Source organism: Scyliorhinus torazame, chromosome 11 (assembly GCF_047496885.1).
Source record: "Scyliorhinus torazame isolate Kashiwa2021f chromosome 11, sScyTor2.1, whole genome shotgun sequence".
Lineage (NCBI taxonomy): Eukaryota > Metazoa > Chordata > Chondrichthyes > Carcharhiniformes > Scyliorhinidae > Scyliorhinus > Scyliorhinus torazame.
In genome coordinates, this window is record NC_092717.1 from 1,363,691 (window position 1) to 1,507,869 (window position 144,179).

Sequence of the window (144,179 nt, forward strand, 5' to 3'; positions counted from 1 at the left end):
ACTGCCAGAGACCCCACTGCTGGGACTCCCACTGACGGGAACCCCACTGCCAGGAATCTGCCGGGAATCCCACTGCCGGGAATTCCACTGCCGGGAATCTGCCAGGAATCCCACTGCCGGGAATCCCACTGCTGGGAATCTGCTGGGAATCCCACTGCTGTGAATCTGCTGGGAATCCCACTGCCAGGAATCTGCCGGGAATCCCACTGCCGGGCATCCCACTGCCTGGAATCTGGCAGGAATCCCACTGCCGGGAATCCCACTGCCGGGAATCCCACTGCCAGGAATCTGCCGGGAATCCCACTGCCGGGAATTCCACTGCCGGGAATCTGCCAGGAATCCCACTGCCGGGAATCCCACTGCTGGGAATCTGCCAGGAATCCCACTGCCGGGAATCCCACTGCTGGGAATCTGCTGGGAATCCCACTGCTGGGAATCTGCTGGGAATCCCACTGCCAGGAATCTGCCGGGAATTCCACTGCCGGGCATCCCACTGCCTGGAATCTGCCAGGAATCCCACTGCCGGGAATCCCACTGCCGGGAATCCCACTGTCGGGAATCTGCCAGGAATCCCACTGCCGGGAATCCCTCTGCTGGGAATCCCACTGCCAGGAACCCCACTGCCGGAAACCCCACTGCCGGGACTCCCACTGCCGGGAATCCCACTGTCGGGAATCTGCCGGGAATCCCACTGCCGGGAATCTGCTGGGAATCCCACTGCCGGGAATCTGCTGGGATTCCCACTGCCAGGAATCTGCCGGGAATCCCACTGCCAGGAATCCCACTGCCAGGAATCACACAGCCGGGAATCCCACTGTCGGGAATCCCACTGCCGGGAATCCCACTGCCGGGAATCCCACTGCCGGGAATCTGCCGGGAATCCCACTGCCGGGAATCCCACTGCTGGGAATCTGCCAGGAATCCCACTGCCGGGAATCCCACTGCCGGGAATCCCACTGCCAGGAATCTGCCGGGGATCCCACTGCTGGGAATCTGCTGGGAATCCCACTGCCAGGAACCCCACTGCCGGAAACCCCACTGCCGGGACTCCCACTGACGGGAACCCCACTGCCAGGAATCTGCCGGGAATCCCACTGCCGGGAATTCCACTGCTGGGAACCTGCCAGGAATCCCACTGCCGGGAATCCCACTGCTGGGAATCCCACTGCTGGGAATCTGCTGGGAAACCCACTGCCAAGAATCTGCCGGGAATCCCACTGCCGGGCATCCCACTGCCTGGAATCTGCCAGGAATCCCACTGCCGGGAATCCCACTGCCGGGAATCCCACTGCCGGGAATCTGCCTGGAATCCCACTGCCGGGAATCCCTCTGCTGGGAATCCCACTGCCAGGAACCCCACTGCCGGAAACCCCACTGCCGGGACTCCCACTGCTGGGAATCCCACTGTCGGGAATCTGCCGGGAATCCCACTGCCGGGTATCCCACTGCCAGGAATCCCACTGCCGGGAATCTGCCGGGAATCCCACTGCCGGGAATCTGCTGGGAATCCCACTGCCAGGAATCTGCCGGGAATCCCACTGCCAGGAATCCCACTGCCAGGAATCCCACAGCCGGGAATCCCACTGTCGGGAATCCCACTGCCGGGAATCTGCCAGGAATCCCACTGCCGTGAATCCCACTGCTGTGAATCTGCTGGAATCCCACTGCCAGGAACCCCACTGCCGGGAACCCCACTGCCGGAAACCCCACTGCCGGGACTCCCACTGCCGGGAATCCCACTGTCGGGAATCTGCCAGGAATCCCACTGCCGGGAATCCCACTGCCGGGAATCCCACTGCCAGGAATCTGCCGGGAATCCCACTGCCGGGAATTCCATTGCCGGGAATTCCACTGCCGGGAATCTGCCAGGAATCCCACTGCCGGGAATCCCACTGCTGGGAATCTGCCAGGAATCCCACTGCCGGGAATCCCACTGCTGGGAATCTGCTGGGAAACCCACTGCTGGGAATCTGCTGGGAATCCCACTGCCAGGAATCTGCCGGGAATTCCACTGCCGGGCATCCCACTGCCTGGAATCTGCCAGGAATCCCACTGCCGGGAATCCCACTGCCGGGAATCCCACTGTCGGGAATCTGCCAGGAATCCCACTGCCGGGAATCCCTCTGCTGGGAATCCCACTGCCAGGAACCCCACTGCCGGAAACCCCACTGCCGGGACTCCCACTGCCGGGAATCCCACTGTCGGGAATCTGCCGGGAATCCCACTGCCGGGAATCCCACTGCCAGGAATCCCACTGCCGGGAATCTGCCGGGAATCCCACTGCCGGGAATCTGCTGGGAATCCCACTGCCAGGAATCTGCCGGGAATCCCACTGCCAGGAATCCCACTGCCAGGAATCCCACAGCCGGGAATCCCACTGTCGGGAATCCCACTGCCGGGAATCCCACTGTCGGGAATCTGCCAGGAATCCCACTGCCGGTAATCCCTCTGCTGGGAATCCCACTGCCAGGAACCCCACTGCCGGAAACCCCACTACCGGGACTCCCACTGCCGGGAATCCCACTGTCGGGAATCTGCCGGGAATCCCACTGCCGGGAATCCCACTGCCAGGAATCCCACTGCCGGGAATCTGCCGGGAATCCCACTGCCGGGAATCTGCTGGGAATCCCACTGCCGGGAATCTGCTGGGAATCCCACTGCCAGGAATCTGCCGGGAATCCCACTGCCAGGAATCCCACTGCCAGGAATCCCACAGCCGGGAATCCCACTGTCGGGAATCCCACTGCCGGGAATCCCACTGCCGGGAATCCCACTGCCGGGAATCTGCCGGGAATCCCACTGCCGGGAATCCCACTGCTGGGAATCTGCCAGGAATCCCACTGCCGGGAATCCCACTGCTGGGAATCCCACTGCCAGGAATCTGCCGGGGATCCCACTGCTGGGAATCTGCTGGGAATCCCACTGCCAGGAACCCCACTGCCGGAAACCCCACTGCCGGGACTCCCACTGACGGGAACCCCACTGCCAGGAATCTGCCGGGAATCCCACTGCCGGGAATTCCACTGCTGGGAACCTGCCAGGAATCCCACTGCCGGGAATCCCACTGCTGGGAATCTGCTGGGAATCCCACTGCTGGGAATCTGCTGGGAATCCCACTGCCAAGAATCTGCCGGGAATCCCACTGCCGGGCATCCCACTGCCTGGAATCTGCCAGGAATCCCACTACCGGGAATCCCACTGCCGGGAATCCCACTGCCGGGAATCTGCCAGGAATCCCACTGCCGGGAATCCCTCTGCTGGGAATCCCACTGCCAGGAACCCCACTGCCGGAAACCCCACTGCCGGGACTCCCACTGCTGGGAATCCCACTGTCGGGAATCTGCCGGGAATCCCACTGCCGGGTATCCCACTGCCAGGAATCCCACTGCCGGGAATCTGCCGGGAATCCCACTGCCGGGAATCTGCTGGGAATCCCACTGCCAGGAATCTGCCGGGAATCCCACTGCCAGGAATCCCACTGCCAGGAATCCCACAGCCGGGAATCCCACTGTCGGGAATCCCACTGCCGGGAATCTGCCAGGAATCCCACTGCCGTGAATCCCACTGCTGTGAATCTGCTGGAATCCCACTGCCAGGAACCCCACTGCCGGAAACCCCACTGCCGGAAACCCCACTGCCGGGACTCCCACTGCCGGGAATCCCACTGCCAGGAATCCCACTGCCGGGAATCTGCCGGGAATCCCACTGCCGGGAATCTGCCAGGAATCCCACTGCCAGGAATCTGCCGGGAATCCCACTGTCGGGAATCTGCCGGGAATCCCACTGCCGGGAATCCCACTGCCAGGAATCCCACTGCCGGGAATCTGCCGGGAATCCCACTGCCGGGAATCTGCTGGGAATCCCACCGCCGGGAATCTGCTGGGAATCCTACTGCCAGGAATCTGCCGGGAATCCCACTGCCAGGAGTCCCACTGCCAGGAATCCCACAGCCAGGAATCCCACTGTCAGGAATCCCACTGCCGGGAATCCCACTGCCGGGAATCTGCCGGGAATCCCACTGCCGGGAATCCCACTGCTGGGAATCTGCCAGGAATCCCACTGCCGGGAATCCCACTGCCGGGAATCCCACTGCCGGGAATCTGCCGGGGATCCCACTGCTGGGAATCTGCTGGGAATCCCACTGCCAGGAACCCCACTGCCGGAAACCCCACTGCCGGGACTCCCACTGACGGGAACCCCACTGCCAGGAATCTGCCGGGAATCCCACTGCCGGGAATTCCACTGCTGGGAATCTGCCAGGAATCCCACTGCCGGGAATCCCACTGCTGGGAATCTGCTGGGAATCCCACTGCTGGGAATCTGCTGGGAATCCCACTGCCAAGAATCTGCCGGGAATCCCACTGCCGGGCATCCCACTGCCTGGAATCTGCCAGGAATCCCACTGCCGGGAATCCCACTGCCGGGAATCCCACTGCCGGGAATCTGCCAGGAATCCCTCTGCCGGGAATCCCTCTGCTGGGAATCCCACTGCCAGGAACCCCACTGCCGGAAACCCCACTGCCGGGACTCCCACTGCTGGGAATCCCACTGTCGGGAATCTGCCGGGAATCCCACTGCCGGGTATCCCACTGCCAGGAATCCCACTGCCGGGAATCTGCTGGGAATCCCACTGCCAGGAATCTGCCAGGAATCCCACTGCCAGGAATCCCACTGCCAGGAATCCCACAGCCGGGAATCCCACTGTCGGGAATCCCACTGCCGGGAATCTGCCAGGAATCCCACTGCCGTGAATTCCACTGCTGTGAATCTGCTGGAATCCCACTGCCAGGAACCCCACTGCCGGGAACCCCACTGCCGGAAACCCCACTGCCGGGAATCTGCCGGGAATCCCGCTGCCGGGTTCCCCACTGCCGGGAATCTGCCTGGAATTCCACTGCCGGGAATCCCACTTCCGGGAATCCCACTGCCGGGAATCCCACTGCCGGGAACCCCACTGCCGGGAACCCCGCTGCCGGGAATCCCGCTGCCAGGAATCCTGCTGCCGGGAACCCTGCGTGCAGAGTGAACGTCTGGTGTGAATTGTGAATCAGCGAGCGGAGAATCCCGCCCAATATCTCTAAGTGGAGATGCTGACAAAATTAATTTTGAATTATTTTATTAAACTACTTTTTTGTAATTTAAAAAAGAAATCTGCAATGATTATTTGCACACTGTCAAAAACAGTCTGACGGTGTATAGGTTTGTTGGTAGTTTTTGCAGATCCTATAAAGGAAGCAAATGGAAAACAAAGGGTTAAGTCGACAATAAAAGTTTATTTCTGTGTAAAAGGAATGTTGAGTTTTCACAATTTAAAAGTTGAAATCTGGGACAGCAACGGTCTAAAGATCTTTTGGTACAAACTTTTTGTATTTTATGCAAAACTGTTGTTATATGTTATAAATGTTATTCATTGTACCTGCAATCCATCACAAGCAGATATTCTATCTTACTAAAGATCTGTCCAGCAATTCCAGAACATCATTCATCCCAATAAAACCACAATTAAAATGTTATTTATTGGCGATCCCTTCATCTATTTTTGTGTGTGCAGTTTTCACCTCAGACTTGGCAACTTTCACAAAATCCTTTTATTTGTAAAAGTCACAAGCAGTTTTAAAATTATCTGCAAAATAGTTGTATACAACCTCAAGGAAGTAAACACATTTAATAGGTGTTTATGTCTTCCTGGAGCTTTTGTGAATGACATAAACTTTTCAAAACTTTGTAAAGCTATCAATTTTTAAAAACGGAGTCAGAATTCAGTCTGAAAATCTGTAGTTTTATATAGTAAACTGGCCTGTTGGAAGAATAACATTTTAAATAGGTAATGCAAAATGTCACTGCCTCACACTGCCTCCTCATCTGTATGAGAAAACCTAATTCAGATATAGAGAATAGTTTACAGACGGCACTTTGTCAACACACAGTGCAACAAAACATCTCAGGACACAAATGTCCGAATACTTCGAAGCATTAGTTGCACGGGAGAAATTGATGTCACATATATCTTTGCTTTGAAAAATTACAAGCTATAAAGATGAAGGCATACAAAGCTGTCCACCATTTGTAGCACAAGCCAATAAATATTGTAGCAGTGCCTGCATATGGAAATGGAAAGTTTTCGAGCATTAATGATGCTATGCAGTAATATTGAAATGCAGTGCTGCTATAATTACCAGGTAGCATTTGGGTAGAAAGGATCTGCAATTTGTTACCAGGATATGGCTTCCAGAGTATGAAATATTTGTAATTACAGAAACATTCTTAGTTCATGCTTTCTTGGCTCCCTTCTTGCCTTTAGTTTTGTTAATCTTCCTGGGATTGCCAGGAGCTTGATTTGCGTTCTTTGAGTTTGACTTTGGCCCACCACTGCGTTCACTATGTCTTGCATTTTCATTTCTTTCTTGCACAATACGCACCTGCTGTTGCTGGTCCAGTCTTTGTTCCCAACGCTAATGAACACAAAATAACAAGACACCAATGAAAGGAAGCAGTATGGAATAGTCAACTTCAAAGGAGCAATACCCTGCTTATCAAAGCTGGAGAAAGGTTTTTGGTGTGAGTCACTGACCAAAGCACAGGCGGCCGTGCACTTGGGTCCAGCCACCGCATTACACCACAGCTTTATCAGTAATGTGTGACACTACCAAAATGAGAACTACTTTTTCTGCTCTCTCCTAAACAATGAAGTTGTGCTCATTTAAAAACAAAATTTTTCAGAACATTGGTGATCAATCTGTGAGTTATTTTCTCCCCTTCCCTGACTGTTTTGAAGGCTCCTTGACAGCACACTCCTGCAGCTTGCCTGGAGATGCACTATTAATTGATTAGCCCTCACAATGACAGTGAGGGCTAATCAATTAATTTTCCTATCTACAGTGATAGGAAATCACGGCCCGAGAACAGAGAGCTGGCAGGGGATGAAGTGACAGAAAGAGGGAAACAGCAGAAAGAGGTGGAGTGGGGGAAAGGGGCCGGGAGGAGCAATGTGGGGAGCAGAAACCGCTCGAGGGGAGGTAGGGACAGGAGTGACAGGGAGAAGAGGGACGGGGATAGGAGGGATAGGAGGGACAGGGAGAGGAGGGATAGGAGTGACAGGGAGAGGAGGGAGAGGGGTAGGAGAGACAGGGACAGGAGGGATAGGGAGAGGAGGGACAGGGAGAGAAGGGACAGAGAGAGGAGCGACAGGGATAGGAGGGAGAGGGAGAGGAGGGCGAGGGATAGGACGGAGAGGGAGAGGAGGGACAGGGCGAGGGGGGACGAATAGGAAGGCGAGGGATAGGGGGGCAGGGATAAGAGGGATAGGAGGGACAAGGATAGGAGGGAGAGGAGGGATAGGGAGAGGAGGGATAGGGAGAGGAGGGACAGGGAGAGGAGGGGCAAGGAGAGGAGTGACAGGGATAGGAGGGATAGGGAGAAGTGGGACCGGGTTAGGAGGGATAGGGATAGGAGGGACTTGGAGAGGAGGGACCGGCATAGGAGGGACAGAGATAGGAGGGACAGGGATTGGGGGGAGTGGAGGGATAGGGATAGGAGTAACAGGGATAAGAGGGAGAGGAGGGCCAGGGAGAGGAGAGACAGGGAGAGGATGGATAGAGAGAGGGAGAGGAGGGATAGGGAGAGGAGGGAGGGGGGAGGAGTGACGGGATAGGAGGGATAGGGAAAGGAGGGCTAGGGAGAGGACGGAGATGAGGGACAGGGATAGGTGGGACAGGAAGAGGGAGAGGAAGGATAGGGAGAGGAGGGACAGGGATAGGAGGGACAAGGAGAAGAGGGAGAGGAAGAGGAGGGACATGGAGAGGAGGGACAGGGATAGGAGGACAGGGATAGGAGGGAGAGGGAGAGGGAGAGGAGGGACAGGGATAGGAGGGACAGGGAGAGGAGGGACAGGGCTATGAGGAACAGGGCGAGGAGGGACAGAGATAGGAGGACAGGGATAGGAGGGAGAGGGAGAGGGAGAGGAGGGACAGGGATAGGAGGGACAGGGATAGGAGGACAGGGATAGGAGGGAGAGGGAGAGGGAGAGGAGGGACAGGGATAGGAGGGACAGGGAGAGGAGGGACAGGGCTATGAGGAACAGGGCGAGGAGGGACAGAGATAGGAGGGATAGGGAGAGGAGGGACAGGGATAGGAGGGACAGGGAGAGGGGTAGGACGGACAGGGACAGGAGGGATAGGGAGAGGAGGGACAGGGAGAGAAGGGACAGAGAGAGGAGCGACAGGGATAGGAGGGAGAGGGAGAGGAGGGCGAGGGATAGGACGGAGAGGGAGAGGAGGGACAGGGCGAGGGGGGACGAATAGGAAGGCGAGGGATAGGGGGGCAGGGATAAGAGGGATAGGGATAGGAGGGACAAGGATAGGAGGGAGAGGAGGGATAGGGAGAGGAGGGATAGGGAGAGGAGGGACAGGGAGAGGAGGGGCAAGGAGAGGAGTGACAGGGATAGGAGGGATAGGGAGAAGTGGGACCGGGTTAGGAGGGATAGGGATAGGAGGGACTTGGAGAGGAGGGACCGGGATAGGAGGGACAGAGATAGGAGGGACAGGGATAGGGGGGAGTGGAGGGATAGGGATAGGAGTAACAGGGATAAGAGGGAGAGGAGGGCCAGGGAGAGGAGAGACAGGGAGAGGATGGATAGAGAGAGGGAGAGGAGGGATAGGGAGAGGAGGGAGGGGGGAGGAGTGACAGGGATAGGAGGGATAGGGAAAGGAGGGCTAGGGAGAGGACGGAGATGAGGGACAGGGATAGGTGGGACAGGAAGAGAGAGAGGAAGGATAGGGAGAGGAGGGACAGGGATAGGAGGGACAAGGAGAAGAGGGAGAGGAAGAGGAGGGACATGGAGAGGAGGGACAGGGATAGGAGGACAGGGATAGGAGGGAGAGGGAGAGGGAGAGGAGGGACAGGGATAGGAGGGACAGGGAGAGGAGGGACAGGGAGAGGAGGGACAGGGATAGGAGGGACATGGATAGGAGGGAGAGGGATAGGGAGAGGAGGGACAGGGATAGGAGGGACAGGGAGAGGAGGGACAGGGCTATGAGGGACAGGGCGAGGAGGGACAGAGATAGGAGGGATAGGGAGAGGAGGGACAGGGATAGGAGGGACAGGGAGAGGGAGAGGAGGGACAGGGATAGGAGGGACAGGGAGAGGGATAGGAGGGACAGGGATAGGAGGGACAGGGAGAGGAGGGACAGGGAGAGGAGGGATAGGGATAGGAGGGACAGTATAGGAGGGAGAGGGATAGGGAGAGGAGGGACAGGGAGAGGAGGGACAGGGAGAGGGAGAGGAGGGACAGGGATAGGAGGGACAGGGAGAGGGATAGGGAGAGGAGGGACAGGGATAGGAGGGACAGGGAGAGGGATAGGGAGAGGAGGGACAGGGATAGGAAGGACAGGGAGAGGAGGGATAGGGATAGGAGGGACAGGGATAGGAAGGACAGGGAGAGGAGGGATAGGGATAGGAGGGAGAGGGATAAGTCTTACAACACTAGACTTTAACCTGGTGATGTAAGACCCCTTACTGTGCTCACCCCAGTCCAACGCCGGCATCTCCACATCTTAGAAAATATCGACAGGATTAGACAAATTCAACAGCGTGAAAGGGAAATGAGACAAACTGACTTGAGTTTTGTGAGGAACTCGCAGAATAATAATAATAATCTTTATTAGGGTCACAAGTCGGCTTCCATTAACACCGCAATGAGGTTAGGTTAGGGAGAACCAATGGATGTGGTTTATTTGAATTTCCAGAAAGCTTTTGATAAAATGCCACATCAGAGATTAGTGTGCAAAGTTAAAGTGCCTGGGATTGGGGGTCCACAGATTGGCACGGGGGGGGGGGGGGGGGTGTGCCTGGGATTTGGGGTTCACAGATTGGCATGGGGGGGTTGTGCCTGGGATTGGGGGTTCACAGATTGGCATGGAGGGGGGGTTGTGCCTGGGATTGGGGGTTCACAGATTGGCATGGGTAGGGTTTGTGCCTGGGATTGGGGGTTCACAGATTGGCATGGGTAGGGTTTGTGCCTGGGATTGGGGGTTCAGAGACTGGCACAGGGGGGGTTTGTGCCTGGGATTGGGGGTTCACAGATTGGCATGGGGGGGGTTGTGCCTGGGATTGGGGGTTCACAGATTGGCACGGGAGGGTTTGTGCCTGGGATTGGGGGTTCACAGATTGGCATGGGGGGTTTATGCCTGGGATTGGGGGTTCACAGATTGGCACGGGGGGGGGGTTGTGCCTGGGATTGGGGGTTCACAGATTGGCACGGGGGAGGTTTGTGCCTGGGATTGGGCGTTCACAGATTGGCACGGGGGGGGGGGGGTTGTGCCTGGGATTGGGGATTCACAGATTGGCACGGGGGGGGGGTTTGTGCCTGGGATTGGGGGTTCACAGATTGGCACGGGGGGGGGGGTTATGCCTGGGATTGGGGGGTCACAGATTGGCACGGGGGGGGGGGGTTTGTGCCTGGGATTGGGGGTTCACAGATTGGCACGGGGGGGGTTATGCCTGGGATTGAGGGTTCACAGATCAGCACGGGGGGGGGGGGGGGTTTGTGCCTGGGATTGGGGGTTCACAGATCAGCACGGGGGGGGGTTTGTGCCTGGGATTGGGGGTTCACAGATCAGCACGGGGGGGGTTTGTGCCTGGGATTGGGGGTTCACAGATTGGCACGGGGGGGGGTTGTGCCTGGGATTGTGGGTTCACAGATCAGCACGGGGGGGGTTTGTGCCTGGGATTGGGGGTTCACTGATTGGCATGGAGGGGGGAGGGGGGGTTGTAGTGGCGATGTTCTGGGTGGTCAGGCAATACGTGGCTCTCATCAGGGAACTTTGCTTTCGGACTTTCAACCCCACAAAATTGGCACCAAAAGGACAAAAGGTTCCCCAAACTAGCCCTGCAGCCACTGCAGTGCCAGCTAACATGCCAAAAACCAGCAATCCAGCTTTAAAGGCAGTGACAGCCAAGAGAGGGAAACATCAACCTCGGGGCAGGGAGGCCTCGACCTCGGGGCAGGGAGGCCTCGACCTCGGGGCAGGGAGGCCTCGACCTCGGGGCAGGGAAACATCGACCTCGGGGCAGGGAGGCCGTGACCTCGGGGCAGGGAGGCCGTGACCTCGGGACAGGGAGGCCTCGACCTCGGGGCAGGGAAACCTCGACCTCGGGGCAGGGAGGCGTCGACCTCGGGGCAGGGAGGCCTCGACCTCGGGGCAGGGAGGCCTCGACCTCGGGACAGGGAGGCCTCGACCTCGGGGCAGGGAAACCTCGACCTCGGGGCAGAGAAACATCGACCTCGGGGCAGGGAGGCGTCGACCTCGGGGCAGGGAGGCCTCGACCTCGGGGCAGGGAGGCCTCGACCTCGGGACAGGGAGGCCTCGACCTCGGGGCAGGGAAACATCGACCTCGGGGCAGGGAGGCCTCGATCTTGGGGCGGGGAGGCCTCGACCTCGGGGCAGGGAGGCCTCGACCTCGGGGCAGGGAGGCCTCAACCTCGGGGCAGGGAGGCCTCAACCTCGGGGCAGGGAGGCCTCGACCTCGGGACAGGGAGGCCTCGACCTCGGGGCAGGGAAACCTCGACCTCGGGACAGGGAGGCCTCGACCTCGGGGCAGGGAAACCTCGACCTCGGGGCAGGGAGGCCTCGACCTCGGGGCAGGGAGGCCTCGACCTCGGGGCAGGGAGGCCTCGACCTCGGGGCAGGGAAACATCGACCTCGGGGCAGGGAAACATCGACCTCGGGGCAGGGAAACGTCGACCTCGGGGCAGGGAAACGTCGACCTCGGGGCAGGGAAACGTCGACCTCGGGGCAGGGAGGCCTCGACCTCGGGGCAGGGAGGCCTCGACCTCGGGGCAGGGAAACGTCGACCTCGGGGCATGGAGGCCTCGACCTCGGGGCAGGGAGGCCTCGACCTCGGGGCAGGGAGGCCTCGACCTCGGGGCAGGGAAACATTGACCTCGGGGCAGGGAAACATCGACCTCGGGGCAGGGAGGCCTCGACCTCGGGGCAGGGAGGCCTCGACCTCGGGGCAGGGAAACATTGACCTCGGGGCAGGGAGGCCTCGACCTCCGGGCAGGGAAACATCGACCTCGGGGCAGGGAAACGTCGACCTCGGGGCAGGGAGGCCTCGACCTCGGGGCAGGGAGGCCCCGACCTCGGGGCAGGGAAACGTCGACCTCGGGGCAGGGTGGCCCCGACCTCGGGGCAGGGAGGCCTCGACCACGGGGCAGGGAGGCCTCGACCTCGGGGCAGGGAGGCCTCGACCTCGGGGCAGGGAGGCCTCGACCTCGGGGCAGGGAGGCCTCGACCTCGGGGCAGGGAAACATCGACCTCGGGGCAGGGAAACATCGACCTCGGGGCAGGGAGGCCTCGACCTCGGGGCAGGGAGGCCTCGACCTCGGGGCAGGGAAACATTGACCTCGGGGCAGGGAGGCCTCGACCTCCGGGCAGGGAAACATCGACCTCGGGGCAGGGAAACGTCGACCTCGGGGCAGGGAGGCCTCGACCTCGGGGCAGGGAGGCCCCGACCTCGGGGCAGGGAAACGTCGACCTCGGGGCAGGGAGGCCCCGACCTCGGGGCAGGGAGGCCTCGTCCACGGGGCAGGGAGGCCTCGACCTCGGGGCAGGGAGGCCTCGACCTCGGGGCAGGGAGGCCTCGACCTCGGGGCAGGGAGGCCTCGACCTCGGGGCAGGGAGGCCTCGACCTCGGGGCAGGGAGGCCTCGACCTCGGGGCAGGGAGGCCTCGACCTCGGGGCAGGGAAACATCGACCTCGGGGCAGGGAAACGTCGACCTCGGGGCAGGGAAACATCGACCTCGGGGCAGGGAGGCCTCGACCTCGGGGCAGGGAGGCCTCGACCTCGGGGCAGGGAAACATTGACCTCGGGGCAGGGAAACGTCGACCTCGGGGCAGGGAGGCCTCGACCTCGGGGCAGGGAGGCCTCGACCTCGGGGCAGGGAAACATTGACCTCGGGGCAGGGAAACATCGACCTCGGGGCAGGGAGGCCTCGACCTCGGGGCAGGGAGGCCTCGACCTCGGGGCAGGGAAACATTGACCTCGGGGCAGGGAGGCCTCGACCTCCGGGCAGGGAAACATCGACCTCGGGGCAGGGAAACGTCGACCTCGGGGCAGGGAGGCCTCGACCTCGGGGCAGGGAGGCCCCGACCTCGGGGCAGGGAAACGTCGACCTCGGGGCAGGGAGGCCCCGACCTCGGGGCAGGGAAACCTCGACCTCGGGGCAGGGAAACGTCGACCTCGGGGCAGGGAAACATTGACCTCGGGGCAGGGAAACGTCGACCTCGGGGCAGGGAGGCCCCGACCTCGGGGCAGGGAAACGTCGACCTCGGGGCAGGGAGGCCCCGACCTCGGGGCAGGGAGGCCTCGACCTCGGGGCAGGGAGGCCTCGACCTCGGGGCAGGGAAACCTCGACCTCGGGGCAGGGAGGCCTCGACCTCGGGGCAGGGAAACATTGACCTCGGGGCAGGGAGGCCTCGACCTCGGGGCAGGGAGGCCCCGACCTCGGGGAAGGGAGGCCTCTGTGACCAACCCCACGGAATCACCAGCGCAGAACCAGATAATGATGCAACAGATGATGGAGTTTATTACTACTGAGCTCCAGAAGCACAGGGACGCGATGAAGTAGGGCCTGTTGGCGGGAGTGAGGTCAGCAGTAGAGACCGCGATGGCCCCCATAAACGAAGCAATGGGCAGAATGGAGTGAAAGCTGGAGGCCCAAGAAGCAATGATGCGGGACCTAGAAAAAGCCGCTCCGGACCAGGGAGATCGGATCGCTGTGATTGAAGCTGAGGTGATGAGTCTGTAAAGACGCAGGTTTTAAAAGAAAAAGGTTGGCGACCAAGAAAACTGGTGCTGCCGACAGAACCTGCGGATCGTGGGGCTGCTGGAGGGCACAGGAGGAGGAACCCCACAGACTATGTAGCAGCGATGCTCGGAAAGCTGGTCAGGGAGGAAGGCTTCGCAAAGCCCCCAGAGGTGGACCGGACCCACAGGTCTCTCCCACAGCGGCCCAAGGCCGGGGAACCACTGCAAAAAAAGATAGTTGAGGCTTCATAGGTTCCAGGGGAAGGAGCAGATCCTGAGTTGGGCAAAAACCATGAGGACGTGCAAGTGGGAGGGACCCACCATCCATTTGTACCAAGGTATGGGCAGACCTAGCCAAACACCGGGCAGAATGTAATAGTGCCAAAGTGGGGGTGACATTATACAAATATACAGCAGTTGAAGAGTTAATGTTATGTTAAAACTAGCCACTAGAGGGAGCTAAGGGACAGTACTATAAATTGCACTGGCTCAGAGGTTGCTGGGAGACGAGAAAACGACCTGGAGACAGTTCAGGAGAGTGAGCTAAAGAAGTAGAAGATGGTTAGGCATAGGAGACATCAGTTGTGCATTTGTGAGTTCTGTAGTTCGAGGTAGTTTAATATAGTAACCTTATACGTTTGGAATACGTACAAATCTTATTTAGTCATGTTAATAAATTAGATGTGTTTGTTAACAAAGTTTTTTGTTCTTTGTTCAACACTGTGCATCCAGGCCATCCAGCTAAAGCAAAGCAGAGAGCAACGGGGGGGGGAGCAGGTAGAGGGAGGGAAGGGGGGAGGGTATTGAACTTGATGATCAGCCATGATCATAATGAATTGCAGAGCAGGCTCGAAGGGCCGAATGGCCTCCTGCTTCTATTTTCTTTTTTTCTACGTTTCCATGTTACATTTCCGCTAAGGAGTTCAGCTGATTGTTTAAGTTCTCGCTACATCTTTTGAAAAAAATGAAGATGTTTATCCTCGAACTTGCCATACTTAGTCTTCAAATGCCTTTGACATTTTGAGGGTTTTAACTCCCAGAACTTCCATTTTCCAGAACGTCCCTGCACATAACACACATGGGCTTTGCATCCTGATTTGCATTGGCACAATTAACAAATCCTTACTTCAAGAAATTATCTTTATACTGCTTTGTTCACGATTTCAGTTTTTTCGTTGTTTAAAACAATTCATAAGAACATCAAGGGCGAAATTCTCCCCCAACGGCGGGATGCCCGCCGACTGGCGCCAAAGCCGGCGCCAATCAGACGGGCATCGCGCCGACCCAAAGGTGCGGAAGGAATCGCATCTTTGGGGGCCGAGCCCCAACATTGAGGGGCTAGGCCGACGCCGGAGGGATTTCCGCCCCGCCAGCTGGCGGAAATGGCGTTTGTTGCCCCGCCAGCTGGCGCGGAAATGCGGCGCATGCGCGGGAGCGCAGCGGCCGCTGTCAGTTTCCCAGCGCATGCGCGGGAGCGTCAGCGGCCGCTGACAGTTTCCCGCGCATGCGCGGGAGGCGGCTGCTGTCAGTTTCCCGCACATGCGCAGTGGGGAGAGTCTCTTCCGCCTCCGCCATGGTGGAGGCCGTGGCGGAAGCGGAAGGGAAAGAGTGCCCCCACGGCACAGGCCCGCCCGTGGATCGGTGGGCCCCGATCACGGGCCAGGCCACCGTGGGATCACCCCCCGGGGTCAGATCGCCCCACGCCCCCCCCCAGGACCCCGGAGCCCGCCCACGCCGCCTGGTCCCGCCGGTAAATACCAGGCTTGATTTACGTCGGCGGGACAGGCAATTCCTGGGCGGGACTTCAGCGGGGGGTCCCGCCAACCGGCGCGGCCGGATTCCCGCCCCCGCCCAATCTCCGGGAGCGGAGACTTCGGCGGGGGCGGGGGCGGGATTCACGGCGGCCAACGGCCATTCTGCGACCCGGCGGGGGGTCGGAGAATGACGCCCAAGAACTAGAAGCAGGAGTCGGCAATCTGGCCCCTCGAGCCTGCTCCGCCATTCAATGAGATCATGGCTGATCTTTTGTGGACTCAGCTCCACTTTCCGGTCCGATCACCATAACCCTTAATCCCTTTATTCTTCAAAAAACTATCTATCTTTATCTTAAAAACATTTAATGAAGGAGCCTCTACTGGGCAAGAAATTCCATAGATTCACAACCCTTTGGGTGAAGAAGTTCCTCCTGAACTCAGTCCTAAATCTACATCCCCTTATTTTGAGGCTATGCCCCCTACTTCTGCTTTCACCCGCCAGTGGAAACAACCTGCCTGCATCTATCCTATCTATTCCCTTCATAATTTTATATGTTTCTATTAGATCCCCCCCTCAACCTTCTAAATTCCAACGAGTACAGTCCCAGTCTACTCAACCTCTCCTCGTAATCCAACCCCTTCAGCTCTGGGATTAACCTAGTGAATCTCCTCTGCACATCCTCCAGTGCCAGTACGTCCTTTCTCAAGTAAGGAGACCAAAACTGAACACAATACTCCAGGTGTGGCCTCATTAACACCTTATACAATTGCAGCATAACCTCCCTAGTCTTAAACTCCATCCCTCTAGCAATGAAGGACAAAATTCCATTTGCATTCTTAATCACCTGTTGCACCTGTAAACCAATTTTTTGTGACTCATGCACTAGCACACCCAGGTCTCTCTGCACAGCAGCATGTTTTAATATTTTATCATTTAAATAATAATCCCGTTTGCTGTTATTCCTACCAAAATGGATAACCTCACATTTGTCAACATTGTATTCCATCTGCCAGACCCTAGCCCATTCACTTAGCCTATCCAAATCCCTCTGCAGACTTCCAGTATCATCTGCACTTTTTGCTTTACCACTCATCTTAGTGTCGTCTGCAAACTTGGACACATTGCCCTTGGTCCCCAACTCCAAATCATCTATGTAAATTGTGAACAATTGTGGGCCCAACACTGATCCCTGAGGGACACCACTAGCTACTGATTGCCAACCAGAGAAACACCCATTAATCCCCACTCTTTGCTTTCTATTAATTAACCAATCCTCTATCCATGCTACTACTTTCCCCTTAATGCCATGCATCTTTATCTTATGCAACAACCTTTTGTGTGGCACCTTGTCAAAGGCTTTCTGGAAATCCAGATATACCACATCCATTGGCTCCCCGTTATCTACCGCACTGTTAATGTCCTCAAAAAATTCCACTAAATTAGTTAGGCACGACCTGCCCTTTATGAACCCATGCTGCATCTGCCCAATGGGACAATTTCCATCCAGATGCCTCGCTATTTCTTCCTTGATGATAGATTCCAGCATCTTCCCTATTACCGAAGTTAAGCTCACTGGCCTATAATTACCCGCTTTCTGCCTACCTCCTTTTTTAAACAGTGGTGTCACGTTAGCTAATTTCCAATCCGCCGGGACCACCCCAGTGTCTAGTGAATTTTGGTAAATTACCACTAGTGCATTTGCAATTTCCCTAGCCATCTCTTTTAGCACTCTGGGATGCATTTCATCAGATCCAAGAGACTTGTCTACCTTTAGCCCCATTAGCTTGCCCATCACTACCTCCTTGGTGATAACAATCCTCTCAAGGTCCTCACCTGTCATAGCCTCATTTCTATCAGTCAACTCATCTTGAGTTCTTCACAATCCTGTTGCTTTGCTTTCTCACAGCTACAAAATGGAGGAATCTCTCGTCTGTAATTGCATCAAAAGCACGGAGGTGCAGGGCGCGTGACCTGCATCGTTCCATTTAAAAGCCAGTCACGGCCATTGGGCTCTCCTCCCACAATTGGGAACGCCGGGGCCAAACTCTCCATGACCCTCTCGACATGCGCCCGGACCAACCCACGGGTCGCAACCCACAGTTTGAAAAACTCTGCAATAGTAAACTAGTTTCCGTTTTTCTAATCGTTGGCTTGATTCCATGTGCGATTGAATATAAGTTCAAAAAACAAAATACATGGATAAATTAAATTGAGAACTTCTCGAACACTACAAATTTCTTTGGGTGCAATTTTCGCAAAATTGCTCAGCGTATTGGACCAGTCAGGAAAACCTATGAGAAACTCGCCCGTTTCACAGGAGCCTTTTCTCGCCTGATTGAGCGGCACTCTGTGGACGGTCAAAGTGCTGGCAAGGCTCACACAACCTGCTGAGTGGCCGGGCCGAAACACATCGGCAATGCCAGACTTCTGGGATGAGGGAGCCCTTGGCAAAGGACGCCCTGATCTCAAAGTTAAATTAAAGGCATCGAGCCACCCCCCATAGACATCGGGACCCCCCCCCATAGACATCAGGATTCCCCCCCACAGACATCGGGAACCCCCCCATAGACATCAGGATTCCCCCCCATAGACATCGGGATTCCCCCCCATAGACATCGGGATTCCCCCCCACAGGCATCGGGACCCCCCCCCCATAGACATCGGGACCCCCCCCCCCATAGACATCGGGATTCCCCCCACAGACATCGGGAACCCCCCCATAGACATCGGGACCCCTCTCCATAGACATCGGGATTCCCCCCCCATAGACATCGGGATTCCCCCCCACAGACATCGGGATTCCCCCCCACAGACATCGGGACACCCCCCCATAGACATTGGGACCCCCATCCACAGACATCGGGACCCCTCCCACAGACATCAGGCTCCCCCCATAGACATCGGGACCCTCCCCCACAGACATTGGGACTCCTCCACAGACATCGCCCCCCCCCCCCCCACAGACATCGGGACCCCCCCCCCAAGACATCGGGACCCTCCCATCGCCAAGGGGAACAGCCCCTAGCACAGAAGGGCTCCGCCCGCCCCCATCAAGCAAACAGTGGGGCATTCCCCCCCCCTCCCCCTCCCCACCACCATGCAAGCATTTGGGCGATCAGAACACGCACCCTCCCCCAGAGCATTGGACCACTCCACCCCCTCATTGGCACCACTCCCCCTGCCCCGGCACTGGCACCACATCCTCCTCATCACAAACACCGTGCACACACCCCCTTCACAGATCTCGTCGGTGCAAATCCCGTTTTTGGCCGCTCGCGAGATTTAGTGGCCATTTGAGGATTTGCACCCACGGCTAACAGGGCAACTCAATCGCGGCCTTTGCGTGGAATTCTCCGATTTTGAGACTAGGGGCGGGATTCTCCGATCCCCCGCCGGGTGGGAGAATCGCCGGAGGTCGGCGTGAATCCTGGGCGTCATTCTCCGACCCCCCAGAAGGTCGGAGGATGGCCGTTGGCCGCCGTGAATCCCGCCCCCGCCGGTTGCCGAAGTCTCCGAAGGGAGAAAAGTCGGCGGGGCGTTAATGGCGCCGCTGCCGTCGGAGAATGGCACGGATCTGCGCAAGGCAGCCGATTTTCGGCCTGCCGATATTCTCCCTTCCGGATGGGCCGAAGTCCCGTCGACGTGATGACCGTTCACGTCGACGTAAATTAAACATCCTTTTCATCGGCGTGACCCGGTGCTCCAGGCTCACGCCGACCAGCGTGGAGGTGAGTGACGGCCTGGGGGGTTGGCTCTGGGCAGGCGATGGCGTGGCCGCAGTCTGAATGTGTGAGGAGAGGTGTGTCTCGGGTTGTGTGTGTGTGTGCGGCGGGGGGGGGGGGGGTGGTTAGAGTGGGCTGGGCTCCGGGGGAGTGCCGGGAGGGGGGTCCGTGCCGGGGAGGGGGATGGGGGGTCCGTGCCGGGGAGGAGGTTGGGGTCCGTGCCGGGGAGGAGGTTGGGGGGTCCGTGCCGGGAAGGAAGTTGGGGCCCGTGCCGGGGAGGAGGTTGGGGGGGTCCGTGCCGGGGAGGGGGATGGGGGGTCCGTGCCGGGGAGGAGTTTGGGGTCCGTGCCGGGGAGGAGGTTGGGGGGGTCCGTGCCGGGGAGGAGGTTGGGGGGGGGTCCGTGCCGGGGAGGAGGTTGGGGTCCGTGCCGGGGAGGAGGTTGGGGGGGTCCGTGCCGGGGAGGAGGTTGGGGTCCGTGCCGGGGAGGAGGTTGGGGGGGTCCGTGCCGGGGAGGGGGATGGGGGGTCCGTGCCGGGGAGGAGGTTGGGGTCCGTGCCGGGGAGGGGGATGGGGGGTCCGTGCCGGGGAGGAGGTTGGGGTCCGTGCCGGGGTGGAGGTTGGGGGGGTCCGTGCCGGGGAGGGGGATGGGGGGTCCGTGCCGGGGAGGAGGTTGGGGTCCGTGCCGGGGAGGGGGATGGGGGGTCCGTGCCGGGGAGGAGGTTGGGGTCCGTGCCGGGGAGGGGGATGGGGGCTCCGTGCCGGGGAGTAGGTGGGGGGGGGGGTCCGTGCCGGGGAGGGGGATGGGGGGTCCGTGCCGGGGAGGGGGATGCGAGGGCAAGTGAGTTGGTCCACCTGGCCAGGTGCCAGCCTCCAACAGTTGGACCCATGCGGTCCATGCCACCTGGCTGGGGGGAGGAGGAGATATGGGCAATGATGACATGTCGTCGTTCCCATCCCCCCCACCAGGCCGTCATGTTTTCCGATCATCCAGCGATGTTGGCCGCCGTGGCGGCAGCCGCTAATGTCTATGTTGCCCTGGAGGAGGAGGAGGAGCGTGCCAGAGAGGCGGCGCAGGCTGCCGCAGAGGGACAGGCGGCAGCCGCCCAGGCTGGAGGGACACCTGACCGACAGGATGAGGAGGGGGAGGAGGACGTCGCGGCCCCACGGCAACGGAGGCACCCGAGGGCGCCCCGTGTGTACCGGCTCCGACAGTCATACCAGGACCTTACGGACCGGGAATGCAGGAGGAGACTCCGGATGAGGCGGGAAACCGTGGCACACATCTGCCACCTGCTGGCACACCTGTCACCGCGTGGCACTGGCGGGGGACACCCTCTCCCCGTGTCCGTCAAGGTTACGGTGGCCCTGAACTTTTATGCAACGGGGTCATTCCAGGCACCGAGTGGGGACCTGTCCGGCATATCGCAGACATCGGTGCATCGGTGCATCCGGGCAGTGACAGATGCCCTTTATGCCATGGCGCACCGCTACATCCGCTTCCCTGTGGACCAGGCCAGCCAAGATGCCCGGGCCGTGGGCTTCTCTGCCGTGGCCGGGTTCCCCATGGTCCAGGGCGCGATTGATGGGATGCACGTCGCCGTGCGGCCACCTGCAGATAACAGGGCCGTGTTCACCAATAGGAAGGGGACCTATTCGACGAACATACAGGTGGTCTGCGACCACCGCATGATGATCCTGCACGTCTGCGCCCGTTACCCAGGCAGTGTACACGACTCATACGTGTTGTCGCAGTCATCCATCCCCGGCATGTACGAGGGACGCCATCCCCGGCTGAGGGGCTGGTTGCTGGGCGACAGGGGCTACCCATTGCGATCGTGGCTGATGACGCCTATACGGAGGCCACGCAATGAGGCGGAGAACCGCTACAATGATGCCCATGGAGTGATAGAGAGGTGCTTTGGCGTGCTGAAGATGCGTTTCAGGTGCCTGGACCTCTCTGGGGGCACCCTCCAGTATCGGTCAGATAGGGTCGGCCGCATCATTGTGGTGTGCTGCGTCCTGCACAACATAGCCCAGCAGAGGGGCGATGTGCCGCAGGCAGAGGAGGGCGGAGTGGAGGAGCAGCAGGAAGAGGCGCAGTCCTCCCCAGATGAGGGGGATGGGGGTAATGGTCAGGGCAGACGGGGTAGACACAGGCGGGTGGCTGTCCACCGTTACCGGCTGGCCCAGCGGGCACGGGACAGACTGATAGCCGCCCGCTTCACTGACTAGATGGGCGTGGGAATCGGGTAGTATGGCCACAGACCGCACACCATGGCAACAGCCGACCACCCACACCCCCCACCCATCCACCCACCCAGCACCCTCACCCACCTCCCCAACCCTACCCACCCCACCCGCATGCACACCACCCCCCCCCCCATTGCCGATCCACCTGCGGCACAACGGGCTGGGCTCACACAGCTGCGGGTGGACGCGTGTCTATTGCAGGCCATGGAGGATGATGACAACCCGCCCTGCGGTGAGCTCCTGGCTCCACATCGTTGGACTATGTCTGACCCATGGCCACAGTACCACCATCCACCTGGACCATCCCTGCATGCGGCTGTGACACTGCAGCGCACGGTCCCGTCCTCTGCCCGGGGGGATGTTGATGGTGGCCCAGGGGGAACGGGGCAGACTCACCTGGGGCTGAGGTAACACCACCCCTCACACACACACTTGCGCTCAACGTACATGACACCCCCGCACGCTTTGGACAGAGCACAAAGGCAGCTTCTGTAGGTGTAACATTGACTTTAATAACCAAACGAGTTCATGCACGTGCCCTAGCCCCTAAAACTCATCTGTGCCCTGCACCCGTGCCAACTTACTCAGTGTCTAATTGTTTGGCCTTACGGGCCCTTTGACTACGTCTATGTGGTTCCCCAGACGGTACAGCAGAACTGGAGGTGGACTCCTGTGATTCCTGCCCTCTGACACTGGATCCCTTTGGCGTCCCTTTCCTGGGGCGTCCTGGCCTAGATGGGCCAGGCTGCGGCCCAGGCGGCTGAGATGGCGAGCTGCCAGCCTGTCCTGCCCGTTGCCCACCCGATGCACCTGGGACGGAATGGGGGGAGTCCGAGGTGTCGCAGTGTTCCGGGACCTCCCCTACAGGGGGAGCCGGGACGGACCACACCACCTCCTCCTCCCTCGGGGTGCCCGATGGCCCCCAGGCCTCTACATGGGTGGGGGATGCGAACGGACTGGCCATCCGACGCCCCCCCGACATCTGGCGCTGCCAGTCCTGGAGGCCCGTGCTGGTATCGACAGGGGTCTGTAGGTTTGCAGCCATGGAGCCCAGGGGGTTTGCAAACCCTGTGTGTGACAGTGCGACGCCGGCTCGCACATGGCCACTGGCGCCGATGCCCTCAGTGATGGCCTGCAGAGACTGGGCCATGGCCTGCTGAGACTGGGCCATGGCCTGCAGAGACTGGGCTATGGCGTTGAGCGCCTCTGCCATATGGCGCTGGCACTGGCTCATGGCCTCCTGTGAGAGGGCAGCCATGTCCTGGGCCACAGACGCCACCTGCACGGAAAGCCCCAGGCCTCGCAAACCGTTCCCCATGTCTGACACCGTCGCACCCATTGCCTCCACCGCGGACGCCACCCGTGCGGTGTCGGTGGAGGGTGTTGGTGACAGCAGTGGCGTTGTGTCGTGCTCTTCGTCCCACTCTGAGTCCATGGCACTTTGGGGTGGGGGTTCGTCTCCACCCATCCACTCTGAGTCACTGTCCGGTATTTCGTCTTCCTGGGTAGTGCTGTCCCGGGTAGGGGTGTCCTGGGTAGTGGTGTCCTGGGTAGTGGTGTCCTGGGTAGTGGTGTCCTGGGTAGTGGTGTCCCGGGTAGTGGTGTCCCGGGTAGTGGTGTCCTGGCTCGGATGTGACGGGGGCCTGTGGCTGCCCCCCTCGTCGCTGGGTGGTCGCTCCCGCACGTGACGGGGGTGTCGTCTCCCTGTTGCTCCAGGTCTCTCCGTCTCCCGTGGTGTGCGAGGGTCATCCTGCGGGCGTCGCATGCTGGAGGGTCCGGGTCTCTCCGTCTCCCGTGGTGTGCGAGGGGCATCCTGCGGGCGGTCTGCATCTGCGGGGATGGGTGCCTGGACGTTTGGTCCTGCGATACACAATGAAGCATGCATGGTTAGACATCAGGCAGTGATCAGGTGATATGGGGGAGAGGGATATAGGGGAGGGGGGATATGGGGACGGGCTGTCGGTGGCTCACTTGCTCGTACGCCCCCGACCTCTGCATCAGCAACCTCCCGGTCGTCAGGTCCGCCAGCCAGTTCCAGGGCCCTTTCCTCGTGTTCGGTCAGTGGCCTCTCATCAGCGGGGCCTCCTCCAGTCCTCACATGCTCCCTATTGTTGTTGCGCGCTTCTCCTGTGGGGGGGGGGGGGGGGGGCGGCGGTGGCAGGGATAAAAGGCAACACTGTTAGGCAGGTATACGAATGCACGCCATCGGTTGCGCGTGCATTGCAGAGGTTAAGGTTAGGGCTGGATTCACTTGGAGATATGGGGGAGGGGGGATATGGGGGAGGGGGGATATGGGGGAGGGGGGATATGGGGGAGGGGGGGTATGGGGGAGGGGGGATATGGGGGAGGGCGGATATGGGGGATATGGGGAGGGGGGATATTGGGGAGGGGGGATATGGGGGAGGGGGATATGGGGGAGGGGGGATATGGGGGAGGGGGGATATGGGGGAGGGGGGATATGGGGAGGTGTGATGTGGGGGATTTGGGGGAGGGGGGGATATGGGGGAGGGGGGATATGGGGGATATGGGGGAGGGGGGATATGGGGGAGGGGGGATATGGGGAGGGGGGATATGGGGGAGGGGGGATATGGGGGAGGGGGGATATGGGGGGAGGGGGGATGGGGGGATATGGGGGAGGGGGGATATGGGGGAGGGGGATATGGGGGAGGGGGGATATGGGGAGGGGGGGGATATGGGGGAGGCTCACCCTGCCTGCTCTGACGAGGTCGTTCACCTTCTTGTGGCACTGGGTGCCTGTCCGTGGTGTTAGGGCCGCAGCGGTGACGGCCTCTGCCACTTCCCTCCACAGACGCCGGCTGTGGCGTGGGGCAACTCTGCGGCCGTGCCCGGGATACAGGGCGTCTCTCCTCTGCTCCACCGCGTCCAGGAGCGCCTCCACATCGCGTGACTCGAACCTCGGGGCTGAGTGGCGGCCAGCCATCCAGTCGGGTGTTCCGGTCGGGAGTTCCGGTCGGGTGGGGGGGAGCAGCGCGGCCTTATGAGCCGTCACGCCGTGCGGCGCGTATGACGCTGCACGGCATGAACCACTGCGCAAGCGCGGATCCCGTTACGTCGCTGCTAGCCCATTTCGGGCCGGAGACTTTCGACCCATTTTTCCGACGTGACACAAGTCGGATTTGCGCCGTTTTTTGCGCCGATCGGCGGACTTTGCGCCGATAACGGAGAATTTCGCCCCCTGTCCCCGCCGTCCTCCCAATTCTCCTGCCCCCCATAAACCGGCCCGGCGTGAGTCATATGCCACCCGCCTCGGAGAATGGCGGGGTCCGGCGCGACTCAATGGGCGCCGGGGCCGCTCGAATTCTCTAGCCCGAGATGGGCCGAAGTCCCGCCCGTCTGTAGCCGGTCCCGCCGGCGTAACTTAGAGAAGGTCCCTTACTGGCGGGACCTGGCGGGGCGGGCGGGCTCCGGGGTTCCTGGGGGGTCGTGGGGGGTATGTGGCCCCGGGAGGTGCCCCCACGGTGGCCTGGCCCGCGATCAGGGCCCACCGATCCGCCTGTGCCGTGGGGGCACTCTATTGCTGTGCATCGCCGCTGTGGTCCTCCACGATGGCCGATGCGGAGACGAACCCTCCCGTGCATGCGCGGGGATGACGCCAGCACACGCTGGTGCTCCCGCGCATGCGCCGACTCGTGCCGGCCAGCGGAGGCCCTTCGGCGCCGATTGGCGTGGCGCCAAGTCCCTATCCCGCCGGGCCGGCAGGACACCAACCACGTCCCGGGGCGGGGGCGCGGAGGATTCCGCACCTTTGGGGCAGCCCGACGCCGGAGTGGTGCCCGCCACTTCCCATCCCGCCGGGACTCCTCGCCTCCCGCCCTAGGTGTGGTGGTGGGCAGCTCCTGCAGACCCTCTCCTAGTGGGCCACAATGCTGTTTCCCATTCTAAATTCTGCACTTAGAACCTCATTAATTATACACAACTGCCTTTCCTTCTGAGTCAACTGGCAGGGCCGGCAGCTGACTTGTCCACCCTCGTATCAGCTGGTGGGTTTGAAGGTTCCGGCGCTATATTTAAATACCAGTCCTGTACACTCGCATCTCTCTCCAGCTCACCTGTCTTCGCCAGACCCAGCAGGTGTCAGCAACCCAGAGAGAAAAGGCTTGCAACCTCAAGAACAAAGAAAATCACAGGACAGGAACAGGCCCTTCGGCCCCTCCATGCCTGTGCCGATCATGATGCCATAACTTAAAAAAAACCTTCTGCCCTTACTCGGTCTGTATCCCTCTATTTCCTCCCTGTTCATGTACCCATCTAGATGTCTCTTAAATGTTGCCAATATCCCCTGGCAGCACGTTCCAGGCACCCACCACTCTGCGTGAAAAACGTACCCCACATATCTCCCTTAAACTTTCCCCCTCTCACCTTGAACCTGTGCCCCCTGTATAATTGGCACTTCCACCCTTGGAAAAAGCCTCTGACTATCCACCCTGTCTATGCCTCTCATAATTTTGGAAACCTCTATCAAGTCTCCCCTCAGCCTCCGTCTTTCCAGTGAAAACAATCCTTGTTTATTCAACCTCTCCTCATAGCCGACACCCCTCGAGACCAGGCAACATCCTGGTGAACCTTCTTTGCACTCTCTCTAAAGCTTCCACGTCCTTCTGATAATGTGGTCACCAGAACTACATGCAATACTCCAAATGCAGCCTAACCAAGTTTTTATACAGCTGCCCCAAAAGAAACCCCCCCCCCCTCCCCCCCCGCCCCTGGGCTGCTGCTGCTGACCTCCTCCTAATGCTCCGCGAGATAGTCTAGGAACGGTTGCCATCGCCTGAGGAACCTTTGCACAGACCCCCGCAGGGCAAACTTTATCCTCTCCAGCTTGATGAACCCAGCCATGTCATTGATCCAAGCTTCCACACTTGGGGGCTTCGCATCTTTCCATAATAGCAGTGTGTCCAGGAAGCTTTTCTAACGCAGTATGTAGATTGTCCGACCAGAGGAGGGGCAAAATTGGATTTAGTACTGGGTAATGAGCCAGGGCAAGTGATAGATTTGTTAGTGGGGGAGCATTTTGGAGATAGTGACCACAATTCTGTGACTTTCACTTTAGTAATGGAGAGGGATAGGTACGTGCAACAGGGCAAGGTTTACAATTGGGGGAAGGGTAAATACGATGTTGTCAGACAAGAATTGAAGTGCATAAGTTGGGAACATAGGCTGGCAGGGAAGGACACAAGTGAAATGTGGAACTTGTTCAAGGAACAGGTGCTACGTGTCCTTGATATGTATGTCCCTGTCAGGCAGGGAAGAGATGGTCGAGTGAGGGAACCATGGTTGACAAGAGAGGTTGAATGTCTTGTTAAGAGGAAAAAGGTGACTTATGTAAGGCTGAGGAAACAAGGTTCAGACAGGGCATTGGAGGGATACAAGATAGCCAGGAGGGAACTGAAGAAAGGGATTAGGAGAGCTAAGAGAGATTAATTAGAGATAGTATAACAGCTGCAGAAAGGCAGTTCGAGGAGTATCACCCTAATAAGGTAGTATGGGTTGAAGTCAGAAATAGGAAAGGAGCAGTCACCTTGTTAGGAGTTTTCTATAGGCCCCCCAATAGTAGCAGAGATGTGGAGGAACAGATTGGGATAGTGGGAAATTTGGCCAGTTGGATAACGAACTGGTTAACCGATAGAAGTCAGAGAGTGGTGGTGGATGGCAAATATTCAGCCTGGATCCCAGTTACCAGTGGCGTACCGCAGGGATCAGTTCTGGGTCCTCTGCTGTTTGTGATTTTCATTAATGACTTGGATGAGGGAGTTGAAGGGTGGGTCAGTAAATTTGCAGACGATACGAAGATTGGTGGAGTTGTGGATAGTAAGGAGGGCTGTTGTCGGCTGCAAAGAGACATAGATAGGATGCTGAGCTGGGCTGAGAAGTGGCAGATGGAGTTTAACCCTGAAAAGTGTGAGGTTGTCCATTTTGGAAGGACAAATATGAATGCGGAATACAGGGTTAACGGTAGAGTTCTTGGCAATGTGGAGGAGCAGAGAGATCTTGGGGTCTATGTTCATACATCTTTGAAAGTTGCCACTCAAGTGGATAGAGCTGTGAAGAAGGCCTATGGTGTGCTAGCGTTCATTAACAGAGGGATTGAATTTAAGAGCCGTGAGGTGATGAGGCAGCTGTATAAAACTTTGGTAAGGCCACATTTGGAGTACTGTGTACAGTTCTGGTCGCCTCATTTTAGGAAGGATGTGGAAGCTCTGGAAAAGGTGCAAAGAAGATTTACCAGGATGTTGCCTGGAATGGAGAGTAGGTCTTACGAGGAAAGGTTGAGGGTGCTAGGCCTTTTCTCATTAGAACGGAGAAGGAGGAGGGGCGACTTGATAGAGGTTTATAAGATGATCAGGGGAATAGATAGAGTAGACAGTCAGAGACTTTTTCCCCGGGTGGAACAAACCATTACAAGGGGACATAAATTTAAGGTGAAAGGTGGAATATATAGGAGGGATATCAGAGGTAGGTTCTTTACCCAGAGAGTAGTGGGGGCATGGAATGCACTGCCTGTGGAAGTAGTTGAGTCGGAAACATTAGGGACCTTCAAGCAGCTATTGCATAGGCACATGGATTACGGTTAAATGATATAGTGTAGATTTATTTGTTCTCAAGGGTAGCACGGTAGCATTGTGGATAGCACAATTGCTTCACAGCTCCAGGGTCCCAGGTTCGATTCCGGCTTGGGTCACTGACTGTGCGGAGTCTGCACGTCCTCCCCGTGTCTGCGTGGGTTTCCTCCGGGTGCTCCGGTTTCCTCCCACAATCCAAAGATGTGCGGGTTAGGTGAATTGGCCAATGATAAATTGCCCTTAATGTCCAAATTGCCCTTGGGGTTGGGTGAAGGTGTTGAGTTTGGGTAGGGTGCTCTTTCCAAGAGCCGGTGCAGACTCAAAGGGCCGAATGGCCTCCTTCTGCACTGTAAATTCAATGATAATCTATGATTAATCTAGGACAAAGGTTTGGCACAACATCGTGGGCCGAAGGGCCTGTTCTGTGCTGTATTTTTTATGTTCTATGTTCTAATACCAATGCAAAGTACTCATTAAGAATTTCACCCACTTCCTGTGGTTCCACGCATAACTTACCTTCATTGTCCTTAAGTGAGCCTAGTCTTTCTCTTGCTACCCTAACATATGCATAAAAAGCCTTGGGATTCTCCTTGACCATGTTTGTTAAAGACATTTCAAGACCCCTTACAGCCCTCCTAATTCCACATTTAAGTTCCTTCCTACTTTCACTGTACTCCTCAAGGGCCTCATCAGTTTTTAGATGCCAAGACCTATCGTTTATTCCTTGTTTCAACCACCCCTCCAGGACCTTCACCTGCAGGCACCATGCCCCATTTGGACCTCTATCCACCACATTTGGTGTCTTCCTGCATCCATTTCCAGTAAACAGTGTGCCAGCTTTTCATGCAGGCTTATTGTGTTCCAGCTTATCTCCCCTTGGCCTTCCCTCTGCCTTCCATTGTTCGTCTTCCTCATCCACCATCTTTCCCCTCTGCTTGCCACCGTGAGCACCCCCCCCCCCACCACACACACTCTTTGCACAGCCCTCCTTCCACATTGCTCCCCTTCTCCTCCTCAGGCCAGCCTTCTCCCTTCCCACCCAGTCCTCATCTTGCATTCTATTCCCAGATGTATTTTGGATCCTTGCCCCAGTTGCTGCATGAGTCCTGCAGAATATTCAGATCCAAATAAACGCTGATGTGCGGCATCAGAGTCAAGAAGGCCCCTGTCCTCCCCCACCTCAGGTGCAGGACTGATCTGAGATGGCGACAGTAAGTGCTGTCCATGAAGACCAACTCAACGTGGAGATGGAGGCAGGAAACAGTGTGCCCACAGACTGATGAACAGCACATCAGGAGCAGCACAGTGACAGTGGGACATACATCCCAAAGTCTCTTGCGAACTCAGCACCATCTTGCTCATTAGCAATGGGGTTTTAGACCAACCTATTTTCATGCTGGCATGACGCAAGACTGAAAGGCCTGACGCGATGCCGGCAGGCAGCTGTTTTAATGACGACTTACCAGATGCAAATGAATGCAAACAGCAGCCAGAGGGAGGTCCACCTGCCTTTAACCTGCCATTGGAAGGATTGTTACGTGATTTTACACTGCCGAGTTTATGACTTCTTGCTGCCTGCTTGATTCTCTGCCGCAGAGGCAAAGGAGAGTTCTGCCCGACATGTTCTGCATTTGTCCAATATTATTTGTCATGTTTGTCACCATAATAAGCACAGTGCTGGGAATAAGCAATACATTAAACTTGTTCTCTTGCATTTTCACTTTAGGTGAAGTAAGTTGGTATTAGATTTCCATTTAGCATTTTTATATTGAACATTCAAACTGTTTTTCTACATACGTCTTACCTTGAACCGTTTAACCCAATGATCTCTCCATTTTTCAGCTAAACATCCATTAAAAAGCATCAATCTGTGAAGAATCAGAAAGGATGGCATCAGACTGAACTTTACAAAATATGTGGTCAAAATACATAGGGCGGGGTCTTCCGTTCTGGCAGCCGACCAATGGGGTTTCCCGTTGTGGCCCCCCACACAGTCGGGAAATCCGCGGGCGTAAGTGCGCTACCGGCAAAGCGGAGGATCCCGCTGACGGAGAATCCCACTGACGGAGAATCCCACTGACAGAGAATCCCGCTGACAGAGAATCCCACTGACAGAGAATCCCGCTGATGGAGAATCCCGCTCACGGAGAATCCCGCTGACGGAGAATCCCGCTGATGGAGAATCCCGCTGACGGAGAATCCCGCTGAGAGAGAATCCTGCTGACGGAGAATCCCACTGACATAGAATCCGGCTGAGGGAGAATCCCGCTCACGGAGAATCCCGCTGACGGAGAATCCCGCTGATGGAGAATCCCGCTGACAGAGAATTCCGCTGACAGAGAATCCCGCTGACAGAGAATTCCGCTGACAGAGAATCCCGCTGACAGAGAATTCCGCTGACGGAGAATCCCACTCACAGAGAATCCCACTGACAGAGAATCCCACTCACAGAGAATTCCGCTGACAGAGAATCCCGCTGACAGAGAATCCCGCTGACGGAGAATCCCGCTGACGGAGAATCCCGCTGACGGAGAATCCCACTGACGGAGAATCCTGCTGACGGAGAATCCCGCTGACGGAGAATCCCACTGACGGAGAATCCTGCTGACGGAGAATCCCGCTGACGGAGAATCCCGCTGACGGAGAATCCCACTGACGGAGAATCCCGCTGACCGAGAATCCCGCTGACAGAGAATCCCACTGACAGAGAATCCCACTCACAGAGAATCCCACTGATGGAGAATCCCACTGACGGAGAATCCCACTCACGGAGAATCCTGCTGACCGAGAATCCCGCTGACAGAGAATCCCGCAGACGGAGAATCCCGCTGACCGAGCATCCCGCTCACGGAGAATCCTGCTGACATAGAATCCGGCTGAGGGAGAATCCCGCTGACGGAGAATCCCGCTGACAGAGAATCCCGCTGATGGAGAATCCCGCCGACGGAGAATCCCGCGGGGGGGAGAATCCCGCTGACAGAAAATCCCGCTGACAGAGAATCCCACTGACGGAGATTCCCACTGACAGAGAATCCCGCTGACGGAGAATCCCGCTGACGGAGAATCCCGCTGACGGAGAATCCCGCGGGGGGAGAATCCCGCTGACAGAGAATCCCACTGACGGAGATTCCCACTGACAGAGAATCCCGCTGACGGAGAATCCCGCTGACAGAGAATCCCGCTGATGGAGAATCCCACTGACGGAGAATCCCGCTGATGGAGAATCCCACTGACGGAGAATCCCGCTGATGGAGAATCCCACTGACGGAGAATCCTGCTGATGGAGAATCCCGCTGACAGAGAATCCCGCTGATGGAGAATCCCACTGACGGAGAATCCTGCTGATGGAGAATCCCGCTGACAGAGAATCCCGCTGACAGAGAATCCCGCTGATGGAGAATCCCACTGACGGAGAATCCCGCTGATGGAGAATCCCACTGACGGAGAATCCCACTCACAGAGAATCCCGCTGACGGAGAATCCCGCTGACGGAGAATCCCGCTGACAGAGAATCCCGCGGGGGGGAGAATCCCGCTGACGGAGAATCCCGCTGACGGAGAATCCCGCTGACAGAGTATCCCACTGACATAGAATCCCGCTGACGGAGAATCCCGCGGGGGGGAGAATCCCGCTGACATAGAATCCCGCTGACGGAGAATCCCGCTGACGGAGAATCCCGCTGACGGAGAATCCCGCTGACGGAGAATCCCGCTGACGGAGAATCCCGCTGACGGAGAATCCCGCCGACGGAGAATCCCGCTGACGGAGAATCCCGCTGACAGAGAATCCCGCTGACGGAGAATCCCGCGGGGGGGAGAATCCCGCTGACATAGAATCCCGCTGACGGAGATTCCCGCTGACGGAGAATCTCGCTGACGGAGAATCCCGCTGACAGAGAATCCCACTAACAGAGAATCTCACTGACGGAGAATCTCACTGACGGAGAATCCCACTGACGGGGAATCCCGCTGACGGAGAATCCCGCTGACGGAGAATCCCGCTGACGGAGAATCCCGCTGACAGAGAATCACACTGACGGAGAATCCCGCTGACAGAGAATCCCGCTGACGGAGAATCCCGCTGACGGAGAATCCCGCGGGGTGAGAATCCCGCTGACAGAGAATCCCGCTGATGGAGAATCCCGCTGGGGGAGAATCCCGCTGACAGAGAATCCTGCCAGCAGGTTTCGGGGCAGTGCCACCCCTGCCAGCAGGTTTCGGGGCAGAGTGGGGTGGTTTCAATGAGAAATCCCATTGACAAGTGGGGGGCGGAGAGAATCCCGTCTCCAGCGAACAACGTGCGACCGAGAAACGCGTCTGGGGGACAGGAGAATTTTCTCAGCCTTCAGAAATTTTTATTATGATTTCTATTTTGGTTTCAGCTACAATTTTTTTTGCCCCTCCAACTGGCCCCACATTAAAAGTTATTCAGACTGAACAGAACCCCGCAGAATACTATTACCCAGAATACTATTCCACTCACACTAAGAAATTGTCCTTAACCCCTACTCTCTGCTAACCAATTTTATCATTTCCAGCCACCTTCAGTCAGAAGTGCCAAATACAAGATCCATCCCAGCTTCCTCCAGAGGTCCCCAGCTTCACCGATGTCAGTCTTCACTCTACCAAGAAACAGCTGAAGGCACTGAATACTGCAAAGGCTGTGGGGCCCTGACAATATTCCAGCAATCAGACTGAAGACTTGTGCTCCAGAACTAGCTGCGCTCTTAGCCAAGATGTTCAAGTGTTACTGCAACATTGGCAATGTGGAAATTTCTCCAGCTTTTGGTCTGTCCTCAAAAAGCCGGGCAAATCCGACCCAGCTAATTGCCACCCGATCAGTCTCCTCTGATCAAAGTGATGGAAGGTTTCATTGACAGAACTATCAAGTGGCACTTACTCAGTAATAGCCATCTCACAGGTACTCAGCTTGGGTTCTGCCAGGTCCACCCATCTCCTAACCTCATTACAATTTTGGTCAAAAGATGCTCAAAAGCACTGAACTGCAGAAATGCGATGAGAGCGACCTGTCCTGACATCGTCACAGCATCATGAGAAGTGGCGTCAAAGAACCCAAACAAAATGGAAGTTAATGGGAATCAGTAGGAAATCTCTCCACTGCTGGAGTCATACCAAGAACAAAGAAGATGTTTGTGGTTATTGGGCGGCAATCATCTATGTTCCAGACATCACTGCAGGAGTTCTTCAGGGTCTTGTCCCAGGTACAACCATCCACAACTCCGCAGTACTGCAACTGTACAGACAGCAAGACCTGGAAATTCAGTCTTGGACTATTAGGTGATAAGTAACACTCATACCACAGAAGTGCGAAGCAATGTCTAGGTCTAACAAGAGAGATCTAACCAGCTCCATGTGTCATTCAAAAGCATTACCATCACAAAACCCACCAGCTCCAACATCCTGGGGTACCACCGACCAGAAACTGACCAGAAACTGACCTTGACGAGCCATATAAATACAGTAACTTTAAGAACAGGTCAAAGGCTGAGAATTTTGTAGCACATAATTGACCTCTTCCTGTCTCCCGAAAGTCTGTTCACCTTCCACAAGGCCCATATCAGGAATATTCTCCATCACGTGGACCTTACAAAAAGCTCGGCATAATCCAGGACAAAGTCACCCACTTGACCAGTACTGTCATATCCTGGGCCCGACTGAAGCCTCTGGAGTCAGGGATCTGGATTTCCCAGAAGGACTCGGAGAATATGCACTCCCCCGCTGAGCAGAGCGGAGCTTCCGAGGGCTCCTGGTATAAGGCCGGCCGGCCGGCCCATAACCTGCTGCCACTCACTCGGAAGATTATCTTTGACTAAAGTCTCTGTAAGAAATCTTCAATAAACCTTTGGGCAGCATGGTCGGCACAGGCTTGGAGGGCCGAAGGGCCTGTTCCTGTGCTGTACTTTTCTTTGTTCTTTGTTCTTCTGTTTATCCTGCAACCCGATGTGGACTCCTTCCTTAGGGGGTGGTTACAATAAGCACCCCATTCATTACCTTAAACATTCATTCCTTCCACCACAATGCACAGTGGCAGCATTGTGTATCATCTAGAAGTACCAGTGCAATAACTCACCAACCCACTCCTTCGAAAACATCTCCTAAACCTGTGACCTCTACCACCTAGAAGGACAGGAGCAACAGATGCATGGAAACTGCACCACTTGCAAATTCCCCTCCAAACCACACCATCCTTCAATGTTGCTGGGTCAAAATCCCAGAATTCCCAAACAGCACTTTGGGTGTGCGGCAGAGGGACTGCAGCAGTTCAAGGTGGCCGTTCACCAGAACTCTTTCAAGGCATAGCCTCAAAATAAGGGGAAGTAGATTTAGGACTGAGTTTAGGAGGAACTTCTTCACCCAAAGGGTTGTGAATCTATGGAATTCCTTGCCCAGTGAAGCAGTAGAGGCTCCTTCATTAAATGTTTTTAAGATAAAGATAGATAGTTTTTTGAAGAATAAAGGGATTAAGGGTTATGGTGTTCGGGCCGGAGAGTGGAGCTGAGTCCACAAAAGATCAGCCATGATCTCATTGAATGGCGGAGCAGGCTCGAGGGACCAGATGGCCTACTCCTGCTCCTAGTTCTTATGTTCTTATGTTAATAGGGATGAGTAAGGAATGCGAGCCTTGCCAGTAGTGCCACAGAAGAATAACAAATGTTTAATCCAATCCACCACACTTCCCCAATTCCTCATCCTTATTCTTCTCCAATAGTCTCTCCTACCTTTTGAAAAGTTGTAGGAAGGTTTCTGGACACTAGATCCTGTGCCCACATTCCCTCCCACCAACCCATATGTTTCCTCTTCAAAAACCTTGATCACATTTCTGAAGCAAAATCTTTCTTTCTGAAGTAAATGCTATTTGCTTCTATTTCCTTTTTATCGAGGTATTTATAATTCCATTTCGTAACACCTTTTCCCTTGTGAAAATCTGAACCTACTGTTTGGAAAGCAGTTTTGCACAAATTATAGTAATTCTATTCCTGCTCTCCTTTTACTGCCTCCTGTTCAAATCAATGAATGAGTAATTAAGATTTCCAACAACAAAGATTTTGCCATTTCCACTCATGTATCTGATTTGTATATAATAATCTTTATTATTGTCACAAGTAGGCTTACATTAACACTGCAATGAAGTTACTGTGAAAATCCCTTAGTCGCCACATTCCGGCGCCTGTTAAGAGTTAATAATGGAAACTCACAGATCTGCCTCTGCTGAGTAAATATTGTAATCAGCTACATTAGAAAATCTGAAAGATATTATTAAGAATGTCCTATTCAGATCCATTAAGACTCCACTTGTACTACAGATACAGACCCATGCACCTTGTGCAGAAGGTCTCCTTATTCTTGCATGCCCTCAGAGTGCTGTGACATTGCCTCTTCATGAAATTGGCCCCTTCCCGTGGTTGGAGCTGATGCAGTCAAAACTCCAAGACTGGTCAAGCTCACCACCATGAGCTCTCAATTGGTCACGGTGCTCTGCCAGATTGATATACATCTGCTGCTGTAGGTCCAAATGCTGAGCCCCAAACTGAGACACTCTCTCACTGCCCCTTAGAACATCACTGCAATTGTTGTCCCCCTCCCCACCTCACCTCCCAGTCCTGGCCACCTACCCCAAGGAGGGATGTCCACAGATGTTTCTGCCACCACCTCCTGCACATCAGTAAGAATAAACAACAAGACCTCCTCCACAATAGTCCTCAAAAGCGGGGCCCAGCAAGGCTGTGTACTTAACCCCCTACTATACTCCCTATACACACACGACTGCGTGGCAAATTTGGTTCCAATTCCATTTACAAGTTTGCTGATGACACGATCATAGTGGGTCGGATCTCAAACAATGACGAGTCAGAATACAGGAGGGAGATAGAGAACCTAGTGGAGTAGTGTAATGACAAAAATCTATCCCTCCATGTCAGCAAAACTAAAGAGCTGGTCATTGGCTTCAGGAAGCAAAGTACTGTACACACCCCTGTCAGCATCAACAGAGTTGAGGTGGAGAGGTTGACAGCTTCAAATTCCTAGCTGTGCACATCACCTCATGACCAACCTCTCGGAGCACTTCATTACGATCGATGTCAAGGCCACCGGACGGTAGTCATTGAGGCACGTTGCCTGGTTATTCTTTGGCACCGGTATGATGGTGGTCTTCTTGAGGGCAGCATGGTGGCGCAGTGGGTTAGCCCTGCTGTCTCACAGTGCCGAGGTCCCAGGTTCGATCCCGGCTCTGGGTCACTGTCCATGTGAAGTTTGCACATTCTCCCCGTGTTTGCGTGGGTTTTGTCCCCACAACCCAAAAGGTGTGCAGGCTAAGTGGATTGGTCATGCTAAATTGCCCCTTAATTGGAAAAAATGAATTGGGTACTCGAAATTTATTTTTAAAAAAGAAAAAGGAAAAATAAATGATGGTGGTCTTCTTGAAGCAAGTGGGGCTCTCGGAACGGAGTAGGGAGTGGTTGAAGATGTCCGCAAACACATCTGTCAGCTGGCCTGTGCAGTATCTGAGTGCACAACCAGGGACCCTGTCCCGACCCATCACCTTCCGAGGGTTCACTTTCAGGAAGGCTGATCTGACTTCGGAAGCTGTGACGATGGGTATGGTGTGTCCGGGTCTGCTGGGGCAGTCGACAGCAGTTTGATGGTTTCCTGCTCAAACTGAGCATAGAATGCATTGAGTTCATTGGGAAGGGTGCGCTGCTGTCGGAGATACTGCTTGGTTTGACTTTGTAGCCCGTTACGTTGTTTAGGCCTTGCCACAACCGCCAAGAGTCTGTAACGCTAGTCTGTGACTGTAGCTTGGTCTGATATACTCTCTTGGCATCCCTGATGACTTTGCGGAGGTTGCACCTGGATTTCCTGTATAGGTCAGGGTCGCCTGACTTGAACACCTCAGACCTGTCCTTCAGTAGGGTGTCAATCTCCCGATTAAGCCATGACTTCCGGTTGGGGAATGTACGTACTACTTTCTTTGGCACGCAGTCGTCTACACATTTGCTGACAAAGTCTGTGACGGAGGTGACATACTCATTTAGGCAAGTCGCTGAGTTCTTAAATATGGACCAGTCCACTGTCTCTAAGCAGTCATGTAGGAGCTCTCCTGTTTCCTCGGACCAGCACTTCACGACCTTCTTAACCAGATTCTCCTGCTGAAGTTTCTGTTTGTATACCGGGAGAAGGAGCACCGTCTTATGGTCTGATTTTCCAAAGTGTGGTTGAGGGATGAAATGGTAGGTGCCCTTGATGTTTGTGTAGCAGTGGTCAAGAGTGTTATCGCCCATGGTGGGACAGGAGATGTGTTGGTGGAATTTTGGCAGTACACTCTTGAGGTTGGCCTTGTTGAAGGAAATTGTTTCAAATGGGCTCGGTGTTGGGACCCTTACTTTTGTGTTATATATTAATGTTTTGGACGTGAACCTGGAAAGCATGATTGGGAAATTTGCAGATGACACAAAGATTGGCCGAGTGGTGGACAGTGTAGAGGAAGCTACAATCTCCAGAATGATATCGATGGGTTGGTGGAGTGAGCGATAAAGTGGCAGATGGACTTTAACACAAAGAAGTGTGAGGTCATGCATTTAGGGAGGTCAAAGGGTTATAGGGAGCACACAATAAACTAAGAGGGGTAATGAAGTGAGAGATCTCGGCGTACAGGTACACAGGTCCCTAAATGCAGCAGTTCAAGTAGACAAGGTTGTTAAGAAAGCAAATGGAATGCTCTCCATCATTGGCAGAGGTATAGAATATAAAAGTAAGGATATAATGTTGGAATTGTATAAAACACTGGTGAAGCCACAACTGGAATATTGTGTGCAGTTCTGGTCACCACATTATAGGAAGGAGGTTATTGCTCTGGAGCGGGTGCAGAGGAGGTTTACAAGCATAGTGGCACAGTGGTTAGCACTGTTGCTTCCCAGCACCTGGGACCCAGGTTTGATTCCCACTTGGGTCACTGTCTGCAGAGTCTGCACGTTCTCCCCGTGCTTGCGTGGGTTTCCTCCCACAAGTCCCGAAAGACGTGCTGTTGGGTGAATTGGACATTCTGAATTCTCCCTCTGTGTACCCGAACAGGCGCCGGAATGTGGCGACGAGGGGATTTTCACAGTAACTTCATTGTAGTGTTAATGTAAGCCTACTTGTCACACTAACAAAGATTATTATTAAAGAATGTTGCCAGGTCTAGAAAAGTATGGCTAGGAGGAGAGGTCGGATAGGTTGGGATTAGTTTCCTTGGAGCAAAGAAGGCTGAGGGGTGACTTAATTGAGGTGTACAAAATTATGAGGGAAAGAGATAGTGATCAGGATAAAATTGTTTCCCTTGGTGGAGAATTCCAGAACCAGGGGACAGAGATTCAAGAAGGCGTAGAGGGGACATGAGGAAGAACTTGTTTATGCAGAGGGTAGTGGGTGTCTGGAATTCGCTGCCCGAGATGGTGATGGAGGAGGAGACCCTAAACTCTTTTTAAAAGGTACCTGGATCTGCACCTTAAGCACTCTAAGCTACAGGGCTATGGACCGGGTGCAGGAAGGCGGGATTAGAAAGGGCACCTGGGTGTCCTCGGGCTGGCACGGACAAGATGGGCTGAACGGCCTCCTTATGTGCTGTAACTCTTCTATGATTCTAAATGTGCACAGGGTCGACTCCTGGTCGAAACAAGACAAAACCACTGACTGCAGGACCGTTCCCCAGCCTGAAGAACGGAGAAACACTAACCAAAAAGAAAGTGCTGGAAAATCTCAGCGAGTCTGGCAGCATCTGTAGGGAGAGAAAAGAGCGAACGTTTCGACTCCAGATGACCCGTTGTCAAAGCTAAAGACAGAGAAAGTGGGAAATATTTATAATGTGGAGTGAGAATGAAAGATGAGTCATAGCCACAGAAACCCAGGGAAACTGGGTGCTAATAGTCACAGAAAGCAAAGGGAAAGAGTGCGATTGGCAGTCCCCAGAGAGAACGAAAGATGTGAAAGGCCAAACTGCAGACAAACCAACATCAGAGGGTAAACTGTAGATGTGTGTGGGGGGGGGGGGGGGGGGGGAAGCAAAGGGGAGAAAGGGGAAGGAAAGCTGGATAAGGTGGGGAGGGGGGATATATATAAAGAAAGACAAAAGAGAAAGAAATGGTAAAAAAAACAGTTAAATGAAATGGGATTTAAAAACAAAGGGGTCGGGGTGGGGTAGAGCTAATTATCTGAAGTTGTTGAATTCGATGTTGAGACCGGAAGGCTGTAGCGTGCCTAACCGGAAGATGAGATGTTGTTCCTCCAGTTTGCGTTGTGCTTCACTGGAACATTGCAGCAGGCCAAGGACAGACATGTGTTAAGTAATGGGTTAAGAGACATTGCAATTAGTTGTCTCATTTATGTTAAGTATCCATTAATTGACACTGATATATAAAGGGGCTTCAGGTGGCCTCAGTCAGGTGGTGTGTTAAGAGTTTTGTGCAGAGGCTGTGGAAGTGAAATAAGTGGTGTTTGGTGAAAAGGAACAAGGACTTTAGACTCTTCATTTCACAGCAACTAAAACATCTAACAACATGTGGCCATGGGAGCAGGGTCTTGTGTTAAAATGGCAAGCAACAGGAAGGTCAGGGTCCTGAATGCGCATAGACCGAAGATGCTCAGCAAAGCGTTCTAGATATAGAGGAGACCAAATTGGGAGCAGCGAATGCAATAGACCAAATTGAAAGAGGTGCAAGTGAAACGCTGCTTAACCTGGAACGAGAGTTTTGGACATGGGATGTTAAGCATGGAAGAGGCAAAGGGGCAGCTGTTACACCTTCTGCGATTGCATGGGAAAGTGCCATGGGTGATAGGAGAGGTATTGGGTATTGTGGAGGAGTGGACTAGATTATCCCGGAGGGAACGGTCTCTGCGGAATGCTGACAGAGGGAGTGAAGGGAAGATGTATTTGGTGGTGACATCACGCTGGAGTTGGAGAAAATGGCGGAGGATTATGCTTTGCATACAGAGGCTGGTGGGATGAAATGTGAGAATGAGGGGGACTCTGTCCTTGTTCTGGGAGGTAGGGGAGGGGGTAAGGGTAGTGGTGCGGGAGATGGACAGCACACTGTTGAGGGCCCTGTCCACAACTGTAGGTGGGAAGTCACGGTTGAGGAAGAAGGAACACATTTTCGAAGCACCACTTTGGAACGTGGCATCATCGGAACAATTGCGACGGAGGCGAAGGAGCTGAGAGAAAGGGATGGAGTCCTAACTGTGCATGAGCGGCCTTTTTCTGGCTGCTGCACTTCACAGAAGGTCGAAAGTCGTAAAAAAACATGAACTTCACATAAGCAACCATTTACCAGTTGGGGCCTGGAGTCCGCTGGGACTTGTACTTCCTGACCTCTGAACCCCCAATGTCCAACTGCTGATTAAGGTAGGCACTTGGAGCTCGTAGCAGAAGGGTGTGATAAATGTTGTCCATAGTTTGGATTCCTCACCCAAATGACATTGTCAGAAACTACTGTTTGCATCCAACTTTGTAAAAACTGTACTTACTGCCAGCTGTGCCAGACTCGATGGACCGAATGGCCTACTTCTGCTCCGACGTCTTATGGCGTATTCCATCTCCGTCCCGTAGTGGGGAGCGTGTATTCCATCTCCGTCCAGTAGTGGGGAGCGTGTATTCCATCTCCGTCCGGTAGTGGGGAAGTGCGTATTCCATCTCCGTCCAGTAGTGGGGAGCGTGTATTCCATCTCCGTCCGGTAGTGGGGAAGTGCGTATTCCATCTCCGTCCAGTAGTGGGGGAGCGCATATTCCATCTTCGCCCAGTAGTGGGGAGCGCGTATTCCATCTCCGCCCAGTAGTGGGGAGCGCGTATTCCATCTCCGCCCAGTAGTGGGGGAGCGCATATTCCATCTCCGTCCAGTAGTGGAGGAGCGCGTATTCCATCTCCGTCCGGTAGTGGGGAGCGTGTATTCCATCTCCGTCCAGTAGTGGAGGAGCGCATATTCCATCTCCGTCCAGTAGTGGGGGAGCGCGTATTCCATCTCCGCCAGTAGTGGAGGAGCACGTATTCCATCTCCGTCCAGTAGTGGGGAGCGTGTATTCCATCTCCGTCCGGTAGTGGGGAAGTGGGTATTCCATTTCCGCCCTGTAGTGGGGGAGCGCATATTCCATCTTCGTCCAGTAGTGGGGAGCGCGTATTCCATCTCCGTCCGGTAGTGGGGAGCGTGTATTCCATCTCCGTCCAGTAGTGGGGGAGCGCGTATTCCATCTCCGTCCAGTAGTGGGGAGCACGTAGTCCATCTCCGCCCTGTAGTGGGGGAGCGCGTATTCCATCACCGTCCAGTAGTGGGGGAACACGTATTCCATCTCCGTCCAGTAGTAGGGGAGCGCATATTCCACCTTCGTCCAGTAGTGGGGGAGCACGTAGTCCATCTCCGCCCTGTAGTGGGGGAGCGTGTATTCCATCTTCGCCCAGTAGTGGGGAGCACGTATTCCATCTCCGCCCAGTAGTGGAGGAGCGCGTATTCCATCTCCGTCCGGTAGTGGGGAGCGCGTATTCCATCTCCGTCCAGTAGTGGGGGAGCGCGTATTCCATCTCCGCCAGTAGTGGAGGAGCGCATATTCCATCTCCGTCCAGTAGTGGGGAGCGCGTATTCCATCTCCGTCCGGTAGTGGGGAACGTGTATTCCATCTCCGTCCAGTAGTGGGGGAGAGCATATTCCATCTCCGCCCAGTAGTGGGGAGCGCGTATTCCATCTCCGTCCGGTAGTGGGGAGCGTGTATTCCATCTCCGTCCAGTAGTGGGGAGCACGTATTCCATCTCCGCCCAGTAGTGGAGGAGCGCGTATTCCATCTCCGTCCGGTAGTGGGGAGCGCGTATTCCATCTCCGTCCAGTAGTGGGGGAGCGCGTATTCCATCTCCGCCAGTAGTGGAGGAGCACATATTCCATCTCCGTCCAGTAGTGGGGAGCGCGTATTCCATCTCCGTCCGGTAGTGGGGAGCGTGTATTCCATCTCCGTCCAGTAGTGGGGGAGAGCATATTCCATCTCCGCCCAGTAGTGGGGAGCGCGTATTCCATCTCCGTCCGGTAGTGGGGAGCGTGTATTCCATCTCCGTCCAGTAGTGGGGGAGCGCGTATTCCATCTCCGCCAGTAGTGGAGGAGCGCATATTCCATCTCCGTCCAGTAGTGGGGAGCGCGTAGTCCATCTCCGCCCTGTAGTGGGGGAGCGCGTATTCCATCTCCGTCCAGTAGTGGGGGAACATGTATTCCATCTCCGTCCAGTAGTGGGGGACCGCATATTCCACCTTCATCCAGTAGTGGGGGAGCGTGTATTCCATCTCCGTCCGGTAGTGGGGAAGTGGGTATTCCATTTCCGCCCTGTAGTGGGGGAGCGCATATTCCATCTTCGTCCAGTAGTGGGGAGCGCGTATTCCATCTCCGTCCGGTAGTGGGGAGCGTGTATTCCATCTCCGTCCGGTAGTGGGGGAGCGCGTATTCCATCTCCGTCCAGTAGTGGGGAGCGCGTAGTCCATCTCCGCCCGGTAGTGGGGGAGCGCGTATTCCATCTCCGTCCAGTAGTGGGGGAACACGTATTCCATCTCCGTCCAGTAGTGGGGGAGCGCATATTCCACCTTCGTCCAGTAGTGGGGGAGCACGTAGTCCATCTCCGCCCTGTAGTGGGGGAGCGTGTATTCCATCTCCGCCCAGTAGTGGGGAGCACGTATTCCATCTCCGCCCAGTAGTGGAGGAGCGCGTATTCCATCTCCGTCCGGTAGTGGGGAGCGCGTATTCCATCTCCGTCCAGTAGTGGGGGAGCGTGTATTCCATCTCCGCCCAGTAGTGGGGAGCACGTATTCCATCTCCGCCCAGTAGTGGAGGAGCGCGTATTCCATCTCCGTCCGGTAGTGGGGAGCGCGTATTCCATCTCCGTCCAGTAGTGGGGGAGCGCGTATTCCATCACCGTCCAGTAGTGGGGGAACACGTATTCCATCTCCGTCCAGTAGTGGGGGAGCGCATATTCCACCTTCGTCCAGTAGTGGGGGAGCACGTAGTCCATCTCCGCCCTGTAGTGGGGGAGCGTGTATTCCATCTTCGCCCAGTAGTGGGGAGCACGTATTCCATCTCTGCCCAGTAGTGGAGGAGCGCGTATTCCATCTCCGTCCGGTAGTGGGGAGCGCGTATTCCATCTCCGTCCAGTAGTGGGGGAGCGCGTATTCCATCTCCGCCAGTAGTGGAGGAGCGCATATTCCATCTCCGTCCAGTAGTGGGGAGCGCGTATTCCATCTCCGTCCGGTAGTGGGGAGCGTGTATTCCATCTCCGTCCAGTAGTGGGGGAGAGCATATTCCATCTCCGCCCAGTAGTGGGGAGCGCGTATTCCATCTCCGTCCGGTAGTGGGGAGCGTGTATTCCATCTCCGTCCAGTGGTGGGGAGCACGTATTCCATCTCCGCCCAGTAGTGGAGGAGCGCGTATTCCATCTCCGTCCGGTAGTGGGGAGCGCGTATTCCATCTCCGTCCAGTAGTGGGGGAGCGCGTATTCCATCTCCGCCAGTAGTGGAGGAGCGCATATTCCATCTCCGTCCAGTAGTGGGGAGCGCGTATTCCATCTCCGTCCGGTAGTGGGGAGCGTGTATTCCATCTCCGTCCAGTAGTGGGGGAGAGCATATTCCATCTCCGCCCAGTAGTGGGGAGCGCGTATTCCATCTCCGTCCGGTAGTGGGGAGCGTGTATTCCATCTCCGTCCAGTAGTGGGGGAGCGCGTATTCCATCTCCGCCAGTAGTGGAGGAGCGCATATTCCATCTCCGTCCAGTAGTGGGGAGCGCGTAGTCCATCTCCGCCCTGTAGTGGGGGAGCGCGTATTCCATCTCCGTCCAGTAGTGGGGGAACACGTATTCCATCTCCGTCCAGTAGTGGGGGACCGCATATTCCACCTTCATCCAGTAGTGGGGGAGCGTGTATTCCATCTCCGTCCGGTAGTGGGGAAGTGGGTATTCCATTTCCGCCCTGTAGTGGGGGAGCGCATATTCCATCTTCGTCCAGTAGTGGGGAGCGCGTATTCCATCTCCGTCCGGTAGTGGGGAGCGTGTATTCCATCTCCGTCCAGTAGTGGGGGAGCGCGTATTCCATCTCCGTCCAGTAGTGGGGAGCGCGTAGTCCATCTCCGCCCTGTAGTGGGGGAGCGCGTATTCCATCTCCGTCCAGTAGTGGGGGAACACGTATTCCATCTCCGTCCAGTAGTGGGGGAGCGCATATTCCACCTTCGTCCAGTAGTGGGGGAGCACGTAGTCCATCTCCGCCCTGTAGTGGGGGAGCGTGTATTCCATCTCCGCCCAGTAGTGGGGAGCACGTATTCCATCTCCGCCCAGTAGTGGAGGAGCGCGTATTCCATCTCCGTCCGGTAGTGGGGAGCGCGTATTCCATCTCCGTCCAGTAGTGGGGGAGCGCGTATTCCATCTCCGCCAGTAGTGGAGGAGCGCATATTCCATCTCCGTCCAGTAGTGGGGAGCGCGTATTCCATCTCCGTCCGGTAGTGGGGAGCGTGTATTCCATCTCCGTCCAGTAGTGGGGGAGAGCATATTCCATCTCCGCCCAGTAGTGGGGAGCGCGTATTCCATCTCCGTCCGGTAGTGGGGAGCGTGTATTCCATCTCCGTCCAGTAGTGGGGGAGCGCGTATTCCATCTCCGCCAGTAGTGGAGGAGCGCATATTCCATCTCCGTCCAGTAGTGGGGAGCGCGTAGTCCATCTCTGCCCTGTAGTGGGGGAGCGCGTATTCCATCTCCGTCCAGTAGTGGGGGAACACGTATTCCATCTCCGTCCAGTAGTGGGGGACCGCATATTCCACCTTCATCCAGTAGTGGGGGAGCACGTAGTCCATCTCCGCCCTGTAGTGGGGGAGCGCGTATTCCATCTCCGTCCAGTAGTGGGGGAGCGTGTATTCCATCTCCGCCCAGTAGTGGGGAGCACGTATTCCATCTCCGCCCAGTAGTGGAGGAGCGCGTATTCCATCTCCGTCCAGTAGTGGGGGAGCGCGTATTCCATCTCAACCCTGTAGTGGGGGAGCGCATATTCCATCTCCGTCCAGTAGTGGGGGAGCACGTATTCCATCTCCGCCCTGTAGTGAGGGAGTGGGTATTCCATCTCCGCCCAGTAGTGGGGAAGTGCGTATTCCATCTCCGTCCAGTAGTGGGGAGCGCATTTTCCATCTCCACCCAGTAGTGGGGAGTGCATATTCCATCTCCGTCCAGTAGTGGGGAGCGCGTATTCCATCTCCGCCCTGTAGTGGGGGAGCGTGTATTCCATCTCCGCCCAGTAGTGGGGAGCACGTATTCCATCTCCGCCCAGTAGTGGAGGAGCGCGTATTCCATCTCCGTCCGGTAGTGGGGAGCGCGTATTCCATCTCCGTCCAGTAGTGGGGGAGCGCGTATTCCATCTCCGCCAGTAGTGGAGGAGCGCATATTCCATCTCCGTCCAGTAGTGGGGAGCGCGTATTCCATCTCCGTCCGGTAGTGGGGAGCGTGTATTCCATCTCCGTCCAGTAGTGGGGGAGAGCATATTCCATCTCCGCCCAGTAGTGGGGAGTGCGTATTCCATCTCCGTCCGGTAGTGGGGAGCGTGTATTCCATCTCCGTCCAGTAGTGGGGGAGCGCGTATTCCATCTCCGCCAGTAGTGGAGGAGCGCATATTCCATCTCCGTCCAGTAGTGGGGAGCGCGTAGTCCATCTCCGCCCTGTAGTGGGGGAGCGCGTATTCCATCTCCGTCCAGTAGTGGGGGAACACGTATTCCATCTCCGTCCAGTAGTGGGGGACCGCATATTCCACCTTCATCCAGTAGTGGGGGAGCACGTAGTCCATCTCCGCCCTGTAGTGGGGGAGCGCGTATTCCATCTCCGTCCAGTAGTGGGGGAGCGCGTATTCCATCTCCGCCAGTAGTGGAGGAGCGCATATTCCATCTCCGTCCAGTAGTGGGGAGTGCGTATTCCATCTCCGTCCGGTAGTGGGGAGCGTGTATTCCATCTCCGTCCAGTAGTGGGGGAGAGCATATTCCATCTCCGCCCAGTAGTGGGGAGCGCGTATTCCATCTCCGTCCGGTAGTGGGGAGCGTGTATTCCATCTCCGTCCAGTAGTGGGGGAGCGCGTATTCCATCTCCGCCAGTAGTGGAGGAGCGCATATTCCATCTCCGTCCAGTAGTGGGGAGCGCGTAGTCCATCTCCGCCCTGTAGTGGGGGAGCGCGTATTCCATCTCCGTCCAGTAGTGGGGGAACACGTATTCCATCTCCGTCCAGTAGTGGGGGACCGCATATTCTACCTTCATCCAGTAGTGGGGGAGCACGTAGTCCATCTCCGCCCTGTAGTGGGGGAGCGCGTATTCCATCTCCGTCCAGTAGTGGGGGAGCGTGTATTCCATCTCCGCCCAGTAGTGGGGAGCACGTATTCCATCTCCGCCCAGTAGTGGAGGAGCGCGTATTCCATCTCCGTCCAGTAGTGGGGGAGCGCGTATTCCATCTCAACCCTGTAGTGGGGGAGCGCATATTCCATCTCCGTCCAGTAGTGGGGGAGCACGTATTCCATCTCCACCCTGTAGTGAGGTAGTGGATATTCCATCTCTGCCTAGTGGTGGGGAGCGCGTATTCCATCTCCGCCCAGTAGTGGGAAACGCGCATTCCATCTCCGCCAGTAGCGGGGGAGCGCCTATTCCATCTCCGCCCTGTAGTGAGGGAGTGGATATTCCATCTCCGTCCAGTAGTGGGGAGCACGTATTCCATCTCCGCCCTGTAGTGAGGGAGTGGATATTCCATCTCCGCCCAGTAGTGGGGGAGCGTGTATTCCACCTCCGCCCAGTAGTGGGGGAGAGCATATTCCATCTCCGCCCAGTAGTGGGGAGCGCGTATTCCATCTCCGTCCGGTAGTGGGGAGCGTGTATTCCATCTCCGTCCAGTAGTGGGGGAGCGCGTATTCCATCTCCGCCAGTAGTGGAGGAGCGCATATTCCATCTCCGTCCAGTAGTGGGGAGCGCGTAGTCCATCTCCGCCCTGTAGTGGGGGAGCGCGTATTCCATCTCCGTCCAGTAGTGGGGGAACACGTATTCCATCTCCGTCCAGTAGTGGGGGACCGCATATTCCACCTTCATCCAGTAGTGGGGGAGCACGTAGTCCATCTCCGCCCTGTAGTGGGGGAGCGCGTATTCCATCTCCGTCCAGTAGTGGGGGAGCGTGTATTCCATCTCCGCCCAGTAGTGGGGAGCACGTATTCCATCTCCGCCCAGTAGTGGAGGAGCGCGTATTCCCTCTCCGTCCAGTAGTGGGGGAGCGCGTATTCCATCTCAACCCTGTAGTGGGGGAGCGCATATTCCATCTCCGTCCAGTAGTGGGGGAGCACGTATTCCATCTCCACCCTGTAGTGAGGTAGTGGATATTCCATCTCTGCCTAGTGGTGGGGAGCGCGTATTCCATCTCCGCCCAGTAGTGGGAAACGCGCATTCCATCTCCGCCAGTAGCGGGGGAGCGCCTATTCCATCTCCGCCCTGTAGTGAGGGAGTGGATATTCCATCTCCGTCCAGTAGTGGGGAGCACGTATTCCATCTCCGCCCTGTAGTGAGGGAGTGGATATTCCATCTCCGCCCAGTAGTGGGGGAGCGTGTATTCCACCTCCGCCCAGTAGTGGGGGAGCGCGTATTCCGCCTCCGCCCAGTAGTGGGGGAGTGGATATTTCATCTCCGCCCTGTAGTGGGGGAGTGGCTATTCCATCAGTCTGCAGGAGAGATTGATTGGGGTGTCCCGTGGGTCTCTTGAGGGTTATTGCAAAATGCTAGTATTTATCAGTATGTTTGATTCCATATATATCACATAGCTGAACTCAATTTAATTTATAAAATACAATTTTAGCCCAATTTTTCATTTCTTTAATGGTTATTAGGAATGAATAGGATTTAGATTATTCCTAATCACAGCCATAGTTTATTAATGTTCATGTATTTCTGTTATTCTTCTATTTACTCCTTTTATTTGTCTGATTAAGTTCTTTCAACTCTGTCAAAAAGCAAATTATATGAAACTTAAAATATGAAATATTGGGGATAAATCTTACAGATTATTAAAAACATTTAATCCATTCTAAAAATGAAGAATCGTCAGACTACATTGCCTGAATGGATGAGTCATTTAAAAGTGCTGCCCACATAGTATGAAAGACGATTCTTGGTGTCTCTGAAACTTGATGACATTGATGTCTTGTGCTGCCCAAGTTTGAAAGATTCGGGAATGATTAAATCCATGAGAAGCATAAACAACCCAAAACCTGCTTTCATATTTCATTAGAGATATAATGTACACCTATGGAGTTTGTCATCTAACATATCAGACAGATTGTTGAACATTGGGTGAACGCCTCCACCTCGTGCACGAGGTTGGGGCTGATCCAGCTGAAGGACGTATATAGAGCACACCTTACAAGGGCGAGGATGAGCCGGCTCTTTGAGGGGGTAGAAGATGTGTGTGAATGATGCAAACCATGTTCATATGTTTTGATCCTGTCCAAAGCTGGAAGATTACTGGAAGGAGGTTTTTAAGGTAGTCTCTAAAGTGGTGCACGTGAAACTGGACCCGGGCCCTCGGGAGGCCATATTCAGGGTGTTGGACTAGCCGGGGTTGGAAACGGGTGCGGAGGCAGATGTTGTAGCCTTCGCCTCGTTGATCGCCCGAAGGAGGATCCTGTTGGGATGGGGAGCAACCTCTCCACTCTGTGCCCTGGTGTGGCGGGGGGACCTGCTGGAACTCTTAATGCTTGAAAAGGTCAAATTTGAACCGAGGGGAAGGATGGAGGGGTTCTACAATTCCTGGCCGTTATTCATTATGCACTTTCGAGAATTGGATCACATCGAACATTAGGGTGGTTGGGGGCTGGGAGGGTTGGGGGGGGGACTGTATGTATTAATGGTGACTATGGGTTATTCCTGATTCCTTTATGTCATTTGTTTATGTTAACATGTGGGCCAATGTCTGGGGTTTGGTGGGAGGATGGGATGTGCGGATGGGATTGTTGTTATTGGTATGGGGATTGACATTACATTCGTTACTGATTGTTGTTTATCGTTGGGTGTAAATTTGGGAGAAAATGTGAAAAAGGAGAATAAAAAATATTTTTTAAAAGAAGATTGTTGAACATTACAGATACATAATGAACAAATCCTAGTCCTGGGAGCTCATTCTGGCTAGTGATTGAAGCATGAAATCACCTGTCGATAGGTGATGTGCCGCCCATGGTATCAAAGGCACTTGTTAGTCTGAGCTGGAATATCAAACCCTCTGTTGATGGGTCTGGAGTTTGATCAAAGAATAATGACACTTACCTTGAGCGTAACACATAGCACATGATGAGCAAGTCCTGGTTAAGTGGCAGTTGAGGACATGAACAGGAAGAGTTGGTAAGGAGGGTTATTTGAGCCTGCAGGATAGGTGCCAGTGTCTTGAGAATCTCTGTAACTTCCACCACTGTGATGATTTCATTGCAGCCTCCTCTGCTCACAGCTTTTACTTTGGCTCGGATAACTGTAGCAAAAATAAAGAGGCAAAAATAAACTGAAAACACAAAGCTGATTCTCAAATTCAAATAAGAGTTCATGTTAATGAGCTACTTAATCTCCTGTTCAGGGAATTTGACTCAATGCTTGAAAATTAATAATTAAACAAGTATTTTACCCAACCTTAACTATTGCTGATATCAGTAAATATTAGTTAAAATCTTATACTAAACTTATCAGTCACCTTTTATATTCATTTAATCTGCCAACGCCTTCAATGTGGGGAATTTATCCCAATGGATTTTGATAATTTTCATATTAATGAACAGCAAATTAGATTTAATTGTGATGTGACAACATTCTACACATCACTGTTATATTCTGATTTCATCATCAGCTATTTATCTGTTTGGGCTGCATGCAGAACAATACTTTTCACTGTACTTCGGTACACATGACAATGCCTTCAAATCCTTCCTCAAGAATGGTGCTCAAAACTGGATGCTAGCTAGTGCCTTAGACAAGTTCAACGTGACCTCCTTACTCTTGTACTCAATGCCCCCATTAATAAAACGTGTACGCTATTAAGTTTTCTTTCAACATGGCCTTCATCTTCAATGACTTAATGTTTCTTTTCAAGATGGATTAAGCATGGGGCAGCATGGTGGCTCAGTGGGTTAGCACTGCTGCTTCACGGCGCCGAGGTCCCAGGTTCGATCCCGGCTCTGGGTCACTGTCCGTGTGGAGTTTGCACATTCTCCCCATGCTTGCGTGGGTTTCGCCCCCACAGCCCAAAACGATGTGCAGGATAGGTGGATTGGCTACGCTAAATTGCCCCTTAATTGGAAAAAATTAATTGGGTACACTAAATTTATAAAAAATAAAATTAAAAATTAAAAAATGGATTAAGCACTTTAATCAAATGTTGTTTTATACGTTTGTTGGAATGTAAATGTAGTGAACCTTTTAATGAGAGTTAAATAAAAACAAAGACTGCAATAGACACTCACAACTTTATCTTATTTAATCTCAGCATGGGTCCTGAGGTCTACAATGGTGGATACTGGGTGAATTAGCATGGTAGGTGTAATGGAAAAGGATGGGGACATAGGTTGGCATGTGTTGGTACTAATTTGACATAGGGGCTATAAAGGGAAATGGGGGTGGGTAGGTGCATGAAATGCCTATTGATTTTGTTCCTAACTAAAGTTTCCAGAAGCTTTACTCCCACTGAAGTGAAACTGACAGGTCTGTAGTTGCCAGTTATCCTTGTAGCCCTTTTTGAACAAGGGTATGACAGTCACAGTCTGCAGTCCGCTGTCTGGAACCATCCCAGTGTCTAAGGAAGACTAGAGGACATTAGTCCCAGTCCTGTTAAGGTGTAAACCATTCTTCTAGTACAGGTCCCACCTTCACCAGAACTGGTCCTAATGCCTCAGAAATCCAAAACCTTCCTTCCTACCCCAATTCTCCAGCCACATGTTGAACTGCTCAATCTTCTTTTTTTTTTAGGTTCACCAGCACATGGCACTGGGAGTAATCCTGAGATTACTGCTCTTGAGTTTCTGCCTTTTAATTTCGTTCCCAACTCTCTAAAATCAGCTTTCAGGAACTCACCCCTTTTCCTGACTATGTCATTAATCCCAGTGTGAAACATAACCTCCAGCTGTTCACCCGTCCCGAAAGAATATCATGCCGCTGTTCTGTAACATCCTGGACCCTGGTACCAGGGAGGCAACGTACCATCCTGAAATCATGTCTGCGACTACAAAAAAGCCTGTCTGCTCCCCTAACTATGGAATCCTGTACCACAATAGACTTCCACTCTTCTTCATCCCCTGTGCAGCTGAACCATCCGTGATGCCACAAACATGGGGCGTCATTCTCCGACCCCCGCCGGGTCGGAGAATGGCCGTTGGCCGCCGTGAATCCCGCCCCCGCCGAAGTCTCCGGTACCGGAGATTGGGCGGGGGCGGGAATCGGGCCGCGCCGGTTGGCGGGACCCCCCGCTGGATTCTCCGGCCCGGATGGGCCGAAGTCCTGCCCAGAAATTGCCTGTCCCGCCGGCGTAAATCAAACCTGGTATTTACCGGCGGGACCAGGCGGCGCCGGCGGGCTCCGGGGTCCTGGAGGGGGCGCGGGGCGATCTGGCCCCGGGGGGTGCCCCCACGGCGGCCTGGCCCGCGATCGGGGCCCACCGATCCGCGGGCGGGCCTGTGCCGTGGGGGCACTCTTTCCCTTCCGCCTCCGCCACGGCCTCCACCATGGCGGAGGCGGAAGAGACTCTCCCCACTGCGCATGCGCGGGAAACTGACAGCGGTCGCTGACGCTCCCGTGCATGCGCCGCATTTCCGCGCCAGCTGGCGGGGCAACAAACACCATTTCCGCCAGCTGGCGGGGCGGAAATCCCTCCGGCGTCGGCCTAGCCCCTCAATGTTGGGGCACCTTTGGGCCGGCGCGATGCCCGTCTGATTGGCGCCGTCTTTGGCGCCAGTCGGCGGACATCCCGCCGTTGGGGGAGAATTTCGCCCATGATTCTTGCTACAATCCTCGGAGGAACCATCTAGCTCACAAGTGTCCAAAATTGAAAACAGTTAGGCAGCGTGATACCCTAAGTGGATTCCTGCCTGGCTCTCTTAGAGATGTCGGCAGTCACAGCTTCCCTTTCTGTCTGTGTACTTCTTAACTGTGTTGTGACCACCGCTCTAAAGGTGCTACCCAGGTGATCCTCAGCTTTGTGGATGCGCCAAAGTGACTCTAGCTGCTAGTCAAGTTCACAGACTGGGGGATGCAGTGGTGTAGTGCTGTTGTCAATAACTCAGAGATCTAGTGTAATGCTCAGGGACCCGGCTTTGAATCCCACCATGGCTGTTGAGGGAGTTTGAATTTAATTTTAAAAGTCTAATGATGAAGCTGTTGCTATTTTTTGTAAAAGCCCATCTGATTCACTAATGAATTGTAGCGAAGGAAATCTGGTGTCCTTACCTGGAATAGTTGTGACTCCAGACTATTGCAATGTGTATTGACTCTTAAATGCCCTCTGAAATGTATCATGCCACTAGAAAGTCAAAAAGTAAGGAATCCAGGCCGATCATCCAGCATCGACCTAGGCACCGGAAACAACGATGGCATACCCAGCCCTGCCGACTCTGCAAAGTCCTTACTGATATCTGTGGGCTTGTGTCAAAGTTGGGAGAGCTGTCTCACAGACTAGTAAAGCAACAGCCTGACATAGTCATACTCACAGAATCATACCTTACGGACAATGTCCCAGACACCACTATCACCATTCCTGCGTACGTCCTGTCTCACCGGCAGGACAGACCCAGCAGAGGTGGCAGCACAGTGGGATACAAATGGGAGTCCTCAACGTTGACTCCATGCAGTCTCATGGCATCAGGTCAAATATGGGCAAGGAAACATCCTGTTGATTATTGACATACTGCCACCACCACCACTAAGCCCCCCCCCCACCCCATAACCCGCCAATCTCAGCTGATGAATCAGTGCTCCTCCATGTTGAAATCCACTTAAAGGAAGCACTGAGGGTGTCCAGGGCACAGGATGTAGTTTGGGTGTTGGACTCTAATATCCATCACTGAGTGGTTTGGTAACATCACTATAGACCAAGCTGGCCAGGTCCTGAAGGACATCGCTGCTAGCCTGGTTCTGAGGGAGGTGGTGAGGGAACCAACAAGAAGGAAAAACATATTTCACCTCATCCTCACCAATCTGCCTGCTGCAGGTGTATCTGTCCCTGACAGTATCGGTCGGAGTGACCACCGCACAGTCCTTGTGGAGGCAAAGACCCATCTTCACATTGAGGATACCCTCCATCGTGTTGCGTGGCACCGTGCTAAATGAGATAGACATCAAACAGATCTAGCTGCTCAAGACAGAGCATCCATGAGGCACATGGGCCATCAGCAGCAGCAGAACTTTACCACAATCTGTAACCTCCTGGCCCGGCATATCCCCCACTCGATCATTACCACCAAGCCAGGGGATCGACCCTGGTTCAATGAAGCGTGCAGGAGAGGATGTCAGGAGCAACATCAGGCATCCCGAGAAATGAGTGTTAACCTGGTGAAGCTACAACACAGGACCGCTTGTGTGTCAAACAGCATAAGCAGCAAGTAATAGACAGAGCTCAGTGATTTCACAACCAACGGATCAGATCTGAGCTCTGCAGTCCTGCTACATCCAGCCGTGAATGGTGGTGGACAATTAAACAACTCACTGGAGGAGGAGGCTCCACAAATATCCCCATCCTCAATGATGGAGGAGCCCAGCACATCTGTGCAACAGACTGCTGTGGCATTTGTCACAATATTCAGCCAGATGATCCATCTCGGTCTCCTCCGGAGGTCCCCAGCATCACAGATGTCAGTCTTCAGCCAATTCAATTCACTTCACGTGATATCAAGAAATGGTTAAAAACACTGGATGTTGCACAGGTGATAGGCCCTGACAATATTGTGCTCCAGAACTTTCTGTGCTTCTAGCCAACACTGGCATCTATCCGGAAATGTGGAAAATTGTCCAGGTATGTCATGTACACAAGAAGCAGGACAAATCCAATTATTGCCACATCACTCTACTCTCGATCATCAGTAAAGTGATGAAAGGGGTCACCTGTAGTGCTATCAGGCAGCAGTTGCTCGCGGTTACTCAGTCTGCGTTCCAACAAGGCCATCCAGCTCCTGACTTTATTACTGCCTTGGTTCAAACATGGACAAAGGAACGGAAAGGAGCAGAAATCCAAGGATGAAATGAGAATTTCTTCCATTGATCTGTTTTCCTCTCAACATTGTCTCCCCTCCCCCCACCCCACTAAGACTATCTGTTCCCTGTTCCAAATTGTCCTTTGACACACTGCTTACCTTGGTTTTGCCATTAACACATTCTGATCCCTGAATGTGCCACTATCAGCACCCTTCTTAGTCAATATCTGCCATCATTTATATCCCCTTGCTCTTTTTGTCCAGCACATTTTTTTAGAATTCATAGAATTTACAGTGCAGAAGGAGGCCATTCGGCCCATCGAGTCTGCACCGGCTCTTGGAAAGAGCACCCTACCCAAGGTCAACACCTCCACACTATCCCCATAACCCAGCAACCCCACCCAACACTAAGGGCAATTTTGAACACTAAGGGCAATTTATCACGGCCAATCCACCTATCCTGCACATCTTTGGACTGTGGGAGGAAACCGGAGCACCCGGAGGAAACCCACGCACACACGGGGAGGATGTGCAGACTCCGCACAGACAGTGACCCAAGCCGGAATCGAACCTGGGACCCTGGAACTGTGAAGCAATTGTGCTATCCACAATGCTACCGTGCTGCCACATCTTTGTCAATCTCCTCCTATCACTGGCCCTCTATCCCACCCCACTGTTCCATGTGCTCCCCATCCACTCCCCCAACAACAGTATAAACATCATCCTATTTCCAGCTCTCTCCAGCTTTGACAAAGAGTCGCCCAGACTCGAAATGTCAGCTCCCTTCTCTCTCCACAGATGCTGTCAGACCTGCTGAGATTGTCCAGAAATTTCTGTTTATGTTTCAGATTCCAGCATCTGCAGTAATTTGCTTTGATGAGAGTGACTGCCCTTGACATCAAGGTAACATCTGTCCGAGTGTGGCATCAAGGAGCCCTAATAAAAGTGGAATAAGAATCAGAGGGAAACCTCGCCACTGGTAGGAGTCGATACCAGTACAAGCGAAGATGTTTGTTGTTGGATTTCAGTTCCAGATGTCACGATAGGCATTCCTCAGGATAGTGTCCTCGGCCCAATCATCTTCAACTGCTGCTTCAATGTCCTTCCTTCCATAATAAGGTCAAAAGTGCGGATGTTCACTGAAGATTGTGCAATGTTCAGCAACACCCGTGAGTCCTCAGATAATGAAGCAGTCCATGTCCAAATGCAGTAAGACCTGGACAATATCCAGGCTTGGGCTGACAGGTGGCAAGTAACATTTGCATCACAGAAGTGCCAGGCAATTACTATCTCCAACAAGAGGGAATCTACCCATCGCCTCTTGAAATCCAATGGGCAGCACGGTAGCATTGTGGATAGCACAATTGCTTCACAGCTCCAGGGTCCCAGGTTCGATTCCGGCTTGGGTCACTGTCTGTGCGGAGTCTGCACGTCCTCCCTGTGTCTGCGTGGGTTTCCTCCGGGTGCTCCGGTTTCCTCCCACAGTCCAAAAATGTGCAGGTTAGGTGGATTGGCCATGATAAATTGTCCTTAGTGTCCAAAATTGCCCTTAGTGTTGGGTGGGGTTACTGGGTTATGGGGATAGGATGGAGGTGTTGACCTTGGGTAGGGTGCTCTCTCCAAGAGCCGGTGCAGACTCGATGGGCCGAATGGCCTCCTTCACTGTAAATTCTATGATTACCATCGCTGAATGCCCTACTATCTGATTACCATTGACCAGAAATTAAACTGGACCCAGCCATATCTATACTGTGACCACAAGAGCAGGTCAGAGGCTGGGAATGCTACGGCGAGTAACTCACCTCCGGACTCTGCCTGGATGAATGCAGCTCCAACAACACTGGAGAAGCTTGACACCACCCAGGACAATGCAGTTTGATTGGCACCCTATTCACAAAACATTCACTCTCTCCATCATCGACACACTGTGGCAGCCGTGTGTACCATTGACAAGATGCACTGTGGGAACTCACCAAAGCTCCTTAGGCAGCACCTTCCAAGCCTGTGACTGACTGCTACCATCTAGAAGGACAAGAGCAGCAGATCCCTGGGAACCCCATCACCTGGATGTTCCCCTCCAAGTCACTCACCACCCTGACTGGGAAATATATCACCGTCCCTTCACTGTCGCTGGGGCAACATCCTGAAACTCGCTCTCTAAAGCGCTGTAGGTGACCTACACCACATGGTCTGCAGTAGTCAGAGAAGGCAACTCACCACCACCATTCTTTCGAGGACAATTAGGAATGGACAGTAATGTTGACTAAGCCACACCCACATCCCATGAATGAATAAAAAAAACATGAGCTCAGGTTTCCGCCACTGGTTCGGCAACTTCACTGGTTAAAGTCATCAGCATAAATTTGGCTTTAATTGAAATCTCACTTTGATAAAACATACAGAAAAATTGAGGTGTTATAATGGTGATTCAGGCACAGCACTGGGAACAGTAAATGGAGCTGTGATTTACACTTACCCTTGTTGCTAACTTTGGTTGGCTCTTAATTCGTTGCCCGTTGGGTCTTTACTGAATTTGCTCTGTTTCTATAACCTTTGCTCTAGAGTCGCCAGGTATCTTTATGATACCGCCACGAGGTTCAAGTTCAAGTACTGATCAATAACTCAACACACCAATTAGTATGATTCATAGGAACATAAGAACATAAGAAGTAGGAGCAGGAGTCGGCCATCTGGCCCCTCGAGCCTGCTCCACCATTCAATGAGATCATGGCTGATCTTTTGTGGACTCAGCTCCACTTTCCGGCCCAAACACCATAACCCTTAATCCCTTTATTCTTCAAAAAACTATCTTTATCTTAAAAACATTTAATGAAGGAGCCTCTACTGCTTCACTGGGCAAGGAATTCCATAGATTCACAACCCTTTGGGTGAAGAAGTTCCTCCTAAACTCAGTCCTAAATCTACTTCCCCTTATTTTGAGGCTATGCCCCCTAGTTCTGCTTTCACCCGCCAGTGGAAACAACCTGCCTGCATCTATCCTATCTATTCCCTTCATAATCTTATATGTTTCTATAAGATCCCCCCTCATCCTTCTAAATTCCAACGAGTACAGTCCCAGTCTACTCAACCTCTCCTCGTAATCCAACCCCTTCAGCTCTGGGATTAGCCTAGTGAATCTCCTCTGCACACCCTCCAGTGCCAGTACATCCTTTCTCAAGTAAGGAGACCAAAACTGAACACAATACTCCAGGTGTGGCCTCACTAACACCTTATACAATTGCAGCAGAACCTCCCTAGTCTTAAACTCCATCCCTTTAGCAATGAAGGACAAAATTCCATTTTGCCTTCTTAATCACCTGTTGCACCTGAAAACCAACTTTTTGCGACTCATGCACTAGCACACCCAGGTCTCTCTGCACAGCAGCATGTTTTAATATTTTATCATTTAAATAATAATCCCTTTTGCTGTTATTCCTACCAAAATGGATAACCTCACATTTGTCAACATTGTATTCCATCTGCCAGACCCTAGCCCATTCACTTAGCCTATCCAAATCTCTCTGCAGACTTCCAGTATCCTCTGCACTTTTTGCTTTACCACTTATCTTAGTGTCGTCTGCAAACGTGGACACACTGCCCTTGGTCCCCAATTCCAAATCATCTATGTAAATTGTGAACAGTTGTGGGCCCAACACTGATCCCTGAGGGACACCACTAGCTACTGATTGCCAACCAGAGAAACACCCATTAATCCCCACTCTTTGCTTTCTATTAATTAACCAATCCTCTATCCATGCTACTACTTTCCCCTTAATGCCATGCATCTTTATCTTATGCAACAACCTTTTGTGTGGCACCTTGTCAAAGGCTTTCTGGAAATCCAGATATACCACATCCATTGGCTCCCCGTTATCTACCGCACTGTTTATGTCCTCAAGAAATTCCACTAAATTAGTTAGGCACGACCTGCCCTTTATGAAACCATGCTGCATCTGTCCAATGGGACAATTTCCATCCAGATGCCTCGCTATTTCTTCCTTGATGATAGATTCCAGCATCTTCCCTACTACCGAAGTTAAGCTCACTGGCCTATAATTACCCTCTTTCTGCCTACCTCCTTTTTTAAACAGTGGTGTCACGTTTGCTCATTTCCAATCCGCCGGGACCACCCCAGAGTCTAGTGAATTTTGGTAAATTATCACTAGTGCATTTGCAATTTCCCTCGCCATCTCTTTTAGCACTCTGGGATGCATTCCATCAGGTCCAGGAGACTTGTCTACCTTTAGCCCCATTAGCTTGCCCATCACTACTTCCTTGGTGATAACAATCCTCTCAAGGTCCTCACCTGTCATAGCTTCATTTCCATCAGTCACTGGCATGTTATTTGTGTCTTCCACTGTGAAGACCGACCCAAAAAACCTGTTCAGTTCCTCAGCCATTTCCTCATCTCCCATTACTAAATCTCCCTTCTCATCCTCTAAAGGACCAATATTTACCTTAGCCACTCTTTTTTATTTTATGTATTTGTAGAAACTTTTACTATCTGTTTTTATATTCTGAGCAAGTTTACTCTCATAATCTATCTTACTCTTCTTTATAGCTTTTTTAGTAGCTTTCTGTTGCCCCCTAAAGATTTCTCAGTCCTCTAGTCTCCCACTGATCTTTGCTACTTTGTATGTTTTTTCCTTCAATTTGATACTCTCCCTTATTTCCTTAGATATCCACGGTCGATTTTCCCTCTTTTTACCGCCCTTCCTTTTTGTTGGTATAAACCTTTGCTGAGCACTGTGAAAAATCACTTGGAAGGTTCTCCACTGTTTCTCAACTGTTTTACTATAAAGTCTTTGCTCCCAGTCTACCTTAGCTAGTTCTTCGCTCATCCCATTGTAATCTCCTTTGTTTAAGCACAAAACACTAGTGCTTGATTTTACCTTCTCACCCTCCATCTGTATTTTAAATTCCACCATATTGTGATCGCTCCTTCCGAGAGGATCCCTAACTATGAGATCCCGAATCAATCCTGTCTCATTACACAGGACCAGATCTAGGACCACTTGTTCCCTCGTAGGTTCCATTACATACTGTTCTAGGAAACTATCGCAGATACATTCTATAAACTCCTCCTCAAGGCTGCCTTGACCGACCTGGTTAAAACAATCAACATGTAGATTAAAATCCCCCATGATAACTGCTGTACCATTCTGTTATTTCTTTGTTTATTGCCTGCCCCACCATAATGTTACTATTTGGTGGCCTATAGATTACTCCTATCAGTGACTTTTTCGCCTTACTATTCCTGATTTCCACCCAAATGGATTCAACCTTATCCTCCATAGCACCGATGTTATCCCTTACTGTTGCCCGGATGTCATCCTTAAATAACAGAGCTACACCACCTCCCTTACCATCCACTCTGTCCTTCCGAAAAGTTTGATACCCTCGGATATTTAACTCCCAGTCGTGACCATCCTTTAACCATGTTTCAGTAATGGCCACTAAATCATAGTCATTCACGATGACTTGCGCCATCAACTCATTTACCTTATTCCTAATACTACGAGCATTCAGGTAAAGTACACTTATGTTGGCTTTTTTACCTCTGTTCTGAATCTTAACACCTCGATCAGTAACCTCTCCTAAGTTATATTTCCTCTTAACCTTTCTCCTAATTTTCCTTGTCGTTGAACCCATATCTTCATGTAACAACCTGCTGCGTCGCTTACCATTAATGTTTTCACTTCCCGTTTTATTTCTTTTAGTATTCCTGGTCCTATTCACTGAGCTCCCCTCAGTCACTGTACCTTGTACTGTCGCCCTTTTTGATTTTTGACTATGGCTTCTCTGCCTTACACTTTCCCCTTACTGCCTTTTATTACTGTCCCTGTTTTACTACCTTCCAACTTCCTGCATCGGTTCCCATCCCCCTGCCACATTAGTTTAAACTCTCCCCAACAGCTCTAGCAAACATACCCCCAGGACATCAGTTCCAGTCCTGCCCAGGTGCAGACCGTCCGGTTTGTACTGGTCCCACCTCCCCCAGAACCGGTTCCAATGTCCCAGGAATTTGAATCCCTCCCTCTTGCACCATCTCTCGAGCCATGTATTCATCCTCTCTATCCTGCCATTCCTACTCTGACTAGCTCGTGGCACTGGTAGCAATCCTGAGATTACTACCTTTGAGGTCCTACTTTTTAGTTTAACTCCTAGCTCCCTAAATTCATCTTGTAGGACCTCGTCCCGTTTTTTACCTATATTGTTGGTGCCTATGTGCACCACGACAGCTGGCTGTTCGCCCTCCCCCCCCCCCCCCCCCCAGAATGTCCTGCAGCCACTCCGAGACATCCTTGACCCTTGCACCAGGGAGGCAACATACCATCCTGGAGTCTCGATTGCGTCCGCAGAACCGCCTGTCTATTCCCCTTACAATTGAGTCCCCTATCACTATAGCCCTGCCATTCTTCTTCCTGCCCAGCTGCGCAGCAGAGCCAGCCACGGTGCCATGAACCTGGCTGCTGCTGCCTTCCCCTGGTGAGCCATCTCCCTCAACAGTATCCAAAGCGGTATACCTGTTTTGCAAGTAGATGACCGCAGAGGACACCTGCACTGCCTGCCTACTCTTGCTCTGTCTTTTGGTCACCCATTTACTATCTCCCTCAAATCAAAACACATTTATTATACACAGTCAATCACTACTCATGCATAAACTCTACTTTCTAGACTATTCTCTATCACTAAAAGGCCTATACTTAGCTTCGGAATTGGCCCACCAGGTCAGGGGAACAAATGGCCTTTCGTTCGATCTGAGTCTGCTGGATTCAAAAGCTGGTATGGACTGGTAGCTAGCAGGGCCTATCCCGTAGCGAGCGTTGACTGAAGACTTACTTGGTTGATGCGGCAGCTTAGACAGTTCACGCTCAAGGGTTGATTCGAGTTGCTGAGTGACCCTGCCAAGAAGAACGATTTGAACTTGGGGACTCTACTTTATAGTCCCCAGGGGCTTCACACTCCTTTGGGGTGGACCCCGTATCTGGTTCCAAGTAATTGGACTACGTTCTGATCATTTGGATCGATTTCTCCAATACTGGAGTTGTTCCCTGATCGCTGGGCGGTCCCTAAGTGTCCGTTGGCCTTCCTTTGTCTTGGCTCCTGCTGGCGCTGAGGAGTCTGGCTTGGCCTTATTCACCTTACATGTTTCAATTGTACCTGAGGATCGCTCATTACTATGCAGATGGCTGGGAGTTTCAGTGCTGTCTGGGTTTCTGCAAGTTCTAATACACAGGAGACTTTGCACGTGCCAATTTTTCCTGGCTTGGCTGAATTCCCCTGCAGTCTTTGCGGATCTCCATTTTAAGTCGGGAAGTGGCCAACCCAGGTGGCTACATTCCCTGTGTTATAACCGGAAACATAATGCTGACACTTGAGTAACAAATGTGGAAAATGTTGATATTTACACACAGCTAAATAATCCCTTCCACCTTCCCATTGAACGGCTCAATCCAGATTATTATTACAAAGCAAATTGCAGGTGCATTTTTCAATTGATCATATTAACCCTCACCCTGACTACTTCCGGTTCAATATTGCAATTTTAGCTTGCTTTTCACTGTCATTGAGGGAAAGCATTTAATAAAATGGCCTTCTTCCTTCTGATATAAATATGTTACATCCATGGAGAGAAGTCAAATGTGCTTGAGAGGCATCCAGTTAGACAGCTACATGTTTAAACATGTCTAACTAAATCCTCCAGAAAATAACATCAGCATTCGGGTAAAGACTGCACAAGGAAATCGAAATAATATTGCCTGTTGAGGTTACAATACTCAACTGTACAATGCAAATTAATTTACACATGATGTGAACATATAGCAAAAAGGCTGGATGCTCTGTTAGATGAGAATAGAGCTTAAAGGTTTGTGAATATGCTCTCAATTTATGGAATTATAAAATGGTGTGGAATCGCAATCAATCAGATTGCCTCAACCCCAATTCATAGAAGATCATAGAATTTACAGTGCAGAAGGAGGCTATTCGGCCCATCGAGTCTGCACCGGCTCTTGGAAAGAGCACCCTACCCAAGGCCAACACCGCCACCCTATCCCCATAACCCAGTAACCCCAACCAACACTAAGGGCAATTTTGGACACTAAGGGCAATTTATCAGGGCCAATCCACCTAACCTGCACATCTTTGGACTGTGGGAGGAAACCGGAGCACCCGGAGGAAACCCACGCACACACGGGGAGGATGTGCAGACTCCGCACAGACAGTGACCCAAGCTGGAATCGAACCTGGGACCCTGGAGCTGTGAAGCAATTGTGCTATCCACAAGGCTACTGTGCTGCTAATATTTGCAAATGAGCTCTATTCTCATCTGGGGCTGGTTTAGCACAGGGCTAAATCGCTGGCTTTGTAAAGCAGACCAAGGCAGGCCAGCAGCACGGTTCAATTCCTGTACCAGCCTCCCCGAACAGGCGTCGGAATGTGGCGACTTGGGGCTTTTCACAGTAACTTCATTTGAAGTCTACTTGTGACAATAAGCCATTTTAATTTCAAATGATGTGGTGATGCTGGCGGTGGACTGGGGTGAGCACAGTAAGAAGTCTTACAACACCAGGTTAAAGTCCAACAGGTTTGTTTGAATCACTGGTTTTCGGAGCACTGCTCCTTCCTCAGATGAATATTTGCACAGTCTGCAGTTTGATTAAAAGCTCGGAGCTGTCTTAAAATAAACTATCAATGCAGATGCTGTCATCGTTGTTTTTTTTAAATGCCACCTGACAATAAGTAGCTACCACTTACCATAGTTATAATTCTTTTCCAAGTATGTTTTTAGCGTTGGTTTAATTTTTCTGCATTTACAGCGATCTGCCGAAAAATAATAAAATGCAAATAATTTTAATTAAACTGGAACTAATACCTGAGATTTAAAAGTTCTGTCAAAAGTGTTAGTCTGTCAAACTTAAAAAGCCAGAGAGAAAATGGTTCCCAGCAGCGATGCGGCAGTTTGCTTTGGGGCGATGATATTTGTCCCAGTATATTTCACAGTGAGAGAGAAATGCTAATCAATAACAAACTACAGACTGGTAATCAATCTGCAGCTTTTCCAAATCCCATTCATTTTCATGTTACAGCATAAATGATGGTTAACGACACAGAAGTGTTCAGGTGAGATGTAAAAGTGAGGGAGCGGGTGGACTCTCTGAGGAACAGCATCTTGTGTGGCTCACGTTGAGAGTTCCTTGTGTGCCGAGTGGCCAGAGTACTGAGCACTTTCTGATGTTTGACAAGGTTCACATCTTCGCTGCATTCATGGCTCTTCCTGACTTTGCTATAACTCATGCCCCAGTTTTATTCCAAATACAAAAGCAAATTCAGTGGATGGTGGAAACCAGTCACTGACCTGCTGTCTTTTCCCAACACTTTGTTTTTATTTCACATCCGCAGCATTTTGCTTTAATTTGAGTGTTTTCTGTTGTGATGTCAGTTTTGTCCCCTTCCATGTCATGGACAATAATTTCCGTGTTTCTTTATAATAAAACATCGTTAGATGTAAAGTTTAGTGTTTTTCACTGACCCGCGCACTGATGTATTTCATTCTGCTAGAGTAAGCAGTGTGATTTCGAGGGTCTGATAGAGACCAGGGGGGATATCGCCGCTCGCTAACCTGTCTTCCAACTCCCGCAGGCAGGTTCCGGCACTGTCACATCTCCAGTGAAGTCTATCCACTCGGCATCTGGGAGTTTCAAACAAAAAGATTAGGTCAGTTCTGGCTGAATTAATTTCGCCGCCTGCCTTCTCTATATATGAGTAAGTGGATATTAACTTGGCCATGCTGGTGGTTTCTGTCTATATCAGTGTTACTGATTCCATATGACTGAAACGGAAAACTTTCTTTATCTTTTGAATTGAACTTCATTTGAGAGAAAATCCCCTGTACGAAAAAGGGAAAACCACAAATATTATTCTGCTTGAGATTGGTTATTGCTGTTCTGTCACAAGCCTTTACAAAGCTTTCCCCTGCTTTGCACCTCACCTGCAGGGACATCAGTGACAATTGCCTCCGGAGCGATGCAGACTCCCCGGTCGTACACAGGTAAATCTGTACACGCCAGGCCCTCCGGCCAACTGTGGTTGTATCTCCTCAGGATGGGCTCACAGCCGTCCCGAGCCTTCTGACAAACGGACTTACAGGGTCTGATCGGGTCATGGAGGAACTCGAGGGTACAGATGGGGGCAAACATGGCACAGAGAAAGAATCGCAACAGGGGGCTGCAGTCGGTGTCCACCAGCTGCTGGTACTGCTCGATGGCCAGAACGGCGTTCTCCTGGGTGCTGTGATGGAGATGGTTGGGCATCCGGGTGATATTCCAGGGCATGGAGTGGCACATGGGGATCCTGACCCGTTCACAGGGCGCTCCCTGCAGCCACCCAGCCGGAGAGAGCCCCAGGCAGAGGAACAGCAGCAACATCCTGCGCAGCAATTCTCCAAATCCACCCAAACCCTTCAGTAAAAACTCAAAGCACCAACTCAGGTGGAAGGGACGTGAAATCCGCTCCTTGCATTTAAATGGGGTGTCCAATGAGGAGCTTGATAACAGGGACGCAGGGAGTGAAGCAGCTCCTGGCACCTGCAGATTATGGGATGGCAGCGATACAGAAATGACGTGACCCTTGCCACTGATGCCTGACTGATATCTTTCACCTTTTTCCACTTACACTGACATCATCTGGTTCTGTTCCCTGTGCGTCATCAAACTCTTCAAATCCAAGATTTGAAACTCTGTGTTTAATCCGGGCAGATTGATCGCTGCTGATTACATTCGACCCGAAATGTGCATCTTACAAAGCAGAACAATTTAACGTGAAATGGAATCTTGTGGCTGCCTTGATTTAGCAGCAGCGGAAGACTGACAACGTGTTCGCAGTAATTGTTAATCCATGGGGAACACTGGAGAACGTTGGATGGGACGTGGGGGCTGGGGGAGGGGGGGGGGGTTACGGGGGGAGGACAAGTTATTCAGGCAGAGGCTTCACTGATGATCAAACTGAGAGAGTAACACTGGACAAGGAATATTCAAACACTAAGGGAGTGAAGGAATCAGGAATCGGTGTGAGAGGCGGGAAGACAATAGGCAGGTAGGAAGTGAGCGGCACTGCTCAATCCTGCATCAAGGAGCAAAGCGGGAGACGATGGGGGGGAGATGGGGGTTATCCTCCACTAATAATAATTGTTATTGTCACAAGTAGGCTTACAGTAACACTGCCATGAAGTTACTGTGAAAAGCCCCTAGTCGCCACATTCCCGAAGCACATGAAGATGTGGTTATTGGAGGTCAGTCATCTCCGTTTCACAGCATCACTGCAGGAGAGCCCCAGGATCTGCCCAAGGCCCAGCCATCTTCAGCTGCTTCATCTGTGATCTTCCCTCCACCATTCGGTCAGAATATGCAGCAGTCCATGTCCAAATGCAGAAGACCTGGACAATATCCAGGTTTGAGCTGACAAGTGGCAAGTTACATTCACGCCACACAAGTGCCAGGCACTGACCATCTCCAACAAGAGAGGATCTACTCATCACCTTTTGACATCCAATAGCATTACCATCGCTGAATCCCCAGATTACCATTGGCCAGAGTAGCCATATCGAGACTGTAGTTAAAGGCAGGTCAGAGGTTAGGACTCCTACAGTGAGTAACTCACCTCCTGCTCCGATTTTAGATGTTTCTAATTTTCTTGCAACATACAAAACAGCCACTCTCCTCTTAAAAATGTGCATAATGGTACATTCCAGTCCTTGAGCTCTCACTGAATGAAAATAATGCTTATCATTAGTTTGGTAAATTTTTGAAAAATGCATTTCATAGCTTGAACTAAATGTTCAAATTTCATTTGTCGAAACAGAAACTAGGATTCTCAATTCCAAAACAACCCAATTGTTATCAGTAACCCACCTTCACACACAAAGGTTATTTCAGTACAAATATCTCTTTATTTATTTCTCAAGAGCAATTAGGGATGGGCAATAAAACCCGGCCTTGCCAGCAACACCTTAATGAAGAATTAAAAAAGGGAACATTTGTACTGAAATGGAGTTTCTGCGTAAAAGTGGGACATTAATGATAATTGGATTATTTTTCAGTTTAAGGAATGTTGTATCTCAGTCTGATAATGTAACATATTGAAGAAACATTAAACCTAACATTCTAGAAATAGCTGCAAATGTATGGATACCTGACGGATAACCTGGTAATAATAATAATTTTTATTAGTGCCACAAGTAGGCTTACTTTAACACTGCAATGAAGTTACTGTGAAAATCCGCTTGTCACCACATTCAGGTGCCTGTTCGGTACACAGAGGGAGAATTCAGAATGTCCAATCCACCTAACAAGCACATTGTTCGGGGAAGCCCATGCAGACACGGGGAGTCACAGCGTCAGGGACCCATGTTCGATTCCTGGCTTGGGTCACTGTCTCTGTGGAGTCTGCACGTTCTCCCTGTATCTGTGTGGGTTTCCTCCGGGTGCTCTGGTTTCCTCCCACAAGTCCCGAAAGATGTGCTTGTTAGGCAAATTGGACATTCTGAATTCTCCCTCAGTGTACCCGAACAGGGGCGAAATTCTCCGACCCCCTGCCGGGTCGGAGAATCGCCGGGGGCTGGCGTGAATCCCGCCCCCGCCCGTTGCCGAAGTCTCCGGCACCGGATATTCGGTGGGGGCGGGTATCGCGCCGGTTGGCGGGCCCCCCCCCCCCCCCCCCCCCGCTCGATTCACCAGCCCGGATGGGCCGAAGTCCCGCCGCTAAAATGCCTGTCCTGCCAGCGTAAATTAAACTGCCTACCATACCGGCGGGACAAGGCGGCGCGGGCGGGCTCCGGGGTCCTGGGGGGGGCGGGGGCGATCTGGCCCCGGGGGGTGTCCCCACGGTGGCCTGGCCCGCGGTCGGGGCCCACCGATCCGCGGGCGAGCCTGTGCCGTGGGGGCACTCTTTCCCTTCCGCCTCCGCCACGGTCTCCACCATGGTGGAGGCAGAAGAGACTCCCTCCACTGCGCATGCGCGGGAAGCTGTCAGCGGCCGCTAACGCTCCCGCGCATGCGCTGCCCGGAGATGTCATTTCCGCGCCAGCTGACGGGGCACCAAAGGCCTTTTCCGCCAGCTGGCGGGGCGGAAATCCGTCCGCCGCCGACCTAGCCCCTCAATGTTGGGGCTCGGCCCCCAAAGATGCGGAGCATTCCGTGCCTTTGGGGCGGCACGATGCCCATCTGATTTGCGCCGTTTTGGGCGCCAGTCAGCGGACATCGCGCCGTTTCCGGAGAATTTCGCCCCAGATGCCGGAGTGTGGCAACTAGGGGATTTTCACAGTAACTTCATTGCAGTGTTAATGTAAGCCTACTTGTGACATTAATAAAGATTTTTTTTTTAAATCAAGCAAAATGTTTCATCCTGAATAGTGTTGAGATTATGGAGTTTTGTTAGAGCTGCACTCATCCAGTGGAGAGTATTCCATCACATTCCTGACTTGTGCCTTGCAGATGGTGGACAGGCTTTTGGGAGTCAGGAGGTGAGATACTCGCTGGAGGAATCCCAGCCTCTGACCTGCTCTTGTAGCCACAGGATTTATATGTCTGGTCCAGTTCAGCTTCTGATCAATAGTAACCACCAGGATGTTAATAGTGAGGAACTCAATGATGGTAATTCCATTGAATGTCAAGGATCCTCTCTTGTTGAAAATGGTCATCGCCTGGTATTGTGTGGTGTGAATGTTCCTTGCCACTTGTCAGCCCAAGCCTGGATATTGTCCAGGTCTTGTGTTATGGGCCAGGGTTTAGAGAACCCCAAAGTATATCATGGAGTTCACCTGACCCACAACTTTTAAGAGATTGTGGTATGGGGAGCACACGGCCCACTCTACAGGTGTGGTACAGCAGAAATGGAACAGTATTTTTTTAAAGCAAAACAATGTTTATTCTATGAACTCAAGTTAACCTTTTTAAAACATACAGGCAACATCTTAGCAACTATCAATTCAAATATAACCCCCAAAGAATACAACACTAAGTAATCCTTAAGCTGTCCTTTTAACATCCATAAGACTTTTGAAAAAACCTTCAAAATGAAGCACATCAGGTTAAAGTCACTACTGAGAGCAGTTATTCGTTTTAAATCACCAAAGGATCGATTTACAGTCTTTAGATTACAGAGAGTGAGACCCATAAACCTTCTGGCTATGGCTGCAGTTATCCAGCTCTGAAAACGGAACTAAAACACACCCTGCAGCAAACAGCCTAAAAATGAATGTAAAAAGCTGACAGACAGCCCAGCTCCACCCACTCTCTGACATCACTGCAGTAATAGACTCAAAAACAGTTTCTTCCCCGCTGTAACCAGACTCCTAAATGACACTCTTATGGACTGACCTCATTAACACGACACCCTGTATGCTTCATCCGATGCCGGTGCTTATGTAGTCACGTTGTATACCTTGCGTTGCCCTATTATGTATTTTCTTTTATTCCCTTTTCTTCCCATGTACTTAATGATCTGTTGAGCTGCTCGCAGAAAAATACTTTTCACTGTACCTCGGTACACGTGACAATAAACAAATCCAATCCAATCCAATCCAATAAATACCCATTTCTTAAAGGTACTCTCACTACAGATATTTATATACACACCCATTTATAAACACCCATTTCTTAAAGGTACTCTCACATTACACCTCCCCCCAAGAAAAAAAAACCATCAACGTCAAGATGGTTTCCTTCTCCACCTTTTCATTCTCCTTTAAGAAATGCACACAGTAAATATTCTTTTTGTTTCAAAAAACAACACACGCAAACAGGAACAAAGAACAAAGAAAAGTACAGCACAGGAACAGGCCCTTTGGCCCTCCAAGCCCGTGCCGACCAAGCTGCCCGTCTAAACTAAAATCTTCTACACTTCCTGGGTCCATACCCTGCTATTCCCATCCTATTCATGTATTTGTCAAGATGCCCCTTAAATGTCACTATTGTCCCTGCTTCCACCACCTCCTCCGGCAGCGAGTTCCAGGCACCCACTACCCTCTGTGTAAAATACTTGCCTCGTACATCTCCTCTAAACCTTGCCCCTCGCACCTTAAATCTATGCCCACTAGCAATTGACCCCTCTACCCTGGGGAAAAGCCTCTGACTATCCACCCTGTCTATGAAACGATTTATTTCATCTCTTATGGATCATCTAGGTCTGGAAATCAGACCACACATTCTTCTGAACTTAATTTCGTCTATGTCTTATTTACTTTCAACACTTCCTCAACGGTAACATATTTCAGCCTAGTGCTCAATTCTTTCCTTTTTTTCTTTTTTTTTTAATTTAGAGTACCCAATTCATATTTTTTCCAATTAATGGGCAATTTAGCGTGGCCATCCACCTAACTTGCGCATCTTTTTTTTTGGGTTGTGGGGGCGAAACCCACGCAAACACGGGGAGAATGTGCAAACTCCACACGGATGGTGACCCAGAGCCGGGATCGAACTTGGGACCTCGGCGCTGTGAGGCAGCAGCACTAATCACTGTGCCACCGTGCTAGATAATATATATAGTCCATTTCTTTTTTTTGTTCTTCTTCCTCCAACTGGAATCCTTCTCGATTGACATCTCTTTGAACAAGGTCTCTGCAAGATCCATCCATTTCTCTACGCCTCGGCATTTCTCTTTAAAGTCAGATACTTTAGTTCAATCTGATCACAGAGTCCCTTGTAATTCTCCAACACAGGAGCATTGGTTATCACAGCTTTCAGGCAGTCAAATGCTTGTTGAAACTCCGCTGTCCACTGAAATATTTTACGCTCTGTAGCCACCTGGGTTGGCCAAGTCCCGATTTAAAATGGAGAACAGCAAAGGCTGAAGGGAAATTCAGCCAACAGAGGCAGAAACCAGCAGGTGCAAGTTACTGTGTATTATATTCTGCAAAACCAGACAGCATCGATACGAGCAGCCATCTGCATAATAATGTAGCAGCCACCTACATACTAATAAGCGATCCCCGGGAACAATCGTAACATTTGGGACAAACAAAGCTAAGCCAGACTCCCCGGCGCCAGCAGGAGCCAACACAAAAGAGGTTAACGGACACCTCAAGACCACCCATCGATCAGGGAACCGCTCCAGTATTGGAGAAATCGAACCAAGCGATTGGAATGAAGTCCAATCACCTGGAACCAGGTACAGGGTCCGCCCCGAAAGGCGGGAAGCCCCTGGGGACTATAAAGTTAAGCCCCAAGTTCAAATTGTTCTTCTTGACAGGGTCACTCATAGAATCATAGAAGTTTACAGCATGGAAACAGGCCCTTCGGCCCAACCAGTCCATGCCGCCCAGTTTTTACCATTAAGCTAGTCCCAGTTGCCTGCACTTGGCCCTTAACCCTCTATACCCATCTTACCCATGTAACTATCTAAATGCTTTTTGAAAGACACAATTGTACCCGCCTCGACTACTACCTCTGGCAGCCCATTCCAGACACTCACTACCCTCTGAGTGAAGAAATTGCCCCTCTGGGCCCTTCTGAATCTCTCCCCTCTCACCTTAAACCTATGCCCTCTAGTTTTAGACTCCCCTACCTTTGGGAAAAGATGTTGACTATCTACCTTATCTATGCCCCTCATTATTTTATAGACCTCTATAAGATCACCCCTAAGCCTCCTACGCTGCAGGGGAAAAAGTCCCAGTCTATCCAGCCTCTCCTTATAACTCGAACCATCAAGTCCCGGTAACATCCTAGTAAATCTTTTCTGCACTCTTTCTAGTTTAATAATATCCTTTCTATAATAGGGTGACCAGAACTGCACACAGTATTCCAAGTGTGGCCGTACCAATGTCTTGTACAACTTCAACAAGACGTCCCAACTCCTGTATTCAATGTTCTGACCAATGAAACCAAGCATGCCAAATGCTGCCTTCACCACCCTGTCCACCTGCGACTCCACCTTCAAGGAGCTATGAACCTGTACTCCTAGATCTCTTTGTTCTATAACTCTCCCCAACGCCATACCATTAACTGAGTAGGTCCTGGCCTGATTCGATCTGCCAAAATGCATCACCTCACATTTATCTAAATTAAACTCCATCTGCCATTCGTCGGCCCACTGGCCTAATTGATCAAGATCCCATTGCAATCCTAGATAACCTTCTTCACTATCCACTGTGCCACCAATCTTGGTGTCATCTGCAAACTTACTAACCATGCCTCCTAAATTCTCATCCAAATCATTAATATAAATCACAAATAACAGTGGACCCAGCACCGATCCCTGAGGCATATCACTGGTCACAGGCCTCCAGTTTGAAAAACAACCCTCTACAACCACCCTCTGTCTTCTGTCGTCCAGCCAATTTTGAATCCAATTGGCAACCTCACCCTGGATCCCGTGAGCTTTAACCTTCTGCAACAACCTACCATGCGGTACCTTGTCAAAGGCTTTGCTAAAGTCCATGTAGACAATGTCTACTGCACTGCCCTCACGACCTTCTTGGTCACCCCCTCAAAAAACTCAATCAAATTTGTGAGACATGATTTTCCACGTACAAAGCCATGCTGACTGCCCCGAATCAGTCCTTGCCTCTCTAAATTCTTGTAGATCCTGTCTCTCAGAATACCTTCTAGCAACTTACCTACTACAGACGTTAGGCTCACCGGTCTGTAGTTCCCAGGCTTTTCCCTGCTGCCCTTCTTAAACAAGGGCACAACATTCGCCACTCTCCAATCTTCAGGCACCTCACCTGTGGCTGCCGATGATTCAAATATCTCTGTTAGGAGACCCACAATTTCCTCCCTAGCCTCCCACAACATCCTGGGATACATTTCATCAGGTCCCGGGGATTTATCTACTTTGATGCGCTTTAAGACTTCCAGCACCTCCTCCTCTGTAATATGCACACTTCTCAAGACATCACTATTTATTTCCCTTAGTTTCCTAACATCCATGCCTTTCTCCACCGTGAATACCGATGAGAAATATTCATTCAGGATCTCACCCAACTCTTGTGGCTCTGCACATAGATGTCCTTGTTGATCCTTAAGAGGCCCTACTCTGTCCCTAGTTACTCTTTTTCCCTTTATGTATCTGTAGAAGCTCTTTGGATTCTCCTTTGCATTATTTGCCAAAGCAATTTCATGTCCCCTTTTTGCCCTCCTGATTTCCCTCTTAACTCTATTTCGACAATCTCTATACTCTTCAAGGGATCCACTTGATCCCAGTTGTTTATTTACTTCATATGCCTCCTTCTTCTTTTTGACCAGAGTCTCAATATCTCGAGTCATCCAGGGTTCCCTACTTCTACCAGCCTTGCCCTTCACTCTAAAGGGAATGTGCTTACCCTGAACCCTGGTTAACACATTTTTAAAAGCCTCCCATTTACCAGCCGTCCCTTTGCCTGCCAACAGTCTCCCCCAATCTACCTCTGAAAGTTCCTGTCTGATACCATCAAAATTGGCTTTGCCCCAATTAAGAATTTTAGCTCTTGGGCCAGACCTATCATTCTCCATAGCTATCTTAAAACTAATGGAGTTATGGTCACTTGTCCCAAAGTGATCCCTCACTAACACTTCTGTCACTTGCCCTTCCTTATTTCCCAAGACGAGGTCAAGTTTTGCCCCCTCTCTAGTCGGTCCATCCACATACCGAATGAGAAATTCCTCCTCAATACACTCAACAAATTTCCCTCCATCCAAGCCCCTAATGCTATGGCTGTCCCAGTCAATGTTGGGAAAGTTAAAGTCCCCTACTATTACCACCCTATTTTTCTTGCAGCTATCTGTAATCTCCTTACATATTTGCTCCTCAATTTCCCGCTGACTATTTGGGGGCCTGTAGTACAGTCCTATCAAGGTGATCTCTCCCTTCTTATTTTTCAGTTCCACCCATATAGACTCAGCGGGCGAACCCTCGGATATATCCCCTCTAAGTACTGCCGTGATGTTCTCCCTAATCAAAAACGCCACTCCCCCTCCTCTCTTACCTCCTGTTCTATCCTTTCTATAGCATCTGCATCCCGGAACATTGAGCTGCCAGTCCTGCCCCTCCCTTAGCCATGTTTCAGTCATAGCTATAATATCCCAGTCCCATGTGCCCATCCATGCCCTGAGTTCATCCGCTTTGCCCGTCAGGCCCCTTGCATTGAAATAAATGCAGTTTAATGTAGACTTTCTTGCTCTCTGCCCTGCTTTCTCTGGTCATGCTTTACACACTCTCCCTTCCTGCCTTTTGTTTCCGTCCTCACTGACTTCCTACATCGGTTCCCATCCCCCTGCCACATTAGTTTAAACCCTCCCCAACTGCACTAGCAAACACACCCCCGAGAACATTGGTTCTGGTCCCACCCAGATGCAGGCCGTCCGATTTGTACAGGTCCCACCTCCCCCAGAACCGATCCCAATGTCCCAGGAATTTGAAACCCTCCCTCTTGCACCATCTCTCAAGCCACGTATTCATCCTAGCTATCCTGTCATTCCTACTCTGACTATCACGTGGCACTGGTAGCAATCCTGAGATTACTACCTTTGAGGTCCTACTTTTTAGTTTAACTCCTAACTCCCTAAATTCAGCTTGTAGGACCTCATCCCGTTTTTTACCTATATCGTTGGTGCCTATATGCACCACGACAGCTGGCTGTTTGCCCTCCCCCTCCAGAATGCCCTGCAGCCGCTCCGAGACATCCTTGACCCTTGCACCAGGGAGGCAACATACCAACCTGGATTCTCGTTTGCGTCCACAGAAACGCCTGTCTATTCCCCTTACAATTGAATCCCCTATCACTATAGCTCTGCCACTCTTTTTCCCGCCCTTCTGTGCAGCAGAGCCAGCCACGGTGCCATGAACCTGGCTGCTGCCACCTTCCCCTCCCCCAACAGTTTGCAAAACGGTAAATCTGTTTTGGAGGGAGATGACCGCAGGGGATCCCTGCACTGCCTTCCTACTCTTCCTCTGTCTGTTGGTCACCCATTCCCTATCTGCCTCAGTAATTTTAATCTGCGGTGTGACCAACTCACTGAATGTGCTATCCACAACTTCCTCAGCATCGCGGATGCTCCAAAGTGAATCCATCCGCAGCTCCAGAGCCGTCAAGCGGTCTAACAGGAGCTGCAGTTGGACACACTTCTTGCAGATGAAGGAGTCAGGGACACCAGAAGGGTCCCTGACTTGCCACATCTCACAAGAGGAGCATGACACGGGTCTGAGCTCTCCTGCCATGACTTAAACCTGAAGTTAAATTTGAACTACACTACACAGCTAAGAGAAAGTCAAAGAGAGAAAAATCACTTACCAGTCACAAGCCAATCACTTACCTGCTGGCTGTGATGTCATTGCTCCCGAGACTCCCTCACAGGTCTGCTTCTCTGCACCTCCTTAAGATGAGCACCAAATTCCCTTAACTAGTTAATTAATTTACTTAATTAATTGGATTATTTTTTTTGGAAACTCAACCCCAAACACCAAACTTCAAAAAACACAGCCCTCACTCACCTCTTACCCGAACTCAGCCTTACCCAAACTCAAATACACTCTGTTTGCTTCCAGCACTCTGTTTCTAAAGGCACTTCAGCCACACCTTTTGTATCCTTCCTGATTTACAGTCAGCCAATAGGCCTGCTCCCGAAACTGATCTCCCGAAACTAACAGCTGACCTGCAAGGTAAGGAAGTTTTTAAACAGTACTTACCTCACCCAGGCCGCGAACTTTTAAACTCTCCGCTCTGACTCGCAGCTCCCGCGCTTTTTAAATCTCCCGCGCTGTTTTCAATGTCCCGGCTCTCTCTCTCTCCCGCTCCCAGCTGACCTGCAAGGTAAGGAGGTTGTTAAACAGTCAGCAACGCGAACCAACCCTTGACCGTGACCGGTGCAGCTGCCGCCGATATCCAGTAAGTCTTAAGTCAACGCTCGCTACGAGATAGGTGCTCCTAGCTACCAATCCGTACCAACTTTGAATCCCGCAGACTCAGGACCCGAACGAAAGGCCATTTGTTCCCCTGACCTGGTGGGCCACTCCGAAGCTAAATATAGGCCTGTTAGTTGTAGAAGTAGCTTAGAAGTAGAATTTGTGCATGAGTAGTGATTACTGTGTATAATAAATGTGCTTTGATTTGAATCTTACTAATCGGTGTATTGAGTTATTGATCATTACTTGAACTTGAACCTCGTGGCAGTATCATAAAGATACCTGGCGACTCAAGAGCAAAGGTTATAAAACAGAGCCAATTGAACCAACCAAAAGTTAGCAACAGCTCCTTCAGCAAGTCTTATCAGTGGAGCAATCACGCTACAAAAATTTATCACAAATGTTCGATCAAATCCACTCGTGCCAAGAAATCGCATTATTTCCCTTCATCTTGAGGGTATCGGAAACTTCTCAATAACTGTTGGTTTCACATCCCGTGGGACCATTCCACCCTGTCCGATTATATGGCCAAGGAAAGTGACTTGGGCTTTTCCAAATTCACTTTTGGCTGGGTTTATCACCAAACCCACCTCTTGAATTTGACCGAATAACTCCCTCAGATGTTTTAAATGTTCTTTCCATGTCTGGCTGAAAATTACCAGATCGGCGATGTATACCACACAATTGGGTAATCCTGAAACAACTTTGTTAGTTAACTGTTGAAATGTGACTGGGGCGTTTTTCATGCCAAATGGCAAAACTTTGAATTGGTATATACCACCTGGAGTCACAAAAGCTGAAATTTCCTTCGCCCTTTCGGATAAAGGTACCTGCCAGTAACCTTTAAGTAAATCCAGTTTGGAAATAAAAGCTGATTGTCCCACTTTCTCAATGTAATCCTCCAAACGTGGGATAGGATAAGAGTCCGTTCTTGTAACTGCATTAGCCTTTCTATAGTCCACACACAACCGTTGGGTACCATCTGGTTTAGGTACCATCACTATGGGTGAGCTCCATTGGCTGCAGCCCACTTCAATTATGTCATTTTTAAGCATACTCTCAATTTCTTTGTTAACCTGTGCCAATTTTAAAGGTTAGGTCTGTATGGATGTTGTTTGATAGGAACAGCATTTCCCACATCTACATCATGTATAGCCATTTTAGTACTTCCCAATTTGTCTCCACAAACTTGCCCATGTGATATCAATAACTCTTTCAGGTCAGTTCGTTTTTCCTCTGGAAGGTAATTCAACAATTTATCCCAATTTTTAAGAACACCCTCGTTTTCCAATTTAATTTGAGGTACATCAAATTCACAGTCATCTGGATTTGGTTCGTCACTTTGAGTTAGAATCATTAAAACCTCCTCCTTTTTCTCTCCTTCCCTTTCAAAGTACCTTTTAAGCATATTCGCATGACACACTCGGTGAGTCTTCCTTCTATCTGGTGTTTTTACCACATAATTCACCTCACTTAATTTTCTTTCAATCTGATAAGGTCAACAAAACACAGCTTTTAAAGGCTCACCTACCACTGGTAACAATACAAAAACTTTATCTCCACTGGCAAAACTACGAACTTTGTATTTCTTGTCCGTGACCCATTTCATCACATTTTGTGCAACTTTCAAATGTTGTCTAGCCAATTCACCTGGCTCTATTTAAACATTCCCTAAAATTTGACAAATAATGTCAGTTCTGATTTCTCACTCACCAATTTTTCATTAATCAATTTAAGTGGTCCTTTTACCTCATCACCAAAAATTAATTCAAAAGGACTGAATTTGATTGCCTCATTAGGTCCCTAATTGCAAACAGTACGAATGGAATTCCTTTATCGCGATCCTCTGGATAATCGTGACAATAAGCCCTCAACATTGTCTTTCATGTCTGATGCCGCTTTTCTAATGCTCCCTGCAATTCTGGATGGTTCGCAGTTGATTTAAATTGTTTTATTCCTAAGCTATCCATAACTTCTTTGAATAACCTTGAGGTAAAATTTGATCCTTGATCCGATTGTATTTCTGTGGGTAGTCCATATCTAGTAAAGAATTTAAGTAATTCCTCCACAATCCTTTTAGCTGTAATATTACGTACTGGAATGGCCTCTGGAAACCTAGGGGACACATCCATTATAGTCAAAGATATTGCTTCCTACCTTTTGTTTTAGGAAGCGGTCCAACGCAATTAATTAGGACCCTTGTAAAAGGATCCTCAAATGCTGGAATGGGTATTAAGGGCGCTGGTTTTATCACTGCTTGAGGTTTCCCTATCACTTGACATGTGTGACATGATTGACAAAATGTAACTACATCTTTATGTAGTCCAGGCCAATAAAAATGTTTCTGGATTTTAGCTTGAGTTTTCCTTATTCCCAAATGACCTCCCACTGGTACCTCATGTGCAACTCGCAACACCTCCTTTCTATACCCTACCGGCAATACAACTTGATGAACTTCTGCCCACTTTTCATCTGCCTGCATTTGTAAAGGTCTCCATTTTCTCATCAAGACATTACTTTTACGGTAATAACACTCTGGTATACACTCAGATTCCTCTTCCGTGTATGCTTTCTGATACATCCGTTTTATTTCTACATCTTTCTGTTGTAAATCCGCCAATTTTCCTGAACTAAAAATATCCGCCTCATCCTCCACCTGTTCTTTTTCAACCACCTGATCAAAAATCATTTCTGATAATTGCACTTCAACTTCATCTTCACTCTTTGATTTCTCCTCTTGTCTTAACCTGTGATTTTGCGACCTTGTTACTATACAATCCGGAAAAATCCCAGGATATTCGTCCTTCAACCCTTCAGTTGTCTAATTTTCCACTGGCTTATCAACCAGAGTAAGCATCACTCCCACCTGCAATCCAGCTACATCATTACCCAAGATAAACTGTATTCCTGGACAAGATAGTTTCTCTATTACTCCTACTACCACTTCACCACTCTTCACTGGACTTTCCAACCTTACCTTATATAATGGAACACTACTCCTCTCACTCTGAATTCCACACTGGCAACATTCTACCCAAACTACATAACTCCTCATCTCTTACCATTAAACATTGACTAGCTCCCGTATCTCTTAAAATTGTGACTTCTTTACCTTATGGAAGAAAATGCAGAACTTTGGACAGATGGAGACTCCATACTTTCCGACACCGGAAGGCTTCACCTTCATCCAACAGGTTCCATTAGTGGAGCGTGTACGAGGGCCAAAGGGACCCAAAACCATTTCCTCCATTTTTATCAGCAGCAAACAAGGTAGGAGAAAATGGTGGGTCGCTCAGGTCGGCCGGCGTGGGTCGCTCAGGTCGGCCGGTGTGGGTCGCGAAGGTTGGCCGGTTGGTAAAAATGGGTCCCCAGAAAAAAAGTTTGAAGAACACTGATCTAAGGAATCACAAATGGTGCTAAACATTGTGCAGTCAGCTGCGAACATCCCCACTTCTGACCTTATGATGGAAGAAGGGTCATCGATGAAGCAGCTGGAGATGGTTGGGCCGAGGACACTACCCTGAGGAACTTCTGCAGTGATGTCCTGGAGCTGAGATGACTGACCTCCGACCATCACAACTGTCTTCCTTTGTGCCAGGTCAGACTCCAACCAGTGGAGAGTTTCCCCCTGATTCCCATTGACTGCAATTTTGCTCAGATGCCTTGATGCCACACTCGGTCAAATGCTGCCTTGATGTGAAGGGCAGTCATTCTCACCTCTAGATTTCAGCTCCTTTGTCTATGTTTGAACCAGGGTTGTAAATGAGCAGGTTATCGCTAAGCTATTGCTAAGACAGTGCTGCTTGCCAGCACTGTAATTGACTCCTTCCATCACTTTACTGATGATTAAGAGTAGACTGATAGGGCGGTAATTGGCCAGGTTGGTTTTCTCCTGTTTCTTGTGTAAAAGACATACATGGGCAATTTTCCATATTGCCAGGTAGATGCCAGTATTGTAGCTGCACTAGAATAGCTTGACGAAGGGCACAAATCTTTGGCACTATTGCCAGAATATTGTCAGGACCCATAGCCTTTGCAGTATCCAGTGCCTTCTGCTGTTTCTTGATATCATGTGGAGTGAACAGTAGTTAACAGTAACTTTTTTTAAAAAACTTTTAAACTTAATTTACTAATTAATTGATGCAATGTCAGTTAGAGGGGTGCAGTGCTCTGACTGTGAGATGTGGCAGGTCCGGGAGGCTTCCAGCGTCCCGGATGGCTTCATCTGCAGAAAGTGCACCCAACTGGAGCTCCTCACAGACCGCATGGTTCGGTTGGAGCAGCAATTGGATGCACTTGGGAGCATGCAGGTGGCGGAAAGCATCATAGATAGCAGCGATATAAATGTGGTCACACCCAAGGTGCAGGCAGAGAAATGGGTGACCACCAGAAAGGGCAGGCAGTCTGTGCAGGAATCCCCTGTAGTTGTCCCCCTCTCGAACAGGTATACCCCTTTGGACACTGTCGGGGGGATAGCCTATCAGGGGAAAACAGCAGCAGCCAGAGCAGTGACACCAAGGCTGGCTCTGATGTTCAGAAGGGAGGGTCAAAGCGCAGAAGAGCAATAGTCATAGAGGACTCTATAGTCAGGGGCACAGATAGGCGCTTCTGTGGACATGAAAGAGACTCCAGGATTGTATGTTGCCTCCCTGGTGCCAGGGTCCAGGATGTCTCCGAACGGGTAGAGGGCATCCTGAATAGGGAGGACAAACCGGCAGAGGTCATTGTACATATTGGTACTAACGACATAGGCAGGAAGGGGCATGAGGTCCTGCAGCAGGAGTTCAGGGAGCTAGGCAGAAAGTTAAAAGACAGGACTTCTAGGGTTGTAATCTCGGGATTACTCCCTGTGCCACGTGCCAGTGAGGCTAGAAATAGGAAGATAGAGCAGCTATACACGTGGCTAAACAGCTGGTGTAGGAGGGAGGGTTTCCATTATCTGGACCACTGGGAGCTCTTCCGGGGCAGGTGTGACCTATATAAGGGCGGTTGCATCTAAACTGGAGAGGCATAAATATCCTGGCCGCGAGGTTTGCTAGTGTCACACGGGAGGGTTTAAACTAGTATGGCAGGGGGGTGGGCACGGTATCAATAGGTCATAAGGTGAGAGCATTGAGGGAGAACTAGGGAATAGGGACAGTGGGGCTCTGAGGCAGAGCAGACAGGGAGAAGTTGCTGAACACAGCGGGTCTGGTGGCCTGAAGTGCATATGTTTTAATGCAAGAAGTATTACGGGTAAGGCAGATGAACTTAGAGCTTGGATTAGTACTTGGACTATGATGTTGTTGCCATTACAGAGACCTGGTTGAGGGAAGGGCAGGATTGGCAGCTAAACGTTCCAGGATTTAGATGTTTCAGGTGGGATAGAGGAGGATGTAAAAGGGGTGGCGGAGTTGCACTACTGGTTAGGGAGAATGTCACAGCTGTACTACGGGAGGACACCTCAGAGGGCAGTGAGGCTATATGGGTAGAGATCAGGAATAAGAAGGGTGCAGTCACAATGTTGGGGGTTTACTAGAGGCCTCCGAACAGCCAGCGGGAGATAGAGGAGCAGATAGGTAGACAGATTTTGGAAAGGAGTAAAAACAACAGGGTTGTTGTGATGGGAGCCTTCAACTTCCCCAGTATTGACTGGGACTCACTTAGTGCCAGGGGCTTAGATGGGGCAGAGTTTGTAAGGAGCATCCAGGAGGGCTTCTTAAAACAATATGTAGACAGTCCAACTAGGGAAGGGGCTGTACTGGACCTGGTATTGGGGAATGAGCCCGGCCAGGTGGTAGAAGTTTCAGTAAGGGAGCATTTCGGGAACAGTGACCACAATTCAGTAAGTTTTAAAGTGCTGGTGGACAAGGATAAGAGTGGTCCTAGGGTGAATGTGCTAAATTGGGGGAAGGCTAATTATAATAATATTAGGCGTGAATTGAAGAACCTAGATTGGGGGTGGATGTTTGAGGGTAAATCAACATCTGACATGTGGGAGGCTTTCAAGTGTCAGTTGAAAGGAATTCAGGACCGGCATGTTCCTGTGAGGAAGAAGAATAAATACGGCAATTTTCGGGAACCTTGGATAACGAGAGATATTGTAGGCCTCGTCAAAAAGAAAAAGGAGGCATTTGTCAGGGCTAAAGGGCTGAGAACAGACGAAGCCTGTGTGGAATATAAGGAAAGTAGGAAGGAACTTAAGCAAGGAGTCAGGAGGGCTAGAAGGGGTCACGAAATGTCATTGGCAAATAGGGTTAAGGAAAATCCCAAGGCTTTTTACACGTACATAAAAAGCAAGAGGGTAGCCAGGGAAAGGGTTGGCCCACTGAAGGGTAGGCAAGGGAATCTATGCGTGGAGCCAGAAGAAATGGGCGAGGTACTAAATGAATACTTTGCATCAGTATTCACCAAAGAGAAGGAATTAGTGGATGTTGAGTCTGGAGAAGGGTCACATTGAGATCCAAAAAGACGAGGTGTTGGGCGTCTTGAAAAATATTAAGGTAGATAAGTCCCCAGGGCCTGATGGGATCTACCCCAGAATACTGAAGGAGACTAGAGAGGAAATTGCTGAGGCCTTGACAGAAATCTTTGGATTCTCACTGTCTTCAGGTGATGTCCCGGAGGACTGGAGAATAGCCAATGTTGTTCCTGTGTTTAAGAAGGGTAGCAAGGATAATCCAGGGAACTACAGGTCGGTGAGCCTTACGTTAGTGGGAGGGAAATTACTGGAGAGAATTCTTCGAGACAGGATCTACTCCCATTTGGAAGCAAATGGACGCATTAGTGAGAGGCAGCATGGTTTTGTGAAGGGAAGGTCGTGTCTCACTAACTTGATAGAGTTTTTCAAAGAGGCCACAAAGATGATTGATGCAGGTAGGGCAGTGGATGTTGTCCAAATGGACTTCAGTAAGGCCTTTGACAAGGTCCCTCATGGTAGACTAGTACAAAAGGTGAAGTCACACGGGATCAGGGGTGAGCTGGCAAGGTGGATACAGAACTGGCTAGGTCATAGAAGGCAGAGAGTAGCAATGGAAGGATGCTTTTCTAATTGGAGGGCTGTGACTAGTGGTGTTCCGCAGGGATCAGTGCTGGGACCTTTGCTGTTTGTAGTATATATAAATAATTTGGAGGAAAATGTAACTGGTCTGATTAGTAAGTTTGCAGACGACACAAAGGTTGGTGGAATTGCAGATAGCGATGAGGACTGTCTAGAGGATACAGCAGGATTTAGATTGTTTGGAGACTTGGGCGGAGAGATAGCAGATGGGGTTTAATCCGGACAAATGTGAGGTAATGCATTTTGGAAGGTCTAATGCAGGTAGGAAATATACATTTGATGGTAGAACCCTCAAGAGTATTGAAAGTCAGAGAGATCTAGGAGTACAGGTCCACAGGTCACTGAAAGGGGCAACACAGGTGGAGAAGGTAGTCAAGAAGGCATACGGCATGCTTGCCTCCATTGGCCGGGGCATTGAGTATAAGAATTGGCAAGTCATGTTGCAGCTGTATAGAACGTTAGGCCACACTTGGAGTGTAGTGTTCAATTCTGGTCGCCACACTACCAGAAGGATGTGGAGGCTTTAGAGAGGGTGCAGAAGAGATTTACCAGAATGTTGCCTGGTATGGAGGGCATTAGCTATGAGGAGCGGTTGTTCTCAGTGGAACAACGGAGTTTGAGGGGCGACCAGATAGAGGTCTACAAAATTATGAGGGGCATAGACAGAGTGGATAGTCAGAGGCTTTTCCCCGGGGTAGAGGGGTCAATTACTATGGGGCATAGGTTTAAGGTGCGAGGGGCAAGGTTTAGAGTAGATGTACGAGGCAAGCTTTTTACACAGAGGGTAGTGGGCGCCTGGAACTCGCTACCGGAGGAGGTGGTGGAAGCAGGGACGATAGTGACATTTAAGGGGCACCTTGACAAATACATGAATAGGATGGGAATAGAGGGATACGGACCCAGGAAGTGTAGAAGATTGTAGTTTAGCCAGGCAGCATGGTTGGCACGGTCTTGGAGGGCTGAAGGGCCTGTTCCTGTGCTGTACTTTTCTTTGTTCTTTGTTCTTTGAATCGTATTGGCTGAAGACTGACATCTGTGATGCTGGGGACCTCCGGAGGAGACCGAGGCGGATCATCCACTCGGCACTTCTGGCTGAAGACTGTTGCGAATGACTCAGCCTTGTCTTGTGCACAGATGTACTGGGCTCCTCCATCATTGAGGATAAGGATATTTGTGGAGCCTCCTCCAGTGAGGTGTTTAATTGTCCACCACCATTCACAGCTGGATGTGGCAGGACTACAGAGCTTAGATCTGATCCGTTAGTAATGGAATTGTTTAGCTCTGTCTCTTACTTGCTGTTTGTGCCAGCTCGGTCTCTGATTGTACCACCACCGAGCCATTCATGGTGATGGACATTGAAGTCCCCAGCAGAGTACATTCTGTGCCCTTGCCATCCTCAGTGTTTTCTCTAGATGGTGTTTGATGTGGGGGAGTACTGAATGATATAAATGATGTACTCATGCTTTTAAACCTCCCAGAATTGTTAACGATATATGGAAAGTTAGAGTGGAAAATCAAACTGAACATTTGATGCAGGATTGATTTCTCTCGAGTTAGCGGGACAGATGCATGGGCAACTCATTGCTGCGGGACAAGTGGGTGCAATGCCACAGGCTATCTCAAGGACTCCTAAAGCTGGCAGTGTCTCCTGTGGCCCCTCGGTACCTGCCCATATACTTCACATTAATAATTCCTCTCTCTGATTATTGCATCTCCAAAGGGGAACCATGTCTGGGCACATGTCTGAGTGATGTAATGTACCTTGCAACAAGAACAGGAAAACTAATACATTTAAAGTAATTTAATTATGTTTCAAAACAGCACAAGTACTAAATTTGATACTGTCCCGTGCCAAATGCAAAGTAATGTCGGGCTTTCCTGCGGTCTCAAATCTCTCTTTTCTAGAATCAAATGAGAAGCAGATTCATGAGGAAAAGTACAAGTCAAGCAGAAACCTAACATTGTTGTATCTCACATCATTCCTACATTATAACACTAACTACACTTCAAAAGTACTTGTATAATTATATCATGGTAAGAAGTCTTATAACACCAGGTTAAAGTCCAACAGGTTTGTCTCCACATCAATTATATCATGGTTACAGCACAGAAGATGGCTTTTCAGCCTGTGTCTATATTGCTCTCTGAAGGAGCAATTCATTTCCTGACCTCCGCTCTGTCGCCCTGCACATTCTTCCTTTTCAGATAATAATCCAATTAAATGCCCCAAGTGCTGCCTCCACCACACTCTCAGGCAGTGCTTTCCAGGTCCTAATTACTCGCTGCGTGAAAAATATTTCCTCATGACACCACTGCTTCTTTTGTCAATTACCTTAAATATCTGCCCTCTCGCCCGATCCTTCCATCAATGGCAACAGTGTCTCCCTATCTACTCTGTCCTGGCCCCTCTATCAACTCTCCCTTTAATCGTCTCCAAGGAAAATAGTACCAACTTCTCCAATCTATGATTGGTAACTTTCTCATCCTTGGGACCAATCTGGTGACTTGTTCCTGCACTCTCTCTCTAATGCCTTCACATCCTTCTTAATCGGCAGGCGGCCCGTACCGGCGCCAAGCGCGGGGAGAACCACTCCGCCATCGGGCCGCCCAAAGGTTGCGGAATCCTCCGCACGTCCGGGGGCTAGGCCGGCAATGGAGGGGTTGGCGCCGAAGGGCCTCCGCCGGCCGGCGCATGCGCAGGACCGCCGGGGGGTTTCCTGTGCACGCGCGGGGGGTTTCTTCTCCGCGCCGGCCATGGCGGAGCCTTACAGAGGCCGGCGCGGAGGAATAGAGTGCCCCCACGGCACAGGCCCGCCCGCAGATCGGTGGGCCCCGATCGCAGGCCAGGCCACCGTGGGGGCCCCCCCAAGGCTGGATCCCCCCCGCGCCCCGCCGAGGACCCCGCTAACCGCCCTCCAAGCCAGGTCCCACCGGGGTGGACCATGTCTAATCCACGCCGGCAGGACTGGCCGAAAACGGGCGGACCCTCGGCCCATCGGGACCCGGAGAATTGCCGGGGAGGGTGCTGCCAACGGCCCCCGGCTGGCGTGGCATGATCCCCGCCTGAAAACCAGCGCCAGAGATTTCGGCAGCCGCTATCGGAGCGATGGGGCGGGATTCTCGCCGCCCCCCGGCGATTCTCCAACCCAGCGGGGGGGGGGGGGTCGGAGAATCCCACCCGTGGTGTCCAGGACTGGACACAATTCTCCAAAACGTTATATAAGTTCAACAAAACATCTTTGCTTTTGTACTGTATGGGGCAGAATGTGGGAGGGTAGACTGACACTGATCAAAGGGTCGCCACCTGTGGCCATCTCCACAGGAGGTAGTTTAGCCCTGGTGAAACTGCCATAATGGACCTGAGTGTTGGTAGCTTGGAAATTCTCCGAAAACTGGGGCAGTGCGATTTGATGATCCCTTCACATTCTGACTCGGCAAAACAGGGAGACATGAACCCACTGGAAGCTGGGAGTGACTGTGCGCAGTTTCCTATAAAGATTATAATGCTGTGGAGAGAATGCTGTAATGTATATATATATATGCAGCATGGGATTATCGGTCATGTTAAAGCATGAATAAAGGTTATCTTCTCTGTAGTACTGAGTGTCAGTTGCCGACTATGTAATGTTTGGTCGGTGGGCCCATAATTTCCACCTAGCGGTGGAAAGCCACGGGCCGCGGGAAATAAAAATCCATTTCATACCTACCTCCGTTGAAAATCCCGATAGATCTCCCAATAGGAGCAGCAGCCTTTGGGCTGTGGTGGGGCAGTCTCCGCAGTCCCCAGCGTGGCGCAGGAGTGCAGCCATGTCCCCATGACAGGGCCAGATTGGGAACATCCATTGAGGACATGCTGTGAAAGAGCAGTTTTGTAGTGAAGACAGAGAGAACCAAAGGATTTCCTGCTCTTATTAAGGTATGTTGAAGCTCGGGGTGACACGGTGGCATGGTGGGTAGCACTGCTCCACTGTTCAGGCAATCCGACAGAGTTTGGCTTCAGATCTTCCTTCAACATTTCACAAAGGCGTCCCATTGCTCCCTCGCTGAAGCACAGTCTCCTGGCTCACATCTCCTCTGACAACATTTCATAAGATGCCCTTTGTCTGTACACTCTCAGTGGTTGGTCGTTGATCTGCTTTCTCACCAGGTGAGCACGTAGCCTGACTCTTCGCTCATGATCATGATTTGGGCAGCACGGTAGCACACGTGGCTTCACAGCACCAGGGTCCCACGTTCGATTCCCCGCTGGGTCACTGTCTGTGCGGAGTCTGCACGTTCTCCTCGTGTCTGCGTGGGTTTCCTCCGGGTGCTCCGGTTTCCTCCCACAGTCCAAAGATGTGCAGGTTAGGTGGATTGGCCATGCTAAATAGTGTCCAAAAAGGTTAGGAGGGGTTATTGGGTTACGGGGATAGGGTGGAAGTGAGGGCTTAAGTGGGTCGGTGCAGACTCGATGGGCCGAATGGCCTCCTTCTACACTGTATGTTCCATGTATGTATCCCTGTGCCAACGTTGAAGCCTTCAACAACTTCAGTGATTTTAAGAAGCCAGGTTTAAAGTGTGATGGACCAGCAGTGGTGGAACATAACTGCAGGGCTGGACTATCTGTTCTGGGGACTAAATGCTGCTGCCTCAGTATAATCGCGATAACTGCTCCTTGAATTGAAGTATAAACAGTTTAACCCCATCATTTTCACTTGCTGGACACTTTTTAAACTTTGCTTTTCCTGGAATTCCAAGTTTGTCACTACATCACTCGCTAATGTTCTACCTTCATTTCCTGATCTGATTTTAACCTATCTGATCCTACTCCTGGGATCCCACTCCCCTGCCACACTAGTTTAAATATATCCCAACAGAACTAGCGAAAGTCCTCGCAAGGGCATTGATCCCAGCTCTCCCTGGGTGCAACCCGTCCGGTTTGGACAGGTCCCACCTTCCCCAGAACCGGTCCCAGTGCCTCAAAAATTTGAATCCCTCCCGGCTACACCATCTCTCCAGACACACATTCATCTGGTCTATCCTCTTATTCCTGTTTTCTCCAGCATGTGGAACTGGGAGTAATTAGCTTTCCTAATTACTTGCTGTACCTGCATACTAAACTTTTGTAATTTATGAACTAGGACACCCAGATCCCTCTGAATCTCAGAGCTCTGCAATCTCCCACATTCTTTTATATTCTTCCTGCCAAAATGGTCATTTTCATATTTGCCCACATTATATTTGATTTTCTGGATCCTTGCCCACACACATGACCTCTCGCTGTCCCTTTATAGCCTCCTCATGTCCTTTTCACAGCTTACAATAGTGTGGGGAAAAGGCACTGAAGTGGATGATCAGGCATGGTAGGGAGGGATGGTTTAGCTCAGTGGGCTAGACATATGGGGCGTCATTCTCCGCCGGCGGGAGTCTCCGTTTTGCCGGCACCGGGGGGTTTCCCGACGGCGTGGGGCTGCCCCACAATGGGAAGCCCCATTGACCGGCCGGTGTTACGGAGACTCCCGCCGGCCGGTCGACGCAGAAATGTGGCGGGGCGGGTAGGAGAATTTCGCCCATGGTCTGTGATGCAGAACAAGGCCAGCAGCGCAGGTTCAATTCCCGTACCAGCTGAGATTTCTGAATTCTCCCTCTGTGTACCCGAACAGGCGCCTGAATGTGGCGTCTAGGGGATTTTCACAGTAACTTCATTGCAGTGTTAAGCCTACTTGTGACAATAAAGATTATTTATTTATTATTGGATGGCGGAGCAGGCTCAATGGCTCCTGCTCCTATGTCCCTATGTTCTAGGGATCACAAATAACACTTGGATATAAACAGACATCACACTGGGGACAGAATTCTGGGGTTCCTTACCTGTCACCATTGTGAGAGAACATCAGAATGACCACCAAAGCTCAAGGGGAAGGTGAACTGCCAATTTATCAAGATGACTATGGGTGGGCAACAAATGATTGAGGAATTGCCATCACTGCCTACATCCTGTGAACAAGGAAACAAATTCACTGCTTGACGTAGAGCATCAGGACTTCTCTCTGGGGTCTGGCTAAAATGTATCCCTAAACAACACAATGAAAAACAAATAAACTACTAATTATGAGAAGTGACATCAAAATTCACGTCATAATTAATTAATGGACTCGAGTGCTTTGAGACATCCTCAGAACATGAGAACTGTTACATAAATGCAAGTTCTATGTTATTTATAGTTTAATAGCAAATGCTATGGCAATCTGAAGAATAGAATTGTTGCAGCAGATGTATTTCTCTGAAAATTGAGGAAGTGGGAAGTTCCATTACCAGCAGGAGAATGTAAATAGCAAGTAACAAACTTACATTGATGCTTGTTTTTTAAATGTGATTACATAGATTATATATTACTCAAATAAGTTATTCCGTGCAATATGTCTGTGCTTGTGTTTATACTCCACATTAGACCTCCCAATTCAACCTGCCTAATTTCAGCCTTTGCGCATTTCATGCCTTTAGTCTCATACTCATCCAGTTGAAAGCATCTAAACTATTTGCCTCAATCACTTATTGTGGTAGCATGTTCCACGTCCAATAATTATTTTAGTAAAGGTATTTCTCCTTATTTTCCTATTGGATTTATTAAAAACTATCTTGTATTTATAGCCTCTGGTTTTTGAAAATCCCTGTCTAATCTATTCATAATTTGAAATACCCCTAACTGCATCACTTTCTCCAGTGCTTCTGTCCATTTTACAATACGGAGACAGAACAGTGAACAGTATTTTGACAGCAACCTGACCTGGGGCCTACACAAGTTTAACATGATTTCATACATTTGAATTCCCTAGCACTAAAAATAAATCCCAATGTACATTATTAAACATTTTCAATTGTTTTGATGATCTGTGATGCTGCTTTAATAATTGTTCACCTGCATTGCTGGATCCCTTTTCTTGCTATCCATTCAGTTGCTCTTTTTCCACAGCAGAGGTGATTTTTTTTTCTTATCAAAGTGCATCCATTCATTTCAATATCTATGATATAGTGGGACTATGAATCTGGTATGCTGCCAAATTTGTAATAGGTTCCCAGCAAGGATAACTCCACATCAGGAGCACTAAAGACAATAATTTGTTTCTTGGTTAATCCCTAAAAGAACAATGAGCTCAGAAATTTGGGAGGCCAGCTCTGCAGAGGTGCCATGGAAGATATCTCCCAGCTGTGAATGCAAGATAGCCCAAATTGTGCAAGTACTTTCCTAATCGTACATAGAGCAGTCAGTCAGCACCTGCAAGGGAGCATCAACATTTGCCCCTGGTCTTTGCACATGAAATGTCTGGACAGGTAGGAAGAACTTTTACCAATGCTGGAAGGACGGTTTTAAGGTGAATGGCAAAGGAGACAAAGGGCAAAGCTTTTTACATGGCATGTGGTTATGATCTGGAATGCATTGCCCAAGAGTACGGTGAAGGCAGATTCAATTGAAGCTTTCAAAAAATTACCTGATGAGAAAAAGATTGGGCCAAAGGGAAAGGATGGGGGAGTGGAACTTGTTGAGTTGCTCTTGCAGAGCTGGCATGGTTACGGCTGGCTAACTGGCTTCTTCCTGTATGATAATCATTCTATGTTATATTTATGCATGTTAAAGTTATTTTCCCACAAGTTTATGAAGTAATTGCATGCATATGATTCTTACTCTACCAGTAGTCCTACTTTTATACCTGCACTGACATTTTAGTTTAGTTTTAATCTCTGTGCTTATCCATAAAACTTTATTCATTTATGTTTATTAATATCACTATTAATATCATGCCCAGAGCACTGGCTGAGTGACTGTTTAAGTATTATGCCCAAAACTGTACATGACATTATCAAAAAAAAAGGAACCTGGAACTTAGGGACAGGAGTAGGCGATTTAGACCTTCAAGCCTGCTCCACCATTCACAGAGTCATGTCTCATCTGGCTGTGTCACAATTTTTAAAAAGTTAAACATAAATGATGCATCGGGGAAATGAGTGCAGCTGAGGAAACGGAGTTTGGTGAGTGGGGGAGTTTGGTGAAGGGGGACAGGAGCTATTTGCTTCCTTTTGCTTTTTATGCCTTTCTTATACTGTAGGTATTGGTTCTTACTCTACTACAGATAAAGTAGTTAGCTGTTTGGTGAATATCTGGTTTGTCCAATCCAGTGGCGATCTCGTTATCCTGACCTGCAGGAACTGCAATGTTCAGACTGCCATCTCCCATCAATCAATCAGCAGCTTTGTTACAGGTTGGAATGCCTGGCTCCCAGCTTCGCTGTTTCTACTGGAAACTGAACATCTGTAACATTGTCTACGAGACTAATTTGTGGAAGTCATCGCTACTGGAAAAGTGGCCTATCCGGTACCATTCTCAGCCTGCTGACCTCTGAAGGAATACACCATTCGACCCCTGATTCTGGATTTTGGGTTCAGGTGGAACAATCTTTTTTTTCTCTGTGGTCTTTGCCCTGTGCCTCCTTCTTTTCTTTCTCCTGCAGTTAATGAATTAATGAAAAGGAAGCCAAGTTACTATCTTCGTCCTCTCGTGTTTGACTGCATCCAAATAAACCAACCCTCGGATTTTACCCAATCTCGAGTTATTAATAGAGAATTGGATCACACTACAACGAGTGTGGGAAAAGTTAGCCACCACTTATAGAAGGGGAAATCAAAATAAAAACACCTTTCTTTTTATGGGGTGGGGGTAAGAGGAGAAATCAGGGTGGTTTAAATGAAAGCCCTCTTGTTTATAACAATATGCATTGCATTTTTGGTGACAATTAAACCATTGTAATGATTTTCGACGAGCCATTCCGATTCATTCTCCTGAAGATTAGGCCAATGGCTGGTCCCTGTTCACTTGGTGGATTTGGTCTTTGATCTTCTCCAGGGCAGGTTCCATTTTCTTTCATTTTCACACCAGCTTTTCACTCTCACGAGTTTTCTCGCTGCAGCACAATTATTTCACAAGTTACCAAATGTTACTTTTAGCTTGAAACCAGCTTCATATTTCATTAATTTTGTTGGAAAACTCATTTCTCTTTGCTATTGACCACATGGGGTTATTCTGTGTGGGTGTGTCTTAAACTCTCACGCATCTTCGCAACACCTGTCTTATCTCTTGTGCCCAGTTACAAAGTAAGTAAAACATGCATTTGTGGAGTGAAAAATTGAAACTAAGCATTGTGTGAGTATTCCATGTTCTCGCTGCCACGTTAAATATGTGCAAGAACATGACTTAGGAGTCAGATAAATGCCTTATACACCAGGTTAACTGAGATGCCATAATCTATGGTAAATACTGTGGCTAGTAGATAGGGTCAGAGGCTGGATATTCTATTAATTGTAACTCATTTCTTGACTTCCCAAAGCCTCTCCAACAAGACTACAAAACATGTAAGGAGTGTGATGGAATACGGTCCTCAATCAAGTTAATGAGGCACGACCTCCCCTTCAGAAAGCCATGCTGTCTATCGCAAATGAGTCCATTTGTTTCCAAATGGATATAAATCCTGGATCTGAGAATTCACTCCAATAATTTACCTACTATCGACGTGAGGTTCACCAGCCTATAGTTTCCAGGATTATTCCTGCTACCTTTATAAACAGCGATACCACATTAGCTATTCTCCAGTCCTCTGGGATCTCACCTGTTGGCAATGAGGATACAAAGATGTCAGTCAAGGCCCGAACAATTTCCTCCCTTGCTTCCCTCAATATTTTGGTGTAAATCCCATCTGGCCCAGGAGACCTATCTACCTTAATGTCTTTTAAAACACCCAATATCTCCTCCTGTTCGATGTCAACATGACCCAGACTGTCCACACACCCGACTCAAGAATCATCTTCCACAAAGTCCTTTTCTTTGGTGAACACTGATGCGAAGTACTCATTTGGTACCTCGCCCATTTCCTCTGGCTCAACATATAGATTCTCCTCACTGTCCTTAAGTGGTCCAATCCTTTTCCTGGTCACCCTCTTGCTTTTTACATACGAATAAAAAGCTTTGGGATTCATCTTAATCCTACTTGCCAAGGACATTTCATGATCCTGCTTATTTGCCGCTTAAGTACCTTCCTCCTTTCTTTGTGCTCCTTAAGCTATTCAACTGCCCCACCCTTCTAGATCATATAAAAGCCTCTTTTTGCTTTTTGACGAGGTTCACAGTGTCCCATGTTATCCAAGGCTCCATAAACTTCCAATACTTATGCTTTGTTCTCTCAGGAACGTGACTTCCCTGAATCCTAATCAACTGTCGCTTGATTGTTCTGAAGGCCGCCTTGGAGAACGCTTATGGCCTTCAGGATGCGCGACAACGCAGAATCGCAAGCAGAAACTGATAGCCAAGTTCCGCACGCATGAGTACGGCCTCAACTGGGACCTTGAATTCATGTCTCATTACATTCACCCCCCTCCCCCACCATCTGGCCTGAGCTGCAAAATCCTACCAACTGTCCTGATTTGAGACAATTCACACCTCTTTAACCTGGGATTATCCCTCTCTCCACTCTCACCGCCTGGACCTGTAAAGACTTCATTACCTGCAAATACTTACATTCAAAGTATCATCTTGCATCATTGACTTTGTCTATATATGTGTTTGTGGAACCCACCTCTTCACTTACCTGATGATGGGGCTGTGCTCCAAAAGCTAGTGATTCGAAACAAACCTGTTGGACTTTACTTGGTGTTAGAACATAGAACATAGAACGATACAGCGCAGTACAGGCCCTTCGGCCCACGATGTTGCACCGAAACAAAAGCCATCTAACCTACACTATGCCATTATCATCCATATGTGTTGTAAGACTTTTTATTGGGCCCACCCCAGTCCAACGCCGGCATCCCAACTTCATTGGATGGGGTATCGAGTATACAAATTGGCAAGTCATGCTACAGTTCTATAGAACCTTGGTAAGGCCGCACTTGGAATATTGTGCACAATTCTGGTCGCCACACACCAGAGGATGTGGAGGCTTTGGAGAGGGTGCAGAAGAGGCTTACCAGGATGTTGCCTGGTCTGGAGGGTGTTAGCTATGTGGAGAGGCTGAATAGACTCGGACTGTTTTCATTAGAAAGACGGAGGTTGAGGGGCGACCGGATAGAGATCTACAAGATTATGAGGGGCATGAATAGAGTGGATGGGCAGGCACTCTTTCCCAGGATGGAGGGGTCAGTCACTAGGGGGCAGAGGTTTAAGATCCGTGGGGCAAAGTCTAGAGGAGATGTGCGAGGCAGGTTTTTTTACACAGAGGGTGGTGAGTGCCTGGAACGCGTTGCCAGGGGAGGTTGTGGAAGCAGATACATTAACGCCATTCAAAAGGCATCTCGACAAACACATGGATAGGACGGGTATAGAGGGAACCGGCATGAGCAAGTGCTGAGGGCCAAAGGTGGTATTAGGACCGGGACAGGCTTGGAGGCCGAAGGGCCTGTTCCTGTGATGTATTGTACTTTGTTCTTTGATTTTGATGCTGTTTCTGCAGATTGTTAACCTGATTTTGATGCTGTTCCTGCAAATTGCTAATCTGATTTTAATGCTGTTCCTGCAGATGTTAGACTGATTTTAATTGCAGTTTCTGCAGATTGTTAGACTGATTTTGATGCTGTTCCTGCAGATTGTTAACCTGATTTTGATGCTGTTTCTCCAAATTGTTAACCTGATTTTGATGCTGTTCCTGCAGATTGTTAGACTGATTTTGATGCTGTTCCTGCAGATTGCTAATCTGATTTTAATGCTGTTCCTGCAGATTGTTAGACTGATTTTGATGCTGTTCCTGCAGATTGTTAGACTGATTTTAATGCTGTTTCTGCAAATTGTTAACCTGATTTTGATGCTGTTTCTCCAAATTGTTAACCTGATTTTGATGCTGTTCCTGCAGATTGCTAATCTGATTTTAATGCTGTTCCTGCAGATTGTTAGACTGATTTTGATGCTGTTCCTGCAGATTGTTAGACTGATTTTAATGCTGTTTCTGCAGATTGTTAACCTGATTTTGATGCTGTTTCTCCAAATTGTTAACCTGATTTTGATGCTGTTCCTGCAGATTGCTAATCTGATTTTAATGCTGTTCCTGCAGATTGTTAGACTGATTTTGATGCTGTTCCTGCAGATTGTTAGACTGATTTTGATGCTGTGCCTGCAGATTGTTAGACTGATTTTGATGCTGTTCCTGCAAATTGTTAACCTGATTTTAATGCTGTTCCTGCAGATTGCTAACCTGATTTTGATGCTGTTCCTGCAGATTGTTAACCTGATTTTAATGCTGTTCCTGCAGATTGTTAGACTGATTTTGATGCTGTGCCTGCAGATTGTTAGACTGATTTTGATGCTGTGCCTGCAGATTGTTAGACTGATTTTGATGCTGTTCCTGCAGATTGCTAACCTGATTTTAATGCTGTTCCTGCAGATTGTTAGGCTGATTTTGATGCTGTTTCTGCAGATTGTTAGACTGATTTTGATGCTGTTCCTGCAAATTGTTAACCTGATTTTAGTGCTGTTCCTGCAGATTGCTAACCTGATTTTGATGCTGTTCCTGCAGATTGTTAGACTGATTTTGATGCTGTGCCTGCAGATTGCTAACCTGATTTTAATGCTGTTTCTGCAGATTGCTAACCTGATTTTGATGCTGTTCCTGCAGATTGCTAACCTGATTTTGAACCTGATAATGACAGGTTGAAGACGGGATCGCAGCCCTGAGGGTTAATAAATAAAAGTAAATGTTGTTGGTGACCCGCAGTCAATGAGAATAAACCAAAATTAACTTTCCATCAAGTTGTTATGGGAATGTGGTGTTATGTTCTAGTGCGTTGCAATGATTGAGTCAGTGCACCAGAGAACGTGTAGTTTGTGACTAGTTAAAATATTTTTTAATTACAATAACGTGGGAAGGAAAACAATACTAATACTACTAAACTACGAACTGTTAATAAGTAGAATATGAGAGCTAACACTAAACACGACTATCCGTGGCCACTCCTCACCCCAGACTCCTCGGGGCTGCAGTATCACATGGTACACCTCCACTGCCACCTGCTGGTTGGAGGTCTGACATGTTAACATATAGAATTACTTATGCATATCATTACATCCCCTTTCTTTTAGAGTTTAACAACATTAACATACATCATTTAAATTAATTATCATACAGCATAACCACTTCCTTACCTTGCAGGTCAGCTGTTCGGGAGAGAGAGGGAGCCAGGACCTTGGAAACAGCGCGGGAGTTTCAAAAAGCGCGGGAGCTGCGAGGCAGAGGGGACAGTTTAAAAGGGCGCGCTGTGGGTGAGGTAAGTACTGCATAACCACTTCCTTACCTTGCAGGTCAGCTGTTCGGGAGAGAGAGGGAGCCAGGACCTTGGAAACAGCGCGGGAGTTTCAAAAAGCGCGGGAGCTGCGAGGCAGAGGGGACAGTTTAAAAGGGCGCGCTGTGGGTGAGGTAAGTACTGCATAACCACTTACTTACCTTGCAGGTCAGCTGTTCGGGAGAGAGATCAGTTTTGGGAGCAGGCCTATTGGCTGACTGTAAATCAGGAAGGATACAAAGGGTGTGTCTGAAGTGCCTATAGAAACAGAGTGCTGAAGGCAAACAGAGTGTATCTGAGTTTGGGTAAGGCTGAGTTAGGGTAAGAGGGGAGTGACAAAAAAAAAAAAAAAAAAAAAAAATCAAGTTAATTAAGTAAAGTAATTAACTAGTTAAGGGAATTTGGTGCTCACCTGAAGGAGGTGCAGAGAAGCAGACCTGTGAGGGAGTCTCTGGAGCAACTACATCACAGCCAGCAGGTAAGTGTTTGGCTTGTAACTGGCAAGTGATTTCTCTCTCTTTGACTTTCTCCTAGCTGTGTAGTGTAGTTCAAATTTAACTTCAGGTTTAAGTCATGGCAGGAGAGCTCAGACCCGTGTCATGCTCCTCTTGTGAGATGTGGCAAGTCAGGGACCCTTCTGGTGTCCCTGACTCCTTCATCTGCAAGAAGTGTGTCCAACTGCAGCTCCTGTTAGACCGCTTGACGGCTCTGGAGCTGCGGATGGACTCACTTTGGAGCATCCGCGATGCTGAGGAAGTTGTGGAAAGCACATTCAGTGAGTTGGTCACACCGCAGATTAAAATTACTGAGGCAGATAGGGAAAGGGTGACCAACAGACAGAGGAAGAGTAGGAAGGCAGTGCAGGGATCCCCTGCGGTCATCTCCCTCCAAAACAGATTTACCGTTTTGGAAACTGTTGGGGGAGATGGCTCACCAGGGGAAGGTGGCAGCAGCCAGGTTCATGGCACCGTGGCTGGCTCTGCTGCACAGAAGGGCGGGAAAAAGAGTGGCAGAGCTATAGTGATAGGGGACTCAATCGTAAGGGGAATAGACAGGCGTTTCTGCGGACGCAAACGAGAATCCAGGTTGGTATGTTGCCTCCCTGGTGCAAGGGTCAAGGATGTCTCGGAGCGGCTGCAGGGCATTCTGGAGGGGGAGGGTGAACAGCCAGCTGTCGTGGTGCATATAGGCACCAACGATATAGGTAAAAAACGGGATGAGGTCCTACAAGCTGAATTTAGGGAGTTAGGAGTTAAACTAAAAAGTAGGACCTCAAAGGTAGTAATCTCAGGATTGCTACCAGTGCCACGTGATAGTCAGAGTAGGAATGACAGGATAGCTAGGATGAATACGTGGCTTGAGAGATGGTGCAAGAGGGAGGGTTTCAAATTCCTGGGACATTGGGACCGATTCTGGGGGAGGTGGGACCTGTACAAATCGGACGGTCTGCATCTGGGTGGGACCGGAACCAATGTTCTCGGGGGGGTGTTTGCTAGTGCAGTTGGGGAGGGTTTAAACTAATGTGCCAGGGGGATGGGAACCGATGTAGGAAGTCAGTGGGGACAGAAACAAAAGGCAGGAAGGGAGAGTGTGTAAAGCATGACCAGAGAAAGCAGGGCAGAGAGCAAGGAAGGTCTACATTAAACTGCATTTATTTCAATGCAAGGGGCCTGACGGGCAAAGCGGATGAACTCAGGGCATGGACGGGCACATGGGACTGGGATATTATAGCTATGACTGAAACATGGCTAAGGGAGGGGCAGGACTGGCAGCTCAATGTTCCGGGCTACAGATGCTATAGAAAGGATAGAACAGGAGGTAAGAGAGGAGGGGGAGTGGCGTTTTTGATTAGGGAGAACATCACGGCAGTACTTAGAGGGGATATATCCGAGGGTTCGCCCACTGAGTCTATATGGGTGGAACTGAAAAATAAGAAGGGAGAGATCACCTTGGTAGGACTGTACTACAGGCCCCCAAATAGTCAGCGGGAAATTGAGGAGCAAATATGTAAGGAGATTACAGATAGCTGCAAGAATAATAGGGTGGTAGTAGTAGGGGACTTTAACTTTCCCAACATTGACTGGGACAGTCATAGCATTAGGGGCTTGGATGGAGGGAAATTTGTTGAGTGTATTCAGGAGGAATTTCTCATTCAGTATGTGGATGGACCGACTAGAGAGGGGGCAAAACTTGACCTCGTCTTGGGAAATAAGGAAGGGCAAGTGATAGAAGTGCTAGTGAGGGATCACTTTGGGACAAGTGACCATAATTCCATTAGTTTTAAGATAGCTATGGAGAATGATAGGTCTGGCCCAAGAGTTAAAATTCTTAATTGGGGCAAGGCCAATTTTGATGGTATCAGACAGGAACTTGCAGAGGTAGATTGGGGGAGACTATTGGCAGACAAAGGGACGGCTGGTAAATGGGAGGCTTTTAAAAATGTGTTAACCAGGGTGCAGGGTAAGCACATTCCCTTTAGAGTGAAGGGCAAGGCTGGTAGAAGTAGGGAACCCTGGATGACTCGAGATATTGAGACTCTGGTCAAAAAGAAGAAGGAGGCATATGACATACATAAGCAACTGGGATCAAGTAGATCCCTTGAAGAGTATAGAGATTGTCGAAATAGAGTTAAGAGGGAAATCAGGAGGGCAAAAAGGGGACGTGAAATTGCTTTGGCAAATAATGCAAGGGAGAATCCAAAGAGATTCTACAGATACATAAAGGGGAAAAGAGTAACTAGGGACAGAGTAGGGCCTCTTAAGGATCAACAAGGGCATTTATGTGCAGAGCCACAAGAGTTGGGTGAGATCCTGAATGAATATTTCTCATCGGTATTCACGGTGGAGAAAGGCATGGATGTTAGGAAACTAAGGGAAATAAATAGTGATGTCTTGAGAAGTGTGCATATTACAGAGGAGGAGGTGCTGGAAGTCTTAAAGCGCATCAAGGTAGATAAATCCCCGGGACCTGATGAAATGTATCCCAGGATGTTGTGGGAGGCTAGGGAGGAAATTGCGGGTCCCCTAACCGAGATATTTGAATCATCGGCAGCCACAGGTGAGGTGCCTGAAGATTGGAGAGTGGCGAATGTTGTGCCCTTGTTTAAGAAGGGCAGCAGGGAAAAGCCTGGGAACTACAGACCGGTGAGCCTAACGTCTGTAGTAGGTAAGTTGCTAGAAGGTATTCTGAGAGACAGGATCTACAAGCATTTAGAGAGGCAAGGACTGATTCGGGGCAGTCAGCATGGCTTTGTGCGTGGAAAATCATGTCTCACAAATTTGATTGAGTTTTTTGAGGGAGTGACCAAGAAGGTAGATGAGGGTAGTGCAGTAGACGTTGTCTACATGGACTTTAGCAAAGCCTTTGACAAGGTACCGCATGGTAGGTTGTTGCAGAAGGTTAAAGCTCACGGGATCCAGGGTGAGGTTGCCAATTGGATTCAAAATTGGCTGGACGACAGAAAGCAGAGGGTGGTTGTAGAGGGTTGTTTTTCAAACTGGAGGCCTGTGACCAGTGGTGTGCCTCAGGGATCGGTGCTGGGTCCACTGTTATTTGTGATTTATATTAATGATTTGGATGAGAATTTAGGAGGCATGGTTAGTAAGTTTGCAGATGACACCAAGATTGGTGGCATAGTGGATAGTGAAGAAGGTTATCTAGGATTGCAACGGGATCTTGATCAATTAGGCCAGTGGGCCGACGAATGGCAGATGGAGTTTAATTTAGATAAATGTGAGGTGATGCATTTTGGCAGATCGAATCAGGCCAGGACCTACTCAGTTAATGGTATGGCGTTGGGGAGAGTTATAGAACAAAGAGATCTAGGAGTACAGGTTCATAGCTCCTTGAAGGTGGAGTCGCAGGTGGACAGGGTGGTGAAGAAGGCATTCGGCATGCTTGGTTTCATTGGTCAGAACATTGAATATAGGAGTTGGGACGTCTTGTTGAAGTTGTACAGGACATTGGTACGGCCACACTTGGAATACTGTGTGCAGTTCTGGTCACCCTATTATAGAAAGGATATTATTAAACTAGAAAGAGTGCAGAAAAGATTTACTAGGATGTTGCCGGGACTTGATGGTTTGAGTTATAAGGAGAGGCTGGATAGACTGGGACTTTTTTCCCTGGAGCGTAGGAGGCTTAGGGGTGATCTTATAGAGGTCTATAAAATAATGAGGGGCATAGATAAGGTAGATAGTCAACATCTTTTCCCAAAGGTAGGGGAGTCTAAAACTAGAGGGCATAGGTTTAAGGTGAGAGGGGAGAGATTCAGAAGGGCCCAGAGGGGCAATTTCTTCACTCAGAGGGTAGTGAGTGTCTGGAATGGGCTGCCAGAGGTAGTAGTAGAAGCGGGTACAATTGTGTCTTTCAAAAAGCATTTAGATGGTTACATGGGTAAGATGGGTATAGAGGGTTATGGGCCAAGTGCGGGCAACTGGGACTAGCTTAATGGTAAAAAACTGGGCGGCATGGACTGGTTGGGCCGAAGGGCCTGTTTCCATGCTGTAAACTTCTATGATTCTATGATTCTATGATGATATGCTTAACATAACAATTCCAATAATTTACACTTTCCGTGTCCATTACAGATTCAGTCTGTCTGGCTTCTTTCGTTGTCTGGTGGACCTTCTAAGCTGTTGTTGATTCGCTGTATCTGGTGGGCATTCGAGTGGTACTGATGCTGTTTCTGGTGGAATTACCTTACTGTGTCCATCTTCAAATTGTTCACTTTCTTCTTGTTCAGGTTGTGTTGGTTTGGTTAGACAGAAACATCCATCATCTGCTGACAGTGAATAACAGGTTGTTGAATCTCTAACAAAACTCTCCTGCTCCTCCCGAGTACTTGTCCTTGTTCTGTGATGACTGTATATGACTTTGGACCTCTCTTTTGCAAGACTTTCGCACATTTCGCCAGCCATCAGCCTCTTCCACCCTGACTGTGTCATTTCGTTCTGAAGGTTGTAGATACCTGGTTGACCTGTCAGAGTATCTCCTCTGCTTCTTGTTCTGAGACTTCAGTTGATTTGTTATTTTACGACTGGTTGGCTGATTCGAAAGATATGGCAACGTTGTTCTTATCATCAATAACTGAGACGGTGATAAACCATTGCTCAACGGTGATGCTGGATAGCTGAGTAATGCCAGATAAGGATCATCCTGGCTGTCCATCGATTGTTTTAGTAACTGATTCACAATTCGTACACCTTTCTCTGCCTTTCCAGTTGACTGTGGATATAAAGGACTGGATGTGATATCTTTGAAATCGTACTTTTTGCACTCAATTTTCTTGCAAGAAACACTGCTTAGCAAAGTGGTTTTTGCCTTTGCATTTTGCACAAATTTTCCCAAAGGCGGGACATTGCCTCTGCAAGTGCCTATTTCCACACCGCTTACACAAAATGGTGGCATCTGGCAATCACTTAAAATGGCTGCCACTGTTGAGACATTTTCCTTTAGGGTGCATCACAACATCTATGGTGTCGGGTTTATTACAAAGAACAATGAACAAAGAAATGTACAGCACAGGAACAGGCCCTTCGGCCCTCCAAGCCCGTGCCGACCATGCTGCCCGACTAAACTACAATCTTCTACACTTCCTGGGTCCGTATCCTTCTATTCCCATCCTATTCATATATTTGTCAAGATGCCCCTTAAATGTCACTATCGTCCCTGCTTCCACCACCTCCTCCAGTAGCGAGTTCCAGGCACCCACTACCCTCTGCGTAAAAAACCTGCCTCGTACATCTACTCTAAACCTTGCCCCTCTCACCTTAAACCTATGCCCCCTAGTAATTGACCCCTCTACCCTGGGGAAAAGCCTCTGACTATCCACTCTGTCTATGCCCCTCATAATTTTGTATACCTCTATCAGGTCTCCCCTCAACCTCCTTCGTTCCAGTGAGAACAAACCGAGTTTATTCAACCGCTCCTCATAGCTAATGCCCTCCATACCAGGCAACATTCTGGTAAATCTCTTCTGCACCCTCTCTAAAGCCTCCACATCCTTCTGATAGTGTGGCGACCAGAATTGAACACTATACTCCAAGTGTGGCCTAACTAAGGATCTATACAGCTGCAACATGACTTGCCAATTCTTATACTTAATGCCCAGGCCAATGAAGGCAAGCATGCCGTATGCCTTCTTGACTACCTTCTCCACCTGTGTTGCCCCTTTCAATGACCTGTGTACCTGTACTCCTAGATCTCTTTGACTTTCAATACTCTTGAGGGTTCTACCATTCGCTGTATATTCCCTGCCTGCATTAGACCTTCCAAAATGCATTACCTCACATTTGTCCGGATTAAACTCCATCTGCCATCTCTCTGCCCAAGTCTCCAAACAATCTAAATCCTGCTGTATCCTCCGACAGTCCTCATCGCTATCCGCAATTCCACCAACCTTTGTGTCGTCTGCAAACTTACTAATCAGACCAGTTACATTTTCCTCCAAATCATTTATATAAACTACAAAGAGCAAAGGTCCCAGCACTGATCCCTGTGGAACACCACTGGTCACAGCCCTCCAATGAGAAAAGCATCCTTCCATTGCTACTCTCTGCCTTCTATGGCCTAGCCAGTTCTGTATCCACCTTGCCAGCTCACCCCTGATCCCGTGTGACTTCACCTTTTGTACTAGTCTACCATGAGGGACCTTGTCAAAGGCCTTACTGAAGTCCATTTGGACAACATCCACTGCCCTACCTGCATCAATCATCTTAGTGACCTCCACGAAAAACTCTATCAAGTTAGTGAGACACGACCTCCCCTTCACAAAACCGTGCTGCCTCTCACTAATACGTCCATTTGCTTCCAAATGGGAGTAGATCCTGTCTCGAAGAATTCTCTCCAGTAGTTTCCCTACCACTGAAGTAAGGCTCACCGGCCTGTAGTTCCCAGGATTATCCTTGCTACCCTTCTTAAACAGAGGAACAACATTGGCTATTCTCCAGTCCTCCGGGACATCCCCTGAAGACAGCGAGGATCCAAAGATTTCTGTCAAGGCCTCAGCAATTTCCTCTCCAGCCACCTTCAGTATTCTGGGGTAGATTCCATCAGGCCCTGGGGACTTATCTACCTTAATATTTTTTAAGACACCCAACACCTCGTCTTTTTGGATCTCAATGTGACCCAGGCTATCTACACACCCTTCTCCAGACTCAACATCTACCAATTTCTTCTCTTTGGTGAATACAGATGCAAAGTATTCATTTAGTACCTCGCCCATTTCCTCTGGCTCCACACATAGATTCCCTTGCCTATCCTTCAGTGGGCCAACCCTTTCCCTGGCTACCCTCTTGCTTTTTATGTACGTGTAAAAAGCCTTGGGATTTTCCTTAACCCTATTTGCCAATGACATTTCGTGACCCCTTTGAGCCCTCTTGACTCCTTGCTTAAGTTCCTTCCTACTTTCCTTATATTCCACGCAGGCTTCGTCTGTTCCCAGCCTTTTAGCCCTCACAAATGCCTCCTTTTTCTTTTTGACTAGGCCTACAATATCTCTAGTCATCCATGGTTCCCGAAAATTGCCGTATTTATCCTTCTTCCTCACAGGAACATGCCGGTCCTGAATTCCTTTCAACTGCCACTTGAAAGCCTCCCACATGTCAGATGTTGATTTGCCCTCAAACATCCGCCCCCAATCTATGTTCTTCAGTTCCCGCCTAATATTGTTATAATTAGCCTTCCCCCAATTTAGCACATTCATCCTAGGACCACTCTTATCCTTGTCCACCAGTACTTTAAAACATACTGAATTGTGGTCACTGTTACCGAAATGCTCCCCTACTGAAACATCTACCACCTGGCCGGGCTCATTCCCCAATACCAGGTCCAGTACCGCCCCTTCCCTAGTTGGACTGTCTACATATTGTTTTAAGAAGCCCTCCTGGATGCTCCTTACAAACTCCGCCCCGTCTAAGCCCCTGGCACTAAGTGAGTCCCAGTCAATACTGGGGAAGTTGAAGTCTCCCATCACCACAACCCTGTTGTTTTTACTCTTTTCCAAAATCTGTCTACCTATCTGCTCCTCTATCTCCCGCTGGCTGTTGGGAGGCCTGTAGTAAACCCCCAACATTGTGACTGCACCCTTCTTATTCCTGATCTCTACCCATATAGCCTCACTGCCCTCTGAGGTGTCCTCTCGCAGTACAGCTGTGATGTTCTCCCGAACCAGTAGCGCAACTCCGCCTCCCCTTTTACATCCCCCTCTATCCCGCCTGAAACATCTAAATCCTGGAACGTTTAGCTGCCAATCCTGCCCTTCCCTCAACCAGGTCTCTGTAATGGCAACAGCATCATAGTTCCAAGTACTAATCCAAGCTCTAAGTTCATCTGCCTTACCCGTAATACTTCTTGCATTAAAACATATGCACCTCAGGCCACCAGACCCGCTGTGTTCAGCAACTTCTCCCTGTCTGCTCTGCCTCAGAGCCACACTGTCCCTATTCCCTAGTTCTCCCTCAATGCTCTCACCTTCTGACCTATTGCTCCCGTGCCCACCCCTCTGCCATACTAGTTTAAACCCTCCCGTGTGACACTAGCAAACCTCGCGGCCAGGATATTTATGCCTCTCCGGTTTAGATGCAACCTGTCCTTCTTATACAGGTCACACCTGCCCCGGAAGAGCTCCCAGTGGTCCAGATAATGGAAACCCTCCCTCCTACACCAGCTGTTTAGCCACGTGTTTAGCTGCTCTATCTTCCTATTTCTAGTCTCACTGGCACGTGGCACAGGGAGTAATCCCGAGATTACAACCTTTGAGGTCCTGTCTTTTAACTTTCTGCCTCGCTCCCTGAACTCCTGCTGCAGGACCTCATGCCCCTTCCTGCCTATGTCGTTAGTACCAATATGTACAACGACCTCTGCCTGTTTGCCCTCCCCCTTCAGGATGCCCTCTACCCGTTCAGAGACATCCTGGACCCTGGCACCAGGGAGGCAACATACCATCCTGGAGTCTCTTTCACGTCCACAGAAGCGCCTATCTGTGCCCCTGACTATAGAGTCCCCTATTACTATTACTCTTCTGCACTTTGACCCTCCCTTCTGAACATCAGAGCCAGCCGTGGTGCCACTGCTCTGGCTGCTGCTGTTTTCCCCTGATAGTCTATCCCCCCCGACAGTATCCAAAGGGGTACATCTGTTCGAGAGGGGGGCAACCACAGGGGATTCCTGCACTGACTGCCTGCCCTTTCTGGTGGTCACCCATTTCTCTGCCTGCACCTTGGGTGTGACCACATTTACATAACTGCGATCTATGACGCTTTCCGCCACCTGCATGCTCCTAAGTGCATCCAATTGCTGCTCCAACCGAACCATGCGGTCTGTGAGGAGCTCCAGTTGGGTGCACTTTCTGCAGATGAAGCCATCCGGGACGCTGGAAGCCTCCCAGATCTGCCACATCTCACAGTCAGAGCACAGCACCCCTCTAACTGACATTGCGTCAATTAATTAAAATTAAAATTAAAATTTACATTTTTTTTTATTTTTTTATTTTTTAATTTCAAAGTTACTGTTAACTATCTGTTTCCTAGCACTAGATTTCTAATAGAAATGCGAAAGCTAAATATAGTACTCTCCGATCTCTGGCTTAGATGTCCCTCTAAATTATAATTAAGTAATTATGTTTAATTAGTTACCAATGCTCAATTTCTTTTAATTTAGTGTAGAATCCCAACCAGCCACTCAGGCCACAGCTTTTCTGTGATGTCACTTCAGTTTCCCCCTGACACACACACAATTTGAAAAAGGTACAAAAGTAAAAATGAGTAAAAATCACTTACTTACCTTCTTAGTGTTAATAATAAAATATGGTACTTACCTCACACCAATGGGTTTTATTATTAGGTTAGAGGAGGAGGGCGGGTGGGAGACACTACACGTGTAGTGTCTCGGGTTTCCTCTCCACCAGAATTTATTGGTGAGGGTCTTCCAAGATGTCCGCGGGTCGAACTTCCTGTTCCCGCCTTAAATACTAAAATATTTAAAAAAACAGAAAAGAGGGACCGAAAACGGGACCAGGTAAGTGTTTTTAAAGGACAGACTTACCTCCCAGCAATCACTTCCGCACTGCCCCCGCTGAAATTGAATCACCAGCTGTTCTCCCGCCGAAATCGACTGGCCTGCCCCTGCAAAGACAAGTGTTTTTAAAGGGCAAACTTACCTCCCAGCAATCACTTCCGCACTGCCCCCGCTGCAATTGAATCACCAGCTGTTCTCCCGCCGAAATCGACTGGCCTGCCCCTGCAAAGACAAGTGTTTTTAAAGGACAGACTTACCTCCCAGCAATCACTTCCGCACTGCCCCCGCTGAAATTGAATCACCAGCTGTTCTCCCGCCGAAATCGACTGGCCTGCCCCTGCAAAGACAAGTGTTTTTAAAGGACAGACTTACCTCCCAGCAATCACTTCCGCACTGCCCCCGCTGAAATTGAATCACCAGCTGTTCTCCCACCGAAATCGACTGGCCTGCCCCTGCAAAGACAAGTGTTTTTAAAGGACAGACTTACCTCCCAGCAATCACTTCCGCACTGCCCCCGCTGAAATTGAATCACCAGCTGTTCTCCCGCCGAAATCGACTGGCCTGCCCCTGCAAAGACAAGTGTTTTTAAAGGACAGACTTACCTCCCAGCAATCACTTCCGCACTGCCCCCGCTGAAATTGAATCACCAGCTGTTCTCCCGCCAAAATCAACTGGCCTGCCCCTGCAAAGACAAGTGTTTTTAAAGGACAGACTTACCTCCCAGCAATCACTTCCGCACTGCCCCCGCTGAAATTGAATCACCAGCTGTTCTCCCGCCGAAATCTCGATATACGCGCCTAAACTTCTCATGTTTAACGTTTTGATTTGCTGCACAGCTAACTCGCTGGCATGGTAAATTTTTATTGCCTCATCGGGCTGGAGCTCGTTCTCCTTCAAAAGACATTCACACACTTTATCGATTTTTTTATGCCAAATACAATTTGATCCTTGATCATTGATGACTGTGATGTGGCAAAAGTTTACAAGTCTGAGCCTTTAATTTTAAATCTGTGATAAAACTGTTGAACGACTCACCTGCCTGCAGCAGCCCGTTCTGAAAATGTAGTTTTCAAAGGTTTTGTCCTTCTTCGGGGTACAATGTTCATCGAACATTTTAATGACGGCATCAGAATTGTCTCTATCTGCCTATCTTTCAAATACAAATGTATTAAAGATTTTGATCACCTGTGGAGCTGCTAAAGTGAGCAGCAACGCTACTTTTTGCTCATCAGGCTGTGCCTGTAAACCTAGAGTCGCTACATATAAGGTAAACTGCTGCTTAAAAACACACCAATTTACATCAATGTTACCAGTGACACAAATAATTTGTGGTGTTTTCAAACTATCCATCTTTTGATTTAGTGACCAGCTGAGCATTGAGATGTGTTCTTTTGATGCTCTTGGTTTGTTAGTAGATTTTCTTGTAGTACTTTTGCCTAGTTCTTCACTTTAGATCTTCAATATGTAGATCACCACACCTGGTACCATGTTACGTTTTAATGTGCTGCAATGATTGAGTCAGTGCACCAGAGAATGTCTCGTTTGTGACTAGTTAAAAGATTTTTAAAATTACAATAACGTGGGAAGAAAAACAATACTAATACTAAACTGTAAAGTTTTGATATATGAGAGCCAACAGTAAACACGACTATCCACGATAGTGCTGAGTGCTGAGGCTGCAGTGTGACCTGGTACATGTGTACTGCCACCTACTGCTCAGAGGTCTGACCTGTTAACATACAGAATTACTCAGAGTTACTGAAAATTACTGAGAGTTACTCAGAATTACTCAGTTACTCAGAATTACTGAGAATTACTCAGTTACTGAGAATTACTGAGAGTTACTCAGAATTACTGAGTTACTGAGAAATACTCAGAATTACTGAGAATTGCTGAGAATTACTCAGAGTTACTGAGAATTACCGACAGTTATTGAGAGTTGCTGAGAGTTACTCAGAGTTACTAAGAATTACTGAGTTACTCAGAGTTACTGAGAGTTACTGACAATTGCTCAGAGTTACTGAGAATTAGTCAGAGTTACTGGGAATTACTGAGAGTTACTGGGAATTACTGAGAGTTACTGGGAATACTGGGAATTACTCAGAGTTACTGGGAATTAGTCAGAGTTAATGGGAATTACTGAGAGTTACTGGGAATACTGGGAATTACTCAGAGTTACTGGGAATTAGTCAGAGTTACTGGGAATTACTGAGAGTTACTGGGAATACTGGGAATTACTCAGAGTTACTGGGAATTACTGAGAGTTACTGAGAATCAAAGTAATTGGGAATTACTCAGAGTTACTGGGAATACTGGGAATTACTCAGAGTTACTGAGAATTACTGAGAGTTACTGGGAATACTGGGAATTACTCAGAGTTACTGGGAATTACTCAGAGTTACTGGGAATACTGGGAATTACTCAGAGTTACTGGGAATTACTCAGAGTTACTGGGAATACTGGGAATTACTGAGAGTTACTGGGAATACTGGGAATTACTCAGAGTTACTGGGAATTACTCAGTTACTGGGAATACTGGGAATTACTCAGAGTTACTGGGAATTACTCAGAGTTACTGGGAATACTGGGAATTACTGAGAGTTACTGGGAATACTGGGAATTACTGAGAGTTACTGGGAACTGGGAATTACTCAGAGTTACTGGGAATACTGGGAATTACTGAGAGTTACTGGGAATACTGGGAATTACTCAGAGTTACTGGGAATTACTGAGAGTTACTGGGAATACTGGGAATTACTCAGAGTTACTGGGAATTACTGAGAGTTACTGGGAATACTGGGAATTACTGAGAGTTACTGGGAATTACTGAGAGTTACTGGGAATACTGGGAATTACTGAGAGTTACTCAGAATTACTGGGAATTACTCAGAGTTACTGGGAATTACTCAGAGTTACTGGGAACTGGGAATTACTCAGAGTTACTGGGAATTACTGAGAGTTACTGAGAATCAAAGTAATTGGGAATTACTAAGAGTTACTGGGAATACTGGGAATTACTCAGAGTTACTGGGAATACTGGGAATTACTGAGAGTTACTGAGAATTACTCGGAGTTACTGGGAATTACTGAGAGTTACTGGGAATTACTGAGAGTTACTGGGAATACTGGGAATTACTCAGAGTTACTGGGAATTAGTCAGAGTTACTGGGAATTACTGAGAGTTACTGGGAATACTGGGAATTACTCAGAGTTACTGGGAATTACTCAGAGTTACTGGGAATACTGGGAATTACTCAGAGTTACTGGGAATTACTGAGAGTTACTGAGAATCAAAGTAATTGGGAATTACTCAGAGTTACTGGGAATACTGGGAATTACTCAGAGTTACTGGGAATTACTCAGAGTTACTGGGAATACTGGGAATTACTCAGAGTTACTGGGAATTACTCAGAGTTACTGGGAATACTGGGAATTACTCAGAGTTACTGGGAATTACTCAGAGTTACTGGGAATACTGGGAATTACTGAGAGTTACTGGGAATACTGGGAATTACTCAGAGTTACTGGGAATTACTCAGAGTTACTGGGAATACTGGGAATTACTCAGAGTTACTGGGAATTACTCAGAGTTACTGGGAATACTGGGAATTACTGAGAGTTACTGAGAGTTACTCAGAATTACTGGGAATTACTGAGAGTTACTGGGAATACTGGGAATTACTCAGAGTTACTGGGAATACTGGGAATTACTCAGAATTACTGGGAATTACTGAGAGTTACTGGGAATACTGGGAATTACTCAGAGTTACTGGGAATACTGGGAATTACTCACACACCTCACAGGGGAACAGGTTCAATGTTGTTGTGAATTCTGAGGGAATCGAGACGCCGCAGAACCGGGGCGGCGCGCAGGGGCGCGGGCACGAGCGCGGTGTCGGTGACGCGGACACGGGCGCGCGCGGGGGCGGGGCTGCTGTCGGTGACGCGGACCCGGGCACGCGCTGGGTCAGTCAGACCGCCGCGGGCGCTCTCGCTGTCGAGTCTCTGAGCCGCTGATGGCGGCGGCCTGGACCTCGGCTTTGCTGCTGGCTGTGCTGGGTTTGGGCCTGGGCCCGGCTGCCTGCCGCCCCCCCGGGCTGTCCCCGCGGCCGTGCCGGGCCCCCCAGCAGTGGGAGGGCCGCGTTGTGATGTTCCAGCTCCGCACGGGCCGCAACCGCCGGGCGCGGCTCTCGTATGACGGCGGCGGGAGGAGGCTGCGGCTCCTGGAGGAGAGGAAGGGGCACGTCCCGTGCAAGAGGTGGGTCCCCCCCCAATAAAACCGTCCCCCCGAACCCCCCCCCAATAAAACCGTCCCCCCGAACCCCCAACCTCCCCTCCCCAAATAAAACCGTCCCCCCGAACCCCCCCCCAATAAAACCGTCCCCCCGAACCCCCAACCTCCCCTCCCCCAATAAAACCGTCCCCCCGAACCCCCCCCCAATAAAACCGTCCCCCCGAACCCCCAACCTCCCCTCCCCAAATAAAACCGTCCCCCCGAACCCCCCCCCCAATAAAACCGTCCCCCCGAACCCCCAACCTCCCCCCCCCCCCCCGAACCCCCAACCTCCCCCCCCCCCGAACCCCCAACCTCCCCCCCCCCCCGAACCCCCAACCTCCCCCCCCCCCCCGAACCCCCAACCTCCCCCCCCCCCCGAACCCCCAACCTCCCCCCCCCCCCGAACCCCCAACCTCCCCCCCCCCCCGAACCCCCAACCTCCCCCCCCCCCCGAACCCCCAACCTCCCCCCCCCCCCGAACCCCCAACCTCCCCCCCCCCCCGAACCCCCAACCTCCCCCCCCCCCCCCGAACCCCCAACCTCCCCCCCCCCGAACCCCCAACCTCCCCCCCCCCCGAACCCCCAACCTCCCCCCCCCCCCGAACCCCCAACCTCCCCCCCCCCGAACCCCCAACCTCCCCCCCCCCCCCCGAACCCCCAACCTCCCCCCCCCCCCCCGAACCCCCAACCTCCCCCCCCCCCCCGAACCCCCAACCTCCCCCCCCGAACCCCCAACCTCCCCCCCCCGAACCCCCAACCTCCCCCCCCCCCAAATAAAACCGTCCCCCCGAACCCCCAACCTCCCCCCCCCGAACCCCCAACCTCCCCCCCCCCCGAACCCCCAACCTCCCCCCCCCCCGAACCCCCAACCTCCCCCCCCCCAAATAAAACCGTCCCCCCGAACCCCCCCCAAATAAAACCGTCCCCCCGAACCCCCAACCTCCCCCCCCCCAAATAAAACCGTCCCCCCGAACCCCCCCCCCCAAATAAAACCGTCCCCCCGAACCCCCCCCCAAATAAAACCGACCCCCGAACCCCCCCCCGAACCCCCAACCTCCCCCCCCCCCCGAACCCCCAACCTCCCCCCCCCCCCGAACCCCCAACCTCCCCCCCCAAATAAAACCGTCCCCCCGAACCCCCCCCAAAAACAACCCCAAACCCCCCAAATAAAATTTCTCCCCCCCCCCCCCTCCAAACCCCCCCCCCCAAACTCACCTCCCCCCAAACAACCCGAGATCCTCCTACATCCTCCCTACCCCTCCCACCCCAAAAAACAACCAGAACATCCCCCCCCCCCCTAGAAACCCCCAGTCACCTCACACACATCCAGACACCCCCCCTCCCCAGCCCCCTCCACTACCCACCCCGCAGAAAACAGCGAGAGACCTCCCCATACCCTAATCTCCCCCCCCCCCCCCATCTGAGACCCCCCAAAGAAACCGTGAGGAGAGGATGGGTCACGTTGCGTGCAAGAGGTGTGTCACCCACCAAAAAACAACCAGAGACCCCCCCCCCTAGAAAACCCGAGACCTCCCCTGAATAATCCCCAGAGATCCCCCTTTCCTAGAAACCCCCCCAAAACAACCCGAGAGCCCCCGAGGAACTCTACCTCCCCCCAGACCCCCTACCCCCCCCCCAGACCCCCTACTCCACCCCCCCCAGACGGCCTACACCCCTCCCCACGAAAAACAACCCAAAACTCCTCCAACACTCCCCCAAAACCCCCTAATTCTCTTCCCCCCCCCCCCCCCGGGAAAAAAAACGCCGAGTCACACCCCATCCCCTCCTTTCCTCCCCTCAGTCCTCCACCCTGCCCCAAGACATCCCCCTCCACCCCAAGACACCCCTCCCCCTTTGCTGGAGACTCCTCCGCCCCCCCCCCTCCACCCCCCAGCTCTGGTATCCCGGGGCCAGTACCGCACTCCATCACAGCACCGCGATGATGGATGATGCTCTATGTGGCCTCACAGCGCCAGGGTCCCAGGTTTGATTCCCAGCTTGGCCCTCTGTCCATGTGGAGTCTGCACGTTCTCCCCGTGACTGCATGGGTTTCCTCCGGTTCCTCCCACAGTCCAAAAATGTGCAGGTTAGGTGGATTTGCCATGCAAAATTGTCTTTTATTGTCTAAAGATGAGGTGCTGTTCCATGGATTGGATAGAGGTGGGGGCCTGGGAAGAGTGCTCTTTCCAAGGATCAGTACAGATTCAATGGGCCGAATGACCGCCTCCTGCACTGTGGGGTTTCTGTAATATTCTGCTGTGCTCATTCGCCTTAGCCGTTCCTTCTGGTAATGACTTGTAATGTGGTGATAATAATCTTCATTAGTGTCACAAGTAGGCTTACATTAACACTGCAATGAAGCTACTGTGAAAATCCCCCAGTCGCCACATTCCGCCGCCTGTTCGGGTACACACAGGGAGAATTCAGAATGTCCAATTCACCTAACAGCACGTCTTTCGGGACTTGTGGGAGGAAACCCACGCAGACACGTGGAGAACGTGCAGACTCCGCACAGATAGTGACCCAAGTCGGGAATCGAACCTGGGACTCTGGAACTGTGAGGCAGTAGTGATAACCACTGTGCTACTGTGCTGCCATATTCCCACCACTCCCTGCTGAATTTGCTGTTGGATTTATTGCAGCTCTGTCTGCCCCCCCCCCCACCGCCCACACACACACTCAATGCCCTGATATTACAGATCATAAAGGCCATTCACTCAATCTTCGTTCAGTCTCCGCTATTTATTATTAATGATTTAGATGAGGATCGAAAGCCACATATCTAAATTTGCTGATGATGTAGTGATCGGCTGTGCACATGGAAGCATAACAGAAGTGTTAAGGTTAAGTGCATGGGCAAAACTGAATTTTAACATGAAATCATTCACCTTGGATTGACAAAGGATAGGATGGGATACTGCCAAAATGGTGAAAAGCTAGTAATAGTGTGAGTACAAAGAAAATTGGGTGGGGTATCCAGATACAGAGATCATTAAAATGGCATGAAGGAAACAGAAAATAATCGAAACGGTTAATGAATCTAGACTAGAGGACTATGATTCCTGGGGGTCGAATTCCTGTTTCAGCTATATAAAACCCTGGTTTGACCACACTGAAGGATATATTGCCATGGAGGGAGTGAATAGAATGTTGCCTTGACTTCCAGATGTTTAACTTGCGGAGAGAGTTCACGCAAAGAAGGATTTAGAAAGTCAGAGATGATTTTATCAAAGTTTTGAAAATATTACAGGAAATAGAAAAAGACAAACTCTTTTCCCCAATTTAACACTGCTCCCAAGTCCGATACACTCCAAAACTAAATTAGAGCCTGACCTTTTGGGAGTTTAATTGGGAAACATTTTTTCAGCCAAGGTGTCATAGAAATTTGGAATTCTCTTCTGCGAATCACTGTTAATGCTCGGTGTATTAATTTTTTAACTAAGGGACACGTGAGATATATGAAGTTAGGTTGCAAGTCGTCTCGCTGAAAGGCAGAACAGGCTCAAGGCGCTAAATAATGTATGCCTGTTGCTATGTTCCAATCCTCTTGGAGCAATCCCGCAGTTGTCTCATTCCTCCAGCATCCAGTACTTAGATGATTCTGGGGTCCTCCCACCCAGTGAGCCATTCCACACACTGATCACTGTTACTGTGTAAGGAGAATAATTCTTAAGTGGCATTTTTTGATATTAGTGTGAGGTGGTGCATTTTGGTGTGAAGAATGATGAGAGACAATATATGCTGAATGATAACATTTTCTAAGGGATTTGAAACAAATCTGTTGGACTTTAACCTGGTGTTGTATGACTTCTTACTGTGCTCACCCCAGTCCAACGCCGGCATCTCCACATCATTTTCAAAGGAGTGCAAGAAGAGAGACATCTGGGGGTGTTTTTGTTCAAATGTTTGAAAGTGTCCTGGCCATTTAACAGAGCTGTTGTTAACATGGAATCCTGGATTTTATTGGTAGAGGCACTGAGTACAAAAGACAGGAAAGTATGCTAAACCTGCATAGAACACTAGTTTGACCCTGGTAGGTATATTAAGTCCAGTTTCAATTTATGAAGGATATATGAAGGCTTTGGACAGGTTATAAAAAGAGATTTACTACAATGGTTCCACGGATGAGGAATGACAGGTATGTGCAGAGACTGGAGAAGTTGAACTTGTTTACTTGAGGACAGATATGACTAAGAGTACCTTTGATAACGATGGTCAAAAGCATGACTAGTTAGGATGGCGCAGTGGTTAGCACTGCTTCCTCACATCGCCGAGGACCTGGGTTCGATCCCGGCCCCGGGTCACTGTCCGTATCGAGTTTGCACATTCTCCCCATGTCTGCGTGGGTCTCACCCCCACAACCCAAAAGATGTGTAGGGTAGGTGGATTGGCCACGCTAAATTGCCCCTTAATTGGAACAAAAATAATTGCGTACTCTAATTTTTTTTTTAAACTTGACTAGTTTAGATAGAGTAAATAAAGAGAAACTGTTTACAGTGGCTAAAGAGTCAAAATCCAAGGGCACAGATTTAAAGTATTTGGCCAAAGAATCAGAGGCAACATGAGGAAACACGTGTATTATGCAATGAATGGTTAGGATTTGGAATGCACTACCAGCCTTCAAATGGAAATTGATTAATATTTGAAAGAGATAAATTGCAGGGACATAGGGCAAGTTGGACTAACAAATCTAGTCCTTGAAAGTGACACTGCAGATTTGACAGACCGATTAACTTCCTTCTGTGCTATCATATTGTCTAATTCCATGAAGCTGTGCCTCTTTGTCCTATTCTCAGTTTTAATGTAATATCCTGGATTTACCACATCGATTCCTTCACCATTCTTGCTACCTCTAAGATTGTTTTTCAAACTTTTTTTCTCGGCACCCACTTTGCCAACTGGCTGACCCACACCACCTTCACTTGCCCTGTCTATCCTGAGTCAAGGTGGTGTTTGGAACACTAAAGTTTTCTTGCTCCAGCCAATGGAGGGCAATAAAATCATCTAGTTTTCCATTATTAATCACTATCTGGTAGCCCCTGGTTCATTGAATTTCTGTCAACATTGAGTGAGGACAGGATCAGGCATGCCTGTGGTGTACTCCTGTCTATAAACATTCACAGTCCAGGGTCACACATGAAGAATAGTTACTCACGAGAAATACTTGAGGGCCGCCAACAATTGTGATTCTGCATTAATCGTGGGACACTGCCTCGAGGAAAGAAAGAAGTGAAGAAGACTGAGGAGAGGAGAACAAAGAACAGATGGCAACATAACGATGGTCAAAAGCATGACTAGTTAGGGTGGCGCAGTGGTTAGCACTGCTGCCTCACATCGCCGAGGACCTGGGTTCGATCCCGACCCCGGGTCACTGGGAGAGAGCTATATGTGGTTCCTGTAAATAAACCAGCCAGACCCAGAAATCTGAAGATGATGATATGGAAATCTTGATTTATAATTGGCTGAAATGCAATTCCATTTCTTGATGCAAGTTTATTCATCTTCAAAGTATTAGAAACAAGTTAATCAACTTTGATGAATGCTGACATTAAAACTGCCCCACAGCCAACTGGTAAGCTAACTATTCTGGTTGTCAGTAATCAGAGTGGACATTGAACAAAGTTTTCTCACATTCAATCGTGATGTGCTCATGTCTCCCCACCCAGAAGACATGCCATTGTAATCACTTCGTGGGGATTGATGTCTCCAATAATGTCGCTGTTGCTGCAATGGCAGCCGATTCCCTCCTACTGAAGATGATTCCATGGCGTCTCTGACACACAACCAACCTACAAGGGTGGCAGTGGTCTGTCCTATTCACATGGTGTGCAGAATGGACCCCGTGTGCAGAATGGACCCCCTAACGTTGAAACCTGGACGAGGTCCCTTTTTGGACACGACTTCCAGAGGTGGCTTTTTAATTGACCACCTCCAAAAGATTGCTTCAATGCTCCCCTCCCAACACATCCTGATCCCCAATCCACCCAAGAAAATTGACAATATCTGACTAACCGGTTGCTGCCAGACTGTTTAAATAGATGCTTCTGTGTTGAATGGCCATGATTGCACTAGTAATGTTTAACTGTGGGGGATGCAATTCCCGACCTAGTAGGATAATCAGATTTTAGGAAGGACTTGCAATTATTTTAGTACCATTAACCAAAAAAAGCCAATGAAGATGCCAAATAATTTTGATAATTGTGGCTAAAACTGTATGATCAATGGAGCGAACCCTGAGAGGAGGACAAAATAAAATATTTGCCATCTGCTGAATGCAGAAAAAAGGGGGTTCTTTTAGCAATATATATATATATATCTTTTTTCCCAGACCTCTGTTTCACAGCCACGCCACGAGACAGTACGTGTACTGAATTCAAAACCACAAATTCCCAGCAACACTTTTGGGATTTTAGAAGCATAGATTATAGGAGCAGGAGGAGGCTCTTGGAGCCTGCTCCACGATTCATTATGATCATCCAACTCAATAGCCTAATCCCGCTTTCCCCAATATCCTTTGATCCCCTTCAGTCTAAGTACTATATCTAACTGCTTCTTGAAAGCGTACTTTGGGTGTGAGTCTCCGTTTCTGAGACTAAGTTGACGCAAACAGAGAATCCAAGGACTTTCATGACAGAAAAATTGGAGCTGCACCTGCACCGATTCCAGTACTATTAAGGAGCTAGCAGCTCCACGCTGATGTTGACAAGCTGCAGCCGCACACACACATTACACTCCTCACACACACCATCCCAGCCGCGCACACACATTACACTCCCCACACACACTCATCCCAGCCGCACACACACATTACACTCCTCACACACACCATCCCAGCCGCACACACACATTACACTCCTCACACACACTATCCCAGCCGCACGCACACATTACACTCCCCACACACACCATCCCAGCCGCTCACACACATTACACTCCCCACTCACACTCATCCCAGCCGCACACACACATTACACTCCCCACACACACTCATCCCAGCCGCACACACACATTACACTCCCCACACACACTCATCCCAGCCGCACACACACATTACACTCCTCACACACACCATCCCAGCCGCACACACACATTACACTCCTCACACACACCATCCCAGCCGCACGCACACATTACACTCCCCGCACACACTCATCCCAGCCGCACACACACATTACACTCCCCACACACACCATCCCAGCCGCTCACACACATTACACTCCCCACACGCACTCATCCCAGCCGCTCATACACATTACACTCCCCACACACTCTCATCCCAGCCGCTCATACACATTACACTCCCCACTCACACTCATCCCAGCCGCACACACACATTACACTCCCCACACACACCATCCCAGCCGCACACACACATTACACTCCCCACTCACACTCATCCCAGCCGCACACACACATTACACTCCCCACACACTCTCATCCCAGCCGCACACACACATTACACTCCCCACACACTCTCATCCCAGCCGCACACACACATTACACTCCCCACACACACCATCCCAGCCGCACACACACATTACACTCCCCACACACACTCATCCCAGCCGCACACACACATTACACTCCCCACACACTCTCATCCCAGCCGCACACACACATTACACTCCCCACTCTCACCATCCCAGCCGCACACACATTAAACTCCCCACACACACCATCCCGGCCAACAAGATGGGACTGGGTATGCTGGAGCGCCCATTCTTGGGCCAGAGGGCACCCAGGGGGTGCTCTGAGGGGACCCTATACGACCCATGGCACCAGGTTCACAGTGGGCTATTAGCGGTGTGCGCAGCTGCATGGCTGCCTTGCCGTCCACCTCGTCCCTACAGCCCACCTCCTGGCCACTCCCCACTACTCTCTCCAACACCCCCCCCCCCCCCCCCCCCCCCCCAAGCCCAGGCAGAACACCCCCCCCCCCCCCCCGGCCAGGGACAACTGTCAGCAAACTGACGATGTTGGACACGCTGGTTTTACGATTTTTGAAAGCACAAATGAACTGCGCCGGCAGGAATTCGACCCACCGGAGGCAGAGAATCGCGGAGGCCCCGGAAAATACCGGGTTGGGCCCGCTAATGATATGCAAACGGTGTTCACTGTACGTGCGGCGTGAAACGCATTGACGCCGTTTTCGAGGCGACGGAAAATCACGATTTTGTGGCAAATTGGCACCTGCCGCGATTTTGCCGTTGGAGGCTATTCTCCGTCTGATCGCATTTCCCGAGTTCGGCATCAGCTAACAGAGAATCCCCCCCAATGTTTTGTACTCAACTGCTTCCTGTGGTAACAAATTCCACAGGCTTGCCACTTTGGACAGCACGGTAGCCCAAGTGATTAGCACTGTGGCTTCACAGCGCCAGGGTCCCAGGTTCGATTCCCCGCTGGGTCACTGTCTGTGCGGAGTCTGCACGTTCTCCCCGTGTCAGCGTGGGTTTCCTCCGGGTGCTCCGGTTTCCTCCCACAGTCCAAAGACGTGCTGTTGGGTGGATTGGCCGTGATAAATTGCTCTTGGTGACCAAAAAAAAAAGCTGTGCCAAGTTATTGGGTTACAGGGATAGGGTGGAAGTGAGGGCTTAAGTGGGTCGGTGCAGACTCGGTGGGCCAAATGGCCTCCTTCTGCACTGTATGGTCTATGTTCAGTGAAGAAATTTCTCCTCATCTCAGTCCTAAATGATATATCCCACATACTCTGACCGTGAGCCCCTGGTTCTGGACACCTCCACCATTGGAACATCCTTCCTGCATCTACCCTGTCCAGTCCTGTTGGAATTTTATAGCTTTCTATGCAATTCTCCTCGCTCATTCTTCCAGCGACTACAATCCTAACCGACTCAATCTCTCCTCATACGTCAGTCCCGCCATCCCAGTAATCAGTCTGGTATACCGTCTCTGCAGTCCCTCGAGAGCAAGAACATCCTTCTTAAGGAGACCAAAACTGCCCACTATATTCCAGTTGTGGCCTCACCACGGCCCTGTATAATTGCAGCAAGATACCCCTGCTCCTGTAATCTAATCCTCTTGTTATGAAGTGCTGCTCTTTTTAATAATGAAGCTCTATTTATAATATGATGTTATGTCCCAACAGCGTCGCCAATACTGTGGGTATTTCTATTTATCTCGGTGAACCACAAGTCTTTCCCTTGTATCATATTTACATACACAAGGATTACTTTGACATGCAAGCACAATATCTACTACGTGTTAAACTACACCTATCAGCTACAATAACCAATACTTAACTTCAGGGCAACCGGCACTGTGCAGATGGATAAGGCCTTTGTCTTGATCTCAGGTGGCTGGTTTGAAGACGTGGCTCTGTCTCTGCTGGGCTCATCCGTCAGGTAGCGATCGTTGGTCTTGAACTTGGCTAGCTGTTCCTGCTACAGTTGGCTGGCACAGGCCGGGTCCAAAAGAGACAGAACACATGGCTGTGCTCTCTTATCCCCCTGGGGTCCCGCGCTCTTAGGGGCAGTCCTTAACTTTGGACCCAGTAGTTCGACTGGGCTCTGATCACTGCCTTCGATTTCGACCAATAAAGGGGCGGGTGCCTTGGTAGCTGGGCAGGGCCTTAGTGGTCATTGACCTTGGCAGTTGGGCTCTCTGAGTAAAGGGAGTGGCGCCGATCAGTCTGTGGCTATCGGTTTTTTGATTGGAGTCCTATTATCCTAGGAAACAGGCCATTAAGAATGCAAACGAGTGGAGATTTCGATCAGGTCTAGCTATCTGTGTTTCAAATACACACAATCTCTGTATCTGTCTGAGTCCTGGGTTGGCCATAATTCCCATGGTCCTTTGCAGGTGGCCATCTCGGGTGGCTACATCCCGTCCTCTTGATCCTGAACGCGAAGCGTGGTGGATCACACTATCGATCCGTGTTCATCCTTGGTGGGCTGGTCACCCTTGGTCAAGGCAAGTTCTACTCTATCTTATGGTTTGGGACATTTGCCTAATATTTCGTTAATACATTCATAAATTAATTAACCTCTAAAGGGCACTATAATTCAGGTCACTATAAAACATTTAATTTATCCACACAGTTGATCTCTAGCTAACACTATCTAAGCTACTCATGTTGCTGGTGAATATCAAAGAACTTATATACAGTACAAAATTTAAAAAGCATCACATTTCTACTTAATCCTAATAAAGTTAAAGAGGTACATGGTTTATTCTTAGCAGCAATTGGTACATGAATTTAATTTTGTTGAATTCCAAAGAAGGCTTGGGCTGTATATATCGGGGAGCGGAGGCTTTTGCTCGCCATTTACGGAGTCGGAGTGTCTGAATGACACTGCAGATTATTGCAATTACTAGAAGGGCCTCTACTATGTATGAAAGGGGGTTCCATTTGGCAATGTTTTCGCACCAACTGGGGGTTTCGGTGCCTGTCTTTGTGTGTGGTGTGGTATCTGGCCGAGGGGTGTCATGTGTGGTAGTGTTCGGTCCTGGTGTGGTGTACATTAAAGTAGTCCGTTGCGCGCGCAGTTGCAGAAGTCCAGCGATGATCAAGACGCATGTCAGCAGTCCTTGCTTCATCCTGTCTTCCGTCTCCCGTGTATTCCTAGGAGTGCAAGCACAGTATCTGTTATTATCTTCGGTTAATATCTTGTTTTATTTGTCTTTCTCGCCTTACTCCAATTACCCATTATGATCGTCACATGTGTGACTACCTCAATTGTTTTTTTTTTAAATACCATTTTGGAGAGACAAGAAATGCAAATTTTTAAAGTACAGAGACTCACAGCTAGTGGTCGATGCTTGGAGTGGGTGGACAATTTATTTGACCAGTCTTTTCTTTACTTGCAACCAGTGGTGGGTGAGGCTTATCTTAACCAGCCGAATTGGAGCAGATGGTGTTTGTGAAAGGGAGACAGTTGTCGGCAAATGTGAGGGAGTTGCTTAACGTGATTATGATGCCCCCGATGGGGCAGGAAGTGGCAGTGATGATGGACGCAGAGAATGCTTTCGACTGGATGGAGTGGAAACTGCTGGGGCGGTATGGGTTTGGGCAGGGGTTTGTGGACTGGGTCCGGTTGCTGTACAAGGCACTGGTCACAAGTGTGCAGACGAACCGGGTGAGCTTGGGATATTTTGGGTTGCACCATGGGCTGAGGCAGGGGTACCTGCTCTCCCCGTTGCTTTTTGCCTTGGCGATAGAGCCACTGGCAATGGCGCTTAGAGCATCGAGGGACTGGAGAGGGATTGTGTGCGGGGGTCGACGAGTACTTGGTTTTGCTGTACACGGACGACCTGTTATATATTTCGGACCTATTGGGAGGCATTTGCTGCATCATGGGATGAAGTGCTTCGAGAAGTTGGCCATGAGACACATTAACTCCATACTCCCAGAATGCCTTGATCCACTGCAATTCCCATTCCGCCACAACCAGTCCACAGCGGACGCCATCTCCCTGGCCCTACACTCATCCCTGGAGCATCTCGACAACAAGGATTCCTACATCAGACTTCTATTCATTGACTACAGTTCCACCTTTAACACCATAAACCCAGCCAAACTCATATCAAAGCTCCAAAACCTAGGACTTGGCTCCTTCCTCTGCAACTGGGTCCTCGACTTCCTGACCCAAAGACCACAATCAGTAAGGATAAACAACAACACCTCCTCCACGATAGTCCTCAATACCGGCGCCCCGCAAGGCTGGGTATTTAGTCCCTTCCTATACACACACGACTGCGTGCAAAATATGGCTCCAACTCCATTTACAAGTTTGCTGATGACATGACCGGAGTGGGTCGGATCTCGAACAACGATGAGTCAGAGTACAGGGGGGAGATAGGGAACATGGTGGAGTGATGTAACAACAACAATCTCTCCCTCAATGTCGACAAAGCCAAAGAGCCAATCATTGACTTCAGGAAGCAAAGTACCGTACACAATGTTGCCTGCATCAATGGTGCCGAGGTGGCGATGGGTGGAGATGGTTGACAGCTTTAAATTCCTAGGGGTGCACATCAACAATCTGCCCTGGTCCACCCACGTTGACGCTATGGCTAAAAAAGCACAACAGCGCCTATAATTTGTCAGGAAACTAAGGAAATCCGGCATGTCCACATTGGCTCTTACCAACTTTTACAGATGCACCATAGAAAGCATCCTATCTGGCTGCATCACAGCCTGGTATAGCAACTGCTCGGCCCAGGACCGCAAGAAACTACAGAGTCGTGAACACCGCCCAGTTCATCACACAAACCCACCTCCCATCCATTGACTTTATCTACATCTCCCGCTGCCTTGGGAAAGCGGGCAGCATAATCAAAGACCCCTCCCACCGGGTTATTCTCTCTGCCAACCCCTTTCATCGTGCAGAAGATATAAAAATCTGAGAACATGCACTAACAGATTCAAAAACAGCTTCTTCCCCGCCGTTACCCGATTCCTGAATGACCCCTTTAGGGACTGACCTGATCTCTTCACACATCTTCTTTATTGAGTAGTATTAAACTCTGTATGCTTCGCCCGATGCCTGTGTCTATATATTTACATTGTGTATTTATAGTATGTCCTATGTTTTTCATGTATGGAATGATCTGCCTGGAATGTACACAGAACAATACTTTTCACTCTATCTCAGTACACGTGACAATAAATCAAATCCAACTCACTGATTCAGCCTTAGAACATAACCAGTAATGATGTGGAGATGCTGGCGTTGGACCGGGGTGAGCACAGTAAGAAATCTTACAACACCAGGTTAAAGTCCACCAGGTTTGTTTCAAATCACTAGCTTTTGGAGCACTGCTCCTGCCTCAGGTGAATGAGGCTCACCTGAGGAAGGAGCAGTGCTCCAAAAGCTAGTGATTTGAAACAAACCTGGTGGACCTTAACCTGGTGTTGTAAGACTTCTTACTATAACCAGGAATGGGATTGAACTGGTGACAGGGGACCAGTTTTTGTGGCAACAGTTAAAGACTATGGCTTTGGTCTTTCTAATATTTAATTGGAGGGAATTGCACATTATAAAAGACAATCAGATAATCAGGCTGACAACACTGAGACAATGGAGGAGCTGAGGAACATCAGAAATGTATGAAAGTTCTTTCTGTGCAAAGTTACAAAGATCTGGTTCTGTTATATTCCATTCTTTCATTCCTTCCAGATTTTATGAATACATTTATCTGTATAAAAATTCAGTCCTTTTCAAGATTGAGCAAGTGACAAAGCAGTGCACCAAACTACCCCTCGTTCAGGCATGGGATCCATATGATATCCCTGACAACTCAACCTATGAAGATGAATACAATATTGGTGGGCCTGGAGACCAGATAAAGGTCCAAGAATGGTCAGATAGGAAACCTGCTCGTAAATGTAAGTAGCATGCATTTTGTACCGTTGCAATAAAGTTTTACGGCTCGGTCTATTTTGTACAACACAGAAGCATGAAGGCCCAATAGTTTTATGGTGTAGTAGCAGAGTGGTAATTAATCCAGAATTAATGATCTGGAGCTGAGTTCAAATCTCACTCCAGCAGCTGTCTGTTTAATTTCAGTTAATAATTAAGTCTGAAATCAGTGTAATGATTACCGTGTAACTACTGGATTGTCGTTAAAACTCATCTCGTTCATTAATGCCTTTTAGAAAAGGAAGTATTTTTCTGCCATCCTTGCCTGATCTGGCATTTAAGTGACTCTAGACTCCCAGCAATGACCCTTCACTGCCATGTGGAAAGGCCTATCAAGCTACTCTTGTATTCAAGATGGTGGCTGAACATCAGCTTCTCAAAGGCAGTTGAGGACTGGCAACAGATGTGCTTTCCAGTGAATTACGCACCTCATGAATTATTATTTTTTTAAGTTGTTGAGTTGGGGCAGCACGGTGGTGCAGTGGTTAGCGCTGCTGCCTCACGACGCCATGGACCCGGGTTCGATCCCGGCTCCGAGTCATTGTCTGTCTGGTGTTTGCGTGTTCTCCCCGTGTTTGTGTTGGTCTCACCCCCAGAAACCAAAGATGTGCAGGGTAGGTGGATTGGCCATCCTAAATTGCCCCTTAATTGGAACAAATAAAGAATTGCGTCCTCTAAATTTTTTTTTTAAAGTTGTTGAGTTATGGACCTGGGCTCGACCCCCAACAAGGCAGATGGTGGAATTTAAAAGCTCAGTAAAATATCGGCACAGTGGTTAGCACTGCTCCATTTGGGAGACTACGGGCGGGATTCTCCGTGCTTTGCCTCCTTCCTGTTTTGAATAATGACATTGGCAGTTTTTCAATCCTCTGGCACTTTTCCAGAATTTAAGGATTCATGGAGGATTACCAGCAGCATCCGCTATCTCCGTAGCTACTTCCTTTAATACCCTGGGATGGAACCAATGAAGTTCAGAGGACTTATCGGCCTTTAGCCGATAAGACAAGAGATAGATAAGAGCGAACAAGTGGATTTGGTATATTTGGATTTTCAGAAGGCTTTGAATAAGGTCCCACACAAGAGATTAACAAACAAAATTGGAGCACAAAAGATCAGGGTACTATACTTACCCGGGTCCTGTGAGGGAGCAGTGCTAACCACTGCCGATATTTTATTGAACTTATAAATTCCACCATCTACCTTGTTGGGATTTGAACCCAGGTCCCCAGATCATTTCCCTGGGCCTCTAGATTACTCATCAAGTGACAATACCACTATGCCACTGCCCTCCCAGTCAAGCTACTAAAGAATACAATGGCTTAAATCTTCCCAGCTCTAGGGCAGTGTAACTGGGGACACCCCAAAGATACAATGGGGGACACCCTACCTACCCCAACACAACCTGATGTTCCAAAGTAAGATTTGCACAGCAGTTTCCTGGCAACTATTTGACAATTGCTCAGCATCTGAAAATGTAATTTAAATTGTAAACTCCGTTTCTGACTGTATTACATCAATAGTTATCCAGAAATAAGTTAGAAGAATTAAAACCACTTCTAACTTCTGGGTAAGTACTGTCCAGACACCCCCGCCCTCACTCATGGGTCTCCCCACCTTCACGGTACTCTCTCCATCCACTCCCTGACAATTCTCCTCCACTCCACTCCCATCAGGCCCAATTCCTGTCTCCCCCACCCCCCAAAATTAAGGCCCATCTCCCAGCTGGGGGGGGGGGGGGGGGGGGGGGGGTTGGTAGCTGACCTGATCAGTGCTGTACAAAAGCTTTGACACTGGACTGAAGGCTTCAGGCGCGTGCTGCACTGCACAGTCTGTTATTGTACACCAAAGAGAAAATGCTGGAAAATCTCAGCAGGTCTGGCAGCATCTGTAAGGCGAGAAAAGAGCTAACGTTTCGAGTCCAGATGACCCGTCGTCAAAGCTAAAAGACATCGAATGTGAAAGATATTTATACTGTGGGGTGAGGGAATGAAAGATGTGTCATAGCCACAGAAACCAAAGGAACAGGGTGCTAATGGCCACAGAAACCAAGAGAACAGAGTGCCAATGGCCACAGAAACCAAAGGAACCGGGTGCTAATAGCCACGGAAACCAAGGGAACAGAGTGCTAATGGCTGTCCCCAGAGAGAACAAAAGGTGTGAAAGGCCAAACAGCAGAGAAACTAACATCAGAGTGTAAACTGACAGATGTAGATGTGGGGGGAGGGGAATAGGAAGCAAAGTGGAGAAAAGGTAAGGGAAGATCCCCCGGCAAGGGGGATAAGATAGGGGGAATATATATAAAGGAAGACAAGAAAGAAAGAACTGGTAAGACAGTTAAAATGAAATGGGATGAAAACAAAGGGGTCGGGGTGGGGTAGAGCTAATTATCTGAAGTTGTTGAATTCGATGTTGAGACCGGAAGGCTATAGCGTGCCTATCCGGAAGATGAGATGTTGTTCCTCCAGTTTGCGTTGAGCTTCACTGGAACATTGCAGCAGGCCAAGGACAGACATGTGGGCATGGGAGCAGTGTCTTGTGTTAAAATGGCAAGCAACGGGAAGGTCAGGGTCCTGAATGCACACAGACCAAAGATGCTCAGCAAAGTGATCACCCAGTCTGCGTTTGGTCTCCGATATAGAGGACACGATTGGGAGCAGCAAATGTAATAGAGGTGCAAGTGAAACGCTGCTTAACCTGGAGTGAGTGTTTTGGGCCTAGGATGAAAAGCATGGAAGAGGTAAAGGGGCAGGTGCCTTGGGTGATGGGAGAGGTGTTGGGTATGGTGGAGGAGTGGACTAGATTATCTCTGAGGGAACGGTCTCTGCGGAATGCTGACAGAGGGAGTGAAGGGAAGATGTGTTTGGTGGTGACATCACGCTGGAGTTGGAGAAAATGGCGGAGGATTATGCTTTGCATATGGAGGCTGGTGGGGTGAAATGTGAGAATGAGGGGGAACCTATCCTTGTTCTGGGAGGGAGGGGAGGGGGCGAGGGTAGTGGCGCAGGAGATGGACTGCACACTGTTGAGGGCCATGTCAACAACTGTAGGTGGGAAATCACGGGTGAGGAAGATGGAATATTAGTAGATAGTCTATTGCCGGAAATGGAGACAGAAAGGTCAAGGAAGGGAAGGGACTGAGACGGACCAGGTGAAGTGATGGAGGGGTGGAATCTGGCAGCAAAGTTGATGAATTGTTCCAGTTCCGGACGAGAGCATGAACCAGCACCAAAATAGTCAGCGATGTACCGGTAAAGGAGTTGTGGGAGGGGACCGGGGTAGGCCTGGAACAAGGAATGTTCCACATACCTCATAAAAAGGCACGGTTATTGTTCAGCTTGTAGTAGCCTTTTCGAATCCTGAAACATATTCACATTTCTTTATTTGTGCTTTATTCACAGTTGAACAATGGATTGGTGTTTACACAGTTAAGGATTGCTATCCCGTGCAAGAGACATACACCGAGAGCTACAACGTGACAACGTCCACACGGTTTTTTGATCTGCAGCTAGGGATCCGTGACCCGTCCGTGTTCACCCCACCCAGCACCTGCCAGGTGGCCAGCCTAGAGGAGATGAGCAATGACTGCTCACCATAGGTTCTGGCTTAGGCAACACATCATTAGTTAGCAATTCCACCTGCCATCAACAACCTTTTCTGTAAAGGGGGGGAAAAACTGTTGTCGCCTCCTTTTGGTGGCTAAGGGAGCTGACAGTTCGCTTCCCTCTGTGGGAGTTCAGTTCCTCTGTATCCAACTAACTCTGCTGATTGATGTGTTACTTCCGGTGGGGGGGGATAAGTTACTGCTTAGATCTTCTGTAGTTGATGTGTAAACGTGCCTTGGGGCTAGGCATGTTACTGGTGAATGCATGGCTAAACTTGTTAATTAACTGTCACCTATTAACAAAACTGCCGTAGACCTCGACAAGTTACTAAATGTAGTTGTCTCTTTTTGAGTTCTTGGACAAGTATTAAAACCACGGAAAAATAACAGGTTAGAAATATTCCTAAAATAATAGTAAAATGCTGTAGACGCTGGAGCGTAGGGCAGCACGGTAGCATAGTGGTTAGCACAATTGCTTCACAGCTCCAGGGTCCCAGGTTCGATTCCCGGCTTGGGTCGCTGTCTGTAGGGAGTCTGCACGTTCTCCCCGTGTGTGCGTGGGTTTCCGCTGGGTGCTCCGGTTTCCTCCCACAGTCCAAAGATGTGCAGGTTAGGTGGATTGGCCATGCTAAATTGCCCCTAGTGTCCAAAATTGCCCTTAGTGTTGTGTGGGGTTACTGGTTTATGGGGATAGGGTGGAGGTGTGGGCTTGGGTAGGGTGCTCTTTCCAAGAGCCGGTGCAGACTCAATGGGCCGAATGGCCTCCTTCACTGTAATTTCTATGTTCGAAAGCGACAACAGATCTGGCAGCATCTGTGCAGAGAGTTTGTATTATGCTTAATGTGACTCCAATGAGTCATATTCTCGAAACGTTAGCTATTCCGCTCTCCACAGATGCTGCCAGATCTGCTGAGCCTCCTTTCTAACAATTTCTGTATAACTAGTTATCTCTAATTATTCACAGATGAATGAACATAAATTGAAAATGCTTGAGATTTTATTTTAACATTTATGTGTATTACAAGCACCATTTTAACATTTAGAAAGGGTAAAGCTATAATTCAAGCAACAATTTGCCTTTTACCTCGAGGGACAAATTAAATCTCTTCTCTGGCCTTTTTCTTGCTTAGAGGCAAAGAGATATTGAGTTGATTTTCAATGTAAAAATTGTTTTGCAGCCTGAATGCTCTGCAATGATTAACTATTAAAAAGGGGCCATGATGTGGAGATGCCGGCGTTGGACTGGGGTGAGCACAGTACGAAGTCTTACAACACCAGGTTAAAGTCCAACAGGTTTGTTTCGATGTCACTAGCTTTCGGAGCGCTGCTCCTTCCTCAGGTGAATGAAGAGGTCTGTTCCAGAAACACACACATAGACAGATTCAAAGATGCCAAACAATGCTTGGAATGCGAGCATTAGCAGGTGATTAAATCTTTACAGATCCAGAGATGGGGTAACCCCAGGTTAAAGAGGTGTGAATTGTATCAAGCCAGGACAGTTGGTAGGATTTCGCAGGCCAGATGGTGGGGGATGAATGTAATGCGACATGATTCATGATTGGACTTTAACCTGGTGTTGTAAGATTAAAAAGGGGGAAATTTGCGTGACACTGTTTCGAGTGGTGCTTTGCAGATATGTCTATTTCCCCAGAATGCACAGTACCTTGAGCTACTGTCTGAATTGATACAAATCTGCAGCGATGTTACATGAATGAATTTCCAATAAGGATACATTTGTTTGTGAATTGAATAATGCGTGCAATAAGTTCTTTCTATATTTAATAGGGTTCAGTGTATATGTTAATTTTATGTAATTCGAACCTATAAAATTAAAGCTTTCCTCAAAATTATGGCTGGTTCTCTGTGCAGACACATTTTTGCAGTATAACCAAATGTTTAGAATTTAAATAATGTTGTGCACATTTAGCATACTGCACACACATCTCCCAGCAGGCAGTTTTCATTCTTGGCTTGCCATGAATGGCTATTGAATTCACATCTCTCAATCTAGTAAATTGCCCTAAAATAACACAAGAAATAGGAGCAGGAAGGAGACCATTTGGCCTGATCTGATGCTCAATGTGATTGTGGCCGATCTAGGTTTCAAGTCTGCCTCCCTGCACAGTCCCGACATCCTTTGATTCCATGAGAGACCAAAGATCTTAAATGTATTGAACAATGCAGCTTCCACAACCTTCTGGGCAGAGAATAATTTCCACACATCTCAGCCCTAAATGATCAGAGCCTTATCCCGAGACTCTGTCACCATGCTTTAGATTCCTTAACCAAAGGAAACAATTCCTCTGTCTACCCTATCAATCCCCTTCAGAATCGTGTACGTTTCAATGAGGTTGTCGCTCATTCTTCTAAATTCGCGAAAAAAGTGACCCAATTTGCTCATTGAAAATCCCCTTTTCCCAGGGATCGATTCAGTGAATCATTGCTGTCCCACCTCCAATGCAAGTATATCTTTTAAATATGGAAACCAAAACTACACATGGTACTCTGTATGTAATCTCATCAAAACCTTGCACAACTCTAGCAAGACTTATCTATTCTTATACTCATATCCCCTTGCAATAAAGGCCAACATGTCCTTTGTCTTCCTAATTGCTGATGTACCTGTATGTTAACTTTTTGCACATTCACGTTGGATGTCGGACCTGACCGGGTGCATTGAGTTTTTTTTTAAAACACACCTCGAGTCCAGTGCATAAAGTACTGGAACATTCTGAGGAAGAATCTGAGATATAGAAGTCAAACATGGTTAAGTTACGCATTGAGCTGCTCCTTATGGTGAACAGGCGGGTATGGAGGTTGACACAGGTGTTTCTATCATGGTGGTGGGGCACAGACCTGTAAGTACCAATGAGGAGTCCAACCTGTAGCCATCTGGGATGGCCACTTCCAGAATACAAAATGGACATTTGCAAAGATTGCAGGGAAAAATGGACAGTGTTAAGAAAGCAAGCAGGCACAGAGCCTGTCTGCATATTTGAGAAACAGCTCCCAGACGAGACTGAAACTGTCGGCCCATTAGCATATGGATGGCCCATCTCCGGGAACAAAGGGAGATACTTAAGTAACCGATCTGGCTCCAGACCTCGCGGCGCCAGTTCCCCAAACCAAAAGCAGAAAACAAAGCCAGGCCAACGGCCACCTAGGACACGCCCGGCCATCAGGGCACCCACCCCTTTATTGGTCAGGATCAATACGAGTGATCAAGGAATGGCACAATTGATTGGGTTAGTTCAAGGCCCGCCCAAAAGCGCGCGAAGCCCCATTCGGGTATAAGAAGAAGGCCCCAAGAGAGAATCACTCTCTTGGAATCGGCTCAAAGCGGAGAGACCTGTCCACCAGCTGCACCAGAAGCAAGTAAGTCCAAGGTCAACGCTCGCTACCAGACGGACGACCTTAGCTGTTCCCCTTCACCACTTCGACCCCAGCAGCCTCAGATCTGAACAACGGCCATTGTTCCTTAGACTGAGTGGGCGCCCGAAGCTAAGTATAGGCTTTAGCAGTAGTGATAGTTTAGTCTAGTATTTCGTGCATGAGTATATTTTGCTGTGAATATAAATAAATAGTATTGACTTTGAACTAACTAACTGGTGTACCGACTCTTTGATCGGTATTCGGGTTTGAACCTTGTGGCGGTATCGAAAGATTCCTGGCGACTCTAAAGCAAACGTAATTAGAATTAAGGATGGCGACCATATTGACCACCATATTTAGAAACGACCAAAGGGCAATATTTACTGACGACCTCTGACAGGATTCGACCTAGAAGTGGCCTAGTCACTCCGAGAGAACCCAAATTTGAATTGGAATCCAATTGGAAACAGAAAAACCACAAGTGTAAGAACAATACTGATCAAACCTCCAAGATTCGGAAGTGTGCTAATGCATGCGTACTAACAGGGTTATAAGGTAAACCTGAGAGATTTTGTTGCGTAAAACTGTCGGGAGTTTTGTCGGCCGGAAATTAGAGTAAGCCGTACCCGTGTTTACATCACCACTTTATCACCCCTGTTCCAAATTCGGTAGAAACCCCATAGATAGAGAAAATTGGCAATGGAATGCCTTATGATCCCCCAGGAATTCGAGGTCGCAGTGACCAGTAGAGTAGGACAGTGCCCCATTAGGGAAGAAGAGATCAGAAAATATCTCTTAAGGGAAAGGATGACCCCTTTGGAGTGAAACCGCATTTGTTAAAACAGAGGAAGAGCAGGCAGACATGCATCCAGTTAGGACGCACCAGAACCCCACATGGGTAAATGAGGGCAGGAACAGCCCACAGCAAACCAAACCCCAGGAGTGTTATAATTGTGGACAATTAGGACACGATGCACGAGAGTGCAATGCACCCCAGAAGCAACAGAGAAACCAACAGACAGGCACCCTAAATAATAGGGCAAAGCCAATCCATAGTGTTAGCGCCCGTTCTGAGAACACAGATATGAACGGCACCGACTGACGGTGTTCGGGCTCCCCAACTTGGGTCCGCGACACCCTTTGGGACCAGTCCGGTAGACCGGTAGTGGCAGGCTCAGTCCGGGGACACCCCGTAGAATTTCTCTGGAACACAGGATGGTCCCGCACCACGCTCAATTCCTCCATGATGTTTCAGCGAGACGTGTGGCCCACCACTGACACCATTACACTCAGTGGTTTTACAGGGCAGTTACAGCAGGGACACATCACAGCCCCTGTAGCGATACAAATAGGGAACATTACAACTAAACACCCCGTAGTTTTGGTCGATCTACCCCAGACAGCTGAACATCCTAGGAATCGATTTTATGAGCTCCCACAACCTCTCTTTTGATCCAGTGAATAAATGTGTTTGGAGAATGGCAAAGGCAGAACGAGCCCACGCCACGCTCACAGTTGGAGACTATGAAAACAGGATTAGCACAGTAGGAGATTTCTGGTTCGACCCTCGAGCCATTAGTCAGGACAAACAGGTTAGGGAAGTCCTGCAGCAACACAAAGCAGCATTTGCACAGCACAAGCATGACTGTGGCAAAATAGCTGGCTTGGTAAACATTACAGGTCCCGACCCCAGCAGTATGGTTTTCCCCAAGAGGCAGAGGGAGAAATCTCCAAAGTAATAGAGAGTTTGCTTGATCAAGGCGTACTCAGATCAGTAGCCTCCACAAACAACGCACCGATTTGGCCCGTCAGGAAACCCGATGGATCATGGCGACTGACCATTGATTATCGGGAACAGAACAAGGTAACCCCAGTAGCAGCCCCCACCGTAGTCCCGAGACCATGCTCAAACAGGGACTCCAGTCAAAATGTTTTTTCGGTTTTGGACATTAGCAATGACTTTTGGTCCAATCCATTGGATAAAGGGTGCCAATATAAATTCGCCTTTACATTCCAGGGACAACAATATACGTGGACGTGCCTTCCACAAGGCTTCCACAACTCCCCCTCCATTTTCCACCGACAGCTGGCAAATGGACTAGCAAAATTTTCCCGCCCCGATTGTCTGGTCCAGTATGTAGATCACTTGCTACTACAGACAGACACAAAGGGAGAGCACATTTCGCTTCTCGCCGAACTAGCACTCCTGAAAGAAATTGGATGTAAAGTCAACCCCAAGAAGGCCCAGATTTTGCAGGAAAAAGTGATTTACTTGGGTACAGTAATCACACATGGTAAACGTGAGATCGAGCAAAAGAGAATTGACTCAATCGTCAAATTGCCCCTTCCCCATAACGTAACAGCCCTCCGGTCATTTTTAGGACAGGTTGGCTACTGCCAAAACCATATCGACGGTTTTGCCACAAAAGCAGCGCCCCTATCCGACCTTCTCAAGAAGCAGGCACCTTGGGAATGGCTTCCACAGCACGAGGATGCTTTAAAAAGAGCCCTCAGCACAGCCCCCGCATTGCAGGTCCCAGATCCACTTTCCCCGTACGCAATCAAAGTTGCAAGCACTGACCGAACCCTTTCGGCCGTACTCCTCCAGGAACGCCATGACCAATTGCGCCCCGTGGCATACGCCTCACGTGTTAGATCCTGTCGAGCAAGGATTTTCTGCCTGCGAAAGGCACCTGCTCGCAGTTTTTTGGGCAGTACAGTACTTCGCCTACATTACAGGGCTCAACCCCATCACCATCCTCACAGAACACACCCCAACACAGCTATTATTAGACGGTCGACTTAAAAATGGCACAGTCAGCCACATCTGCGCAGCCCGTTGGACCCTTCTTTTACAGGGACATAGAACATAGAACATAGAAAATACAGCACAGAACAGGCCCTTCGGCCCACGATGTTGTGCCGAACCTTTGTCCTAGATTAATCATAGATTATTATTGAATTTACAGTGCAGAAGGAGGCCATTCGGCCTCTCTAGTCCGCACCAGCTCTTGGAAAGAGCACCCTACCCAAACTCAACACCTCCACCCAACACCAAGGGCAATTTGGACATTAAGGGCAATTTATCATTGGCCAATTCACCTAACCTGCACATCTTTGGACTGTGGGAGGAAACCGGAGCACCCGGAGGAAACCCACGCAGACACGGGGAGGACGTGCAGACTCCGCACAGACAATGACCCAAGCCGGAATCGAACCTGGGACCATGGAGCTGTGAAGCAATTGTGCTATCCACAATGCTGCCGTGCTGCCCTTAAGAACAAATAAATCTACACTATATCATTTTCCCGTAATCCATGTACCTATCCAACAGCTGCTTGAAGGTCCCTAATGTTTCTGACTCAACTACTTCCACAGGCAGTGCATTCCATGCCCCCACTACTCTCTGGGTAAAGAACCTACCTCTGATATCCCTCCTATATCTTCCACCTTTCACCTTAAATTTATGTCCCCTTGTAATGGTGTGTTCCACCTGGGGAAAAAGTCTCTGACTGTCTACTCTATCTATTCCCCTGATCATCTTATAAACCTCTATCAAGTCGCCCCTCATCCTTCTCCGCTCTAATGAGAAAAGGCCTAGCACCCTCAACCTTTCCTCGTAAGACCTACTCTCCATTCCAGGCAACATCCTGGTAAATCTTCTTTGCACCTTTTCCAGAGCTTCCACATCCTTCCTAAAATGAGGCGACCAGAACTGTACACAGTACTCCAAATGTGGCCTTACCAAAGTTTTGTACAGCTGCATCATCACCTCACGGCTCTTAAATTCAACCCCTCTGTTAATGAACGCGAGCACACCATAGGCCTTCTTCACAGCTCTATCCACTTGAGTGGCAACTTTCAAAGATGTATGAACATAGACCCCAAGGTCTCTCTGCTCCTCCACAATGCCAAGAACTCTACCGTTAACCCTGTATTCCGCATTCATATTTGTCCTTCCAAAATGGACAACCTCACACTTTTCAGGGTTAAACTCCATCTGCCACTTCTCAGCCCAGCTCTGCATCCTATCTACGTCTCTTTGCAGCCGACACCAGCCCTCCTTACTATCCACAACTCCACCAATCTTCGTATCGTCTGCAAATTTACTGATCCACCCTTCAACTCCCTCATCCAAGTCATTAATGAAAATCACAAACAGCAGAGGACCCAGAACTGATCCCTGCGGTACACCACTGGTAACTGGGATCCAGGCTGAATATTTGCCATCCACCACCACTCTCTGACTTCTATCGGTTAGCCAGTTCGTTATCCAACTGGCCAAATTTCCCACTATCCCATGCCTCCTTACTTTGTGCAGAAGCCTACCATGGGGAACTTTATCAAATGCCTTACTAAAATCCACATACACTACATCCACTGCTTTACCTTCATCCACATGCTTGGTCACCTCCTCAAAGAATTCAATAAGATTTGTAAGGCAAGACCTACCCCTCACAAATCCGTGCTGACTATCCCTAATCAAGCAGTGTCTTTCCAGATGCTCAGAAATCCTATCCTTCAGTACCCTTTCCATTACTTTGCCTACCACCGAAGTAAGACTAACTGGCCTGTAATTCCCAGGATTATCCCTAGTTCCTTTTTTGAACAGGAGCACGACATTCGCCACTCTCCAATCCCCTGGTACCACCCCTGTTGACAGTGAGGACGAAAAGATCATTGCCAACGGCTCTGCAATTTCATCTCTTGCTTCCCATAGAATCCTTGGATATATCCCGTCAGGCCCGGGGGACTTGTCTATCCTCAAGTTTTTCAAAATGCCCAACACATCTTCCTTCCTAACAAGTATTTCCTCGAGCTTACCAATCTGTTTCACACTGTCCTCTCCAACAATATCGTCCCTCTCATTTGTAAATACAGAAGAAAAGTACTCATTCAAGACCTCTCCCATCTCTTCAGACTCAATACACAATCTCCCGCTACTGTCCTTGATCGGACCTACCCTCGCTCTAGTCATTCTCATATTTCTCACATATGTGTAAAAGGCCTTGGGTTTTCCTTGATCCTACCCGCCAAAGATTGTTCATGCCCTCTCTTAGCTCTCCCTTTCTTCAGTTCCCTCCTGGCTATCTTGTATCCCATCAATGCCCTGTCTGAACCTTGTTTCCTCAGCCTTACATAAGTCACCTTTTTCCTCTTAACAAGACATTCAACCTCTCTTGTCAACCATGGTTCCCTCACTCGACCATCTCTTCCCTGCCTGACAGGGACATACATATCAAGGACACGTAGCACCTGTTCCTTGAACAAGTTCCACATTTCACTTGTGTCCTTCCCTGCCAGCCTATGTTCCCAACTTATGCACTTCAATTCTTGTCTGACAACATCGTATTTACCCTTCCCCCAATTGTAAACCTTGCCCTGTTGCACGTACCTATCCCTCTCCATTACTAAAGTGAAAGTCACAGAATTGTGGTCACTATCTCCAAAATGCTCCCCCACTAACAAATCTATCACTTGCCCTGGTTCATTACCCAGTACTAAATCCAATATTGCCCCTCCTCTGGTTGGACAATCTACATACTGTGTTAGAAAAGCTTCCTGGACACACTGCACAAACACCACCCCATCCAAACTATTTGATCTAAAGAGACATTACGGGACATTACAGTTAAAATAACCAACACCCATACTTTCCTAGCCGACAATTTGCAATATGCAGGTACCCCACATGAGTGTGAGGTCATCACCACAAAACACAACACAGGACCCTTTATACCTAAGTCAGCTCCCAGGAAAGCAGGTACTACACCCCAGAGATCCCAGCCCACAGACACGTGCACACCCCTGAAGATTTATGTGGATGGCTCCTCCACAGTTTTGAATGGAAAGAGAATCACCGGTTGTGGTATTTATGTAGAGGACATGCAGGGACGTGCCCTAGATGAGATTTCACTAAAGTTGCCAGGACATCTAGGCTCGCAGGCAGCAGAACTGGCAGCCATAGCGTACATTATCGACCACCCTGACTCGTTTCCGACCCCAGCAGACATCTATTTGGATAGCTTATGTGTCTGTAATAGCTTAACGGAATTCCTACCCCTGTGGGAAAGTAGAGGATTTGTTTCCACAGACGGAAAGCCCCTACCCTCACCTCATTACTCCGACATATCCTCGAGACAGCTAAAGGTAGGAAATACGGTATAATTAAAGTTAGCAGTCATCAACGTTCTTCCCCCCCCCCCCCCCACCCCGGTAACGTTAAAGCAGACACCCTAGCGAAGGCAGGTTCCAGGCATGGTTACATTTGGAACCCCCCCTCCCCCCCCACCCCCCGAGAGCACCCCAGTACACGTGGTTCAGGTCTCACAGACCAACATTCAGGATCTAGCAAAGGCCCAGAAGGAAGATGAAAAACTCAGGGAAGTTTTAAAAGGAACCTTCCCAGCCCCGTACGACAAATTTAAGAACACAATCATCACACACGACGGTATGATTTTGAAAGAAGGCATTTATGTAGTTCCCAGCCAGAACAGGAACCAGATTATTTGTCAGTTCCATGACAATCATGAACACCAAGGCATTGAACCCACCCTAACCCACCTCAGACCTCTCTGCTGGTGGCCTGATTTAAAAGCCGATGTTACTCACTACATTGAAAATTGCTTGATCTGTGCCCAGAACAATCCAGACAGACATGCCAGAAAGGCTCAGCTTAGTCACACCCGCCCCGTTAATGGCCCCTGGACGAATTTGCAGATAGATTACATAGGACCCCTACCCCCCTGCAGAAATGGTCATAAGTATGTGTTGGTGGTCATCAACACCTTCACAAAATGGGTGGAAGCTTTTCCATCGAGAACGAATACGGCCAAGACAACAGCTAAAATACTAACACAGCACATCTTTACAAGATGGGGCCTCCCACGCAGTATAGAGTCCGATCAAGGCTCCCATTTTACAGGACAAGTAATGAAGAACGTCCTCACAATTTTCGGAATTAGGCAGAAGTTTCACATAGCCTACCACCCCCAGTCAAGCGGCAGTGTAGCGAGGATGAACAGAACTCTAAAAGCCACTCTCAGGAAAATGGTGCAACAGAACAACAGCACCTGGGACTCAGTTCTCCTATTTGCTTTAATGTTCTTACGAAACACGGTATCCACGTCCACAGGATACACCTCCCACACCCTCATGACCGGACGCCCCGGGACAGAGTATTTATTAGAAATGGATTTGGCCAGCCCCGCAGTCACAGCCCTCATGCATGAAAATGCTGTACAGCAGCTTATTGAGAATATAAAGGCAGCTCAGCTCGCAGCAGCTGTGAGACTTGGGACCAGGAGGAAACAAAGCACAGCTCGTTTCGATAAAAAGGTACACGTCACCGAGTTTGTGGTAGGGCAGCAAGTGATGCTTTCCCTATACAACCCCAGTTCATTCCTTTCCCCCAAATTCTCCGGATCATACTCCATTTCGGACAAAGTCAGCCCCTCTGTATACAAGATCACATATCCCAATGGCAAGTTTGCGTGGTTTCACATAAACCAGCTCAAGGCTTATGGCTCGCAGAACAACCATGCACACCACATCTCGCTCGCGGCAACAGACGAGCACGCCCCGCCCACAGATGATGTATTCCTGCCCTCCCCCAGCCTGTCCAGTCTGTCCTCAGACACATCTTCAACTCCACCCCCAGAGGCATGACTCTCCCTTCCTTCAACCAGCAGGGACAGCGACAGTGATAGCGATAGCAATGACGACAGCCACAGCACACCCGTTATTATACCCCTGCACCAGGCCCCACTCCCAGCGAATCCAATCATGATTCCAGTGACCCCTTCGAAATCACACACATCAAAGCCCCTGACCCAGACCCACCGCCCGACGATTACGGATTGAAGCACAGTAGCTCCAACCTCGACACACAATTCTGGCACCAAGACAATTCGTTCAGGCTCATCCGGAATGATGAGATGGACCCCAATTTGCCCCAAGCAGCTTTAGCCAAACTACTCCAGTCAAGAGTATGGCAGCCGGGAGAAGATGATGACATAGAGTCTGACTCCCACCAAACTAATCCCTTTGCGACCCTGTTCGCTACTGAGCAATGAGGTGTCCACATGATGGAAAAAAGGAACCGCTGGACAGATACGGTGTCCTTTCTGGTGGAACCTGCACCATGTTTGTTGTATGTTTGTTTGTTTAATGTACATGTTCGCTGTTTGTGAATTTGAAAGTTTTCATGGCCCCACGCCACCACCCTTTGACGCCCAGTGGCTGTTAGAGGAACTAGTTTGTCAACAGACAACCGTTCAGAGGAACTAGTTTGTCGACAGACACCACTCATAGCTACTCTCCTGATTCGATCACGAGAGACAGCCCCCCATGACGACCACATTCTTGCTGGTACCTCAGGCAGTGGAGAAACGGCACTGGTCCCCGCTCTGCCTGAGGACCCCCCTCTGGTCAGCTACGCTCGGGTAGAGCACTGATCACCGTCCTACCCGGGAATTCCACCCATTTCTTACCCGCCGCGGCCCATACGCACCCCATTTTGGCACTTTCCGTTCGAAATACTTTTGGTTGTTTTTGTCGACCCCTAGGTTGCTTCCGTATACTATTTACATCCTCAAACACTAGGATAGTAGATCGTACAGGCTGCGAGATGGCTCGCACTGTCTCAGTATTTTTCTCGGATGTCTTGTCCAAAGATTTGGTTTAAAAGAAAATGTGGGAGTCACAGATGGTGACCAATTATAATGGGTAATTGGCAACAAAGGACGGACAGACAGACATACGAGATCTTAAGCAAGATAAATAACAGATATTATGCTTGTGTCCCGAGAACTCCAGAACCTGAGGAACCCCAGAGGATGAAAAAGAAGACAGAAAGACGGAAAGATGAAGCCAACCTTCATGTTCACCTGGATCTTAGCGGAATCCCTTCAGTTGCGCGCGGACTCTACCCCCCTGACCCCTACCACACAGGCCGTGAATGATTCCCACCTCGACCGTACACCGTACCCCGAGATAATTAACCCCGAGATAGTTACCCCCGAGACAGCTACCGACACCCGACCTGGTGTGACAAGTTCATAACCTGGTATTCACTATCGTACATAGTAGAATCACTCTTAGTACTGCCGATACTCTGCAGTGTCGTGCAGGCACTTAGACTCAGAAAATGGCGAAGGAGAGCCTACCGCTCTCGCACCCTGGTATACACGTTTAGGTCCCCTATTTTCGGACTTCACCAAACCCCCCAATCCCTTGAGTGCATCCGCTTCTCTTTATGTGTGTTTTATTCAATAAAGAAATGTAAACCTCTGTGCTTGACTGCCAAGCCAGAGAAACTTGTGTTGCTGCTATTTGTACATTTAAAATGTTGTAGGATTATTGTTGATTGTTCGAGTGAGGATAGTTTATTGAGGATAGTTAGAGGTTCCAGTTTTTTAATTTTGTAATGCATGCCTGAATGTCACAGCGCCCCGTAGAGTTTTATACTGATGTATGTAAGTAAAATGATTTTAGGTAAAAATTGTGTTTCATAGGATATGGCAGTGTAGAGCCCGTGAAGTGCTTATGGGTGCCCCGCTTGGTCAGAGAACGAAGACAACGGGGTGATGTGATCCTTCACGCTTCACGTTGAGGATCACAAGGAGGGAGTGTAGCCATCTGGGATGGCCACTTCCTGATTACAAAATGGACACTTTGCAAAGTTTGCACGGAAAATGGACAATACTGAGAAAGCAAACAGGTGCAGGGTTTGTCTGTTGATTGGAGCCGCAGCTCCCAGACAAGACTGAAACTGCAAACGCATTACCATACTAATGAGCCATCTCCAGGGACAAAAGAGTAACATTTAAGTAACCGATACTAAGGCAGACACCCCAGCGCCAGAGGAGACCGAAACAAAGCAGGCCAACGGCCACCTAGGACACGCCCAGCCATCAGGGCACCCACCCCTTTATTGGAGGAAATCGATAGGAACGATTGAGAAAGGTCCCAATTAATTGGGGCCAAGTTCAAGGCCCGCCCAAAAGCGTGCAAAGCCCCCTTTGGGTATAAGAAGGTACCCCCAAGAGAGAATCATTCTCGTAGCTCCGGCTCTCACCGAGGAGAGACCCGTCCACCAGCTGCACCAGAAACAAGTAAGTCCAAGGTCAACGCTCGCTACCAGACAGACGCTCCTAGCTGTTCCGCTTCACCACTTCGACCCCAGCAGCCTCAGAACCGAACAACGGCCATTGTTCCTCTGACTGAGTGGGCGCCTGAAGCTAAGTATAGGCTTTAGCAGTAGTGATAGTTTAGTCTGTAGAGTTTGTGCATGAGTAGATTTAACTGTGTGTGTAAATAAATAAGCACTGACTTTGAATTAACTAACTGGTGTATCGGATCTTTGATCGGTATTCGGGTTTTGAACCTTGTGGCGGTATCGAGAGATACCTGGCGACTCTAAAGCAAACGTAATTAGAATTAAGGAAGGTGACCATATTGACCACCATATTTAGAAACAACCAAAGAGAGCAACAAACCCCTGTTAGCAACTTAAACAGGGGAAGCCCTAATGTCATTCGGCACCGCAACTGTCCCGGTGGTCGTATCAACACCAATCTGCTCAAATCCACAGGATTGTTGTCAGTGGTCTAGCCTGACGGGACGGGATTGGTGACGACAGATAAAACTAAATTGGCAGGAAATTTGTTAAAAACATGATACTTTTGAAGAGATTCTGTGCATGTACAAAGACTTTTTTCCAAATGAGCTGGGCTGGATACAAGGAATCAAGGCCAAAGTCAGTGACAAGGCTGAAATCTATGTCAAAATTCTTGCTCTGTCTGTTCCATACACTCTACATCAGAAAGTCGAGGCTGAATTGAGAATTAGGGAATAGTATGGCTCTGAGGCAGAGCAGACAGGGAGATGTTGCTGAACACAGCGGGTCTGGTGGCCTGAAGTGCATATGTTTTAATTCAAGAAGTATTACGGGTAAGGCAGATGAATTTAGAGCTTGGATTAGTACTTGGAACTATGATGTTGTTGCCATTACAGAGACCTGGTTGAGGGAAGGACAGGATTGGCAGCTAAACGTTCCAGGATTTAGATGTTTCAGGCGGGATAGAGGGGATGTAAAAGGGGTGGCGGAGTTGCGCTACTGGTTCGGAGACTATCACAGCGGGGGACACCTCAGAGGGCAGTGAGGCTATATGGATAGAGATCAGGAATAAGAAGTGTGCAATCACAATGTTGGGGGTATACTACAGGCCTCCCAACAGCCAGTGGGAGATAGAGGAGCGGATAGGTAGACAGATTTTGGAAACGAGTATAATCAACAGGGTTGTGGTGATGGGAGACTTCAACTTCCGCAATATTGACTGGGACTCACTTGAGAATATGGCTCAAGCTATAGAATGTCAAACAGAGATTTTAGGCTGAAGCTAGAATAGAGCTTGATGGGAAAATGAAATGTCAAACAGAGTTTTCAGTCTAATGGAATTTCAAGGCATTTTGTTATCGCTTATGCTTTTGCGCTAGACAGTTTGCAGTAACAAAACACGGCCTTGGGAATCGTTTCTAATTCTACAGATAACTATATTTTAGCTGAGAGCAACAGAATGCTGTAATTCTCAGGCCTCCTCTAAAGGGGCTGTCCTGAGGAAGGAAACATTGTCATTTAATTATATATAAGTAATTGTCTGCTGTATTAATTTTGATTTGCAACTGTAGACTCTCTGTTGTACAGTGCTCAAGTCCCGGCCGTGAATAAACGTACGTTTGTTGAAGTAACTTGGTGTTCGATTGATCATTTCATCCGGACTGAAGGGAAACGAAAATTCACATTTGGTCGCAGAGGATGGTTCTCACGGAGCCTCGCCAGGAGCAGTCGGTGTAACTGGCCGATCGTGCCCGGAGGCGAAGGAGGGATCGGGCCCCCAAATGTGAGTACCCTTGTTACCACTTTGGTTTCCCCCTCCGCTGTACCGAGCGCGACCTGGTCCTACTGTCTGTTTCTGGAGAGACTCTTACGAGATCAGGTCAGTCCGGTGAACCCGTTACAGTCCGGGTTAGAGGCCCGGGAAGGGTTGGAGTCCCGTAAGAGGTTAGAGTCCTCTTCGAATTCTGGGTTAGAGGCCCGTAAGAGGTTAGAGTCCTCTTCGAATTAGAAAAGTGCTTGGCTGTTGATGATCCTTCTGGTTGCTTGATACCTTCGCGATAAAAGGTTGCCCTTAAAACAGGTGATTGTCTCAACCAGTGTCTCGACTTGTTCGACACTCCGGGGTGACTATTGGCTACAGCGGAGAACGGATAACTCCGTCCAAATTATAGTACTTCCTATCAGGTGCGGATGACGCCTTAAACTCCACAATAAACAGGGTTTTACCGTTGCGTACCCTGTTGGAACACTCGAACAATTTCTGAAGTCTGTTAGTTCTGTCCAATTCTCTGTTAGTTCTGTCTGGTCCCAGGTTCGATTTCGGCTTGGGTCATTGTCTGTGCGGAGTCTGCACGTCCTCCCCGTGTCTGCGTGGGTTTCCTCCGGGTGCTCCGGTTTCCTCCCACAGTCCAAAGATGTGCGGGTTAGGTGAATTGGCCAATGATAAATTGCCCTTAATGTCCAAATTGCCCTTGGTGTTGGGTGGAGGTGTTGAGTTTGGGTAGGGTGCTCTTTCCAAGAGCTGGTGCAGACTCAGTGGGGCCGAATGGCCTCCTTCTGCACTGTAGATTCAATGATAATCTATGATTAATCTAGGACAAAGGTTCGGCACAACATCGTGGGCCGAAGGGCCTGTTCTGTGCTGTATTTTCTATGTTCTATGTTTAATTCTCTGAGTCTGTTTGTCTGTTAGTCTGTCAGTCTGTCTGTATGTTGTTCTGTCTTTGATTCTCTGAGTCTGTCAGTCTGTTTAAGTCAGTCTGTCTTTGTAGTGATGTAGTGTTTTTGACTTTGAGTCTGAGTTTAGCTGAAGATTAGCTCTCTCTCTCTTTTCATGTTTCATTTCCAGACTTTGACCTTCTAAAAGTTACTTTCAAACAATTGCCTAAGCCTCCTGATTGGGTAACGGGGCAGGATAAACCCGTTTAAATTCTTGATTGAATAAGCGATTTAGGATCGCTACCAAAATTAAATAGGTAACCACAAAGATCATCCGAGGATAGGAGACAAAGGGTAGCACCTCTGATAGTGGAAGCGCGCTTCAGACTCTTTGTGAACAGTATCCGGAGCATTCTAAGCAGCTGCGGCAGTTGTCGGGGGAATGGCATAAAAATTTGGGAAAGGGGGAATGGCCCCTGGGAGGATCAAAAGATTTGCCCACGGTTATAGAGGCAAAGCAGATTATTTGGCAACATAACCGTAGCTCCACAGCTAAGAAACTGATTGAGTTATGGCGTGAGTACTGTCAGAAATTAAAAGATACATCTTTATTGGTTAGTTGGCAGGCTAACGCTTTAAAATTGGGCATTAAATTAACAGGAGAAGGGGGAATTGTTAAGACTGCGGAGATTTTAAAACAGGAATGTGCCCACAATAAAAGGCTTAAGTCTGTAAAAAAAAACATTTCTAAACCGGGACCGTGCGGACAAATGGCCGTCCTTGCCTTGACCGAGGGAGACGATGAGGATGACCCTGAAAATTGGCAATATAGGGGATTACCGACCGTTACACCGCCACTACGACCGCCTCCACCTTACATTCAAGCCCTTTATCCACTGCTCCCAAAGCCACTACCACCACCTCCGCCGTTGCAAGGAGGTCCGGCGACTCGCACTCGTTCTAAAACCCGTGCTAATCAATTCCCACAGATGAATCAAGAGTTAGTCCCGGGAAAAGAGGGGGCACCAGAGGTGGATTTCCCTGATTACCCAGACGATCATCAGCCGCGGTGTCAGTTCCCTGTCCGGCAAGTTCCCAATACAGCATACAACCCTGCCAACCGCCGGGGCCCAACAACCAGGCATTTCAAAATAATTATTTTAATTAATAAATTAATCAAATTTGATACTACTGATTCAGTATTAATAAATTATACAA

General features: G+C 49.9%; 2 protein-coding genes across 2 annotated transcripts; one reads left to right on the top strand and one right to left on the bottom strand.

Annotated features, from left to right (window-relative positions):
• Positions 1–6,269: 6,269 nt before the first annotated feature.
• LOC140386077 (secreted frizzled-related protein 4-like) lies at positions 6,270–88,105 on the bottom strand. Its single transcript, XM_072468654.1, is given in 9 exon segments — positions 6,270–6,452; positions 29,920–29,983; positions 49,435–49,633; positions 63,090–63,200; positions 63,973–64,023; positions 64,324–64,918; positions 65,007–65,128; positions 65,991–66,095; positions 88,096–88,105. Coding segments are annotated over 9 exon segments (1,440 nt in total).
• A 21,404-nt stretch (positions 88,106–109,509) lies between these two features.
• Positions 109,510–128,661, top strand: epdr1 (ependymin related 1). Its single transcript, XM_072466843.1, has 3 exons — positions 109,510–109,813; positions 122,968–123,176; positions 126,609–128,661. Exons 1-3 carry the CDS (start codon positions 109,572–109,574, stop codon positions 126,803–126,805), a joined length of 648 nt encoding a protein of 215 aa, XP_072322944.1. The 5' UTR covers positions 109,510–109,571; the 3' UTR covers positions 126,806–128,661.
• Positions 128,662–144,179: the final 15,518 nt, after the last annotated feature.

Coding starts and splice junctions, on each gene's coding strand:
- epdr1 (XM_072466843.1), top strand. CDS start 109,572: ATGGCGGCGGCCTGGACCTCGGCTTTGCTGCTGGCTGTGCTGGGTTTG. Junction 109,814..122,967: donor GGGCACGTCCCGTGCAAGAG/GTGGGTCCCCCC, acceptor CATTCCTTCCAG/ATTTTATGAATACATTTATC. Junction 123,177..126,608: donor TAGGAAACCTGCTCGTAAAT/GTAAGTAGCATG, acceptor CTTTATTCACAG/TTGAACAATGGATTGGTGTT.